This window comes from Drosophila teissieri, chromosome X, assembly GCF_016746235.2.
Source record: "Drosophila teissieri strain GT53w chromosome X, Prin_Dtei_1.1, whole genome shotgun sequence".
Taxonomy (NCBI): Eukaryota; Metazoa; Arthropoda; class Insecta; order Diptera; family Drosophilidae; genus Drosophila; species Drosophila teissieri.
This window is the reverse complement of record NC_053034.1, coordinates 5,270,772-5,414,950: the sequence shown is the minus strand read 5'-3', so window position 1 is coordinate 5,414,950 and position 144,179 is coordinate 5,270,772. Positions and strand designations below refer to the sequence as shown.

General features: G+C 40.5%; 8 protein-coding genes and 1 long non-coding RNA gene across 26 annotated transcripts; 3 read left to right on the top strand and 6 right to left on the bottom strand.

Annotated features, from left to right (window-relative positions):
* Positions 1–30,791: 30,791 nt before the first annotated feature.
* LOC122624065 (osteocalcin 2) lies at positions 30,792–31,166 on the bottom strand. The gene has a single exon (XM_043803498.1). The coding sequence runs from the start codon at positions 31,164–31,166 to the stop codon at positions 30,792–30,794; it is 375 nt and encodes a 124-aa protein (XP_043659433.1).
* Positions 31,167–34,598: 3,432 nt separating this feature from the next.
* On the top strand, positions 34,599–34,931 carry LOC122624191 (protein new-glue 2-like). The gene has a single exon (XM_043803663.1). The coding sequence runs from the start codon at positions 34,599–34,601 to the stop codon at positions 34,929–34,931; it is 333 nt and encodes a 110-aa protein (XP_043659598.1).
* A 1,633-nt stretch (positions 34,932–36,564) lies between these two features.
* LOC122624062 (protein new-glue 3) lies at positions 36,565–37,023 on the bottom strand. The gene has a single exon (XM_043803491.1). The coding sequence runs from the start codon at positions 37,021–37,023 to the stop codon at positions 36,565–36,567; it is 459 nt and encodes a 152-aa protein (XP_043659426.1).
* A 1,185-nt stretch (positions 37,024–38,208) lies between these two features.
* Positions 38,209–38,382, bottom strand: LOC122624192 (protein new-glue 4). The gene has a single exon (XM_043803664.1). It carries the CDS (start codon positions 38,380–38,382, stop codon positions 38,209–38,211), a length of 174 nt encoding a protein of 57 aa, XP_043659599.1.
* A 640-nt stretch (positions 38,383–39,022) lies between these two features.
* LOC122624185 (cAMP-specific 3',5'-cyclic phosphodiesterase) lies at positions 39,023–138,443 on the top strand. 14 transcript variants are annotated; one of them, XM_043803645.1, is made up of 14 exons: positions 39,023–39,094; positions 39,301–40,414; positions 40,545–40,935; positions 118,932–119,108; positions 124,057–124,095; positions 130,586–130,690; positions 132,285–132,465; positions 132,690–132,783; positions 135,557–135,897; positions 135,998–136,262; positions 136,380–136,494; positions 136,558–136,720; positions 136,816–137,184; positions 137,346–138,443. In XM_043803645.1, exons 1-14 carry the CDS (start codon positions 39,038–39,040, stop codon positions 137,547–137,549), a joined length of 3,615 nt encoding a protein of 1,204 aa, XP_043659580.1. In that variant the 5' UTR covers positions 39,023–39,037; the 3' UTR covers positions 137,550–138,443. The 14 variants fall into 14 exon arrangements, with proteins under 14 accessions (XP_043659580.1, XP_043659579.1, XP_043659582.1 ...); XM_043803644.1 differs by having other exon boundaries at positions 132,279–132,465; XM_043803650.1 differs by lacking the exons at positions 39,023–39,094; positions 39,301–40,414; positions 40,545–40,935 and adding exons at positions 49,879–50,022; positions 52,347–52,571; positions 75,132–76,332.
* On the bottom strand, positions 42,359–42,817 carry LOC122624189 (pre-intermoult gene 1 protein). The gene has a single exon (XM_043803661.1). It carries the CDS (start codon positions 42,815–42,817, stop codon positions 42,359–42,361), a length of 459 nt encoding a protein of 152 aa, XP_043659596.1.
* On the top strand, positions 43,662–44,552 carry LOC122625194 (salivary glue protein Sgs-4). Its single transcript, XM_043805171.1, has one exon. The coding sequence runs from the start codon at positions 43,662–43,664 to the stop codon at positions 44,550–44,552; it is 891 nt and encodes a 296-aa protein (XP_043661106.1).
* Positions 57,974–61,242, bottom strand: LOC122624193. Of its 5 annotated transcripts, none has more exons than XR_006326450.1 (5): positions 61,131–61,242; positions 59,506–59,716; positions 59,028–59,297; positions 58,704–58,937; positions 57,974–58,644 (listed from the first exon to the last, which is right to left on the bottom strand). It is a non-coding gene; the product is annotated as an uncharacterized LOC122624193 (long non-coding RNA). The 5 variants fall into 5 exon arrangements; XR_006326448.1 differs by having other exon boundaries at positions 59,506–59,734; positions 61,131–61,241; XR_006326451.1 differs by having other exon boundaries at positions 59,028–59,172; positions 59,506–59,734; positions 61,131–61,241.
* On the bottom strand, positions 110,664–112,333 carry LOC122624187 (katanin p60 ATPase-containing subunit A-like 2). The gene has a single exon (XM_043803659.1). It carries the CDS (start codon positions 112,198–112,200, stop codon positions 110,758–110,760), a length of 1,443 nt encoding a protein of 480 aa, XP_043659594.1. The 5' UTR covers positions 112,201–112,333; the 3' UTR covers positions 110,664–110,757.
* Positions 138,444–144,179: the final 5,736 nt, after the last annotated feature.

The window sequence follows — 144,179 nt, the reverse complement described above, 5'->3', positions numbered from 1 at the left end:
GAGCCTTTGCCTTTTTCATTTTGTCCTGTGTCCCTCAACAGTTGCTCGGCTTCCGTTCCTTCGGCATGCAAATTAATTTAAAACAATTTCTTTTCTGGTTTCTGGTCCCCTGGCAAACTAATACAAAATATTCAACACCTCCCGTACATTCCGCGATTTTAAACAGCGCTGGCTGAGACACTAGCAAGCTTATGAATTGTACATATTGTTAAATATTTATATATTTATTTATATGATGATAAGTAAGCTTGTGAAATTACTAGCAAACAGGAGGTGTTCAAGAGAGAGGATGTTCGGATGATGAGAGGTTTTTAAGTATAAATTGAAATTTGGACAAATATGCAAACTGTACTCCTACTTTGAGCTCAGCTGTGGGCGTGTGTGTATGCCACGCACGAAATAAGCATCATTAGGCGCTTGGCAGGCGCGCCTTAAAACGGGGAGTGGTCGTGGGCGGAGTTTTGGCCAGGTTGAAGATGATTTTCCGAAAAATATATATGTACATATATACATACATTTGCCACTGCATTCGGTAAAAATGGGCGACAGCTGGAAGATGCCTTGAGGGCATTTTCATTTTACACACAGGCCGGGCTCAAGTTACCAAAGTGCGAAGGAAAACCTGGTAAACGGGAAAGCTGGTCCTTTCACAAGAGCAAAAGCATGTCAAGCCCAAAAAAAACCAAAAAAAATAAAAAATGCGTCAAGGTGTTCCAGCAAAGCATTAGAAAGATGGAGAAAGTCGCAAAGGAAAAATGATGCACAGGAGCCTTTTTGCGTGTAAAAAAAAACCTTTGTGGGGCATTTTTTAGGAGTCCTTTTGCCTTTCAATATTGCGTATTGGCAGCTTCTTTAGCTTAAATGAAATGAAACGAAAAAATGAAGATGGATCGCATAACAGTCACAACAACAACGCTAAATGGCAGTGTAAAGTGTTGCTAATGGAGTGGGAAAAATGGAAAATTAAGAGGACAGAAGTGTATTCTTGACGAAAAGCCGCACCAAGTGAAACTTGTGGCGTATATCCATTTAATTAACATCTCAAATAGTATATATCATGTGATTGATTCCAAATAGATCTGCTACAGATTTGTGGAATCATTTATTTAAATCTAGTATACAATACTAAACCTAAAAAATTTTAAGAGTACTAACTACGGGTGCCTTTGACTCTTGTGGATTCAATTTAGCCAGTTTTAGCTGTGTATAATTAAAAGCAGCAATACATACTATATGTAATATGTCATTCTAATGTGCGTTTTTCTCTGTTTCATTGCAGGTACGTTTATACTTACACTCGAACATCGAATTAGGTGTGACCAAACGTACATATGTATCTAGGTGTACGCATTTATATACATATATCATGTTTATATACACTCAAAGCCCGATCCAAATCCCCCAACGTCTCGTGTTTAACAAATTGGCATTAGTTTAATTGGCAGTGAGCGGGTAACTACTTGGGTGGCTGTGTGGGTTGATCCAGGGTGAATCGAACGGTGGCAAATTATGGCTTATAAAGTTCCAAATGAAATTATAGCCATTGAATTAACTAATTGCATTTCCCGTGGCCCCCGAAAGGGGTTACCGCATACACATTCCGGACATACAAGACAAACAGGACAAATAGGACAAACAGGACATGCTGGACTCCCCAAATTTCCCCCTTTCCGTTGGTTAATCAAGTATAATCAATGGCTGTGTCGCCTTCTTAGGGATGATTACATTCTGTGGACTGTGGTCAAGGAATTTGAGCACATTTCTGCGTGCATTACTTAACATTTTGATTAATTAGCTGTAGTTCACTGTGCGCAAATTTAAAACACATCTCAAAATACTTTCAGAGAAATAAATATCTTAGAAATAAACATCTTAGAAAGTATAGCACAATCAAATTTCGTTTAATATCTCCCGTCCTGCACTCCATTTCGAGCCCCTTTATCCTAAGTCCTTCGCATTAGCCTTGTGGTAGTCCCTTTAATGCGCTTAACATCTCCTGAGCATCCTGAGCTGCTGTTCTTTGAGCACACGATTGTGGTCGGGATCTGGGAGAGTTCAGAAATTGTCGGTATACTCTCAGATTGCTGTGTATAAACGAAACATTTTAACACTGCCAAATACATAATTGTGGTGGACAAAGTTGATAATATATATTAATTTCCAGCCCGAGAGAATCAAATAAATGATTTTTGGGTTCAGCAACCAAGAATAACTTGGGGGCAGTATTTTTCCTACGAAAAATAATGTTTTCATAATACTCTATGATTTCAATACTTTACAAACCAGTTATGTATGCAAACTTATTGATTTATTTTCTGCGTGTATTCTCACACATGCATGGAGGGCGTTGTTAATGATGCGCAGTTCGCACTCCAATCTTGAGTTTGGGATTGAACACAGACCTGGAATAAAAAAAGTGGCTAGAAAAGCGGAGGAATAATAGCTTAGCTCGGTACCGGATGTGTGGGAAACCCCCCGTGAAAACCGGCGAAAATGGAGCTCCCTTAAGCCTTTGCCATGGCAATTTGTTTCGCAACAGTTGAACAAATTTAATGCAATAAGCCAGCACGGCGCAAAAAATCTAAATCCTTTTATGTTTAATATTAAACAAAATATTTAATATTTTTCACAGGAGCTCACTTATACTTGTGCCATTTAAGTTATGATAACACGTTGTGATGGATTTCACTATAAACTTAAGTCCATACTTTTATCTTAAACTCAAGAACGTGTAATTTTGCCAAGTGTTATTATAGCGCTGCCCCCATAGCAACACATCGAATCTGTGTCTATATTTTGTGGCCCGAGGATATTTCGTTTAACTTTTTCTGATTGAAATATTCCATTTTATGAACGAGATGTGGCCAAACTTACACACCCGCTCGTTTCTAATGGTAAGCTGCAATTTATAACAATTTAATTTACACATAACTCAGCACTAAGCTTCAACTAAGCCACAAAATGTGCATCTTCATCCAGCCAAGTGTCAACAAGAGGCCACATAGGGGTTAAGGAGGCAACGGGCCTTCAACGGGTTAAGGGAACGGCTTAATAGGAGGGTTAGAAATATTTTCCTATTGCAATTTAAAATGTTTACTTTGTGGCAGAGCGGGGAGGACGTAATAAATTGTATTTGCAATTTCGCAATAAAATGAAAATTCGTAGAAAAATGGAAATTCATAGAGAAAAGAGCTAAATGGATGACAACGAGGGCTGGTTGTTGTTCAAGTGTCTTGTCCAAGTATATACACATATGTATGTACATCTGTTAGTACACGTACCATTTAAGTGGGAACATTCACAACTTGAAACTGCCCAGAAATATGAACAGAAAGTTGCAATATACGGAAATAATCAAATGGCTTGCAATAATCATCAAAGTCCTAATTCGTCAATCAGCGAACTTCTTAATTCAACTAAAACAGTTTTCAAACGAATAAAGTAAAATGATGTGCGATGTAAATTTCCATTAGACGGAGGAAATTCGCATATAAATCAGCATAATTTACAACTGTTTTTGGAAAACTCTTAAGTATTTATGGAAGTGGGTGTTTTTAGTATTATAAATATACACACATACAAATTGATCGTAAATCTTGGCCATTTCCCCGATTTTGTTTTTTTTTGCCTGCCCTTGTCCGATTTGCATTTCCCTTGGGCATAAATTTCGATTTTCCATTTCTTCTTCTTTGATCATTCCATTTCAACACGAATTAGCATTTGGCAACTTAATTAAAACGATTTTTTCAGGTTTTCTTTTTTTTCATAATTTTTGAGACACTTGTGCAACAAGTTGACGGCTGCCGGTGACGCACAACAGAAATTTATGATTACCACAAAAACGAAAAACCGAATTTCATAAATTATGAATTTTTTTATGCTCGCTATTTTCCCCAAGTTTGCTGGTCGGCGGAATTTATTGGAAAAATGTAAATGAAACATAAATATAAGGCGGTTGACATGTGTGCGCTGGTCTTTAGTTTTTCGCTTGGCATCTCTGAATATTTTCCTTTGCCCGATTTTCTTGAGGGTTTTTCACTCTTAAACCATTTTCAATTGCATCGTTAAGAGCTTTGAGGTCATGTGCTGCTTAGCCTTTCGCTATATGGATGAGATGCCATATGTATTTATATATATGTTAAAGACTTGGAGATGACAGCCAGTGATGAGATCAATTGTATGTAATGCAAAAATGAGAAGATGAAATAGAAAAAAACATAATTTTGTCCTGTTTATAATTACAATAGAAATACGTTTTTACACCTCGATGTATTTAAAAGTTATAACCGCAAATAATGGGTGACTAGTTTTATATTTGCCACCGAAATGACATCTCTAATGCCAATATGCACCCGCAAGATAGTTTTCGCATACATTTTTTTTCTGCGGAAGGCTGACAGAGTGGAAGCCAAGTTAAAATGCAATTGAAAAGCCATTTAAGAAACTCACTGAAAGGGAAAAAGAGTGCCTTTAGGGAAGTTTAAGGGCAGATATCCAAATGCTTTTCTTGGCCATATGCAGAGGAGCATAAAAGCCAGATAAAAAGAGGCTATTAGGCTTAGGCCAAGAAAATGGCAGACTGGCATGACTGCAGGGTGTAAAATTCGATTTAGGGGTTTTATAGCAGACCGGCTACTGTTTTACTAGCACTTTATCGCTAGATCTACTACAACCATTGCCATTACCAATTACCACCGAGTTTACTGCATAGTCAAGCTGATTAATCAACCCAAAGCTCTCACTGCTAATTGATTCGGTGCCCGTATGATTCATCATCGGTTAATTGGCGGAGATACCTGCACAACCCCTAATGTCGAATTTCTGGGCATTGCACTTACTTTGAAGTTCATGGATATTTGCTCTGGAAATGCATTACATAATATTGCGTTAATAAAATTCTATGGCTTGTGGAAAGAGTAATTTTGTATTAGATTACATTATTCACGAGCTTCTTGTTTCCTTAAGATTGTATTTTATATTCGGTGTGCCATAGAATAGATACTTTGCTTTGAGTAATTTTTAAAGTCAACGGCTTTGTAAATTTGTCCCGGCATCGTGCCATCTTCGATTCCCAACTGGGAACTCTCCGACTTTGCAACTGCCAATCTAGATTATCGTTTCAGCTGTTTAATTCAGCAATTGCAACTGGATAATGACATATCCTGCCCATATGCTGAGTATATCCACTCCATCATCGTGTCTCCGTGTCTGCCTGTCTCTGTCCTTGTTGTTTGTGGAACTGCGGAATTCCACTGGGAGTCGGCTTTAATGCATTTAAGTATCATGCATTGGGGCCCCCAATGCAATTAGACAAAAGCCAGATACAAACGCAGCAGCAACAACTTGATTAGACACTGCAACTATTGCATAACCATTACATGGCACTCATGCCATTCGATAACTAGCTCTTGAAGTGCTTTTCATAATGCGATATCATAAGTACAATAAGTTGTTCAACTAATGTTGCTTTATTTTCCGCAAAATGCCAATAGCTGTACCCAAATGTACAGTCCTCATCTGCACTAAAATCCATTATTGCCAAAAAATATAAGCTTATCTAGTTTTTACCGTTTCTAAATTAAACTGAATTGAAATGGTTTAATGGGATTTCCATATATTTATCAGATAAATGCCGTTCATTTGCTTTATTTATTGATGTTGCCCTTTTATTTGCACTAAATAGCGGCAAGTGGTTTAAACAGCTTTACAATCCAAGAACTTTTTTCACGTGTTCATAATTTCGGAGCAACCGAATAAATGGATTAACAAACTAAATCGAAAGGCGATCAATTGGAGTTTGCATTATACTTTCCACAGCTTTGATCTCTGAAGTGGGCAAATGTTTGCCGAACGCTTGGAAATGCCGGGTGGTTTTTCCCCATCCACTGGATGCACTCTAGACAATAATCACTGTAAATGCTATTTACTCAAGTGCTCGATTTGTGTTCGGGCTTTAAATGCTTTTGTTTGCCTTTCAGCGTCAGAAATTTAACGCTGTAACCACAAAAACGAATCTCAGCCACACATGTGGGCCCGAAATACCCGTGCCGTGCCCTTTATCCTTTATTTCTGTTCTTAGCTGAGCAAATATTTGGCCCAAATGCAAACAAAGTTCGAGCAACAGCAGCTGGCAAGTAAATTATTGTCATCTGCATGTGCAATTGGGCCAGCTTTTGTGGCTGATAGTGGAATGGCTATCTCAGTTTTATACGACTACGAAATTCAGTTTTTGCCAGAGCTTCGGGTTAGAAATGCATACTGACCTATACTAAATCAAACAAATACTTAAATATTTGCAGCAATTTTATGGTAGCTGCACTTGTAGTCTTAAATTTATCACCCTATACACTATAATTGAAATGTAACCAATGGTGGTTTTAATTCATAAATGGCGTAGAATGAACTACTAATTGTCTTCTTCTCAAACACGTTCCAGTTTGTACTATAACGAAACCCCTTCAACAATGCTTAGAAATACGCTTGAAAAACTGGGAAAACTGGGAAGAATGGGAAATGGGGGAAAGCGCGTTGCGCGACACGCATAAATTGCCAAGAGCATGTTGATGGTGGTGGCGGTGGCGAAACACAATTTTCCTATTACTGAAAAGGATTTTGTTGCAATTAGAAAATGCACTCTGAAAGGGTGGGTGAACCAGCATGATTGCATAGCATTGTTAAGCGCACAAAAAAAAAACACGTTGAAAATACATTGTTGCATTTTTCATACTATATATCACGTTATTAGTTTCTGTTGCCAACTTCGCCCTAATGAAGCGTATTAGAGAACAAATTAAGCAATAAAATATTCATGATGGACGAGCTATGCATAATTCAGCCAATGCAAATTCACAACTGCAATTTGGAAACGCAACGAAACTTTCCAATTGTTTTGTTTGCCTTTTTTCGCGTAAACTGTCAAAAGCACAGCGGCACTTAAATAAATTGTATATATGTATGATTTAAAATGCAGAGTCTGTCAGTTTTGGTCAGCGCAGAAATTCTGCAGTAAGTGTACATTTAATAATACTACTAAGCTCAGTTCGTTGCTGGTCTTAAAGAGTAATCAACTGAAATTGTTTATAAATGTCTTACACAGCTGTTCTTCCATAGACTTGAAACCATAATTAAGTACTACATATATTAAAATATGAAATTGATTAAAAAGAATCAAGCGTCTTTTGTGAGAACTTTTTGCCACTTACGATTTTATTTTTGGCAAGCAACTTTTGGTTTTATATCCGATCTAAAACTCGCAGACGCCCCATTAAATTTTGGTGGCCAATACCAGGAAAAACACTTTTCCTTTGTCACCTGCCAAAGCATAAAAATCAAAGAAAACATAAATCAAAAGCGCTGACCGCGCAAGAAAAAGACATAAGCGAAAATTACAGCGACCGAGCGAATAATTCAAATCGGAAAACATTAATTAAGGCAACACAATAAAAGCACAAAGGCATCAACGAGATTAATATGCATAATTTGCCAAACTGAAAATTGCGCAAAGACACAAAAATAAACATTTGGAAATAATTCGCGCAATTTTTTCATCATTCATTTCTTTGCGGGCTCTCCTTGACTCTTGTTAACCAAACCAATTTTGTTTACGAAAACATTTATTAGTCATTTCAACGGTCTGTTAATTAAATGTTCAGCAAAAATTATTACTTTCGGTGCCAGGGACAAAAATAAACATTAAAAGGAGCACCATAGCTCTATAATTGTCGGCAATTTGTGCCAGAATAAAAACGAATAGAGAAATCATTGGGAATTATTGCTCTATTAATATTTTGACGGACGCAAATTGTCCGCCTTTTCGATGTGTGCTCTTGAAAATTCATCAAGATTTTTTATTTTTGAAGCCAGCAAAACCTAATTGAAATATTTACTTTGACGTTGTCAGGCTGAAAAATACGCGTTAAAGAATGTTTATGACGAGCTCAATGAAATAAACATTTTACAGCCACAGTGTACACATAAAATTGTTGTCACTGGTGATTCTGCATTCCAAGACTATGTAGCTAATTTGAAGAATAATTTATTGATAAAAGCCATTCTCAACTGAATGCTAATTATCTTTCGAAACTTAGTATCTTAAAGATTTGTGTATATCCCAGCATAAACCACAACAGACCAAACTTCTGAGTTGACGAGAAGTCGGCGCTTGGGAGACCACAAATGCTTCAAAGCTAGATTTTTGGAAAACAAGTTTGCGATAAATTTGAGCAGATTACAGTGGTCGGCGGATCAGAGCGCAAAGGATAGGATATTTACCCGGGCACCCAACGACCCTCTGACCCTCTAACCCACCTGCTTTCATTTCATTTAAGCCATCAAATAGTTTGCCTTTTCGGCCAAAAGCCTTTCAATTTGTTGCCGTTGTTAACTGCTCGAGGCGAATGTTTGTGCCCCACAAAAAAGGAAGGGAAAAGTCGTGGATGATGGCGGGGGAAAATTCTTATACGAGTATATGTACATACATGCATGTGTATTTTCTATTGCAGACAAACTCTTAAACTTTACAAAAAATAAGCAAACAAAAGCAAAATGTAAACAAAAACGTGTGTTTAAAATCAGACAAAACTTAAGTAAAATAAAATCCTGCTCCATGCCGTTAATGTCGTATATCAAAGGAGCTGCTTGATGGTGTTTCTAAATATTTACCGACAAAAAAAAAAAAATCAACAACGAACCAGCAACGATGGAAACTTTATTAATTGCCAGCAAGTTTCCAACTCTTCTCTGGAATTTTTGGTTTGTTTAGGTAATTTAAATTATGACCGTGCGTTCTTTACTTTTGATTAACACAGTTTTATGTTGTTTTGTTTCCATTTCGGTTAGTTTTGCTTCGCTAGAGCAATTAAAGCGGGTTTTTATGTAATCCCCATCCGAATTTAGCATGGCAACTTCGCGGCCGAGGGCCTAATTCATTCCCTTTTTTATTTTTATTTCGGCTGTCAGATCCGACTTACATAAGAAGGAACTCGGACCCAAAGCAGGGCATCTGGCCAACAAAAAAGCAAAGCAAAGCTATAGCCATAGCCATAGCATTTGGCCACTCGAGCAGCTGAGCAGCCCAGCATATGTGACTGTGTCCTGGATTGACACAATTGTCGACCAATGTCAATGCCTTCGAGCTTGTGCACCGTGGTTCAACGTGCGCAAAATGCCAAGCTTATTTCCCCAACCAACACACGGTGAATACAATCTTACATTTGACTTCGTTGCCTTTTTTTTGGATCCTTTTTATCGTTGTATTTCAGCCATGTTTTGTGTTTTTGAATTGCCTTATTCTGCGTGGATTACTGGCCCATTTTACAACATTAAAAAATATTCTTTATTGGTCATTAAGAATGATTTATTTTGTGGAAAGCTTACAACTTGAAGTCAGTGTGCCTCTTTTGTAATCCTGCCGCTTGGATTTTCCTGCCGGCCCGGCCCATTCTCTCTGCCACCGCCCACTGCGCAGGCGTTTCGCCCTCTCTTTCTCTCCGGCGGCTTTCTTTGTATCTGTATGTGAGTTCCGCTCAAATGAACTCACTCAACTTTTCTCAGCCCGTTCTGGTCCTTCACCGTTATTTGCATCGTGCGTTGCCCTTGTAACGGCGGACTTCTCAGCTCCTGCTGCCTTTGCACTGAGAAAAATAACACGCATATAAAGCAGTCAAGCAAAACTTTATTTTCCTTATCTGTGTAACACTCTTCGATTGGCCAATGCAACAGATGTTTTTGCCCAAGCTCGAAAAGACCTGCCTAGCAAATCTCTTACTTAAATTACCCATCGATTTGTATTTTTCGAAAAAAACGTAAAAATTAGGGAAAATGATGCAAAAACCAGTAGAAAAATGTGTTGATTCAACTTTGCTGTCCTTCTGTGTCCTTTTCTCGGTGTTCTTTCGTTGTGTTGCTTTTATGTAATTACATACAGAAGAGAGCAATTTTCCGTCCATTTTTGTTTTTTACTTTTGCCATTTTGACCCCATTCGACTGCCGCTTACCTTTTCGTAATTCATACATTCTGGTTGTTGCCCCACCGGCAAACTTGAAGCATCCATAAATTGTAATTAAAGCAAAATAGAGTCCTGGGAAGGGCTGATAAAAATGGGGTTGGCGCCAAAATTCGCTAGGCGTGACATCATTAAAAAACAAGTTGCAACAAACTTTTAATTAGATTACTCAACGCCAACGTCAGCTGTTGCATGTGTTTATACTTTTTTCCTATACTCTTTTCTTGTTTGTTTGTTGTTTTTTTTTTGTGGGGAGGATGGTGGCAGCTCCTAAAAGGGGAATGGCTCCATATTCTGTGCATCCCACACACATTCCTTGGAAAACTTTTACTTCGACTTGCACTTGTCTAGCTTGCGAAAGTTTTCGAGCTCTGTTTTCCAAACTTTAAAATTGCTGTCATCACAGCAGGATATTGGGCAGCGGACCGAAATCTGATGGCTGCGACACTCGATAGCGGGAAAATCAAGTATTAAGGCTTTAAAATTGTAATTAAAACTTGCGGATAAACTTTTTATTGAGTTTGCACAATATGTTATAACCAAATCATATAATGCACAGTTTGGCAAAGACTTAAACAATTAAAACTGAAAACAATTGAATTGAAACAACCTTAAATTGTTTTGCTGAACCTTGATATGCTACACTAACTAAGTATGGTTTCGAATGCATTCGAAATGAAGATATAAAGTTGGGCGAAATATTGCGTAACCTTTGATAACCCATAACGATTGAAGTGGATGCGAATTGTGGGTTGCTTGGCGTCAGTGCGAAGGAATTTGGCATAAATTCACTCTATTCGCCCGTCTATTTCGCTATTTTCCCGCTGCTGTCAACCAGCCAGTGCTGCTTTGGGGCAATGGCATTGGGGAAGGTGGAAAATGTGGGGAAACTTGTTGGAAAAAGCGGAGTGGAAGCGGGTGAGAAAGCGGACATTGAAAGCTACATCGAAAGCGGATGCCACTTTTATTATTTTTTTTTTCTTTTTGCTGGCCCCTTGGGCGGGAATCAACAGTTTGATTGCTACACTCGCATTCTATCACTCACACAGATACTCACACACACACACACTCGCATAACCGTCCCCCAAGATACTCACGAACGCGGACATACAGACATACATAGTTACATACACATTCCTTTCGCTTAGAGCTACATTTCAGTTCGTTAGCATCGAAGTTTAATGGGCGACACTTCGGCCACAAATTAAATCAATTCATTTTGCCATTCAATAACTGGAGCAACGAATCCATTCACATGGATCACTGAAGTGCAATTGTTGACTTGCTCAGCAACAAAAAAAAAAAATATGGTTGAGGTAACAGCAATCAACCAGACTCGGAGTGAATCGATTGTGGTGATATGTAATGGATCAATTAATCAGTTAAGTGAGGAATTTCTAATAATATCTAACTAAAATGTCGTTTTTTGCTCTTCCAATTAAATAATGTGTTTTAATGTCTACCTTAGCTGCCAGCTACGGTTGAGAAAATCACAAATATTTATAAGCTCGCTTAAAACGAGGGGAGTACGAACAAAATTTAAATAAAATTCACTCTCAGCTAACTTGGGCTGAAATAAACTCGCATTTCATTCAATTATCTGTGATCAAGCGAATTTTCCAGCTAAAGGTATATCAAATTTACTTCGCGGCCTCATATTTCTTTACTTGGGTGGCAAAAAGGTCAACTTTCCTGTAGCTAACATTTGTGCGTTGGGTCGCGTATATGTAGAATAATAATTCGCATTTCTTCCGAGAAACTCTTTAAAAATTGAACACGAAAATGGGCCAGGACCCTTTTTCGTTTTTCATACACATGTATATGTATATATTGTAGTATTTTTTCTCATGGCAACCCGTAGAAGCAGACTGACAGTCAGACTGGCATATTGATAACTGTTAGTCATGCAAGGCGTTCGCCGCTATGGGCGTGGAGCCCAGACAACAGCCCATAAAGGCAACAAAAAGAAAAAAGAAAATCTGGCGAAATAAAGGAAAGCAATGTAGCAAAGGCGAAATGCTAAAAAGTAAAGTGCAATCGAACATTTTGTTTATATACTTTATGAGTTTTTGGCCCTGGCGACGACGTGTTGCTGCCAAACAAGAAAAGTTCGAAAAGGGAATGACTAAAATATGGCAAACCTCATTTTCTATATAACCACTGCGCAACTTTAATGCTCTCCACTAACTTATTGTATAGAAAATAAAACGTACCAATAACATAGACTTTGAACAAATATAGAAAATAATATTTGATTAGAGTTCGTTTAACTGCTTTAATACATTTTCTTGTGTGTATGGTCATTATGGCACCAAAAAGAGCATGCACAAGTCACTTTCCCGTTTGGCAAACTCGATTTCTGACTGACAGCCGTCCATATGGACGTGGGCCTGCCACGTAAGCCCCATATCATCCCTTCTATGCTCTTCCATTTTTTATACTTTTTTATTCCATTCACCTGAAGCCACTGGGACGTTTTGCCCCCAAAGAGATTTGCGTTGGTCTGGGAAAATAAAGAAAACACGGAGGAAAAAGGAAGGTCGAGGAAGGCTGAGGAAAAATAGCAACAAGCTTTTTCAAGACATTTTCTCCCATCCACGATTCGTTGATATTATTTTTTATTTATTTATTTCGGCCCACCATGTGCAGAGTCCTTCGATTCCATTTCCCGCTTTATGTTAATGGCAAGGCGAACCGCAAAGGGCTTTCTTTTTTTCTTTTTCGGTATGTTTGTGTGCGGAAAAATAGGAAAATTCCGCTTTGTTATTTGGGGAATTGAAAGTAAATAACGGATGACGAGCCGAAAAACCCTTTTCACGTCTCGAAACTTGTTGGGTCTTCGAGAAAAAAGGGACTTATTTTGCTAATTGGTCATGCGATATGACCCTTAGGTGAGCGAAGGCCTGGGAGGCGGTCGTGGTGAAAGCATGGGGCGTGGCATCCATTTCCTTGGAATATGCATAATTTGCTGAAATGCCTTTGGGCCTTTCGGGTTCTGCGACTTGCAGTTTCGTGTCAATGGATTTTCCTCCTTTTAACCCATTTTCATGCTGCACAAATCAACGGATATTGTGCACTGACAATTTCCGCCCTTTTCTCTGTGCTGTCGGGGAAAATTTCAAAAACACGCCAGCAAAACTTTTCATACAAAGTGACAGCACTTCCGACTTCTTCTGCTCATTTTCCATCTTGCAACACTGGCGCGAAATTGTCGAAAGCTTCAAAATATATTTCTTTGCGCACAATTTAATCCTGGAGTTCTTATAAACGTTTATTGTGGAATAATTAAAAATAATCTTCTTTTCTTAATTATAAACACTTGTAGAATTTCTAATTTGCACAAGCCGTAGCATTTCTCGCAGTGTATGCATACAATCCAGAGCACTCACAGGATCAGAATCCACTGGGAATGGGCGTTGAATGTCAAGCGTGAATTGTGGGCGCGGCCGTGTCATGGGCACGTCTATCTGTTAGCCCCAAGAAAAGTGGGCCACCGTCAACTTGCGCATAATGAAGAATGAAGCTGCTAGTTGCCGCCTGGTAAAACATCGCTAATTGCAATGAAAACACTTGTTGGTAGCGGTGAATTCTACACGGCAAATAGTGGTTTTCAAGACTTAGCCCTCACAATTTTACTCTAATGCTGAATACAATTGAGATTTCCAACGCTGTGGAAAACTTATCCCAAACAAAATTTAATTAAGAGTGGGAGCTCCACAGCAGATGATACCTTTCCTTGCAAAAGAGATTGATTCGTTTAAAGTTGATAAGTTGGTAAAGATATAATGAAATTAATGTTATTTTTGCATTGTTTATATTGTGTTGCACAGCACAACTTGTTGGAGAACAGAAATCCTTGTTCAGTCCGATTATCTCTGCTTAAATGGAGTTCCCTTCCAAATCCGATTTGCATTGTCAGCTAGATGTTACCCCGCACCCTTAATTCACTGTAGCCCTTAATTCCCTGGCTTCTCCGATTTCATTTGCGAAAGCATTTTCCCCACTCAAAGCATCTGTGGACTGTGCACTTCAATTTGCATTTTCATTGCTGTATCAATAGAATTGGAGGGGGGCCATCATACATCGATTTACAGCTGCGGACACAGATGTGTTCTAATCTCAATTAAATCAATTGCGTTCACATGTGTATATATGTGTACATGCCGATTGTTCTAGTCTAGTAATTTTTGTTTAGAAGCAACTCATTACACGGCAACTGAACTGATGAATCCAAAAGCCGTCATTGGGGTAAAATTTACCCAAAAATCCCCAGAGCTTGCAAAACAAAAAAGTAGAAAGGAATCGAACACGAAAATACACATTGCTACATGTGTCTAACGGTTAACCAACATCTCCCATCAGACATATCAATAGAACAGCTGGAGAAAATACACTTTCACTGTGGTATAGCCTCACTTTTGTGAAGCAAGGCCAACGGCGAAAAGCTCTAAGAGTATTATCAGCTTCGTCGTGGACAGAAGATGGGAAGATGCCCTTCCGTTTGACGACTTAACAGCTCCCCGGTTGGCAATAAACGAAATTTTAATGCCGGCAAAGTAGCCAATGTAGGCAAAGTAACTAAAGTGGCCGACAGCTCCAGTTCCCGTTCCCTTTCCCGTTCCCGTTCCCGTTCGAAATTAGACTTTCAGATACAATATGATAAGCCTTTTCTCGGCGGTAGCAGCAGCAGAGGCAGAAGATTATTTGTTTTGGTCTTGGGACAGGCTCAAAGGGAATTTTCTATCAGTTGGGCTGCCATTGTTCCTGCAATCGATACGTGTATATAGCCGCATATATTCGAGGCATTAAAAAAGCACAATAACAGCCATAAAGTAGCTCTGAATGGAGGCAATCGAGTGGGCGATAAATACAACGAAGGATGGTCAAAGAGTTTTGTTTGAGTCTTGTCTGCAAATATTTAAAGAACGCTTCAAAGAGCCAGCATGTCGTATACGTATTTAAATGTGTATACGCACAGTTGCCGGGCGCAAAAAGTAGTGGGCCAAATTAAGGGATATTCGATTGTAAATAATGAGACACGGAATAGTGGAGTATATAAAAACAACGAAATATATGAGAATTCGTGGATATTAAAATGAAAATAAATTATTAATACATATTAATCCTAAATATCTGAAACTTTGTCAGCTGGTCTAAAATAGATGTGAAATTTATGATGCGCACACTGTCTGGAATCATCTGCTGCCAAAACACATAACATTATATGTATATGATCGTTTCGCTTGAAAAGATAAACACTTTTTGAAAAATTTTCCATCAATACTCTTTTTGACGTTTTTCCACACCTCTCCTGATTTTCCCCGGCCATTCCTCAAAAGCATAAAGTACTAAATTTAGTTTCGCCTCTGGATATTTCTTCAAGTTGGTTGTTTGGCTTTTGACATGGCCAGATGGTTCCATCGAGCAGTGGGCCAAGGTCAGTGGAAATTGTTCCAGTGAAATTGTTCAACGCAATTGCAAATAGTCTCTTATCAGAAAAAATCAGCATTGTAATGCGCATTTATCTCCTTATAGATATATAGTGCTGCCATCATCATGACTTTGAGCTCTGTTCTACAGCTCTTTTCGCAGTAATTACAATACAATTAAACGGAAATTATTTTGGCGCTGTGTACAAAGTCGGTATTTGATAGTAATCCTAATGTTATTGGGTTTTATATAAAAAGTGCATAAATTGCTATCTGAAAGCATTTTACTTCGAATAGTTACGAGTACAATTTTCTTTGCCTAGATACAAAATTATTACTTCGAACGTAGTTGTATATCTGTGCTAGTTTCTTTCATTACGTTAATTCGTTTGTAAATATTTTCCTTAACTTTTTGCCGGGCTCTTGTCCTCTTGTTTATTTACCGATTTTCCATGTTTCTCCGCCTCCCTCTCCACCCCGCAAAACGGCGAATTTTCCGGGTGAAATTGGAAGGCGGGAGCGGGCGGGGCGGACATGCCCCGAACAAGCCACTGAACGCTCAATTTCATTTATTTTGTTGTCATTCATGGCACAGTGGGATACCTTGGCAATGAAATCTGTACGGGGAGGAGGACGTACTGGAGGGTGTACTGTATATATCCATTGAGAAAATGATATAATTGTCTCAGCGGGGAAACAAAAGCATCGCCCACTGTTACCAATCAAAGAACGTAAGTGATTTTGCAGCTGACTATGGAGATTTGATCTTTGGACCATTTATATTGTGTTTGGCTGACATAAGCTATTTTTAACAATTCACCTGAGGTTGTATAATTTCGGCACTACTTATGCTTGCTTGTATCATTTATTGTCATTATGAAAAATATACATATCTATTGTAACTTTCTCCTCGAGTCCCACTGTCATTTTTAGTTGGTTTGGCTTTATGTGTTACCCTTTCGAACTCTGACCCTATCAGTCGTCGTATTTCCTGGACATCGGTATTTGCATTGGCCCGCTGGCAAATTGCAATTCTTGAATAAACGGCGAGCGGGTCATTAATCGCTTGCTATTTATTTTCTTCTTTTATGCCAAAGTGAAATCAAATTAACTCGCATTAAGTGCAGGCTAGGGCGTTTCCATTATGGCCAGTGGAAGAAGTGGCGAGTGTCTGATTTATGTAAATTGGCCAAGACGCTCGGCAGCAGCAGGTCTTCTGCACATTTTTACGGTAACTTTTCCCTTCGCAGATGACGTCATCGCAGATGAGAGAGCACAAACAATAACGACGACGAATTTATTGCATTTAATTTGCATGTAAATTTGTGCAGGGAACTGCGCTTTTGCCCAGATAAGTATGCAGCGGTTTATTTTTCTCTGTCTCAAAGTCGCGGTGAAGAATTGCCAGAAAAGGAGCAAATGTTAGAAAAATGTTTACTCTCAAGGCATAAAAATAAATACCCTACATTCGGATAACGCCAGACAGACGTGAATTTTCAAAAGTGTTACACCAACTACACTAAAGTTTTTAATTAACCTTCTAGAATATATTATTATTATCAAAATATTTTATAACTGACATACTTTACAATAGCGTAAGATTTCTATGGGGACCATTATAAATGACAAACTAACCAGTCGCATTTATTAGGCAATTCTTCAAGGAAGTCTGGACTCTGGGGTTTGCCTTCAGCTTTTCCGACTTGTTTTTCACAGCTTTTCTTGGACTATTCGGTAGTGGGCGTGCCAAGGGGGTAGGAGAGCGGAGGAGTGGCTATTTATTTGCTACTTCATTATAGCGCAAGGTGGCCCAAGGACGACTAACTTCAAGTTGGTAACTGGCAGCTGTAACATTAATTTGAAATGCTGTGGACGGTCAGTGAAGTGTTTTCTTGTGGCAAGCGGGTATTTTGCATTAAGAATTTAAAAGAAAATTTTTAAGCAGATTCCGATTGTCCCGGTCCCAGCTGGAAAACCAAATGGGAAATATGGGGAAACCAGAGGACGAGAGATCTATAAAATGCAGAAAGCGGCTTTAGCTTCGATAAATATTCAAGTGCTGAATAATACAGAAAATGGTAACCGAATAAATATGTAAATTGCAAGCTGAAAAATTCAGTGGCATCTACCGAAAGTACTCATAGCCAACAGAAATGATCGATTGTCCCTAAATACTTGATTTTTATTGTTTATATGCTAGCGTTTATAAATGTATAAGTATTTAAAAATATTTGTTCGAAACAATCCTCTTTCTTTCCAAAAAGCTGGCCTCGGACAGTAAATATTCCTATAATTGTTTGTGGAAAACTGATGCGTTTCCTCTTTTTAATTAAGGCAGTGGAAGTGTAAAAAGGAGAAAGCTAATTAGCAGGTAGGCAGGATAACGTTTTGAACACGAGGCCTTTTGCTTTCGTATGCTTAATAAGTTGAGCATACGCCACGTGGGCTGAAAAGGAAAAATATTAATAAATTAATTGTTGGCAGCTGAGCGAGGAAAAGCAGCACACACCCATACATATAATCCTGGGCATCCTTTCGGAATCCTGTTTTACCGGTCTTGTCGCCTTTGTTCCAAGCTAACCACAAACCTGCCCATCACACTAAAAATAACAATTTCCGCTCTAATAAACATTTCCGCTTCGTGAAATTTAACATTTTACAATAAATTAAGTGAGAAGGAATAAACATAATAATATATAAGTATATATATATATATATATATATATATATTTATATATACACCCATGACCCTCTAACCACATGCACACGTATCTGTGTGCCTTTTGGGTAACTTTCTTATCGATAAAATTACGCTTCTTTGCCTTTTGAGGCATTTCAAAATGATTTAGGTATGCCAGGCTCTTAATAATAAAGCTCAGCTTATTGTTCGCCTTTGGAACGCATCTAGTCTAAATTAAAAATGTAAATTTTCGTAAAAAGAATAAATTATCTTTTACTTTGTAACTTAAAATGTGAGCAATGAAAGAGGCAGATTGTAGTAATGTGAGATATTAACTTCTTAAACTTGTTATTGCATTAGTTTTAAAAAATGAATAGCTTATTATTGTTAAACAAGGCAGCCAGATGGGCAATTAAAAAATGTAGCTTCAGCATTAAAATGAAAGAGTCGTGGAAACCGACCTCCCCGTTATTCAATTGGTTGGAAAAATCAATGGAAATTGCCATTCCACCGCCCTTCGAGGCACAGAGAAAATTAACATTCAACTTTAAGCATTTTGTTTCCATTTCATTTGCTCGAGCTCCGTTGCTCCTTTTGCGATTTTAGATTTGAGATTTTCCGCAAATTTGTCACTTAATGTGCCCACGTGACTTTCGACTGAGGTGCGAAAAGGAGATCCGGTCGAGACTCCAAACTGTCACGTACTTGCTAAATTAAAAACGATTACTCATTCAAAAACAAAAAGTGGAGAACAAACTCCGGGCCCTGTGCACTTAATTTAAATCGTTATTGTTATTATTTCTATATAAAGTCGCTCCGCGGATTCGCTCTCAGCCGCGGGCTTTTACAGGGTTTTCAATTAAAAGGATATGCGCCCAGGATTTCTGTTGGGAACACAAGAACGCGGGGACTCACTTGAGTGCCGCTGACAGAAAAATGAAATTCAAAAATAATACAAAGCGAACGGGCCGAGAAAACCCAAGGCAAACTCCTTGTAACACAAATGGACAAAAATGGAAAATAAAATGCAAAACTTAACAGGGAAAAACAAAGCGATTTCGGCATAATTCGGCGCAAAAGAAAATTAAGCCCCTGCCAAAAAGATGGAAACAAAGTCAAAGACAAAGGGAAATAACCGCAGTTTTTAAATTGTGTTGGACCATGAAATTGCTTTTCTTTAATAATAATATGACATTTAAAGGAATGTGTCTGTAGCGCTAACTGAGTGAGCTAATCTTACACGCATTGATCTAAATAAATAGTAAGGCGTATTATGTTGAATTACAAATTTACCAAAAAGAAAGTGTTTACAAACAAGCAAGAAAAACTTTCGTTTTCATTTATTACGTTATTATTATTACGCTCTCATTTTTTACTCGTATTACATTTTATGGGTGGAAAGGGTAGGGTCTTCAACTGTGACGTCATTGCGAAGTAAATGAAAAGTTCTTTGGGCTGTATTACGTTTTTCCGCTTTTCCTGTAATAAAAATTGTGGTTTGTCATGCGATTTGGGTCTCCGCATTAAATTCGCTGGGGAGCAAAGGAAAACCTCAAATAACCTTAACCCTTTTACCCACTTTCTTTACCATTTCCCCTAATAATCAGCTACATTACGGATTACAATCTTAATCAAAGGCGAGACTTTAAGTGAAAGTTTCGGTAGTTTCGAAAACTTTTCACCGACTCTTGGGTTCAAAGCAACTCTTTTAATTGTTAATTTAATTTAAGTGGAACTTTGCTTGGCAAGACTTTTAATTCGAAACGAGATTTCCTTTGCAAAATGTTTTTTGTTTTTGAAATAAATAGGGATTTCATTTAATTTAATTTGGCATTTTTTTAAATATATATCAAAAATTGTATTTTTAATTTAATTTTCATATGAATGCTATCACGATATCACTTTAATCAGCGCATAGTACACTCGTTTTATTTATTTATTATCCGCGTTCATTGAGCGAAATGAGCTTTTGTCGCCCGATTGAATCGAATGTCAATTTTGCGGTCGGAAAAGCTGTCATTAATTTTCAATTTCAACTTGTTACGTGGATGCAATTAAATGTTGACATTCGAGTGCATCATTTGTCAAGGCGCTGGGCTTTAACCCCCCAATCACCCAGCCACCCAGCCACGAATTTAGGGTTAATCGGTCGCCGACACGTTCGAATTTCATTTAGTTAATTCCACAAAGGGTTAAAGGCCATCTCTGGGGGTTGTTTTCAGTCCATGAAAAAAAAGGAAAGGGAAAGCTAACAACAAAACGTGACTGAAAATGTGGAATGTGGGGCTATTTTCTCGGGGGCTGACTTTTCCACACTGCCATCGATTGTGAAGTCATCCCCAGGTAACAACACGCACAATGTCTAAACTCAAACTAAAAATTGTTTTTGAAAAAAAACCAAGTGGGCAGTATAAATAATTTAAGATCTTTTCGCTCATGTTGACTTTAATGTAGCCATTTTCCTCTCAGAGCCCAACTACTTTCGTATTCGTTTCATTTTCTTGATCTTTGGACAATTTAAAGATTTATGCCATTTTATCATCTGCTGAATTGTTGACATCCAGACATCCAGTTCTTCCTGGCCGCTGTTGTACTTTGTTGATTTCTGCGCTGCTGAATGCAAAGTGAAACTGAATAATAATCCGGGGCAAATGGCATTGCCTGACGGGTAGATGGGAAACTTACGAAAAAGGAATATGAAAAAATACTCGAATCGCTTTTGACAATTTAAAACCTCGGAGTTGCACCCGCCAGTCCGCTTTCTTCGGCTAAAGGGGTTGCATAACCAAATTGCGTATACGCAGCGTTTTCCCAAATAATAAATGCACAAAAAAGCAACAGGCCGGTGCTACCAATGTCCAGGCCCGGCAAACCGAAGGCCAAACCACAGGATATGGCCCCCGTTAGGCCCCTCTAAAACATCAACCTATTCCCTTGGTTTTGCACCCCGTTTTGCACCCCGTTTTCCACCATTTCCTTGCATTTCCCCCGGTTGCTCGTGGCTTTGTTTTGACCGCAACCTTCATTCAACTGCCGCTCCATGTATGTATGCCACCGACAGTTAATAGCCCCCCTTATATAACAAGTAGGAAAATTATTATACATGAAATGGGATTGGCGTGCGGAAATTATAAAGCGAAATATAAAGTATCCCTGCCAATTAGCCGCATTAAAATGCGCCATTAGAAATTGTTTAAGTGCCCATCATCAAGAGTTGAATTATGCATTTGCTCGTTTTCTGTAACTGATGTTTTTTCTTGTCTTTTCAGGTATGTTGATCCCATCCAGTGGCGAAAATAAATTAATAATGGTATGATATACATTTTAAAAGTATAAAATCAAGTGGACATAATGTAAAATATTAGCAAGAAAAAAATTTGAAAGTCTGTACGAACCAGAAAAACTTGGTAACTTACAATTTTCATATTACTTTCGAAAATGTTCAGAAAGGTTTCGTTTAATTTTCAAGAATTTTAAAGGCTACTATCCGGCAATTTTTCCCAGCAGGCAATCAATTAATGAGTATACCTCGCGCTCCGCGAAATTAATTAATTTCCGTGAATACTTCCACCCACTCCACAAACATTCATTTAATTTGCGTTTTTATCCCTATTCTGTGGGCGAAATAGCAGGGAGGGGAAAAGACAATAAAATGGCCACAGAAAAGTGTAAATCATATAACATCAATTTTCATTAGATCTCTGGCAGGCGGATGGGCAGTTTTCGGGACTTTGGTGGCCATTTAGTTGATTTGACTACAGCCAAAGGCATCGTAAATGTGGAAATACACTGAACTGCGGTGAAAACCAAAATATCATCAGGTTTGTAATTTGGTTTATTTTTTCTGTCAATAAATTACATTGATTACTGAAAGGGCAAAAAATTAAAAAAAAATATAGTTCAAAATATCGCGTTGTACAAAAATATGTATAATTATTTTGTGCAAATCAGTGGTTTTGCGAAACGGGATACAATAATGTCAAATTCATTTCATATGCTCCTCCGAATATATAATAATTACAAGTCCCCATTTTGGTATTTTCGCATTTCCGCAGCCATTAATTTTGATCACCCCCTAAACCACGACTCTGGGTTTTCTTTTTTTTTTTCTTGGTTTGTATAAATTTTGTTTTGTCTTGGCTAAGAGGCACAACAAAATTAATTGCATACAAATAGGCGTCAGCAGTTGGGTTCTAGGTAAATAAATTAGTTTTAGGAGCTGTTGCGGAGATGTATAGCTTTTGAGGGGGAGCGGGGGCGGACTGCGACCATCAGGTGGGGTGTGGGTGGTGAGTGGATGGTTTTTCCGGCACATGCCGAAAAGCGACAGGCAAACAACAAGTTAAAGCTTTAACGGATGCGACCGCATTGGGTGGAAAATGCGGGGCAAACCAGCTGGGAAATGGGTGGTGAATGTAAGTGAGTACGCACTTGGAAAATCTTCTCGGGCAGATGCGCCTCGGAAAATGTCATCAAGTGGTGAAGGGCCCCCAGATAAGCTAACTGGCATATTGCCATGAGGTAAAAGCTAAAATAAAAAATGATATTGATAGGAGAGACAGTGAAAACTCCGTACATCAGATATATAGCTTTAAATGGATAAAAATAGTCTTTTCCTAATTCAACCAAAAATATAACTCATATTTTATGCACATGTTTACATTGTAAGGGCTATTTTAGCCGCTCCATTTTCCTGACCTGCCAATTAGCAGGCACTCTACTTGCGCAGGTTTTATGCAATTTAGCAGTTTCAGGCAAGTGCAACAAAGTTTTTCCATCACGCTCTGGAGCATTTCGAGTTCGTTAAACTTTGTTTTGAAGTTTTGCGCCTGACTTTTGTGTCAATGTCGCCAATGCTGAGATTAAAGAGCAGCTGAACTGAAACATGAAAATGAAAATGATACTGAAAGCTATGAAAAGAAAGAAACGAAGATGGAAAAGCCGGAATGTCTCTGTCATCGCTCGCCCCACTTTCCTCATTTATTTCATTTCATTCCATTTCAATTTCGCGCTCATTTCATGCATATGATTTTAATTTTAGCTAAACAGATGTATGTGTGCAAGGACATTGGCAGGGTTTTCCTTGGCCCTGCCCAGATTTTCCCGCCCTTCCTTGGATTTTCTCGCACATTTTGCTTGGCTTGTAATTGAATTCGTTCTGTCGAGAAGTGAAAATGGAATTGCCAGCCCGGCAAAATGACTGTATCTGCTCATATATCAGCTAGCTTATACACTGAGAACAAGTATGAACAGGTTTTTAAAGTTACGAAATCAAAGTTTTAATGTCGTTTTCATTTTTTGTAATTATCAATTATTTAACCATTATTTCCATATTGCCTATGGAAATCAATAGGAAGTCAGAGCATTATGTTGTTTTCATTTGTATTAAAGACATAGTTGACTAAAAATTATTAATTGGTTGGAAAACCTGGCTGGCCTTTCTCGCGGTGCATCTCTATTTAACCGCCTGCGTGTGAGCGGACATATGGACTCCCAGTGACAGCTGTCAAGCGGCAGGTGGACTCGACCCGCTCCTCAACCCAAGTCAACCAACGAAGTTGGAAGCCAACAAATCATAAATGCCATTACAAGAAGGAACACAGACGGTGTGGTCAGGACGATGGGCGGTGAATTGGAGCGGGGAAGGTGGGGGAATGCAAGAAAAGTGGCGAAAGCAGCAGCAAGGACATCGTGTTGTTGTGGCAAACTGTTGCACAAAATACCATTGCACACTTTTGCGGACAGGTGTCCAGTTCCGGCGGAATGTCGGATTCCGGACAATTCGCAAGTCCACAAAAGCGGGGCAAAAATAATTACCTAAACAAAGTAGGAAAAGAGTTTGCGGATTTTCAAAATATTTTCATTTACAAATGCTATAAAACTGCACACATTTTATATACATATAGTTATCTATTTGCAACAACCAGTTCTAGCTATATTTTATTCAGTTTAGTTCGGGATTTTTACTTTTTCAGGGTTTTTTTTTTTGCCAGTGTCCTTTTGTGATGAGAACAGGACAACATCTTGAGAGCCGTTCCCCTAGTTGAGCAGCTAGCAGGATAATCAAGCTTAGCCAGGAGCGGGAAGAATTTACGACTGTTGACAATGTGTACGAAAGTTGCGTCACTTTTTACAGCTGCCCAGAAATGAAACGACGTGTGAAAGTTACTGACAGGGTACAGGGGGAGATGGGGATGTACTCGTATGTTTACATAGGGAGTGGGATACTGGGGAATTCGGAGCTCCGGAGCTCCGGATCCACACTAAATTTATGCAGACTGCTTGGGAATTTACAACTATTTTTATGAAGCCAAGCGGGTGTCCTTGGACGCAACTCGAACAACTTTACGACAGCAACACGCCCGAGTATCCTGAAAGGATAACTACAGCAGGAGCACCCACATATACAAATATAAAACTTGAAAAATGGCGTACCAAGAAACGATCTGGAACTATTGCTTTTGTCCAAAAAAGGATTAGGAAATTGATTTCGAAATCAATCAATGTGCATAAGCAGAATATATTTTTAGCCAGCTGACAATTTTATTACAACTTTTATAGGTACATATGTCAGAGCTACCAATTCGTTTGCTGCAAAGAAAAGCCCACAGTCTAATAGCTTGGCAGTAACTTCAAATGCAAAAAATTCCACAAAAAGTTATACACATAAGAGAATTGATTTTAACCCTTAAGAATAAAAGAGTTAAGGCAGCTTTTGAAATCTCAACCGTCACTTGTTTATTTAATTTGCAAAATTCATTTATTTAATTTGCAAGTGTCTGGACGCAATTTCTCGTCCTCTATTACATTTCATCATATTATCTCTGATTTTTGCTTTCTACTCGCCATAAAAGCGATTGGATTGCCCATAAAAAATACACCACATCGGCAAATAAAAACAAGTACCGGAATATGGTTTTCTGGTATAAAAAGTGGTTTAAGAAGCTCTGGGCCACTCACATACTGCCCTTTGCCAATCCTCAATCCCCAAAAAATTTGTACACATTTAGACACGCATGCAAATGGCAAATTCGCCAGTTCGTCAAATTAAGCCATTTGTATGCCCGGCCAGGCTCTGAATCCGTTTTCCCACCATTTCAACAGGCTTTCCAAAACACGAAAACCCTGCACTCGAAAAAACTCTCGATGTGGCAAAAACATGTAGATGTTCTTTTTCATCTGTAAGCTGGCTATCATTATTGTCGAGTACAGCATTCCAGCATTATAATAATTTTTGTTTCATTTTATTTACGAGTGTAATGATTGCCCCGCACTAGACGCGTTTTTGTTTCCATAACCTGGTCATTTGTGACAGCCTCTGGGAGACAAGATCCAGTGACATTATGATTAGGCCAAGTCAGAGTCGAAACATGGCACAATTTACCTCGTAAGGATGAGCAATCTGTGGGCCAAAGCAGTTGGAACATACCTCGTTTTGATTATCTTGCAAATGATGCTATAAGGTTTTTAATGGTCTAACCAGTTAGGCAGCCAGTGGAACTAAAAGTATCATTTGGATGGGAACTGTGAAAATAAATTGCATTCTCAGAATCAAGAACTTTCTGCAGCAACGTTGGGAAATATTTTTTATCGAAGAGTGCACTTCAAGTGCTTCAACTTGAATAACGATGATGCATCCACTCAAAATGGTAGCAATCCAGCAGTGGTAGTAGTCTCTGTTACTTAGGAAAATCCCTAAAATGCAGCCCAAAGCCGCTTTAATTGTGTTTCATGGGCCATAGGGTTGGGCAAAAGGCCATTAATTTCGACCCAAAAACATGGCCATAGAAACATGGCCAGAAGAGAGCAGTTCGCATCAGCTCGATCTATTAATAGAGGGTGAACGGGGTGAGGCTTGGGCTATTGATTTTCAGTCAGCCACAAACAAATGTGGTTTACCTGGGTAAAAAACAAAAAAAAAAACACAAAAAACCAAAAACAAAGGAAAGAGATGGAAATTGTTTGCCTCGTGTGTGGGTTTGCGCACTAAAATAGACCAACGGTCAGGGGGAAAATGTGTGGGCGGGCAGGTGTTAATTTTAAATTATTGACCAAAATGCCGGGCTTAGCTTCTCAATTAAGAAATCGTTAAAAGGTAAATCCTTCTAGCAAACGCATGACATTGCATTTAATTGCACATTAAGCGGCATTAAATATTTAATTAAATAATTAAATCTAAATAATGCACGCAGCGCCGACTAAAGATATTCAAACAAGTTAATTATTCTGTCAGGGTCGACTTGCCTACACAACGGTGGCCTTGGGGCTCGCTTAATAGATTAATTCAATAATAATTATCATCATTAGCTGGCGTAGATTTCAATAGGAGACGTGGCCTCTTAGGCGCGCTACTACATACTACTACATGCTTGCTATAAGTATAATATTATGCATTAATTAGCTAATTAATTGGTAAATTAATAAATATATGCCACAATTTAAAATAGCTGATTACCCTATCTTAACGCTATATGTTTTCATATTCGTTGTTTGCGAGCAGTCTAATTATACGTACACTTAAACATAGTCAACTACAATTATTTAACGAAATGACTGGATTTTCAAGGTCCCTTTTCGTATCTCCAAATTGAACCTCATCCCTGTAAATCAGAATGTGGTTTGTTTGTGGAAAAATGTCTGAGGAGCTGGGAAAGTGAGGAAATAAAAGGGAGGAGCTGCTCATTTCACCTACAACGTTTGCTTCGACGCATTAATACGTGGTCTTGTCTGCGGAATTGCGTGCATTTAAAATGCTCCAAAAACTATACTATTTTATACTATAGAAGAATACAAAAGAACAAAGGAAACAACTTTGTTTGCGGTGCTTCGTGCACCTTGCGGTCTTGTTGTTGTTGAAGGTGCAACTAACCCATGACCCCGTGACCCCGGCCACGCTTACCTGTCAACGCATTAAGTGCTTGGCATACTGACCCACCGACGTGTAAGGAAAAAGCGGGAGTAAAAAGGATTGACGGATTGGCACATAATGCTATTTAAAGGAATTTTATTGCTAAGAAACGAGGAGCCCTAAGAATTTAAACGGGCAATATATAGAAATACACCTGGCTAAATAATTAAATATTCGTTTTAAGCCTCCTGCGATAAGTTGTTTTGAATGTTCGGATCACTGGAAAAGAGGTGTTTAAAATATGCCATACATTTCATAAGTACACCTGACTCATTCCACAAAATCCTTGCTAAGCCCCCTTATTTCTCCTTATCCCCGGAATCGTTTTTATTCGAATTCCATTAAATGTGGCAGAGATTAGCCGGGGCTAAATCCACTGATGATGAACAGTTGTAAATGTCGCAATCGCTGTCAAATTGCTGGGGAAACCGAAAGATTGATGATGTTGACTGAGAGAATGGCGGTGATACAGGGGGGGAACTGGGGAATAATTAGCCCAGCTGAAAGTTATTCAACCTCTTTTTATCTTCCCCGGAATTCGGGACATGCTGTAGTCCTATTGAATTGAAGCCAAGTCAGTGTGGATAGCCCGGAAAATTGATCCTCATTGTACTGGGAGTCGGCTTATTGGGTCTGCATTTGATTGATGCATAGGCGAGGAGCTGTGCTAATTGATTGATTGATTGACATCGATTGAAATGCCAGGATAATTGGAGTCACCTTACCCAGAATTTCAAAATTTGGCGACAAATATTCGGGGCGAGAATGAAAATCTCAGTGGGTGTCTCTGGCCAAAAGACGAAAGGTTGGTTATAGAGACACAAACACACACTGAGTGGCACAATTAGGACGCAATTCAAACAGCCGGCAGACATGTCAAAAGTTCCTTTATTGGTTTAGCACATTCAGGAAATGGCAAAGGCAATGCCAGCAAAATAACATAACAAAAAAGGACTAGAAAAAAGAGAAGAAAATCCTAGCAAAAAATAACTAGAACTGAACTAAGTTAAGGGTGTATTCATAGGTTGGCCAAGTAGATATTTAATAAATCTATTTGCAAGAACATACTATCATTTAATTTACAGATGCAGCTTTACATATAAATAACATAATTTCTCAGAACTGAAAACATTATTAACATTCTATTCCAGCTGTTGAAGGGTATTGAAAATTTCCGAAAACCAAAGGAGGTCAGAGGAAATTTCTCTATCCATCTCCTATTCTCCACTTCCGTTCCCCCTTTTCCCCCATTTTACCCCTCCATATCCGACTGTCTGTCTATCTGTCTATTTGTCTGTCTGCGTGTCTTTTGCCTGTCTGCGTTGGCATGTACACAACATGCGGGCTCTGAGTCTGCACCGTGAGAAATTAATTGAGGTTGCAGTGATACTTTTCATCTTTGATTTATAACGTACATTTGACTGTCACCCAATAGACTACTAACGCGCTTCGATATATCAAGAGAAATAGTTTTCTTCAACCAATATACATACGTATATCTATTTGGGCGCTTGATTGTTAACTAATTTTTTCCGAGTGAAGAGATGCCGATGCCGATGTCGTGTCCGCCTGTCTGTTTTCTGTCTTGGCCAGCACGCAGAGCCCTGACCACACCTACGACCTGACCACGCCCACCACAAACGCCCCCCTTTAGGTTGGCAAAAAGCAGAAGGACGAAGCCAGAAAAACCAAAAGAAAAACAACATTCTACCAACTGATTAAATTTATGCGCCCTTTGCATACGAATTCGGAAGGCAAGCCAGAGAAAAAACCAAATTAGCCAAAGCAATTTGGCCAGAAGTACGAGGGAAGTGGAACGAGCTAAACTAATTGTTTCTCGCAGGACCTTTTCTTAGACGACTTTAAGCAGCCTCAAGGGTAACTGAACTTGAGACAACAGGACTTCAGTGGGATTGCCAATAAAAATGGTCTTGAACTTTACTTAATTTTACTCAGCGAAATAAGGGCAGAACGGTATTATTTTTGTTTGGATTTTGAACCGCAAGCAATGTTTATAGTATTTCAACATCTCCCGGAATTTCGACAAAGAAAGAACTGCTAAGTATTCAGTTGACTTTCGCATTATCCGTCCCAGCAACACACTTGTTGATTTAAGACCCCCTCTTTCACTTATTTTCCCCCCACTAAGTCACTTATCTCTCGTCAGCTCTCAAATTTAAGCTTCACAGCTGGCAGCCATTGTGAGAACAAAAAAAAAAAACTGAATCTGGGGAGCTAAGGAACATAAAATTATCCACCATATCCACGGAGCTTATAGTGTTTTCAAATTCCGCGTGGGCACGCTGGTGGCCTCAAGTATTTGCAAAATAATAAGCAGTAAGCTGAATTTCGAAAGAATTGGGCGCTGATACAATAACAATAATAAGAGAGCAGAAAACCACGACAAAACCATAAAAAGTACAGAAAAACCGACATGAACAAACAAGAAGTAATTGTATGCCCGTTTCTTTCCCCGCCCACATAGCCGTCTCTCTCTCTCTCTCGTGTGCATGTGCGTACGTACGTACGTACAACATTCATGAGTCACGTCGAGCATATCAACATCAATGGTCACAAAGCGCATCATATCAATACACATAAGTACAGTTTGTCCTCGGGAAAATGGACAGGATGTCCGTAAAATGAAGCAACGCAATAAATAACTTCGGTCTAGCTATATTTATGATATAAGATTATGCCACCCATTTGAAGCCATTACACTAAGCGCACTAATGTTTTTGACGACTCCAAAAAGGGAAAGTTTTTAATTTATCAAACGAGTTATTTACACTGCAGTTGCCTTTTTGCAACCACTGTGTCTAGTCCCCATCTCGCTTGCACGCCTGTGTCTTCTGCGTCCCTTCCATTTCTGTCTCCTTCTAAAGCTCCTTTATTTGTCAGAAGACGAATGTCACCATCACGCTTATTCCTCTTCTTTCTTTCACTCCCGCTTTTTGTGCCTCCCTTTCATTTCTTCATTTGGATGAAGAACGCGGGGAGAAGGAAGAACAGCAGCAGCAACAAGAATGTTACCCATACTCACACACTTTCCATTTCCAAGGATATGTGTACATATGTGTGGGAATTAAAAAAAACTGAAAGTATTCAGAACAATATATGTAGGTATATGCGCCACACAGTATCGCCGTATTGCTTTGCAAAACGATAAACTTCTAAAGTGTATGGCATAATCAGGAGAGATCGCCATAGTCGTGTTGCTCGACTATCGGGTACCTGTTACTCGAATGGTGGGAGTGACCACGCCTGGGTCATAACCATTTATATGCGCTCGAATGGCTGATGGGTTTCGGTGGTCGAGGTCTCCGATTCGGATTGGCAATGGGAATGAGTAGTACTGCAAATGAAAAGGGACTTGGAAGGAGGCAGCTTGATGGCTTTTGCCTTTTGCTTGCGTGGTCTTTCAACTTGTTGCTTTTTATTGCAGGCCATGCGGGGGTGGTTGGGTATGGAGTTGATTTCAGGGCGTAACTTCACCCTTTCACCCTTGGAGCAGCAACAAAAGCAATCAAGGTAACCAATTCAGTGTATTGAAATGGTGGCGTTAAATTAAAGCCTTCCTCCGAATTTCGTTGCTACCAAAAACCAAATAAATTTGAAGCACTTTTGAATATTTTTCATGCATTGCTATAGCCGGGAATATATTAAATTGCCGATCCGAAGATCAACAGAGAGTTTTGGAAAAAAAATGTTGGAAGTCCTGTCTATGCCGGAGTGGATTCGAGCGGATTCTCCCCTTATCAGCTTCCAGTCTAACCACTTTTACGGTTATTGCGACGCCTCCTCGCGGCAGCCCTTCTCCTCGCGGCAGCCTTTCTCCTGGCGGCAGCCTTTCTCCTGGCGGCCCTTTGCCTGGCGGCCCTTCTCCTGGCGGCAGCCTTCTTCTTCTTAGAGGACGAGCTGCTGGAGCTGGAGGATGAGCTGGAACTGGTGGCCGAATCGCTGCTGCTGCTGCTGGCCTCGGTGGTGTCCGAGGAGGAGGACGAGGAGGCGGCGGTGGTGGTGGTGGTGCTGGAATCGGTGCTGGAATCAGTTGTGGTGGAATCGGTGCTGCTGGAAGTGGAGCCCGAAGTGGTGTACAGGGCACAGACCAGTACGACTGCAAATAGCAGCCAGTGGAGCTTCATATTGAGTCAAAGCTATTCGTAAGAGTGGATGATCTATTCCAGCCTCCGCTTACCCTATTTATAGGTGCCAATGGAGCTCCTTGCGTCATTGAGGCCTAACAATGTTAACAAAACAACATACGTTAGAATACAAACGGAGTTGTTGTATTTTTTTTTTAAATTGTTTTATTGTCATTTCGGTGACACTCGACTTCTAAGAGTTATTTGCACACATGCCGACTATTTACGCAGCCCAAAGTCGCAATTAAATTAGGCAATCGTGCGCCAACATATTTCGCGGTTTTGTTTACTAAATTTGTTTTACGGGGAATCTTCATTCATCGATTTCCCAGCCATGTTAATTGATCAAATTTCATGATGTGCAGGTGAACATCTGCCAAAGGTGGGTCTGACCAAAAATAAAAGCAAAATAAAAGTTAAGAAGAAACAAGGTGTTAACAAAAAAGCCAATTTACGCGGCATTGAATGTGAATTTTGTTTGGAAGTAAACAATGTTATATTAGAAGAATGGAACGTTTGGAAGTGCCACATATGTTTTAAAGTTCTTCTGAATGTGTGCTTAATAAATATTGGTATATAAATATTTTAATCCACAAACATCCCAACACCAATATAATCAAAAAATCGTACTAAAAAAATCAACAGAGAGCTTACAACACATTTCAGAAACTTTAAAAGTTACTTGCTCGCAATTCAACTAAGCTGATGAAAAATAAGACTCATTTAACTACAACTGAATAATTCAGCAAGCTCGCCATTTTTTCCCAGACTTACAAATTACTTCGAAGTAAGCAATTAAATATTTAGCTGCAGCTTCGTTCGCTTTTTGTTTTCTGTGCACATTTATGCACTTTTACTAGTTGTTCCTTGCAAAAATGGTGGAAACGGAATTGAAAGCATGGTCAAAATCGGAAAATGGTATTAGACATTCCCTGTACTCAACTCAGCCATGCACTTTAACTTTAACGTGTGGCCAACAACTTTGAACGTCTCAATAACGAGCTGTGGTTGCTGGGGCTGCTGGCTTTCCATCAATTAGAATCAATCAATCAACGTGCATAATTAAACTGCTCATTAGGCCCAAAGTAACGCCGGCAATCCACAGGCGGTCTCAAATTCCACTGACGGCTCGAAAATCAAGTGAAATGGCCACATGGCACTGCCTGGATAAATCAAACTAACTGCCACTGCCACTGCCACTCCCAAGCCGACACCATATGGGTCCACGTGTCGCATTTTCCTCCTCATGCAAGTTGGTATTCATTCTCGTATTTGCGTATTTAATTGGCCCAAACAAACGCGCTCGTACTGGAGCTGCCTGCACAGTACTTTACGAATTTGTTTGTTAATTGGCAAATGGCAAAATACTTTGGCAATCGTTTTCACAATATGAAAACTTAATTCTCAGCCATTTATTTCTCATTACAATTTTAGTGAAACATGCCAATTGTAGGGTAATTTAATTTATTGGATTTAAGTCCCCGATTTTGCCTTGTATCCTTGTTCATTTGTGGGCAGGTCAGTTATGTCCCATCCCATTGAATCATCCCCATATTGACCTTTATGTCACAGCAAGTCAGTGTTTTCATTGTGATCCATTGTGAGGGACTTGCCAGTAAAATTAATGGCATTCGCTTGTTGGTTGTTTTCTTTTTATTGTTTTTTTTTCTTTTTATTTTGGGTAGAGTAACAGGAACTGGATATGCTCGAATCAATCAATAACATAACTCGACACGAGTTTGCGGAGTAACTTTGTATGCAGCATGAATACACATCAAAAATCATAGATACATACCCAGCATACACTTTTTTGTATTGTATATTTTAATTATAAACAATATTTATCCCTACCTGCATATATGTATCGTTGAATATATAAATTTGACCAATGAAACATTCAACTCTTCAAATTACTTAACTACTACTACATGGTCTATTGTAACGAATTTGTCTACCCTGCTCCTGGGCATTGGAAGTCGCCAAGCAAGACCCAAACACACACACACACACCCACCCACGTACACGTATCCGAGAAGGCAAAAGTCGGTGGGGAATTTCGAGGATGTGGCAAAAGGATACGCAGGATGTGGGCCATCGATGCCCCAATGCGTATGGCTGCATCCCCGGAGCAGATCTCGAATTATTTGCCATCAAAACGCTATTGATTTATTAATGCCGGTCATCATTCGACAAGTCGGGAAAGTTTCCCGAGTGGAAATACCCACCCGCATCATACACATTAATTTTGCAAATGTCTCAATAAAAATCAATAACAAATATACGTACATTCAGTGCTTTATGGCTCAATCGGGCGGACTGTGTAACAAAAAAGCTCGTTTGCCAGCAAAAAATGATTGAGGACTTGTCTTTCGATTTGTTGAAATTGCGGGCTGAGTTTTCCTGATTTAAGATATCTTTTCATGATTAAACCAAAAATTGTTGTGTTGATTTTAGATTTTCATATGTAATTTGATGTTTTGAAGTATGTTCAAATATTTTTGGAGTTTTGGGGGACTTTAAAGCTTTAGTATTTTAGAATGGATGCAAAATGGATGTGAGCTTATTCTTGCATATCCAAAAGGCTTCTTTTTTAGTCAGTCCGCAAATTATGCTTTAGTATCAAGACAATTAATAATTTAGGAATGGCAACTCTGCAGAGTTTTACTCGAGTGGATTTTTATCTGCCTTTTTGCTCAGTGGTCTTCGTGCTCCAAATATTCTAGCCACCACCTGACGCCTCTTTCGTTATGAAATTCGGGGCTGTTGTTTTCGGTTTTTTCTCTTAATGTTTTTCCTCGCACATACATATACTGCACGGTATCTAGCAACAGCTTTTCAAATTTCCCCCTTCACTTTTTTGGGCTGAAAAGTTTTTGCTTACGAGTATTTTACCGCTTGCAAAATGTTCCTTTTGGGGCTTTTGCGGGCTTCCCCGAGTTCGGTTTTTTGCTAATGGATTTCAATGGAAACGCAACTTTTGAGGCCCAGAGAAACCTTGGCGAATAAATGTTTAATGCTCGTCTGCATTTTAATCAACTTGTTAAAAAGGATTTCAGATTTTGCACTGACATTTAGATGTTTATTTGGGTCCATTGATCGTAAATAAAATGCTTGGACCTCTAAATGATATCGAAATATTTGCACCAATATTTATAAAAAATTGCTAAGTGAAATTGATGTTAAAAATAATGAAAAGAAGTTACACATTGATGCACATCATATATTTATTGTTAAAGTAAAGGCATCTCGAATGTTTAAACAATTGTGCAAAAACAAGTAGTTGCTAATTTTTGTTTTGCCAATAATGGCTTCCTTGTTTGCGGTGACACAATTTGACAGAAGAGCAAAAACCCAGGTGCGAAATTTCCTATAAAAGCTGGCTGGCGATCTTCAAGCTACCATCAGTTGCACGGCATCCAGCATTTGCTCACCATGAAGATCACCCTAGTAATCGTAATCCTCGCCACCTTCCTCGGCTGTGTGATGATCCACCAGTCGGAGGCGGCCTCTTCCCCCACGACCACTTCTGCCACGGCCACCACCACTACTTCCGCCTCGGCCACCACCACTACTTCCGCTTCGGCTACCACCACCACTTCCGCTTCGGCCACCACCACAACTGCAGCCTCATCCAGCAGTGCAAAAAAGAAGAAGACTGTCAGGCGTTTTAAGCGGAAGACCAAGAGGTCCAATAAGGTCACTAAAATCAGGAGGAGGAGAGGTCTCAAGAGTCGCAGCAGTAGGAACCGCAGATCGGAAGAATAAGCGATCCAGGAACAATCCACGACAATACCGATGCTGACCCCATGACCCAAATGTTTTTTTCAGTTCATAAGCTTAACAATACTTTTATATGTCGTCTGCAAGTCAATTAAAAAATCATAAAAAAGATATTGCCTAGACATTGGGAAAGAAAATGCAGGATACGATGGTGTTAGAAATTAAGACGAACCGGTTTCGGTTTATCAAAGTTCTTCTAAATGTTTTTGTGACTCTTTTAAGTCTCTCATAACCACTATTGATTAGATTTTTAAGGATGGCTTTTGTTTTATATATACCGATCTACTCATAAAATACCTTAATGCATTAAGGTAACGCTTAAATAGAATCCCATAGGGACAAAATAAAATATATACATATTTTATTTGAGTGTCGCCTTGCAACTTGGGAATAATTACATTTTCGTTACTTGTAACTCCATAACTATAACCATATTCAGTGTCATTTCCTTACAAAAAAAGAAATCTTTTTATATTATTTTTTATATTTGCTTTATTTATAAACGATACTTCTAATCTTATAAACTATGAAAACAATTGGATCGACGTCATTGGCTTGGATTTGAATTGGCGTGTGTTTCTTGTTGGTCCGGGACAGCTTATTCTTGTAGGGTGATCTTCATGGTGAGCAAATGCTGGATGCCGTGCAACTGATGGTAGCTTGAAGATCGCAAGTCAGTTTTTATAGTTGACTTCTCCAACGGGTTTATCCTCTTCGGCCAAATTGTGTCACCCAAAGCAAAGTACATATTTTTGGCCAAACAAAAATTCGCTCTTTTTCGTATTGGCACAATTGTTTAAACAGATTAATTTGCACACGTAGAAGAGTCATGATAATCTACTTTTATATAAAGCTTGTTAATTTTGAAAAATAAATTGGTCTCTAATTTAATTATTTTTGCCACTAATGTCAACGTAATTTTAGTTTTGTCAATTGTTACTCGGTTTTTGAGTAAATGCAAATGATGATATTTAATCTATTATACGATAGACGCATTGTAAAAGCTTCAGTAAAATTAAACTTCAAGTTCTGTCATTTATTTAATTTACCCTAAAAAGTATACTACGACTTTCAAAACACGAAACACGCCAGCTTTAATCAAATTTTCTTAAGCCAATAAAAAAAAAATTGTAGCCAATTAAAATGATTTTGCCCTAAATTGTTTGCCTTCTTTTGTAGTTTTCCTGAACTTTTTATACGCACGAATTTAATATCTTGAACAAACACTGTATAGGCAGTTTAGTAAATCGCTTTCGTTAACTATATTGAATATCAGGTGTATAAAACAATACTTAAAATTACAATATATAATATTTATTTTAGAAGCATGCTAGGTATGTTTTCATGTATGTTTTTTTAAGTCAAATTTGAAATGGTTAAATAAGAAGTGGTAATGTACTTGATAAGCCCTTCAAACAACACGCGACGCCTTTTAAACGATTTCATCTAAGTTATTTCTTTTTGCTTGTGCTTTGAGTGGTATTGAAAAGCAGAGTGAACTAATATCGATATTATTCAGTTTATTTGCTTAAGGGTGTTGAACGGAAAAAACGAAAAAAAAATAATAATTTTACATAGTTGTCAGGATCAGATCAGTTGGCTCGGTTGCTCCAGTTTTTCAATTATACAGACGCCGGGTACGTCGGGCTCTTCTGCGGCTGCTCCGACTGTTGTCACTGCTGCGGCTGCTGAGTCTGCTGCGGCTTCTGCGGCTACTGCGGCTACTGGTGCTGCCACTGCTGCTGCTGCTGCGGCGACGATTACGGTTGCGTGTGCTGGTGCGATCGTCGGAGCTATCTTCGTCGGACTTGTGCCTATGGATAGTGCGTACCCGTTTAGGTGTATGTCTACTGCTCGAAAAGTGGATTATCCTCCTCTTTTTTTTTTTCTTTGTGGAGGAGGACGTGGTGGTTGTGGTCGCAGCTGTGGTTGTGGTCGCAGCTGTGGTAGTGGTTGTGGTGGCCGAGGCGGAAGTGGTGGTGGTAGCAGCAGTGGTAGTGGTGGTGGTGGCGCTAATCTGTGGGATCAGCAGACAGGCAACGGTGGCCAGAAGCAAAAGGACACCGGAGTACCGCATGATGGATGGCCAGTGGCTGGACAACTAATGTCTGCAGACAGAAGGCCGTGGTCTTTTATACTAATTATCACAGCTATACAATTACGTAACAAAATTACTCAAATCTTGTACGTAAAAATATAAATTGGACATTCCATTAAAGTCATATTATATATTTGCACTTCTCAAACTTGGCTGTTTGAACAATTGGGCACAATGAACAATTGAAAATGATTCGTGGTTTTTGTCTTGCCAAAACGTTCTCTTTGTTTTGGCCAAAACTGCTGACAATTTGGCAAAGAGTATTTGTGTATTTTTGTGGAATTCTTGCAATTGTATTATTCTTCAATCCAGTATAAATTTCCATATAGAAAAATTAATAAACCATTCTAAGCGTGAGGAACTTTGTTCACTTATAAAACGAAAGATCCATTAAACAATCTTCCCGCAAAAGTGTGCTACAAAAAGCTTCTGAGGTTCTCTGTATTTATACCACATTATTCTCTTGAATAAACAAAAATAAAGATCAACGCAGTACATATCGGGCATAATTTGTTTACCTTAGTTTTTTGTAGAATTCGTGTTTGAACTTAGCAAATATCCAAATGCAACCATTTGGCAAGCTGTTGCTGGAGCATAAAGATTTCGTTTTCGAGGTCAACTGCTTTCGTTTACAAAAGAATAATCCATTTGGAACATTGCAAATGGGTTTTCTGTCAATTGTTTAAATATTTGATTTTAATTTGCGCGATTTTATTTTAATGCAAAAATGTATGCGAACTTTCTCGTCACTTGTTCAAAGATGCTTTGGCTTTATGGCGCAGTATAAATTTAGCTGGTCTGAAAAATTATTTACGATAATAGACTAGTCAAAAACCACTTTGGCCTTTTCCACAAGGCTGTTTAAATATTAATAGCCTGATGATAAGATAATGGTTTTATCCTATGCAATATATTCGTTAATATTAACCCTTTAAAAACATATGTCATCAATTTGGTGGCTTAGCTTAAGATTTTTTTTGTTGATCGCACAGTTAAATGCAAACCAACTTGTTTTTCATCACGACCTTCCAATTTTGCCAGATTTGATTATCACAGACTGAATTAAAGAAATATTCGCTGAAGTAATATTTAAAATACCCAACGCTTTATTGAAGACTGTTTAACATACAAAAAAATAAACAAAAAGGAAACACTAGCATACTTTCAATACTGAAAGTAGTCATGCTTCTGGAAGTCGGTAAAGGAGTCGATGTAGTCCTCCGGATGATAGTCGATGCTTTGGTAAACGACATCAGGCTCCGTAAAGTCCTCGACCTTATAAAAAACCTTGCAGACAAGCAGCCACGGCAGGACTATCAGCAGCAGTTTCCATTCCATTATCTCTCGCCCAAAATAACAGCGGTTTCTCTGATGACCGACGAAGTACTAATTAAGGGGAAGCCAAAGTGGATAAAGCTTCCATATAGCCATATATAGTAGTATAGTAATATAGCTACATAGCCAGGATGTGGGTCAGTTTGTGCAGCTGGCGTCTGTCCCTGTGCAAGCTCAAATATGTGACTAACCCACTTTCATCCTCATAGCCAGCCAGGTGGAATACTTTCAGGCGGGAGAACAAGTCGAAAATGGGGGAAAGTAAGTGGCCTTTTTGGGGGGACCGTGTAGCTTATGGCCAAGTCGAAATGCGAATTTATACGCTAATTGACACAGAAGTGCGTCGGGGAATGTCAAACTTAAGAGAATGTTAACCAAAAATGCCATGTAGAAAATATTAGAGAGGTAATTGCAGTTAAAGAAGTGGATATGCGTATATAGGTGTATATTATTAAAGGCTTTGTTAAGTATTGGTGCCAAATAAGTACTTTGTATTATACTTTATATTATATTATATAGGAACTTGGTATTTTAAACCCCCTCTTTATCCTTTATTGATTTTTTCTAATTCGCTGTTTTCTCATTTGTTTCTTTACAGATCTCGGCTTGATAAAAAATAATGTTTTCGCGCTACAGATAGCTCCCAATCGAAGTGGGAATGATGCGATTGGCTCGTTTTACGCAGGGTTTCTCGCTTAACAAGAATGTGGCCAAGGTGGAGGGGAAATAGGATTAACAACAGCCGTTTATATGCTCTATTTTATTTTAAAAGTTTGGTTTTCGCTTCGAAATATACAAGAGAACATTAAACAAGTTTCCATTTGATTTAAGAATTGTATATTTTGTGACCAAACCACTCTTAAAAATGGTAAAAGCAAAACAAAGTTATTGATATTGGATTCGGTCTTCTTGCATTTTTAGCATCGCGGCAGTGGCAGTAGCAACGGCACCGGAAACGGAAGCGGAAGCGGGACCGGAAACGGCCAGGGATTAGGTGGCAGCTGCAGTGCCAACGGCCTGGCAGCCAGTGGCGGCGTTGGAGGGGGCGGTGGGAGTGGCAGCGGCGGCGGTGGGTGTGGCAGCGGGAGTGGCAGTGGGAGTGGCAAGCGGAAATCAAAGGCAAGAACAAAGTGCTTCGGTGGCACAGTGTTTCGGTGTTGCCTCCCTTGTCGCGGGGGCGGCTCCGCAGCCCCCGCCACAAGTCCGCCCCAAACACCAGCCCAGACGCCGGACGAGCTCAAGGTCATTCCGGAGGATAGTAATCTGGATAAGTCCGCGGAGCAAAAGCGCGATTTGCAGGAGCGGAACAACAAGGAGGAGAACGATCTGCTGAACCGCACCGGATCAGGATCTGGATCTCAGCTGGATCTTTACGGCGGCATCGGCGGCGGTACGAAGAAGCATTCGCTGGCTGACACCATTGACACATCGGTGACCACCCCGATCTCCCTTAAGACCCTGATCAACGACGTGGACGAGGAGCTGGACCAGCAGCTGAGTGCGGCGGATATAGCAGCCGCCAGTTTGGCCAGCGGTCTGGTTGCCCGCCGAGCGGAACCAGAAACACTGAGCGACGCCAGTGTCTCACCCACCGCGGTGGTGCAGCAGCAGCTGCAGCAACCACTCTTGCAATCACAACCACAATTTGTGCCCAGTAGCGGCAACATCCTCAGCCAGGTCACCCTGTACAGCGGCAGCAATCCCTCTACGAATCCCTGCCCGAGTATAGTGCAAAATCAGGGCCAAAACTCCAATCCCAATCCCAATCAAAATCCGAACTCAAATCCGAATCAGCAGCGTTGCAGTTGCCAACCGCAGACTTCACCGTTGCCGCATATCAAGGAGGAGGAGGAGTCCGATCAGGCCAACTTCAAACACCAGTCGAGCCTGAAGGACAATCAGCCTCTGCCGCCGCCAATCACCATAGCCAGTGGCTACTGTGGCAGCTGCGAGAGCGTCCATCACTCATCGGCCACTTCGTCTTCGGCGGGTGCAGTGCCCACTGGGGGTCAGCAAGCTCAGGAGTACATTGCAGGTAGGTCGGCGGTCAACACAGGGTGCTAACTACACAGAAGAGAATTTAGTTGCAATATTTCAACTCACAAACCACAATAAATGTCATTTATTAATGCCGTGATTAATGTACATATTTTTATTACCGATAGGTACCTCCTCGACGCCCTCGCCGCGCATCAAACTAAAGTTCCGCAAGCCGCACAAGTCCTGCTGGTCGCGAATCGTCCTTGCGCCCATTGGATCGGCGGGTGGCTCCTCATCGGCCACCACTGTCATCGGCAGCAACTCGAACGAGACCTTGGCCTCAAGCAGCACCACCGGCGGCACCGCGACCACCACCCAGAACAGCAGCAGCGCCAGCGTTGCCGCACACCACCGGCTGACCTCGTCGTCGGCCTCCGCCCTCGCCACCTCGCACCCCAGCAACTCGCAGCTGCTGCCCACCAGCAAGATGCAGGCGGAGCAGGGGTCAATCGGCGACCTGCAGAAGTACCACAGTCGGTACCTCAAGAATCGTCGTCACACTCTGGCCAACGTTCGGTGAGTTCTGATATATGTTACCCCCAATTGGGCCCGTTCACATGCCTACAACAGAAAATAATGATAGTGTTAAAAGGATATTTAATAGATTTTGAAAAGATCAGTATCTTCAGTGGAATATGATCTGCTTGAAGTGCTTTAAATTTTACGTCTACTCGTACATTATATGGTATACATATACAAAGCTTACTTCATTTGAATAGAATTGAAGTAGAATTATAAACTAGAAAGCCTTTCAACTACCACGCATTTAATACACTCTCAGCCCTTTGAAGCTCTTAATCAGCGGAATTAAAATACAATAAAAACTTTTTGAACGGGGGAATAGAAAACAGTCGGCCTTCAAGTGGGTCGTCAGCAACGTGAATTAGAGCGAAAGCCGCAACAAAAAATACATTTTGGCGAGCCTGGAGAGCGGAGCCCAACTAATTATTTCGCTGTTTCGCAATGTTTGTACAACTGTTTGCCCAAATGAACGTATCAAAACCCCGACGTGACCCATGCGTCATACAATACCGACTAGTGGCAACCAATTTTAAGCGGACCACCTTAAAAGTTAGGCCAATGAAGTCGGCCAATTAGCGACTTACAATGAAATCAATTTGCAGTTAGTCAACTTAATCGAATTAGAAAAGTTAGAGTGACAGAAACTTTGAGTCACCGCAGGAAGTTGGCCAACGGAGAAAAGCTGTTGATTTTCATTTTCCCAGGACCAAAGTGTGCGTGCGTATGTGTGTGTGTTTGTGTCAGTTAAGCCTGAATAACTTATATAGCCTGGATAATTGAGTAGATTGTGGACGGTTTGAAAGCTCTAGCTTGAAAGCCAGCCATCGATAAGTCATCGACACCTGTTGAGATTTTGACAGGGATTTTCCTTCACACCACACCACACCACACCACAACACATTGTTGTAAAAATATTGTTGCCTAGTTTGCGGCACATTCTAGTGCCTTGTGTCCATAATATTTTGTGATTTCAAATTGAAGCTCGTCGATGGACACCTTTTGTTCTCGCTTAGAGTGCAACACATATTTGTTTTGGTTTTTATGTCTGCCTTTGTTGAAAAGTGCTTGTGTTGGAGAATGGCAGACGTAATATTTACAGAATATTTCGTTTAGGGTATTGCCTGTATTGTTACACTTCAAATGTATCTCTTTAAAATGAAAGCATAGTCATAGTTTTTCCCACGAACTTTTTGTGTTTACCCACACGATTCGTTCAACCAGATTGCATTTGTTAATTTCAACCGAATGGGGTTTCTTCGCCTTTTTTCCCAACCGCTTTTTTTAAGCATCTCCGGAAAAAATACAGTTTTTTTGTGTGTTTTTCGAATCAGACCAATGCACCAATTATTGAATCATGAAAAAAAAAATTTATTATGCACATAGTCCTTATGTTATTGTTCCTTCAACCATTTTCGCTCTAACCACGCCTCCTGGAATTGTTGTTCCTGCGCCTGTTGTTGTTGGATGTTTTCTTTTTGTTGTTGCTAGATGCCCTCTTTTTGCGATTGTTGTTGCTGGCCTTCCTGTTGTTGCTGGCCTTCTTCTTGTTGTTGCTAGCACGTTTCTTGTTGTTGGCCTTCTTTTTATTGGCCTTCTTCTTTACCACTCTAGCTGTAGTAGCGGAGTCGTAATCCGTATCGGATCCGGAATCGGAATCATCCGCGGAACCATCGTCCACATCGGAGCTACTGCCAGTATCATCATCCGAGGAACTGGAACTGTCCGTGGCACTGGCATCCGTGGTTGAGGTTGCTGTGGATCCGGTTGCATCCTCATCGGAATCAGCGACCGAATCCAAGTCCGTCACGGCACTCACCGCCAGGGTTACGAAAAGCCCCAGGCACACAAAGAGCAGCATTAACTTTGTCAACTTCATTTCGACACTATCTCCTATCTAACTGTGAGGGATCCTAAAATGCCATGTCGCAATTTATAGTAGAAGCTCTAGACCACGTTTTATTTACCCAAGCGAAGGCCAAAATAAAGTCAAACATAAAATCGCTCGGAACAAAAAACGCTGAAAACAATAGAGCCGGTGATTGGTCTCTCTGCTGACGGCATTTGAATGGAAAAATATAAACTTAATTGCCAATTGGCATATACTCTGGAAATCCTACCTAAAGTATGAGCAACAATCTCCTATGCTAACCATCGCCACAAGTAGCAAAATGTTTACCACAAAACGATTCGGGCAAAATTTGATTTTGCACACACAAATAGCACACGTTATTCGATATTTTTCCAAAATTTGATTCAGACCAAAAAAATAAAAACAAAACTACGATCAATATGGAAGACACGAACAGCTGCGGTTAAGCAAACTCAAGTTGGTGCTCATATTAAGTTGGTTTAAGACAACCCGACGGGCCAAAAATGGAAAACAGACCTTTCTATCCTGTAAATATTTGTGGAAGACAAGTTCGAGGCACCCGCACTGTCATACACTCCCCAAAATATTTATAATAATTATTGATTGGATATATTGGATTGAATTTATTTCCATTTGTTCATTAAACAAATGTACCTTAATTACAATTTGCAACCGATTTTGACAAGTCTTTCCTTAGCTGAAGTATATTTGTACATAATTTAAGTTACCTCATATTAAACCAAAGTAATTGGTATTTTTGTTGAGTGCATCTTAAATTGTTGGATGCGTCGATGGCAAAATGCATTGGGTATATAAGGAGAATCAAGCGGCATTGGATGTCAAAATCAAGATGCGCTTCGTATTGTTGGTTGCGTTATTGGTGGGGTTGGCTGCACTTACCCCGCCATGTTCCACATGCACTTGCCATACCAATCCACCAACTTGCAAGACTGAGCCACCCGCTTGCAGGACTACGCCACCCACTTGCAGGACTGAGCCACCTACTTGCAAAACTAAGCCTCCATGCACCACTGTGCCACCAACTTGCAAGACTGAGCCACCAACTTGCAAGACTAAGCCTCCATGCACCACTGTGCCACCAACTTGCAAGACTAAGCCTCCATGCACCACTGTGCCACCAACTTGCAAGACTGAGCCACCAACTTGCAAGACTAAGCCACCTCCATGCACCACCACTGTGCCACCAACTTGCAAAACTGAGCCACCTCCATGCACCACCACTGTGCCACCTCGGTGCACCCCCACTGTGCCAACCGCTGCACCATCTACGGTTCCCTGTGAAAAGACCACTGTCAAATCACGTTGTACGAAGCGCACCAAGCGACCCCATGGTAGGAAAACAACCAAGTGTCGTTCGAGTAGGAAAACCAGCAGACGATCACCGTCCCGCTGCACCAAAAAGATAGTTCATCATCATCCGGCAACGAAATCAGGATCGGGATGTGGATGTGGATCGAAAAATGAATCGGGAGGTGGAGGAATCGGGTGTATTTTGAAGGACCTGCTAACACCAAAGTGCCCCAACTCCCAACCGAAGCCTCAAGTGCCGTGCAAGCCTGCACCCAAATGTAACCCCGAACCAAAACCAAAAGCCACATCTAAACCAAAGCCAAACCCAAAGCCGTGTGGATCCTCCAAGAAGCCCGGAAAAGCGCAGCCGAAACCATGTGCCACCACCAAGAAAGCACGGAAGCCACAGCCACCGAAAAAAGGTTGCTAAGCAGCGAACTTGTTCCAAATGTTGTTGAATATGAATATAATTAAAAACATTTTTTTTTAATATTATTAAGAAGACATCGTTTGTATGGGAGTCGCGAGAAATGGAACCTGCAACTTTAGGCGAAACGCCAGGCCCTTAGTGGCTGCAATATGGGGTGGAGCTCTTTATTGTCTGCTTTATTGTGCGAATCGCTCGCCATTTCGGCTTGGGATTCCAGAGTTTCACCTGAAATTCTTTTGTTCGGCCCACTTAACGGGGTGGTGATGGGAAGGGGGACATGTAATTTATTTCCAGCCCACTAAACACAAATTACACATGCAATTGTCGCTGTCCAAACTCCCTGAATGCTGACAATCCCACAGATCCCGTAGAACCACGTCCACATCCACATCCCACATCGCGTGCGTTAATGTTGCCCATCAACGAGAGCACATATCTGCGTCTCTTTCCCGCCGGCGCCGGGTCTCTGTCTCTGTCTCTCTCTCGTATCCATTGTTTTTGCATTTTGCACGCCATTTTGTGTGGCCACAGCGGAAATGAACTTGCTGACAATGCAGTCAACGGTACACAAAGAAAATTCCTAAAAAGAAGTAAAAGATTTTTGAAAAACATCCTAAAGCACTGTTAGGAATAAAAAAGGTTTTATACCTTACGCCTTAGATATTTTTTTTTAAATCAATCGTTGTATTTGCTAGGCTCTCATTCAGTTCGTGCAGTGTACTAGCCCATCCATATGCACTTGTAGGCACTTTGTGTGTGTACGAGTGAGTGGAAAATGGTGTATTAATTTATCACGAGAGAACCCTTGAGGTGACTCGTACTCAATCATTCCATGCGATTTCAAAAGAACATATTTTTAATTTTATTAAAATTATGGTATTAAAAACAAACAACTATTTAGGTACCTAAGAGCTACCTCTTGCAAAATTTAAAAAAAAATACTATATATTTCAAAAAAGTGTTATACAAAATACATATTTTAAACTAAACTTCCGGTAAAGTCTGAATATTTCTGTCTTTTTAATGTCTTTTTTCCATTTTACGCTAGTGCGTATTATGTCAATTAGGAAGCAATGATTCGAAAATACATAATGACTTGGCATTTCGCCGAGAGCCCCAATTGCATACATGTGCATAAATTTTCCCCCATTTTAATTGCTTCCATTTGATGGCAAATTCTTCTACTACAATTCGATTTACATAATCTTCCCCGATGGCAATCAACTGTTGCGCGCACAACCCTATGACCACAACCGCCAACCCCCAACCTCCAGGCATGCATTATCCAACTCTTTTGTGACATTATGGGTCTTGGGTTTGGGTTTTGAATTGGTATTGGGATTGAGGATTAGGATGGGGATGGGCTCTCTCATAATAATTCACGCCTGAGTGGAGCTGCGCTGTTGCTAGTCATTGAACTTCAGCGAAATGTGGGCAGTTGTGTGTTGGGTGAATATTATTTATAAATAAGGGAGAGGCCTCGAGCCTGGCCATCCAGAAATAACTCGCAATTAATCAATAAACAAGCAAGTCTTGAGTGTTGGTAATTTTTCGGCAATTGATCATTTTATGCTATTAATAGGGAAAATCCAAAAAAAAATTACAAAATATTTTGAAAAATTAAACTAAAACGTTTCTGTGCTGTGGCCTGTCATTATTTTAAGTGCATTAAAAACTGTAAATCGCGTTAATTTGTATGTATAAAATATTTTGTATTTCAAATAAGTTATGCTCATTAATATACAAATAACGTATAAAATCCTGCCCGCAAAACGGAGCATCACGTATACGCCATGTTGCAGCTTTGAAATGTACAAACAAAAGCTTTAGTATAAAAGCAACGCCACGAACTTTTTAAAAGCTTGATAAAAGTTGCATTAGAATACTCACCATTATGAAAGCAAAACTTTGACCCAGAATAAGCTTTCACCATGACCAGATGCTTGTAGCAAGTAAATCAACCCATAACAAGCTTGTGGGCTTTGAAGCTGTTTTTTCAAATAGCCAACTATATCCTATGATCCCATGACGATTCCCGAGAATCGAAAGGAAGTTGCCCTTGACATTTGCCGTATACTTAAGCTCAGCGCAATCCCTGCACTTGACATCTCTGGCTGCAATAAGACATATCTAAAGAGCTCGAGGTTCCTTTCTTAGCCGTCGACCACGAAGCCTGTCAGGAAAATAGAATCTTGCCTGGAAATGGTACACAGTTGTGTGCGAATAAATAGGAGTGATGGAACTGTAGGAATACCACAGATACAATTTTCGTGTCATCTTTAAGCTAAAGTTAACAAAATGCGTGCTTTTTGGGATGCTGAAAAATAGTTTCGTATGTCCGAAAAATTTAGTCAATATGGACCACATTCTGTTTAGTCCATATCCACCACATTCTGTTTAGTTAAATATACAAACATTTTGGTTTGAGAGTATGTTTCCAATACATTCAATTTGATCCAAGTCTAATACTTTAGGCACTGCTGTACCCGTACCCAGTGCCCACTCGGTCTCGACCAAAGGTTACTCACGAGTGGTTGCTCAAGTGCGGGATATTTTACTCCGTTTGTGCCCACTTTTTGAGTGGGCAGTGAGCTCTGCGGTTGTCAGCTGCCAGGTAACTTGGCTAGTACAGGATATTGTGGTTGGTAGCACCACCTACCAACAATTATTTTACAAAATCAAGTTCAAGTCTAACCTAACAGTTGCCTTGCACTTTCAGTAAACGGAGAAGTGTACGTGCGTCAACAGCCGGAAATTGTTGCTGCTCATGTTTTATGTTAATCTGAAGAACAATTATACTTAAATCTTCTTGAAGTTGAAGCGTAGGGGTACGCAGTAAGCGTGCACTCCAAATACATAAGACAACTTGTCTTACTTACAAAACCAATTTTGCGTTGCACTGATGAAAATAAAATGTTGCAAATAAAATAAAGGCGTTTTCAAGATTTGCAAAGTCATGACTTCTATTCAAATTTCTATGAGCATGCGAATATATTATTTATGACTCAATTATCTAACATTTCTATTTGTTTATCATAACTTTACATACGTGATGAAGTCTGAAGGTGGAGAAAATATATTTTTCGTATTCGTATTCCATATGAATTTCTTAAGAAATTCTTGAATGTACGTTACCTCGCCAACTGAATTAATAACGATTATTTTCCTTCTTTTCTTTCAGGTGAGTTTTCCATGTTTTGACAGTATTTTAATATCTATAATGCGCTGTATAAATCGTAAGTAAGCGAAATTACAAATAGTTGTCACATCTGCGTAAACAATTTATTGCAATTTTTAGAGCTAGCCCATGTTCATTTCATGTACTTTAAGAAACAACATGACGTAGTTATGGTTATTATATAGGTTAGCTATTAACTATTTAACAATCAACGTTGTTGTTTTGTCCTTTATCAAGCACAAAGCACTAAGTGAAAATTTGTAATTTACCGAAAAAAAAGGAAAACGGGGACATTTGCTGTGTTCATCGGGGACTCGATGACTCTGCTTTAAATTTTCCTAGCCCCTTTGCTTTTCTCCTGATTCCCACGTGAACATCGCGGAACTGCCAGTCCGTCAATAATTGAGGGCAGGCAGGGATAATGCCGGCAAATAGGCGTGGATGGGGTTAAAGGTGCTTTCTCGACATGTTCAATCAATTTAACTGGCATTTTTCATCGCCCTCCGCCGCGTCTACTTATGAGTATGCAGTGGTGCATATAACACATAAAAGAATGCAATTATATCAAAAATGGTTCATTTTGCTGCGCCTGCAAAAACTAAATAATGCATGGGACGGAGAAACATTCCTTTTTTTCCTTTGTTTAAAACATAACTAAGCCAATCAACAGAAGTGCAATTGCAATCAATGAAGATGAAGCGAATCAGACAAGTTATGCATATAAAACAGATCCATGCAAGGTTTCACTGAGTAGATACAACGAAATTTTTGGCATATTGGATTCTCAGGTTTTTGCTATTTTTTTATGTCAGCAAAGAATTTTTTTTGCTGTTGGTAAATAGTTTTCACAAATATTGGTGTGGCTCGATGTACATATAAACAACTGCAATTTATCCAATGTTAAAACTAATATTCTTTCAAAACGAACTAGAATTACGGATTTCACACATTTAAAGAGCGTTGTGTCTATGCGTATGGTAAATATCACAATAAGCTTGCATAATCGCTCAAGCTAGCTTAAGTTCATTACGAAACTTCGCCCAACTGGCCAAGTTAATTGCCATTAAACAAAACGAAACACTTGCACAAACTCAATTGAAATGGAAATAAAAGAAATGTAAGGAACAAAGAGCCAACAAAGAAGGCAAACAATTTCGAGTGGTGAAACAAACTGCATAACTTTAACTCCATAATGGAAGGTGGAAAATTGAAGGCGGAAGTGGGCCAGAGGCTGTGACAAACACACTTTCAATTTCTGCCTGGCTTGCAAACTGTATTATTTGATTTTAGATTCCCTGCTGCGGCTGCTAAATGTTTGCTAAGTTCGTTAATCATACGCCGCGTTGCCCATCTTCACAAAGCGAAGCAAAACCAATGTTACGACCATTGTTGTCTGCCGATGCCCGGGGGGAATCCTTTCCACGGCCAGGAATTAGGAGGCACTTCTCCATCACAACACGAATCCCATTACCATTTGCAGTCCCAACTGCAGTTTCGGCCGCATTTCTAGTCTTTGTTCCCCCATTTTTACGAGTTTTCCGTGTGATTTGAAAGCCCAGCTGGCGAACATGTTAGCCTAGTTCATTGCCAACCAACCAGCCGACAACATGTTGGCTCGGTCCCGGGCTATTTAAACGGGCACAGTGCGCCAGGGCACAGGAAAATTAAAGAAAAAAATGAGAAAAAATTGTTTTACTCTTACCGAAACCAGTAAAAACTTCTTGTTAAAATATTAAAAAAAACGATTAAAAAAAACGGTAATTTTTAGATGGGAAAATGGGAATCTATATGGTGTATTTAAATTGCATGATTATTTACATGTAGATTTAAGTTCTTGAAAGAATTAAAAGATTTTTACACTATGTGGTTTAGTTTGGAGTTCTCAAAATATAATCGCTAGGTCCCACTATTGTGTTAGACCATCGCATCGCTTTGCTTTGGTTTATTTGTTTGATTGCCCTCACTCACACAACGCCTGCAATGACCAATTTTTGGCCACCGGATCGGTAATGTTTCCCGCTCTTGTCCGCAACAAGTTTGAATCGAACCACCACCACGTTTGGTGGTGCGGTGGTTCGTGGCGCAGCCGATTGCCCGTCGGAAGCGGCTTATCGCGTCGCCAGTTGCCAGTTGCGAATCAGACGTCTGAGCAGCAACAACAGCACAGCGGCAAGAGCAAAACATCGCAACATCGCAGCAGCAGTGGCAGCAGCAGCAGCAACAGCAACATCACTGTGGCAACCGCAACAGCGCAGCAGCAACATCAGCAGCACGTGTGCCCTGTGCCCCAAAGTGCGTTTCCATTTGCAAAGAGCAGAGTTTTTCTTTTTTTACAAGTGTTACTTTTTGTTGGTGTGTGCACCCAAAGTGCTCGAGAAAACGTAAGAATCGTAAGAATAAATACAAAATAATTGCGAAAATAATGCCTTACCACACGAAAAATAGTAAAAGCAAATCAAAGTGCACAACTGTTAAGTGAAGTGAAGTGATCGCCGTAGAAACACTTGAGACTTGAGACTCGGACTATAACTAAACCAGACTGCTTGCTGCAGGGCCCCCATAAAACCTAAAAAGGTATCTCCGGAAAACAAATAATAAAAGTACGGGGGCGTCGAGTTTGTCAAAGCCAGATCAAGAATAGCCAAATGACAAAATGCCATAAATGGCCATCCTATGAAAATAGGAAATAAAATTAATCGCTTTTCGAGATAGTTATCATCGGTTTTCGTATAAGCGATTCGCTGATTATTCGACGGGCTACAAGTATTTGTTGTTAAAAACCAAAAGAAGTGCTCGGTGATTAACGATGCTTGAAGGGCTGGGGGAAAAGCTATAAGGGCGGCTTTTCCCGAGGGGGATTTCGAGATCAAAGGGTGAGGTAGATGGGAAAGGAATAGGAAATGAAGTGGAAGAAAAGGGATTTAGAGAGAGGGATTTACAACACAAAAATACAAATCTGTGATGCACTTCTTAAATATTTCTATATATATACATATATCAAGATATTTACTTTGTGAATCACAATTTGCTTACGATAAAGACATTTCTATACACAAAACTGTATAGCTTATCTCTCTATAAAACCGAAATACCTTTTATAATTTTATAAATTTAGTTTCAAGTGGAACATAAGTTGCAAACTCAGCTCCAAGACTTCTTAGGCCAAATTAGAATATTCATTCGATCAAAAGTTTCGATGACTCAAAAACAAATCACAATTGCTAAAAAGCAAACAAAAGACAAGAAACTAGTCAAAGTTTTCATATCACTTGCTATCGTCCGCAAACGGCAACAACAATTAGCGTAATAAACGCATAAACTCTATAAAAACTGTGTCGAATTTAGACCCGGATACCAAAGAGGGTGAAATCTGAAGGGAGGAAAACACATATTTTAACTGAGAAGTCCACTTCTGGCAGCTTCTGTGTGTCGTTTCTGTTTTAATTTGTTTTAGTTGTTTTATTTTTTGTTTTTTTCTTTTTATTATTTTTCACTTACTTTGCCCTCACTTAGTCAGCCGCACGAAATGCGAAATGCGGCCGTCTGTCTAAGAATTTTTGGCAGCAATCAAAATTATTAGACGTCGTCCGTCCATATAGAAAGCCCCGATGGCAACAACAGTGCCACACAATGGGCTATGAAAATTAACACATTTTGACGAACTTATGTGCGGCTGGCAAAACAATTTAAAAATGTGTCTTTTCTTTTCCTTCCCCGAGACCAAGAAAATAAGAAAACTAAATGGGACACACCTGCAATTGAACGAATTTTAAGTGCCCTATCGGCCCTCCTAAAAGGAGCTTTCTCTAAAATATTTTCTTCTCTAAGCTAAAAGGCCTTACTAATGACTAATTTGCCTAACTACTATAGAAATACAAATATTAAATTGGTTTATAGGAAACAGAGAGATGCTGTCAAATGCCTCAGTTCAATTCCCCAAAAAATCACCCAAGAGAATTATGAAAAAGAAAGTTCTTTGCTAATCCAGTAAAAAAGCCAAGATGCCCCAAGCGGAAAGGAAAAACCCAAAAAAAAATAAAATAAATGAAAACAGACAGGGAGCCAGAGGAATTCGTCAAAATTGAAATGCTTGTGGGTTTGCTGTCTAAGTGCTCGTCTCGCATAATTAACGCATTCCCTGGTGCAATAAATGCTGTATGGCAATGAGGTATCTGGTATCTCGTATCTCGAAGATATATTCCTGGGGATGTGGATGTGGATGAGGATAAGGATGGAGGTCACATAATCACCATGTTAGCTGGGCTTAAAATTCATTTCGCTGGCAACAAAATAGCGGCGAACACAAGACCGAAAACACAGAACTTATTTATAAAACTGAGCAGTCGAGTGGATGAATATGCCGCTCCTTCTGCCCGCTCCCGTACTTTATTTATTTTTTTTTTATTTTTTTTTCGTTGCGTTTGGGCCCTGAAACGAACGGAACGATAAAAATAAACCAAAAACCAAACTGCGGACGAGACAAAACTGTATTTCACCAAAAAAAAACACAAAAAAAGAGAAAAACAACCAAAAACACAAAAAGTCGCAAAGGTGTAAAATATATATTGAAAATGTTGAATTTCCCTTTTGTTTGCATTGCGCGTTAATTTCCACAGCAGCAGAGATAAATACATAAAACGCCGAGAAATTCAAGAGAAAAGGCAGAAAAAAGTTAAGGCTAAAAAGCAATTAAAACAAATTGTGCCGTAAGTCAAGTCGGTGGGCTTACAGCCCAGTCCCCCGCAAAAAAAAACAAAGAAAACTGAAAAAAAAAACTCCGAAATACACAAGGAACCACCGCAGGATCCACAGGACACAGTACCGCCCACCGATCCCAAAAGGTAATCTGGAATTATTTAGTTAATATTTCATACGAAAAACAATCTTGCCTCATTGCCGCATACTTTTGGTTCCCCGAAAACCCAGATATACAAGCCCATGTAGAAATGTATACATATATTCCCCTTGAAGCGTATATTATTTTGCAGTCGATTGCATTTGATTCGATTTGCGGTTCAAATGTTGCGCAAAAAATACAACTGTGTTTAAGATAATAGTCGTACTCCCCGATTCCTGGGCAAAGGAGAAAAATACCTGTTAGTATACTGTATTAATAAAAGTCATTTCTTACAATATTTAATGAATTTTCATATAAATGTGGCATAGTTAAATCAGATTTGCTGCCACACCTATTGTGTTTCACACAGCTGTGTGAATGCCGGCGGAACATTGTTTTTGGCAGGCTCCGTTGGTTTCTGGCCACAATATTGCCGGAATTGAATGCGTATTTAAATACGGTTTGACTTTTTAGGGTTGCTCGTTTCGAATCACTGCAATTTCTTTTATACAAAGCCAAACACAAAGCCAAAACTTGTTGAGCGTGATTTTATTTATTTATTTTCTCAAGAGTGGACTGGACTGGGCATAATAAATGCATTTCAACGGATTAGTTGCAGCTGCGAATTTTCACAGAAGCTCGCCAATTAATTCACCATACAAGTCCTTCTCAGTAATTCATAATTAATGGCGGCGATTTTTCAACATTTGTTCGTAATTTCCCCGGGTTACAAGGAGTTGCTGGAAATCAAATGAATTACACCCTTTTTGAAGGGCACTATACTCGTAATAGCGTTTGTTTTATAAAGGTCATACTTATACCTTCAATTGGTTAAACTTTATTGATGTCCGCATAAAATGTGCATCATAAGCTGGATAACAATGAATATTCGTTGTGGGTTAAGGGTCAGTTGCAAATGAAAACTATTAATACGAAAAAAGCATTCAAAACAAATATAGTTTGTTAAATGTAAATAATAACCAATCAATTAGTCTAAGGCCGGGTGTTTATTTCGCCCGCTTTAATCAGCCATTATTCATGGTTAGTTTAATTAATATTTATTGTCGAGCTAAAGCAAACGGCTAATAAGCAAGCGGCAAAGAGTGCTGTAATTAATATTTGTTAAATTTCCTTAAGGATCCTGAATCCTGAATCCTTAAAATTCCTTTGTCCTACACTATTTAATTAAGCATTTATGCTGCCATATCTGCTGCCAGTTCATCAATATTAACGCTCATCTGCCTGTGGGCCACACGCCAGACGCCAGACTCCGTTTTAATTGGCCGAATATATACTGCTCATTCGAACGGATCCACTCGTCTGAATGTGCCACTCGACGAGTGGCTCTTGAGGCACACCATACCGCTGCCACGCCCCTTCGCAATCGTAACCGCATCGCCGCCCCCCGAAGGCCTATCTGAGAAATGCATCTGCAGCAATGTCTGGTATCTGGTATTCGAGGAGAGATTGAATCTTGCAGCACACTTTCAGCCTTCCCAAAAACCTGACATTCCTGAAAGGGTTTCAGCATTTCAGGAGCTTCCTTTTGAATTGGGCTTAGGGCTTTTTATCAAAGGTCAGTTTTTGTTTTATTAATCAAGAATAAATCACAATAAAAAAGAAAAAGTATTGTTGGGAATTACCAAAATATAGAATAAGAAAGCGAAGACTTTCAGCGCCGAATGTGTTTCGCATCGCTTATTTGAAATTATTCACTTGCTGATTGGCGTAGCTTATTTTTAATTCTGCCATTGCCTCGCCGCGGCAATTTTATTCAAAATTAATCACGAAACAGAAATGAGAAATGTTTCATAATGGATCGGTGGATCGGTGGATAGGTGCTTGGATGGATGGGGGTGGTCGCTGGCCAGTCGATAAGATAAGCCCAAATGCGATAGAGACCCGACGACTTAAGGCTTGAAGTAGGTATTCCGGGGACAAGAGCTCTACAAGCCCCAAAAAAAAGAAGAGAATTATACAATTCAAACAGTAGATAGATAACGCAGAGGTTTATTCGAGCGTGTGACATAACCGGGTGTCCACTGTAGTTCGATCAAAAACTGATTGACGTGTGACTGTTCCCTGGCGACGTTGCGACTGCGAAAGCCATTGGAATTTACCTACCTTATTCATATGAAAGAACCCATAAAAATCTTGACGATTAGATCGATTAGATTTGGTTCTATAGCTTTAGATATTGATTACTTATTACTATTTCTGCTTTCACTGAAAGGGTTGCTTTCTTATCGCCTAAACCAGAGAAAAATAGTTATAAATGTGATTGGAAAAATCAAGGAGATTTTGTATAAAAACAAATCCATGTATGCGACAAAAAACCACAGGATAATTGCAAAGAAAGGAAAATAAATGATATAACCCAAGGTGCTACCACATGTGTCTCCAATTTACATTTAAATGGAACAAAGTGGAAATGTTCGATCCGCACTTCTTTATGCGTCTTGGCTTTTATGAATCACATTTGCAAGGCAAATATACCAGCAAGCTATTCATTTATTTGCAGTTGGATGAAAATGCTTTCCAAATGAATTACCCACGGAATGCTAGAATCGGCGAACTCTGGGTTTTTAAAAAGCCCAATGAGTGCTCGGGTACTACTGTTTGCTGATTGTCAAAGCTGTTCAGTTTCTACATATTTTCCTATAGAATATCTACAGATATTGTAGTCGAGTTATGCCCTAAAATTATTTCCTATTCTTTCACTTTCTTTTTTTTCTCATTTCGTACTCATATCTCATATTAAACGTGATTTCTCATTATGTAGACATTCATTAGCCACTGAATCCTTTACCCATTCTTTGACTATATTGCTGATGAGGCACTCCCCGTTTGATGCTTCATTTATACCCATTCCCATGCGACACGAACTCCGATTGATTGAAATGTAATTGACAGGTCCCCCCTAAGTAGCACCCCCCGATTTCACTCCCTTTCCCCCCAGTTGAGCCCCCATTTGCCATCTCCGAACTCATTTTACATCGAAACACACACAGATGTCCACGATACAAGTCGCAGCTGTTAATGCAAGGCTAGTCATGTGCTTCGATTTATCGACAGCATTTCTATTTGTACTTTTGCCACAAAATATTTACACAATTGACAGCTGCTTCTGTTCAGTGCCCATTTCCCCCGCCCCCACTTGCCCACTTTCCCACCTCCTTTTCACTTTCCCCCCTGATTTCATCCCTTGGATATGTGCTGGTGAGGCAGCTTCATGTGCTCCTCTTGGCAAATGAATTATCTAAGCTTATTGTCACATAATCTCTGTCAACATGACGGGGGGAACTTGAAATACCCTCCGCGGAATGCTAAGCTTTTATTCCTTGGTTTATGGACCGGGGAAACCTGGTTTTGGGTGACATTTTAGTAGGGTTTTTAGCAGAAAATTCTCAATTTAAGTTGATGAACGTGTGAACTCCTGCATTGCAAATTAAATACATACCGATTTTCGTTGGTACGCTGCTTGCATAGAAATCCCTTTAAAATTGCAAAGAATAACAGGAAAGACAAAAAAGTGTAAATACTTGAGGAAAATCAAAAGGAATTGTTTTGTAATGTTGTTTCGATCTAACAATGTATTGTGTATATGGTGCGTATACGTCATGTTTCAAAACACCCACAGGCTGTTCAACTATAAATACTTACAATGAACTAAAAGGACTTTTTCGTTTGAAAAAGAGTATTCTTGTTTCTTGATTAAATAATTTTTCAATTTCTCTGCCCTCTCAGTGTGTGTGCAATTGTGCGTATACGTAATATTTCAATTTACACTTATTTCAGCGCTCGCCCCAGCTTTTTTTCCCATTCTCCCCCGACTCTCCGTTGCTTTTATTTGTGTGCGATTATTAAGCACGCCAGGGGAATTTCATTACAGCTCTGCATTTTTTTTAAGTTGTACGTTAGTTGCCACAGCGAGAAGTTTGCAAAGACCGTTGTCTAACTTCAAATCAGTTGAAAAGTTTTGTAATTAAATAGCAATACAAATGCGTTGATAAGAGCCACTTGGCGACAAGTTCAATCAATCATTGACATTCATATTCAATGTACATTTGCTGTTTTTTTCTGTTTTCCGTTGGCCAAGACAACGGACTGTGTACCATACCTCATAGATTATAGCCATTATCGATGAGCAAAATTTGCATCGCAAGTCAAGAACAAATCGAAATTGACAAATTGTCGGACGCCACTTCCCTGTTGGCTCTGTCTAATGGTGTAAATTCCGCCCGAAATGTGTGACAACTGGTCAGAGGCACTAGAAAATGTTACGATCTGCATGATGGATGCCATTTACATTTGGGATGGCAAAGGTCAAGTCCCAGATTATAGAGATCAAGTCCCAAGATTTAATAAATCTTGGTGCGAAATAATCACTTGCCAGAGCTATTCACAATAAAAACAGTTGTTAATTAGCTTTATATTTACAATTACTTTTCTAGATTTTGCACTTCTTTTACACATTCTAGTACTAACATAAACATCTATAAACAATTAAGGCTTTCATCTTTTGCGTCTAACCAAACATAAACAGTCATTAATAAAAAGAAAATTGTGTCGAATAATCAGCATTTTATTTTGAACAATTCTGAGTTTTATTGGCCACTTAGAAATATTTTGGGTATTTCACGTTCAATAAGTGGTTATTAAAATAAATATGGCATAAAATCGAATCAACATTTTATAAAGTTCAAAAAGTCTTAAAAATGTGCATAAAGAGATTTCGAGAGGCTATTTTAACTGCCACGAAAGTGGCCATCCATCAAATGTTTATCGAGTGTTTTCCGTTTTGATTGCTAGCTGACATTGCGCATACGACCTGTTATCTGCTCGAATTAACGAAATAATTGAATTCGATTGTTTGATTTTTCAGCTGCTATTCAATGGCGATTTTTACACCCAGCCAGAACACAGAATCTTCACCATCGATTTCTCAACGTGAAAATTGTTCGAGTTTCTTTATTTTTCTGCCAGCCATGCCCCCCCTCTACTCTCTACCCCCTCACCCTCCCTCTCCCCCGCGCGTACTGGAGAATCGCCCCTCAGCGATTCGCTTTCCACTTGAGCCATCGATTTTCGATTTTCCAGCTGCTGGGCCTTAGTTTTCCCTCGTTCCCATTTGGCTAGCCTTCCTCGCCTTTTTTATTTTTTTCTCTTTTTTGGGTCGCTTAAAACAAATAGAAGAAATAAAAGTGGGGTATGCAGGTCATGTCACTGTTCTCTGTCTCGATTTTAATAATTAACAACCGAAAATGAAGCAAAAATAAAAAGTTCTCCCAGCATAAAAGTGCGCAAATTCATTTTTTCGAGTACACAAAGGCTGCAAGTTGTTTGAGAACCAATAATAATAATAAACTAAATTAGAAACATTAATATTACGAAAAATAGCGCTGTCTTTATTTAATATACGTTCATTTCGTTTTCAATTGTTTCCTTTTGATCCGCAATTTGAAATCAATTTTGAAGGCAGTCACGTGTGGAAAGACAATGCGACACACGCAGGTTCATCAAATTTACATTAGGATTCGTCGCCCAGATTCGCATTTTGGATTTTTGTGGCTTTGGGGCAGCGGTGCCCGCTGGTCGATTCCAAATTAAAGGGTCTTTGATTGGGCACGGTTTCTGGGCTGTTGGATTGCGGCAGCCGCGCCTAATCATATCGTTTGGGGAGAAAACCCGTCCAGAAACATGTGCAGTTGTCAGTCGATATTAATAATCGAACCTGGGAGCATGCAAACGGACCACAGCTGTCGCATGGAGACGCACATTGGACCAATTGTGGCCTGATTTTGTGGCCAAAATAATTTGCGTTTATGCAAGGCAATTTGCAACGCATCAAGATTCCAATTTAGCCTTAGAGTCTTAGACTTCCCCTTTTGCATGTGGCAGTTGACCTTAACACACAAAGTCCTAATTGAATTCGAAACGAGCCTAGTTATGCCCGTTTAAAACCTCAACAATTACGATGTTGATGTGTCAATAACTCAGATGTCAATCGACGGGCATTCCAATAGAATTCAATTAATGTTTCATGTCAAGGAGTTCACTATTCCAGAGATCCTGGCCTTCAATATTTAATTTAAAAATTTATTGATTTGCCCTTTTTTGTACTGTAATAACTTACTTTCATGTTGAGCCAAAAGGTGTGTGCAGAAAATCTTTAAAAGTATCTTAATGCCGTCCCCTGTTTTGCATAAACTTGGGATCCTTACATTCGCAAATGGCTGAAGGAAAGCGCTGTTTTTCCCTCTGCTTTGCCCACTCTGAATTCCTTTTGTTTTCTGGACGAAATTTGTCAACCCTTTCCATTTTGATTCGGCTTTCACTCAGCCTATAAATATATATATATTTCTTCTACCTGTTGGGTATGAATTTTGAATGAGTTTTTGATTAGCTTTCGACATCCGTAAGCCAGAGACTGTAATAGAATGCAAAAGTTTTTGCTTACCACAGACTGTGTGCCAACTTTGCATTTGGTCAGCTGCGCTAGTGGATATATGCGAAAAGATACACATGTATCATGCATATTGCAGAGTTGGACAAAGTTGTGATAATAATTAATTAGGTTGGAGTTGGTCTGTGAAAACTTTATTCTGCGGAAAAACCAACGACAGCAACGAGAGTAGGGTAAATACAATTTTATAGCGCTTAAAAGAGATTCAACGAATAGCCAACAGAAATTATGTTTTGTTAACACAACAGAGTTTCCAGTGGCAAACTGCAAATAAATAAGCATTTATTTTGGCAAATAGGGAACAGAAATGAATATTTCATATAAAAACCTAACAGGGCAGTACAGTTGACTAAATTCTGCAAAATATTTGGTAATTTAGATTGTGTACAGTAAATATTTGAACAAATATTAAAAGAGCTGTAAGCTGAATATGTAAAATGTGTCAGCAATAACACAATTTCAGGGATCTTACTCTTGGCATTATGGCGACAAAATCCGAGTGAAATCCAAAGCCAAACTGGAAATGAATTATAGAAGAGATAATGCCGCACGACAGCTAATCCAGTAAGAGTTATCGCCCTCGCATTTTTGGCCTATATGCGATAGCCAGTTGATGTGCATGTTATTATTATTATTATTTCCCGCGTCGTTTCAGTTTTTTCTTCGGCTGCTCTCCAAATAAGCTGATAAGCAGATAAGGGCTGTAAAAAAAATAAAACCAAAAACGAAAAAGCAACTGCGAAAGAAGCAACGAGTACAAATAACTTGTTAACATGACTTTGATTGTGATTTATAGGACACAGACCATAAACTTATCGCAGCTAGACTGTGAAAAAAAAGAAGAGCTAAATAAAATAATTGTAAACTAATCGGAAACGTGTCAGCATTGGCAATAGCCTATGCATATTTTTTAGGAGATATGTAAACAGTTGTTGCTTTAATTTCGAACGTTATTGATTACAGATATGGCAACATCAAATAATTATTATTATTGATTATTATTATTATAATAATTATTATTGACAATTTATTGTTTATGCACAACATCGCCTGATTTCCAACACCTTAAGCTGATTGCATTTTTTTCTTCATCTATGAATCGAGAACCAGTTTGAAGCTTTAAAAGATTTGGTATTGCAGATATTAAGTTTATTCGAGCAAAATAAAACGTTTCCCTTTTGGAAAACAATTTAATTGCATAGCACCTCAAATCGGGCCAAAATCCTTATTTATCCTTTCAATCAATCGATAAGACGCATCCTTTCAGCTGTCTCCGCATTCTGCCACGCCCACGCAGGAGATGGCAAGTGGTGGGCGTAAGTCTCGACTTTGTGATGCAAATAATTGCCAAGTTTTAGCCGCAAACAAGCATCCCGAGTACTGAAAATGCAACAAAGTCGAGTGCAACTTTCCTGCCCTAATTGAATTAAGCGAAAGTTTCGAATTATCGGGAGGGGGAGAGGGTTGCAGTGTGAAAAGTGCCAAATGGAAAATGGAAAATAGAAAAGGAAAAGTTGCCACTGAGTTGCCGGTGGCAACAACATTACACACCGTCCATGTAATTAAGTCAGCCACTGACCAGATTCAACTAACTTTGCAACCTTTTGGTGGCACCCATAAGTGAATGCTCTATGAAATTAATTAATTACAAATTAAAACGTGAATTTCAACGCTATTTTGGGTACTTATGGTGACAAAACAATGCCAGCTTTCTTCGAAACTATCCTACAAATATTTCATTCGGTCAACTATTAAAACTATTATTTCCACTATTTAAAGGACCTGTCATTATTATTTTTATAGCAGCTGTAGTTCTGCACATATTTGGTCGCAAATTTTAAACTCAAGATAGTTGCGAAATGTGTATTTTGTTTACTTTACCGAAGCCACAATGAAATACATTGTTTAGCACACTTTTAGGCAGCGGCACTTCGAAGAACATTTTCTTATCTTTTCTTTATTATTTATTAATATTTATTAAGTAAAGAATCCGTACATCATAATATTGTATCTTAACACAATAGGGTCGTGCGCATCAAGGCGCATGTGAACATAGATATATAATATGATAAACTACCTCCTAAGTGCGGAACATACCTGGTCAGGTCCATGATGCACTGCATCCAGAACGACGACGGGGTACCCACATGGCCTCTGGAACCACTACCACACACAAACTACTACTTTTCCTATCACTTCATAACTTCCGGTCAACTGATCTATGAGCTGTCAGAGCGGCTATCCCATGAGGATTGAGTCAGAACTGATTGGGAATTGCAAGTATTGGTGGACGAAATTTTGTTTTACATTACATTAATTATGTAAAATTATGTAAATTATGTAAATTATGTAAATTATGTAAATTATGTAAATTATGTAAATTATGTAAATTATGTAAATTATGTAAATTATGTAAATTATGTAAATTATGTAAATTAAGTAAATTACAATATATACTAAATAACTTTTGATTTGTTTAATGTTTGGCGTTGAATAATACCTATGTTTCAATACTCAAATTTAATGTTGCAAGTTAAATGTTACAATTAATCAGATTTGTACATTCACTTAGCTTCGCCACAATTTGTACATTTATTTATATATTCAGCACATCTTTAAAATCAATGTAATCTAGCCAAAACCAAGTACTTAATATACGATGCTATTTTTTCATGTTGAATGTATGCCTTTCACATGGCTACGTGCTAGGACGAAAGCCAATTATGAGCAGGAGCTTGGGTCTCGAGCAATTTTCCAGCGTTCATTTGCAGACAGCTGGTGGTGCTGTGGGTGGTGCTGAATGTGGTGCTGTGGGTGGTGCTGTGGGTGGAGCTGTGGGTGGTGCTGTAGGTGGTGCCTCAACCACACGTCCAGAATTCCACTCAGCTGTAGTAGCTTCGCTTAGCCCGGCTTTTGGCCCTGTTTACGTGTCAATCGAAAGCAGCGGTCTGGGTTAACGGAGGTCGCAAGAGCCCCATTGTTTCGCTGGCCTTTTGCATGTTACGTTATGATTACTTTGCCACCAACCAACGTGCCACCCACCGCAACCTGCCACGCCACCCTTTGGCAACTATAATTTCGAGGCGAGAAAAGTTTAAATGGGGAACTCCAATCAAATTCGATAATCGACTTTCACTGGTTCCTTAGAGTGAACTCGATTTCAATTCATTTTTGAGAACGGCGTAATCAGCGGGTCCTTGAATTCCGACGTTATTTTCCTTTTTAAGGGGTAGCATTAAAGGCTCCATTGGGCTTCTATTAAATTGTTGCACAGTTTGGTGGAAAATAAAGATGTTCTCTTAAGCACACTTTCACACTTTCCAAAATTCAAAAATAGTTTTAAACAGCTTTTAGTTAGCGTTTAAACATCCAGCGCGGCTAGACTTAATGTTTTCCACTAAGCAGCAACTCAAATACGTTGCGCAAATGCTGTGGACTCTTCCTCTATGATAAATGAACTGCATTTGCAACTACTTGAAAACAAAACTTTCACAAGCCGCAAATTACTTTTAGTTTCCCTGATTCTAATGGCAAAGAGCGAAGGGCTGTTAAAAAACGCATTTGCTGGATACTTTTTTCTCTTAACGAAAGCCGAAATAAAAGTTTCCAGCAAGTGTAATTGCATTGGATTCACCTCATCGATCATTACTGGAAAGTGCAGAAAAGGTGGAAATGGAGAAAATGAATGCGTGTCAATTTGATTTAATAATGAATGGCACTTGCAGAAGTTGCGCCAAAGAGGTGGAAACTTTCCCCTGCCTAGATTTTCAATTTCGCATTTTCAATGCCGCTCTGCTCATTGGCTCACCACCGCATCTCGTTTGTTGATTTGTGAAGCTTTTATGCCTTTTCTGTCGACATTTTATTAGGCTTTCTCTCAACAAGTATACGCAACGTGGCCCGCAGGTCTTTCATCATTTTTATTCGGTTTCGTGCGGGGCATACCCCGATTCTCGTTTATTTTATTTTTGGCTGCCCGCAGCGTATTCAAAAATTTATCAATTCTTGCGGGGAGCAAAGCCATAAATTACCTTTAGAGTGAAAAATCTTGTGGTATTTTTTCTTATTTTTTTCTTATAAATAACCATACAAGGCTTACATTGAATGCTGTAATACTCTTCATACGGTTTATGAATTTTTGAGACTTCATTTTCTCGTATCTACACTTTTAAGTTAAAGAGAGAAGCTTGTTTTTCTTACATGATTAATGGCGTGTGTTCAGCTTCTGGAAAAGTTGAATTTTTCCTACCCTCTGCGGCGACATAATGAGCACTGTCATTAACTTGTTTTATGTCGCCTAATCAAGTTGCTTTTTGCCTGACCAGTGGGAGAGTAAAGCCGCCACCATGGTTTTTGCGACCTTGGGTTTGCGTTCGGCAAACAAATTAACCGGGCATGAAAGGAAAACTAAGAAAATGCGGTGGAAAATCCGGGGAAAGCTGTGTTGAATGGCCACCGTTTGTGGCCCGAGTATCGGCAATTAAAGGCACACGAAATGCCAGGCCAAATTGTACTTAACTAGCTGATAGCTGGGTTTTGCCAGTGACTAAATGGTAGCAAACTAACCTTCTATTTCGATTCAATAATGTTACTGCATCGCATCGATAGAACCAATAGCCTTAAAAAAACGAATAGCAAAATAAATATATATATTTTTCACTTCGCAGCAAACTGTGTTTACACACCTGGCCAACGCGAGTGCAAACAAAGCATAAGTGATTAAGATAGTAAAAACCAGGCAGCAATAAGCATATTTATTGTTTCCGGGGCGCACAGTGCGTATGAGCGATTTCGAAACAACTCGTGCACTCTTATTTATTTTCGTCGTGCCGAAGTGCTCCTCGATGCTTTGCCCGGCTAAGTCCTTTCCCGGGGTCTCCTTAAGTGTCCACTTCCTAGCAGGGATCACTAAGCTCCTCGACTCTTATGCGATGTCCTTGCTGACTGTTGCCCGGACTTTCTGAGCTGCCGGGCTCCCGGGCTGCCGAGCTTCTCAGTTTCTGAGTTTCTGAGTTTCTGCTGGAGCCATTAACGTTGATGCGCTTAATGCCAACGCACACATGGCCACATCCTCGCGCAGATACCAACACAGACTGGCGCACGCGGCAATCCTTTGGCCGTATTATATTTATGTGTGTGCTTATTATCCTTATCGCATATTTCGTAAGAAGCTAGTGAGTGTGAGAGTGAGAGTGAGTGTGTTCGCCGCGGATGGCTGGCAAATGTCAAGCTACGCCAATGAAGCTACACTCACAAAAAATGGCAGACACAAACACTCAGAGTAGACCAAAATCACAATAATAATTGCGCTTGTATGTCGTGGTACATAAAACAATATCCGAAGGCAATAATATATAGCCAGCTCAGCTGCAATATACGAATACTGTTAGTGTACTCTGGTTTTGGCCTTTCGCTTTCAGTCTTCAAATGATAGCGATTGACAGAAAGTCGACAGTTTGGATGGCTGTCACTCGTTGGTCCCTCGTTCGCTGTCCTCCCCTTGGCTGCTTTCTGTTCCGTTCAATTCCAGTTCCTGTTTTGTCCTCCAGTTGGTTGTAGTTTATGCAAAATATTTGCTCTCCGCCCCACGGTCTCCCACTTTGTTGCCATGTTGACAACTTAATATCGGAGCAACAAACAAAAAAAAACAACACAAAAAAAAATATAGAAAAAATACAGAAAAAAAAACAAATAAAAATACTCATTCGACGACCGGAAAATCCTCAACAAAGAAAGGAAAGTGGGCGTGGAAGGAAAATGCCATTGGGTGCACTACTCGTTTGATGAGATTACATATGTCTTCGGCTTCAAAAGGCTGTGAAAATGTTTTCATACTGCAACTTTAGTCTGGTTTTCCGAGAACCAAATTAAAACGTGGGCTTAAAAGGAGAAAATTTGTGAGGAATTTTTAATTTAATTTGCAACTTGTTCATAGTTGTCATGCAGTGTTCTGGATGTAACTCACTCCAAATGTCTCCTTCAACCAGCTCACTTTTTCACATTTTATTGTTGATAAAGTCCTCGAAAGAGTCGTCCAACCAGTGCAGCTAGACCAAGTGCTCTAGGCTCAATTGCTGCCTCTGCATTCTGGCAGCTAATCAAGTTTACACGCTTGTTTCGGGGGTCAGGGGTTAAAAGGTGGGCGGAAAATGGAGGGGATTGGCTGGTTTTCCGCGCAAGGGAAAATTGTTGACAGGAATTCTTTGATGGCTGCCGGTTACGGTTACTGTTACTGTTACGGCAAGGTGGGCGATGAGAAATCCAAAAAAAAAAATATAATAGAATGTAAAAAAATTGCTTGAATCGAGGCGAGGGCTGGAATTTGAGTGGAAAATCGGAAGAAAAATATTCATGGATGTTACTCAAACTACTTTTTATGAAGAGTAAAGTATGCTGGTAAACACTTTCTTCCGCCTAGCTCGTCTTTCTGATCCTTTCTTACTTAACTTACTTAACATACGTCATTGTAATTTGAGCTCGTGCTGGTAAAAAGAATGAAAATGTAATGTGTTGCCACATTACCTTTTGAGACATATTCATAACGACCTATGATTCCGGGCTATACTCGAATATTCTTTTCCCTTTTACTTCACCTGAGGGTACTTTCACCCATCAGTGTCTCTTTTATGTTTTTCCTAGCCATCATATTGATTTCGACAGGAAATTGCTTCAAATAAATTGTGATGGTGGTATTTATATAAAAAAGGAACAAGATGCTTCTGCAGTTTTTGTCAACAGGTTGTCTTTTGACAGCCGCCAGCATATTTGGCTTACATAAAACCTTTGTAAGTTGGCATAAAGACGGTGGTAAACACGTGCACAGTAAAAAAAAACATCTGCTTTCCCGTTTTCTTTGTTTTTTTGCTAACTATTTTGTATAAACAATAATCCCATAAAATCCACATTTTTTTACTCCAACGTTCATATGTCCCAGTTGGAAATTAAAATATTATTTATGTTATTATTGCAAGTATGACAAGTTCGACTTGACACCTGTAGTTCATATTTTGTGTGAGCCATTAAGCCGGTAGTAAACTCTTCATATTTCCGTATAATATAACCAAAGGCCGGGAAAATTCTTTATGTTTGCCTTCCTTGCGTTTTCCCGAGCACACAATAACTTTTTAATGAACATCGTTAACAATAACGAGCTCAAATCAGTTTTCATATTGTCGAATGGCCCCTGGGTTTTTCACCTGTTTTCCCTGGGTCCCACTTTCCATTTCCATTTTCCACAAGCCACCCTTGCCCCCCATCCACCACCTCCCTCCCCCGGCACATCCATCTAATGGGTCCGTTTGCTGACCCTCGAGCGTGTGTGTGTGAATTTAATTTGCCTCCTAATTTGTATGAATATTTTGTTTTTTGTTTGTGTGTGTTTTTGGGAGTGCCGCACGAGCTCTGCTCCACCCACCCCATTTCGTGCAACCCTTGCCACTTCCCCTAACAATGCTCAAACAGCTTCCGTTTCCGCTTTTTCCTGGTTATTTGTTGTTTACCTCCTGCGGAGGGAAAGTCTGGTGTATAAGTGTTCCCAGCTCGCTGAGCACACGAGCCACAGCAACTACGGAGACATAGAAAGAAATTTAGAGCTCTAACCAAAGTAATTGTTCGTTTTTTATGTTTTTTCATAAATGCGGGAATAAAAAAGGAAAAACTTTCGCTAACTTTTCAAGCATTCCAGTTGTATAGGGATTCAAAATATTCATTTTTTTTTTACAAAGAAAAGTGCACTTGTTTCGCTCGCCTGACATTGACACGCCGCTGAGCTAGTGGTTCCGACGTGGAGGGCTGGTTAAATGTGGCAAAAACCACTTCATAATTTAATTAGTGCTGGCAGCCTCGTTCCCATTTGCCAAGTAGCGCTTGCAGCTGGAGGAGCAGGTGGAAAGATGCGAAAGACACGGGAGCAAAGTCAAAGGAATGTATCTTTTGGGATTCAGGCTTCAGGCCATATTTCTACGATTCCTGTCAGCCGACTGCGATTCGTTTTTTTCCTCTTGCACCACGTACTGTCAAGGAAAAATGAACAATTAATAATTCCAATAAAAACAAATCCCGCTCACGTTCAACTGAAGCACGCACAAAACATAAAGAGCAAACAAAGAAAGCCATTCCCCTCAAGGGTTGAAGAGGAGTTCGGGGGAAATGGGGGCGTGACCAAAGAGCAAATGAAAATTCCGCTCACTGACACAGAAACATAAACAGAAGATGGGAAAAGCAACAGAAGACCGCACAGCGCAGGAATATGAAATGTTGTCAGAGAAAAGAGGCGAGCAACAAAATGAAAGTTTGAGGCGAGGAAAATGGAAAAGCGGATTAAAGTGAAGCAAAATCTTATAAAAAGTACGAGTTCAAAAAAGAAATAGAAGAAAGGTAAGCCATTTCACACACCTCTAATGCGAATAGTGTGGCACAAAATATCACATAGTAAATAATAAGAAAATGTTAGATTCCAGTTAAAATAGAAGGCGGTCTTAAAAATAACGAAAATATAAACCTCAAGTGTTCCGATTTTACAGAGCACTGAAAGTAAACAAACAATCTTGTTGCTGTCTCACGAATGAACAAATAAAAGCTTCTTTTTTTACACAAGCTGCCCATGTTTCCTTTATAATTGCTCAATTTTCCGCTTGATATAACTTCTTAGATGTTTTTTGTTTTTGAAGGGCAGCTGTTGAGCTGTCACTGGTCGTCAAAATAAATAAATAAATAAACTTACAAATGGGCGGCTACAATATCTTTTGAATACGCATGTACATGTAGAAAGTATTTGGGAAAGCTGAGCATCTTCAATGAAAAATCTTTAACTGGGACAATTACTTTTAAGCTGAGCTGCCAATGAAACATGAGTGGCCACAAAAAAAAAACAAAAAACGAACAAAGAACAGTATCAGTTCCGCAAGTTGTACTTGGATCATAAGCCAAACGCTTCAAGTGAAACCAAAAGTGAGCAAACGCGCCGGCACAGGAAAAACAACAGCACAGGAGCAAACTTTGCCTCAGCTTTCAGCTTTCACCTTTGCCCCGTGACAGCGTTCTTCCGTCTCGTTCTTTGTCTTCGCTTTTTCTTTCATCTCGCCCGACCGCTTGTCATTCGCCTTTTTTTTTGGCCATCGGAGCATGCATCTTGAGTTTGGCTGTGTGTTTTAGAGTGGGAAAATGCTGGCGAATGGGCAAACTGCGACCATCACCTGCGCATTTTCCAGCAGTATTGTTCCATATTTTCGTCAATTTTATATTTTTATTTGCTGTACTCCTTGTTATTCATTGAATTACTATATGTAATTGCCTCCTATGCGGAGCAGGACCCCCGGGGATGCCAACGCACAATATTAAATCGCCTTAAAAAAATGTGAGCGAGATGGCAAACAATTTATCGGGTTGGTCATGTGTGAGCTTGAAGTGCCTATAAATATTTTGATAGCAGTAACTGGAAAAATGAGCAAAGCCAACGGCAGACACTCACCTGTCCATTCTCCCAGTCAACCAGCCACCTGATAAGGGCACCACAGGCGGTCCTCGCTAAAAAACATTGCCTATTTATGGGGTGCCATAAATGTTGGCTATGGGAATATTGACAGCTGTCCGGGCGTCGGGATGATGGAAAACAAAGAAAATGCTGGCGTTTTTAAATATCTTTTGAATGTTTGCAAAACCGAAATTTTTGAAATTCCGTTCCGGCTTCGGGCTTGTGGTGTCTACTGTACCTGTCCTAACCGAACAATTTGCCACAATAGCTCGGCCCCTCACTCCTGCTCATTTTAGACCGCTTTCTCCGGTCTTCAAGGCAAATGTTTGACTGCTTCGCCTGCATGTGTGTGCCCAGTGTGTGTGAGAGTGCTGTGGGTGTGGGTGTATGTGTGTGTGTCATAGATACCAGATGCCCGCGCCCTTAGCCCTTAGACATGCCTCCTTTTGTGGAAAAGATCAACACATGCCCCCAGCGAACTTGAACCACTCGACTCTTTAAAGCTCTCTTGTTCAGAGCGAATTTCCCCAATCGATTTTGCATTTTGCTCGGCACTTTTCAGTCCCACACCCTCACCGGGGAAAAATCGCCTTTTTTTGGGGTCAGCTTTTGTGAACCCAGTGTTATTCTTTTCCCAATTGTTAACCTCCTTGCCGAAAAATGTTGCATGCCATGTTGTGACCCAACTCTCGTTCACCTACTTTTTTAAGGCGAAACTCGAAAGAACTCAATGGGGCGGGGATGAGTGAGTGAATGCCTGAATGGCTGAATGACTGATTGATTAGGGGCGTGGTCGGCGAGGGGCGAAAGTTGCGTGTGAAGAAGTTGTTTTGGTTATTCCCCACAATTCCCTAAAATGTTTCTATTATGGAAATTAATGGCAACCATCATGCAAGTGGCAAGTGGGTTAAAGATCGATTGGCAGACAGCAAATAGTTTAAAATAAATTTAAATTATTGCACACTTAAACCAGCAATCAATGGCACTAATTCTAAGCTACATCAATAAAATGAGCACTTCGAGTGCCTGAATATTAATTAAAATTATGCCCTATACTTAATGTTTGCTGCAAAGCTCAGCATTTCCCTGATAAATAACCCTTGAACAAACACAAAAGACCACGAGGCAAAAAAAAAGGGTATCTCGCATCGCTGTTGGGTAAATTCAAATGTGTATAAGCTGGAAAAAGAGCAATAAATAATGGTGCAAAAGGCAGTTTTTCATGCTGACCAAAAGCCAAAACATAACCGCATCCGAGTGGCTTTAATATATTTATTGTTACTCACTAAATGGGAAAAGCATGCTGCCCCTTTTATTTACGGCATTCCGATATTGCGAATTGAACTTTGAACTTTCGCTTTTCACTGACAGCCGTAGTCGAAGGTATTCTGTACTGAGAACACTCGAACCTCGAACTCTGCGCGACCCCGTAATTTCGCCAATTCCTAACCTACTTACTGCCATCAAGTGATGCCGACCTTAAAGTAACCCCAAGTCAGAATATATACCAATACACCCATACCCATTGTAATCATCAAATTGGTTTTGTGGCTTTGTGGTTCGGCGGCTCAGAGGGTCGCAAACTTCAGCTTCAGCTCATTGTCTTCGACCTTCCAATTTAGCGATTTTAAAGCGACGGCACGCACAAATAAATTAAGCAAATTTATGGCCGGCCGACCGACCGACCTGCGAACTCACCCAGTCGAAAAACGCACCTGGCGAAAACCGAATACCTCTCATTAACCCACCACCGCATCTTGGCATCTTGGGCCTGTCATTTTGTGTGCTCGAAAAAGCCTTGGGCCTTGTTTGTTGTGCTCACACTAGGAAGCTGTGGAAATATAATATTACCCTGAAAGCACGATGCGTATTCTTAGAACAGTAACAGTGAGTAACCCCTTTGGCCAGAAGTTATGAAATTAGATGGGAAATCTTAAGAGGTATGCTCGATTCATAGCGGACTCCTCGACTCGTCGAGCTTTACGCAAAACTTTTGTTAATTTCTTGCGCTGCGTGTTGATTTTTATTTGGCTCAAGCTCTTAAAGGAAAACCACCTTGCCTTACTTGCCACTTTTCTGTTTCTCCGCTCGGCTTTTCCGCCTTTAGTTAGTTTCGTTATTGGCTTTGAATTCGGCCTTCTGTTTTGTGTCTTTGATTGTCGTCGTACTGCCCCGGGCCACGCTCCCGCCTTCCGTGCCTGCGGCTTAAATAGGCTTAAGTAATGTAGCCGGAAGTGGGTGGTAAAGGGGGTGGTTAAGTGGGAGGTGGCGGGGAAAATGGAAAATGCTTAAAGCTTCTAACATTTCACTTTTCTTTCACTCGCATTCCATTATTAATGGAAGTTTGATTGAATTGCCGGCACAAAGTAGCCTCTCCGACCTTTTCCGACTGCCAATTTACATCGTCCCCCGTTTTTGTTTTTTGTTTTTTGTTTTTGTCCCCCGCTTTATTACCCTTCTGCACATTTCACACAAAACAAAAAATGCCCACGTTTTTTTGACAAATTCACACAAATTAGCCGTTGAGCGTAGTGCATCCGTTTCGGCATCCATATTTTCCACCTGCGCCCCCCTCGGCAAATTTGATTTTCCGCTAGGCTAGAGATGGCAAACCCGTGCCATCCATCCATCGCTATGTGGAAAATGCATTAAAATTCTCTTACACCAGCCAAATTCACTTAGCCCGGCATGATGAGCACACAATGATGCAATAAGCCCGCGAGGGCGGGGCGGGAAAACCCGGAAAAGTGGGCGGAAAATGCCGGAAAAGTGGGCGGAAAAGGTGAAACACGAATTGTGATCGCACTTAGGCTCGACTAACCTGACGACCAAAAGGGTACCCATTGCAAACTAGTTTTTAAATGGAATGCTATTATGTTATTTATTAGAACTTTAACACAATATCCAGTAGCCTAGTTATGATTTTCCCCGGCGCCTAATTGTCTACAAGCAATATAACATTTTCGCCGCTTTATAATTTTCACATAGTCCATGGGAAAGAACGTTGGGCCATTACATTAATTCGATTTGATTTGATTTGATTCGATCCAATTCGATCATAACAACCAATCCGTATCAATTACGCCAGTGGGAAATTGTTGCAATCATAGTGCATTATTGACGACGCTAATTGAGTTGGTTGGTTGGTTGGTTGGTTGGTTGGATAGATGGAGGATTTTCCATTTACCGTTTCCCAATGAGTATGCAATGAATCTAGAAAGGTCAGCGGTAGGTTTTCATCCTTTTTTCGTTTTTTACATTATAATGCACTTTTCCGCTTGACGCCGCCGCTATCAAAGTCAATTTGAAGTACATTTATTTTTAATGCATGTCAGCACCGATGTCCTTGGCCGTGAATTGGTTTTGATTGCAAGTACCAGTGTGTGTTTGTGTGTGGAAATTTATTTGGTAAATATAAGCTGTGCAGCCTCTAGGCCCACTGCCCAGTTTTCCATCCAACGCCTAAAATGTGAACGGAAAAGCCAAGCCAGCAGGTTGAAGGTTAATTTATTTTCCTTTCATTCGACAGCTCTTGCATAATCCTTGAATCCTTGAAGGGAAAGGATGGCGCAGTGAATTAAATGTTTCAGCCCTTGGAAATTGCAAAACATAAAATGGCTCTCAGGCCTAATTCTTTTTATTAACTTAATCTAAGCGAGGGCTTTGGAAATTATCTTTATGATAAACGAATAGAATGTTGGAAGCGGGGCATTGTAAAGAGTGCGATTAGTTGGCTTAGATTGTAACAAATCTCTTTAGATATTGGTAAATTTAAATCCGGTTTACGCCGTCGTTCAACTTGCCTTCCAAAGTCAAGAAGTCGTAAATTCTGAAAATTTTCAAGTCATGAGCCTGCCCTTTTAGCACGCCGCCCGTTAAGGAAATTCATTGGGCAGGCATTGAAAGTGAAGTTGATATATGGCTAATGATGTTGACATGTGTATGGGTATGCGTTTGGGTATGGGTATGGGTATGGGTAAGAATATAGGAAGCGGGGTGGCGGAGGAAAGGCTTTGTTAACTATGCCACACACACACTGATACACTCATATACTCATACATGTGTAACCACAAAACGAGGGCGGCGAGGGCGTGGCAATCAACACATGAAGCTTATTGCTTTCGCCTTGTTTGCCGTAAATGCAAATTGGTTTTGTTGCCGTTGTTGTTCCCCCTGCCTCGCAACTGTTTGTTGGCGGAAAGGAAAACGAGCGAAGCGGGCAAATCAAATCAAATATGCACTCTATACAGTCAAGGTGTAATAAATAACGCTGCAAATGAACAATCTAGGTAATGTGCAATCGCATCGATTGCAAAAGTATTATTATCATAGGAAATTTCTGTTTCTGGTGCAACTCAACCACGATTGCAGGCAATTGAGTATTGAGTTGATCGAATCAGGGTAACTAGACTCAGTTTTCTGCTCGAATGGCAATTACTTTGAGTGCCAGGACTCCAAAAAAGCCAAATAGGCGAAGTGTCAACGGAATGCACAAAGAGATAAGTTGGGCAAGGGAATCCTGGCTGGCGAGCCTTCAGTTGGTGGTAAATTCCTATCGTACACTGAGCGAAGCTATGGCTTCCTAAGGATATCACATGCAGCACATTTTCTTCTCCTCTAGTTCCCAATTGTCGTTCTTATTTCCGTTCATGTAACGTGTTTTCTCCAGGTGTATATTGTCGTCATTGTCGCTCCCTTTCGCCGGCAACAAAGCGAGCAAAAGGTACCCATTTGCATAAAACGGCAGTAACATCCTTTCGGCCCCTGTGTGTGTGCATGTGGGAGTGTGTGTGTGTGAGTTGCAAGCGAATTGGCCATGTGTGCGTGACTGTTGCACAAGATGTTGGCTGTTGTCCCCTACTGTTGCTCTTTTTGTTGACATGTGACAGTCATTGCAACCTACCGAGTCCTGACCTTCAATTTTCCGACAATTTGGGTGACTTGCCGAAATAGTGAAAGGAGTTACGCAAATCGTTGACCAAATGAAGTTTAAGTTAGCATTTCCAAGGCGAAAATCTGAGGGAAGCGCTAATTGTTGTTTTTGTGAAGATTTAATTTAATTTATTTTAAATAGATGTTTAGTGGAAAACAAGAATCGCATTCAAATTTAAAGCACACGGCACGTTTAAAAGTTAAAGTAAAAGTTGTAATTAGAGAAATACTTGCGTTTTTGAATGGATTAATACATCAAGTGACATGTTCGATGACCTGTAATAATTTTTCTTTGACCGTAAGCTTCCTTTTAAATGCATTTCCGCTAATGAAATCAAGTTGCATCTGATTGGTTTTCTCCGGTAAATATTGAAAAGCGGCAAGGGAACAGGAAAGGGAAAGGAAAGCGGAAAAGGAAAAGGACCTCAGACATCCGCGCAGAAATCCCGTGAAAAATTGCGTTTGATGCCTGTTTCCCCATTTCCTGCTTTCATTTCTGTTTCACTTCAATCCAAATCCAAGAGAGTTGCAAACCGAATGGGGGGAAATGAGCAGATGCCGGAATACGAAGTCGGAAAAACAAAGTCACGGTTGTAATCAATGTCACCTAATAAAGTATGCTCTGCAGCAAATGACAAGGTGTGGTAAAATTTAAGCTCTCGCGCATTTCCGTTTGTTTTTGCAAAATTAAAAGCATATTGTTGTTAGTTAGCTAGGGTCACCCAAAATAATTCGCTTTTCCACGTGCACTGGCCGCTTGGAGCGTGAAGCTGGGAGCGTGGAGCTTAACAGGGGATGACCGAGACACAGGGGCGGCGAAATTGTGGGGGGGGTGGCTCAGAGTCATGGTCACGGTTCACAGGTTAATTATGCAGCTTGTTAAGGCACACCAGCGAATAAAGCCACGCTCCAAAAAGAACACAAAAAAACGAACGCACGCTCGACAAAAAACAAAAAAAAACAAAAATGAGAAAACGAAAATGTTGCTGCAAAAAAAATCTGAAAGAAAGAAGGTGAAAACAAGAAAATTTCGCCGACGGCAAAAGGGGATGGAAAATTTTTGGGGGGTGGTGAAAGAGATGGTGAAAAGCAGGGGGCACTACATGTTGCGTTCGAGTTCGAAGCCAACTTTGGCCATTCGGGAAATGCTCCACGAACTTTGCTAATGAGGTTTAACGAAATGATTTTATGCAGGAATGTGTGAAAATCGCTGCAAAGTTAAGGCCTTTGACTATGGACAGCTGATAATGCTTTTAATAAATGAGCTTTATGCTGCTTAAAAACTGGCAGAAAAGTCCTTTCCTTGGACTTAAAATACTGCACGGACTTGGCTTTGTGTTTTATAGATAAAATAACTATAGCGAAACATAAAGCTATCTAATTGAATATTCTCCACACTTCTACACTTGCAAATTCGTGCTATATCTTCAAAGAAATTCAGTTGCTTAATTAAACAGCACTTCTTTCATGCGGTGCCTTTGGTTGGTGGGTCAGGGGAGAACCCTGAAAAAAACCCTTTTTTGCGACAGACGGAGATTCCGCTTGTGCCATTCAATTAACGCAGCTCCAAACGACCCTTAACCCAAACTATTCACCCGTGACCCCAAAAAGTATGCAATGCATTGAGGCAAGAGTGAGAGTAAGAGTTTGTCACTCGCGCAGGGAAAATTAAAAGCATAAATTCTGTTCCCCAGAAGCGTACGCGAAAAACGTGAAATAAAAGGAAACCATGTCCCAGGAGAGTAATGGTGGCCCAGCAGCATCGGGAGGAGGTGGCGGAGGAGTAGGAGGCGGTGGAGCTGGAGCAGCAGCACCTCCACAATACATAATAACCACACCCAGCGAGGTGGATCCCGACGAAGTGCGCTCCATGGCCGATTTGGAGCTGGGATCCCCCGAAAAGCAGGTGCAGGTACAGAGCCAAAAGTTCTCCAGCACGTCGAGCACCACCAAGGTGGCCACGCACTCCTTTTCGATGAGCAGTAGTGCCGGCACCACTGTGCAACAAAGCAAACAGGACAGCGCCCAGCAAATCCAGCAAATCCAGCAGATTCAACAGCTCCAGCAACTCCAGCAGCAGCAGCAGTCCCAGAGAATCATATCCAGCTCGACGAGGAGCCAGAGCCTGCAGTCCAGCACGATTGTGGGCGAGGCCACCACCATTTCGAGCGGAGCCGCCCAGATGCTGAGCTCCTCGGCGGCGGCTTCGCTGGCCCAGCAGCTGAAGGCCCAGAGCTCCACCTCGATCATCACCAGCAGCGAGCAGAGGACCAGCACGAGCACCAGCAGCAGCAGCAGCACCCGCTACATAGCCAGCGGCTCCAGCAACCTGGCCGGCGGCAACTCAAACTCGGCCAGCTCGGCCAGCAGCAAGACTCGCTTCCAGAGTTTCCTCCAGCAGCCGGAGGGCGCCCACGGCTTTCTGACGGCCCACCAGAAGCACGTCCGCCAGTTTGTGCGCTCCACATCGGCGCACTCGGAGGCGGCAGCCGGAGTGGCTGGAGCACGGCCTGAGAAGTGCATCCGGAGCGCCTCCACGCAGATCGATGATGCCAGTGTGGTTGGCGGCGTGGAATCGGCCGGCAACTTGACTGACAGCTCCGCCACCGGTGGATCCATGCAGCTGTCGATGAGCAAGCTGGGCCTGCAGCAGTCCTCCTCCATTCTGATCTCCAAGTCGGCGGAAACGATCGAGATGAAGAGCTCGTCGGCGGGCATGCGCACCCAGTTGACCTTGAGCGGTGGCTTCTTGGCGCCGCCGGGCAGTCGCAAAATTACCATCTTGAGTCCCATACACGCGCCGCCCGGTCTGCATGACATGCTCAAGCGGGCCCAAGGACGATCGCCACTCTCGCCCAGAATCAGCTTCCCCGGCAGCGATTCGGACCTCTTTGGGTGAGTTCAATGATTGAATCACATACAATATGCCTCTAAGTTTAGGCTATAGCCTATAGTTTTACTGCGGCTCCGTCTTTATGACAGCGACCCATTTCCCAGAATATTAATTTGATAGAAAGTCATTTGCCACAAGGACATACAATAAATTAAATTTCCATTTCTATGCAAGTCCGCCAGCTCGTCCTCTGAATTCTGCGTAAAGCCTGCTTTAAATTCGGCCATTGTACTGCCTTGCCTTGAATTCAGTGTGGCAAAGGACTCGCCCCAGACCCTCGCTCTAGGTTTCCCCCTTTGCTAATGAACCTGTTTATATAATATATCCTTGCCCGTGTCCTGGACTCTGATGGCACATTGAACCCGCTGCTAATTGTTGACTTGCTGTTGCAAGTCGTCGGACAGGGGGCGTGGCTGTAGGGGGCGGCGGGGCCTTTCATCAGAACGGGAATTTCTAAAGAGACGAGAAGCCTCTTCGCCCGAAAACGTTGTCAAAATGCCAAAATTGTTTGTCATAGTCGTATAATTAAATTTAAATGTTTTTTGTTTTTCACATCCCCTCTACATCCATCGCATCTTTGCCTGCTTCTGCTTCTGTTTCTCGTTCTGGCAGCGACAGCACGTATACATATATATGTATATAAATATGTTAATACCAGCAGGCACGGAAAAAAATAATTTGAAAATAAAGAGAATAATTTTAATGAACCCCGAAAGAGACGAGACACGAGACGAAGGCAGTGGCGGGTGGCGGGGTAATTGAAGCTGCCAGGCCATGAAATTTTAAAGCGCAAAGGAAATTGAGAAAGGGAAACTTAAACAATTATTGGAATTACATCCATTAAATGTATTTAAATATAATGGCAGGCGACGAAAACGAAATGCAAATAGGGCCAAGAGAAAAATGATTTTGTATTCCGAAAATAAATCGCTATTGAAACATTATACGCGCTAATGGTTAAACACAAAGTAACTGAAGCGTAAGGAAAATGGAGGGGGGTTTTTATCCTGGGGGATTAACCAGTTGACAGTTGTTGCTCAATACTGCCATATTTGTTCTTGAAACGTAAACAAAAGTCAGTCTTGAAGTAATCTTGGTCCTTCGCTTAAAATGCAGAGATGTCCTCATTCCCTGCAAATTTACATTAGTCTTATGAACATTTAAACTACAGCTCAAAGTTATTGATGCTGTCCTCCCAAGTCCGTAAATACAATCTAATAAATCGTACGCATAACATGCCATTTTGCGGTGGCCTCTTATCAGTTGGCCAACAAGTCGGTCGCCCCCTTTAGTCATAACATAAATTCCCAAATCAAAAATTCCCCTTGGAATTAGCCAAAAAGCGAAGTTATATAGTGGAGGAGCCAAGGAATTTTGGCTGTTTTTGTTTTTTTTTTTCTGAAGGGAAAGGGTGCTTCCAAAATCTACACAGATTCGGCAGCAGGCCGCAACATTTGCATAGCTTTGGCCACAAGGCACGGGGAGTACAGCCCCTGACCCCTGACCCCCGACTCCCTCCCTGATACCCCTCTACCCCTCACACCCTGACCCCCGACACCCCTCATAAATCCGGGGCTGAAGCTCAGGGCTCAACTTTCGGCCGGTCTCTCGGTATGCGTGACTTATGTTTACAGTTTATTTATTATTAAAAACACACAGACAAATGGTCCGAGAAGAAATGTTTATTATTGTTGCTGTTTGCCTCAGTCAAACAGGCCGAAAAAATAACAAAAAAGAAAATAACATAGCACAAAAATGTATACAGCTCTCCGGGATTTTCGGAGGATGGATGGAGGTAGGGGCAGGACGAGAAGTCCTGGAGGGTGCTCCTCATTTATATGCCATGTCAAAGTCGGCGGTTTGGCTGGCAATGAATTGACGATGAATTTCGACGCCCCAAGCCGGCGAGCTAATGTCTATATAAATTATACTCCAATCTTTAAGCCATCAGGGGATCGGCTCGGTGACGCAGCCCGCATTTTTAACAACTTTAAAAAGGGGTATTCCCCCAAGGAAATCCGGCAATTTTGGATTGCCGTCTTGTTTGTCGTGGGTTAAAAGGCATTCAGGGATTTGTAGGGCGCCACAAGTTGGAACCAAAAAGATTTAAGTGGACAAAAGTTTCACGACATTTAAAGTGCGATAATTGTCGCTGCTGGAACTTCAAGTTTTTTTTAGAAAGATTTAATGTGTGAAACTTTTTACGCTCACAATATGATAAATTGTCCCTTTTATTTACTTTTTTTGCAATTGCCCCTATTTTTGGAAAATAAACAAATTCCTTAGGGCGATTCAACATTGTTAGCCAATATCTAGGTCAATGGGAGGGTGAAATTTCCCATTAATATACCAAACACTTTGCCAATAACTTTTGGGTCTTGTATCCTTGAAGCCAGGCCTCAAAATTGTTGTTGCTTTGAATTTCTGTCAATCAATCAGCCCACGAAATTTGTTAATTAAGCCATTGAACTCTTGTCGAGTTAAGCCAGTAGTTAAACCTTTGGGCCAAGCCCTTCCCCACGTACAAAATCAGAAAATCACCGTATCATCATATAATATTTTAGATACATAACCTCAAGCTTCTACAGCATATTTTTCTCATGCGTGTACGGGTCATCTAACAGTCGTTTCCCTGAGGAACTTCAAAAGTTTCCCTTTTCCAAAAATGTGAAAGATGCAGGCAGTCGGTTTTCCCACGGGAGAAAGTGTCGACAAAAAGATGTTAAAGGGGATTTAGAGGGTTAGGATACGAGTATGGGACTTGGTCGCCTTTAAAAACGTGCCGTTGTTTGCATATTTTATTTTGAAACTCTTCGTCCAACCCACCGGTGAATATTCAGTCGAGTGCTGCCTACCTTAAGGCGCTAATGAAGGTATGTTTACGAAACAAAAGAGGAGTGCCAGAGAGCCGCCAGGACCTTCATTACTGTCAGGATATTAGTTAAAGTCCGTAAGCAGCTCATTACTTTAGACAGTTCCGATATTTAATACACAAGTTCGATGCGGCCTTCGATTTTCGAACTCATTTAGTTGAGCTTAAGCATCTTAACTCATCTCACAGCTTACAGCTGTTCAATTACGTACGAGACACATTAGTCTCATCTGTCGCAATTAAAAACTTTATGACAGGTTTTTCTATGCTTCTAAAGCGCAGCTTAGTTTTGTGATATATTTTTTGTGCCAAATTGTTATTCCCAGAACTTTACGCCCGGGTGTTTTATTAAAAGGCCGTAATTAGAAGGCATTAGATAAACTATTAATTACGCCTCCTTGCTTCACATTCCATGTTAATTTATGACATAGCTTTGGCACATTTCAATGTTACTATTTAGGCATTGCACGAAATGAAATTCGAGCTGAGCCAATAATTAGCAAACATCATGCATTATTGTGCTCATACCATACAGCTATTTAAATTGTTGTGTTGTCTGGCAGGTTTCGCTTTCACTGCTAACATTACATAATAGCATGAATAATATTATGCACACGACACGTGTGACATTTGCAAGGCCATTTTTAAAGGGGGAAAGGATGGCAACGGCATCTCGAATGGCCATTTGAAGTATATCCCTAAGATAAAGGCAATCCGAGATGGGAAAATGCCAGGCATGAGCGAGAAACAGAAGCAGGCAGAAAAGGTGAGCCCTCGGATGCCAAGGAATGGTAATAAACTCAAAACCATTAAAAACAAAGGAACCACGTCGAAAGAGTTAAGGAATTTAATATATTTGTACTGCAAGGCGGAATGGAAAAGCCAATTGAAAGGCGGTTTAGATTCGGTGCAAAAAATTGACAATGCACAACATCTGTGCCCACCTTATATTATTATTATTATTCAATTTGGCGCACCTTTTACAAGAGGTTATTTAATTTGATTTCCTGAACAGCTTGGTCTTAATTAAACTCTGTTTGTTTTCTACATTTTTCCCTAAATTTTTCCCTTTTTTTTGGGGTACGATTTTGGCTTTGACTGCTTTTTTTCCAGCCTTGCAGTGACTTTTGTAACAGCTTCCTTTTTTATTTTCCTCGTTTCCTTTGAGCTGCTCACCAGCTGAGCTTTAAAATCCCTGCTGGGCTTTGACAATAAGCTTAGCAATGCTAAAGGATTGTTAGTCTGTTTGAAAAATGTAATTAGTTTATTGCATGCTTGTTTACGCGAATTTTCTAGGGGAATTCCCGAAAAAGTGCATGCAAAAGGTAAACAAAATCAAGGAAATATATATTCTTTGAAATAGTCATTGATCTTAGAAAGAAGACAGTCCATGAAAAGCTCAATAGCAATGCGGCGAACCGAGAGCTTCGGGAAATTGCTCAGAACTTTTCCCACAGCTTTTCAACACTCTTAAAGTTTCTGGAAAAGCTGCCGAAAGCTTCGAAAGCTAAATGAAACTTGCTTAATACTATTTTTATTGCTTAAGGTCAGGATTTCAAAATAAATCTGAAAAACTTTAGCTTCGAAATACAACCAAATGAAAACACGTTTGCCAAGCTCTGAATTTAATATTTGACACCTATTTCATGAAATGTACTCTTTAGTAGCTATAAACCATTAATAAACCATTAAAGTCGCATTTCAACTCACTAATTAAACGTTTTGCTTCTTTCTCTTTACAGGTAAGTCAATTGAATGCATTTGATACGGTTTCTGATTAATTAAGCGACTTGGGTAAGCTCGATAGCATCTGATTTTTCGGTCATGGAGTATATATTTAAATTTTAATCGCTCGACAAAAAAGCTCTGGTCTTTGTGCGAGCGAATATTGCGTATACGCAGCGTGCAACTGGTTGGTGGGCGTGTCGGTCCGCCCTCTTTTCAAACGTTCACCCCCTCTCCGCCTCCCGATCCCTTTGCCAACGTCGTTTTAACAATTTGACACCCAGGAGAAAAAACAATCAGCAACACGTTGAACCTTGGCATTTTCACTCGGCGTTTTTATGATTAACTTTTCGGTATGTGCAGTGGCTAGACAAGGAAACCGAGCTGACGCACTGAAAGAAATTATATGCCTACAAAGCAATTGGCAGCTGAACAGCCCAATGATTCTTCTTTGGATTATATAGTTTTGTGCAAACAAATCGTTTTTATTATTTATATTATGTGGATATAAACATGACATAATTCTTTGTATTCTAAGGTCAGTTAAGAATATTTCTCGAAAACCAACAACTTTTTCGTATATGTACGGCTTTGTGAGACGGGGCGGTGCGTTTCGCGTGGGCGTGGCAGCCGCCCACCTGGCGCTGCTGCAAGTGCAACTGTAAATGCATCAGGCAACCGAAATGGGAAATGAGAAATGAGAGACGCATGCAATTTGTTTGTCCGCCGGCCACGCCCACCGCCCATCGCCCAGCGCCCACGGCCCATCAGCCGCCCAACCGCCCGCTGGCAGTACCGTTGACTGTGCGTCAATCGGACGGCGTGGTCGTGGGCGTGGCTGTTGGTTTTGGGTACACACGCTCAGCGGGCGGGGCGAAAAATCTCTAGCGAAAGCGGAGCTCAAAGAGCAGGAAATTGAAAAATATTAAGCACGAACACAATCGGAGCTGGAAAATAATGAAAATGTTTTTCGGTTTGCAAACTAGCTTGCGTACGCTTGTTTGAAGTTCTCGACAATCGATGGCAAATACGTTCAAGTTCCAAAGCAAAAGCAACCATACGACACCTCGTCTATGGCACCCAGTAATAGCGCTTATGTTTTTGCATCAGATATCGAAATTTAGCATTTCGTACCACAAGCGCAGGTCTTTAATGCCATGCATTAATTGAACCAATAAGAAAAAGTGAACGAAACACAGAAAAATGCAGGTAATTTAGCCCTCTCATGAAGCCTCATGAAATTCCAGTCTCCCGCGTCGAGAAACACAAAACCAGCGTTTTTGTCACAAATATTTGACTCACGGCCGACGCCAAAAAATCTCGCCAATAAACAACGAACTGAGCGCCCTCCCCGGGTGTTCTATATGCGTTTATATTTATATACATATATACATATATTTGTATATGTATAGGTATATGTATGTATATCTCCCAGATGCCCAGATAGCCAGGACCCCTGCCACGCCCCTTATGCCGCCTATCTCCAAAGCCAGCCCCCTTGGGTGCCATTGCCCATCCATTAGTTTTCTGCTTTTTCCCCCGCCCCTGCATTTTTTGTTCCTTTTTTATTGTTGCGGCTGTTTGTCAAAGCAAAAGTGGACACAGGCCAGCGGGGAAATAGATTAAGGGGGCTGCTTGACACAGGGGGTATTAATAACGTTTTTGCGAAATAGAGTTGACAGAGAGCGAGGTGCAAATAGATAAAATATCACCTTCGAATATTCCAATTGACAGCACTTCTCGCATTCTACAGAAGTTAATACCTAAATATGCCTAATCCACTATTTGTCTAAGTAAATGCTCAAATTGTTTATCAATTTAGCTGTAGATGCCCAGCTAAAACTCTGAAATCAACCCTCGCTGGTAAACTAAGTTCCATTTCGGATGGATCTTCTGTACGCCGTTAATGCAAAGGACCGTAGAGCTGCGATACCATCTGGTTTGGCGGCGGTCATAACCATAACGCCAAAAAGAAGGCGAAAGCTGCGCTCGAGCTCCACCTGTTCTCCCTTTTGGCGGTAAACCTTTGGAAAACCCCACCCCACCACATCGAGTTCCCGAGGAGAATGGCAGCAAAGTTTTTCATTAGAACGAGTGGCGAGCGGCATTTTTGATGGATAACTCTCGCAGGATAATTGCACTTCGAGCCCGGGGCTCATTTCGGGCCACTTTCACCATCGCCGGCAGAAATTTGAAACTTTTAGATGGCCCCCGACCCCGGGTTCTCCATTTTGTTTGTGCGTGCAGCACCTTGAGGCACCTTGAGGCACCTGGGGCAGCTTAAGTGCCTAATGCCGGAATGCTGGAATGGCGAAATGCCGGAATGACGGAATGCCGCCAGTGAGTAGTGCAGCTCGAGGTGTGTTTCTGTTTGCTGACCGGAGAGTTTCGGGCTCAGGGGTGGGGTCAAGTCAGGGGGTCGACTAATCTGGAAATCAAAGCCGCCTCGGGCTCTTATCAGCCAAGTACAAGTTGCTATTTCTACCTTTCACGCAAGCCCAAAAACGTGTAGTCTAGTGTTAGTGAAGACGTCAACCACTTGAGTTCGCCGTCGAACGCTGCAATTGCCCCTCTGCCGGCGTCGCTGTCGCCGCGCCCATCACTTCACCCCAGATTAGTTATCATTATTATTATTATTAGTGTCATTAGGTCTGGCCAATATCCAAAATGCAAATTGCACATGCAAATTGCAAAAGAGAAAAGATGCGTGAATGAAGTTTTCAAGTGCAGTGCGCAACAACAGCAAAAAGACAACAGCCAACGGGCAGCGACGTCGACGGCGCGGTTCTGATAAGAATGCACGGCGGCAGAGCAGAGGGCTGATTGGAATCAAGAGCGCGCAGCTTTCTGCGCAAAAGAGAATTTCGAAATTTCCGCTCTCTCCTGCAAACAGTAAATAATAGTTAATGGTCGAAGATAAACAATAATAATTGATGGCCAACCAAGTTTTCCTCCGTCGAATTGAGACGGAGAAATGCCATTCCTTGAAAGACTAATTACTGAAGAAAGTCTTCAAGTTGGTCCATGGTTGGGATTCCGATAATGATGCTCTCTCTACTACTATTTTGCGCACTTCATTCAGTAGAAAAGTTGGGCCATGGTCGCACCGCACCTTAAATACTCTGCAATCAGTGAGTGAGCATTAATGGAAATCAATTGCGGAGACATTTGCGTATGTGCTCTGATCAGCATTTTGCACTATGATAGTCCAATATTAATATTGCAGTTGAATACAATTGATAGATTAACCCATCTATCAAACTTGGGCAATGAAACATATTCTATGATTTAATTTAATTTAGCGGCTACTATTTTGATGAACGCGTATTTATATGCAACACTAGACAAAATAGATTCATTCACTTCTTACGCGCACGCGTTCATTTTGTTCATCTTCTTTTTGCGCTCTTTCGCTCTCGCTCTCGGCGGACCGAAGTCGCCGTCGCTGCCGGCGCAATTCGCCGCCACTCGGTCGCCGTTCGCTGCTCCCACTGCTTCTGCTTTTTCGCTGCCTTTCTCTGCTTTTCCGCTGCTTTTTGCGGCAGTGTAGTGCGGTCGCTGCAGCAGAGAGCATCGCATCGGCATCGCAACGCATATCGCATTTCGTGTGTGTGTGTGCGTGTGGGTGCGTGTGTGTGCGCGCGCGCCGCCTAAAAAATAATAAAATAAAGAAGCACCACATCCCATAATCATACTAATAATAATAATAATAATAAACAATAAATACGCGTAGTGGTCGCAAGTGCTAAATATTCGGTTAACCAAACAGCATTGCCCGTGAATTTTTTGTTCTTGTGCTTTACCTTTTTTTTAAGTGCTCCTCGCACGTGTGTGCAAAACAACAACAAAAAGCAGGAGAAGGGGAGAGAAAGAGAAGCTGTAAATTACATAAAAGAAGCAGCAGAAGTTAAGATAACAGTGTGGAATGATAAGCGGCAGAAAATAAAGCTACACAATAATACACCAAAAATATGACCAGTAATTACGGAAAATATATGCAAAAGTCGTTTAAAAGTTAGTGCAAAATAAACAAAACAAAAATCAAACAAAGGGCGGCATCAAAAAATGCAAAAAGCGTGCTAACAAAGCACAAGCAAATGAACACTAAAAACTGATAGCAACAAAAAAACAAAATACTTGAAAACTACCAAAACTACCATAACTCTTCCAACTAAAATCTTAAAGCCAAGAAAATTGCCAAAGTTGCAAAAATAATAATATATACCAATAATCAAAACTCCGATATGTGTTGCAATAAAAACCCTCAGTGAAAATACAATAAATCAAAATACTCCATCAAAATCCAATATAACCAAACTAATAAGTAACGATCAGTAATAACAAAGACAATAGAGGAGTCGCAACCGAAAATCTAAGTGTAGACTAATAAACAAAATAATACACAAAACACAGAAAATTGTATTAGGAAAACTAGACCTTTATTCAAAAGAAAAATTGAAAACAAGAAAGATAAAAGTAAATGCGAGTGAGTATTCAACAAATGTAATTAATCAACGCAAATATATTAGATTCTCAAGAAATAGGTACAATTCCATATTGGAACTTAAGAACAAATGCAATAGTGGTAGCGACCAAAAAATACTAAAATTCTTACAGAAAAACAACAGTAAAAAACATCGTTGAATCTATAAAGGAAGTTGACCCGATATGAAGTAAATTTGTGAAATTCGAAATATATACAAAACCAATATAACAAACATAAACCACCGCAAAAACTGATCTTAATATATGTGTATAACGAAACCAATTTAAATTAGTGAAAGATCATGGGCCATTTGTTACAAATGTTATAATACCAAAAGCAGACCGAATAACTTTGATATTCAGTATAATATTAACGAAACTATTCAACCTTTATTAATGAAACTTTTAACAACGTTCGAAGGAGTGTGTAATTGAGCTAGAATATATATATTTTTAGGAAAAACAAAAAACAATTTAAAAAGCTAGTTATGTTAAAATAAAAATCGTCTACCACACGAATTTAATAAGCTAAAACTACCAAGAATTAAGCAAAACCAAATTTCAAAAATCCCTAATGTCTTCTTAAAAATTTAAATAATTCTTCAACAGTTCTCAAAGTAAAAATTAATATTTTGACGAAATTCGAAAAAATATAAAAGCATTTCAATTAATAAATTTAAAGTTTAAAAATCAAAAGTTCTTAATACAAATTCGCCTTATATAACCAAAGTATCGAAAATCGTTATCTCTGTAAAAACCAAACTTTCGTAAAATTCTAGAATGCCGCCGCCGCGACGTCGACGCAGCGCTCTGCCTGCGTGATTGTGTGCGTGCGCCTAGTACCCATGTGTGTGTCCGTGTGAGCTTCTGATTCTGAACTGGCGGCCAAAAGTGACGACGCCGTCGCTGCCTCTGCCTCAGCCGCAGTCGCCGCCTCCGCAGCAGCAGCAACAACAACAACTACAGCAGCAACAACAACATCCAGCAGAGCCACAACAACCACACCAGTTGCAACTGCAACAACAGCAACAGCAACACTAACAGCGCTTACAACAACATATAGATCGCGGAATCTGCTGAAAGCCACCGCCAAAGTGAAGAAGAAGAAAAAGTGGAAGCAAATCTCCTTCGTCGACGACCAGCAACGCTTGAAGCAAGCAGCGACGTCGGCGGAGCGCAAACGTTCCACCAGCAGCGCCCCGCCCGCCCTCGAAAGCAACACACCTGCTGCTGCACCACCGCACCTGGGACGCTTTCTGCGGCAAAAGAGCAGCGAAACCAGCAGCGCTGCAACGTCAGCAGCAACAGCAGCAGCGGCAGCGGCAACAGCAGCGGGACGTCGCAAATCGTCGGCGGCATCGATCATCGCAGCGGCAGCGGGCGCTGCTGGCTTGCACAACAACAACAGCAGCAGCTGCGCAGCGACCGCCAGCGAGCAGAATTCGAGCGGTACGCTCACGGGCAGCGGCATCGGCGTCAGCGGCAGCAGCGGTAATACTTCGACGTCGACGTGGTGCGGCAGCATCAACTTCCTGGTGTATATGGTGTGCTCGTTTTGCTGCTGTTGCTACAACTTCCGCAATTCGCCGTCTAGGTGAGAAGCCGCGCCTATCGATAAGTTATCGCGATTTATCCGATTACCGCAGTTTTTGATCTGGGAAGATACTTGCTTGCATTTCCATTAATGATGCAAGATCGATAACTTATCGAAGTTTTAGCGACTAGTTTCAGAGATGGTGTTGTACACATCAATTGAATAAGACCGCAAGCTGTTATCAAATGCATTCACCTTATATAGGTATACTTTTCTGTTGACACTCGACACTGCGACCAATAATTTGCGAATGCTTTTTATGGCAGATTCTGTGCTAACATTACCCCCATGATTCCATACCATTCTCCCTGGGGATCTCTCTCCAGCGATATCTATAATTAAGTTGTTAGAATTCTATTCATAAACTATACATCTACCCGCGAGTTGTGCCATTTGTTTAATAAAGCATGACCGGGTCCCCATTCAAAGCGAAGCTTATCTAACAGCAAAAAAGAAAACAAAAGCGAACAGAAACAGAAATCAGCAAAGAGTAAAAAACTACGTTCAAATTGCAGGCAATTTTGATAGCTTACGATCTGCTGGCACATGCGATGCAGAGCACACGTTTAGATGAATAACCCAAGAGGATCAATTAGAGCATGTGATGTTGTTGATGTTCATTAGCTGGGCAATGTATGAATTAAATACCATTTCTGAACCATTGAAAAGGCCATTGGAAGGCGTTATCGAACTTCAATCCTGACCACTATCGACTTTTTTGGCATCTCTAGTGCTTTAACTGCCGATGTGAAGGGTTAGAAGTTAAGCGATTATCGAATGAATGCCGAATGAATATTTGTGAATTAATGAACTAACTCAATTACGAGTAGATTTGCCATCAAATACTTGACTCAAGGCATTCCAATCAGGCGGATAATAATATCCTGCTGGCCATTATCCTCGATGATTCGACCACTCACCCACTCACCACTCGCCCACCTTCAACCTCCCGTTTTCGGTTTCCTGCCCGTTTTCTGCAATCGGTAAGCTGCTTGCTGCGAAACCCACTTGGGACTAATTATTACTCGGCCATCCTGCCATATATCCTTCAGAAATCAAAGGAAAGAGACGGCAAGAGAGTGTGAGAGAGCGAGCGAGAGAGAGGGAAGATGTGGCCTCTGCTCAGGTGGCGTTGCTGTGGCGCCGGCAGAGCGAAGCGAATAGAGAGGCGTCTTTATTTTATTTTCCTTTCTTTGTTTTTTTTTTGGTTTTGGTGTTGCGAGCAATCAAATTTTAGGCGCAGATTAGAATGCTGCGAGGTCAAAGTTCAAGGTTGCACACTCCCCCCCACCCCAAAAAAAAAAAAAAAACGGAGGGGTTGATTTACCAAAAACCCAGCGCCGCCCTTTCCCTATTTTGCCGTCATCTGTTTGTTTCACATTTGGCAATTAGCATTTAACGCCTGTTATTTTCCCTTCGTATTAATTGCGTAAAATGTTAATCTGCTCAACTTGTCACCAAAATAAAGTAAAGCACAACAAAGGCAAACAAAAACCTCAAAAGCCCAAACCCCAAAATAAGCAAAAGCAGTTGGTTAACCAATTGAAAGCTGAGTGTATCGTTTCCACCTCCTCAAGTTCAAACACTTCAAAGGTCGTCGATGATGCACAGTGGTCCCGCGAAATCCCTTCTCTAAAAATCATCATTTATCTATATTATTATTATTGTCTATATTATCAACATTGACCCCAATACTGTTTAATGGCTCTTGCCATTTTAAAATAAATTATATTGTAAAGCATTTGCACTTTCTAGACCCTTGTAATTGATTATTTATTTCACTCTTCTCTTTACAGGTAAGTCGATTGCAATTGAAAATCTTTGGTAAGCCTCTTTCTTCGGGAAATCAAAGCAAAGTAAATGGAAGCTAGATATTGCGCATACGCCATGTGAAACGGGAAATTCGGAAAATTTTTCGATAATGGTAATTTAGTAGCAATGAACTACAGATGCGGCATAAACGTAAACAGTCTTCTTAAAACTGGCTTTAATGTCCACTATTTTTGCTTCATATATATTTGTTTGTTTGTTTCTTTATATTTGAAGGGGGCCGGTCTGCATTGTTAGTGCCTTTCTTTTTTTTTTTTGCCTTTATTTTTGTTGTTGCTATTTTTATGATAAGAGCTCGGCTGGTGCTGTTGCTGTTGTTGTTGTTGCAAACTGATAAGGGTCCAAAGAGTCGGCACGCTTTGTAGAATCCACCGAAAGCCCCCAGAAAAGCAAATAAATTCGAGGCTATTGTCGTTTTTATTTTTTATCACATGTGATAAATTAATATGGGAAAGCAGCCAAGCGATTAGCGAACCTACAGAATAAACCGATTAGAATTTAACTTTTTTTTTAAATTTCTTCTTCATAACTTGACCACTGATCAAAACTAAGGCTATGATGAAAACTAAGGCATATTACTTTATTTTATATATTTTGATGAACAAGCACGTAGGTGTGTGTAATTATTTGCTAACTTCAAAAACAGTGGCTTTTGCCAGTCAATTAATTTGAAAAAATAGCCATTAAATTGATTGCGCATTTGACTTGATTGCAGAAAGCAGAAAATGGCTTAATTTATTAAGCTGGCAAAGTATGACACCGAATTTATGGCTGCATAAATCACACATGTGTACTTACATGTGTATGCAGATTATACATGTGTCTGAATTTGAATTCCCCAAACAACAATTGAAAAGTCCCCCCTTTTTTCTATACATCTACGTATCTACATATATACATACATATTTATATATATTTTCGCCAGACTTTTTTGCACCACCCCAAATTTTTCCGGCACTTTTTTGAGTCTTTGTGCAAGAAGTTAAAAAAAGGAAAAGTAATGAAAAAGCTACGACGACGCTATGTCTGCCCGATCTGCTTATAATTGGATTTCCGCCGTGTGCTGAAGGGAGAGGGCATTACTAGAGGGAGAGGGTGCTACTACTGTGCGAGTGAGAGGCCACTAGGCGGCGGCAGCTGTTTGATGATGAATCTCAAGTCGCTGTCTCATTACAACTTTCAATTTCAATTGCTTCTTTTGCTTCTATTCGCCCTCTCGTTTTCGCATTATGCTTAGCATCTACGCTCTCACGCATGGCTCTTATTTTAGGCTACATTACGAATAATTTGTATTTGTGTATTGGACGACTTTAAAATTTCTATTTATGCACCATTGATTGCCGCCTTACATTATGATATATTTGCATAGGAATTGGAATTGGAATATCGAAAGACGGCATGCTATGTAGTTTAACAAGTATTTCTCTCAGTGCAATAGCCCCCTCTCGCTCGCACTCTCAGCTGTTGGCGCCTGGCTCGCCTTCGCCTCAATTCGAATTCGTTATTCGCCTCGCTTCGTTCGTTTTTCGCCGCCAACTGCTCTGCCCGCGGCGACAGCGACGCCGGCGCAGGGTCTCGTTTTCGCTTTCGCTTCGCATCGTTTTCATCGTCTCCGTCATATAACAACGTTCGCCGTTCGCTCCGCACACACAATTTGCGTTTAAAAAATTCCGCAAAAACGCAATTCGCGAAAATCGTGCACAATTCGTAAAACGCTAAAAAATCGGTCGAATACCGCGGATTAATCTGGAAAATCAACAAAATAAAACGGGCGAAAACGAAGTGTGTGCATAATATTAAGGCGAAGAAGAACAAGAGGAAGAGAGAAAGAGGACGAGGTGCAAAAGGAGGGAAAATGGGATGAAAAGCACAGTTCCAAAAGGCGAAAACAAGTGAAACAGACAAATAAACAAAACAGCAAGGAAGAAGAAGAGAAGACATAGAGGAAGAGAGGCAAGGGAGAACGAGAGAATGGCAGGAAGAGAGAGAGAGAGAGAGAAAGCGAAAGAGCAAACTAGTGCATAAGAATCAAAAACAACTCTAAATTAGTTGAAATAACACAAAAATCTAAATTAAACAAATCCAAATAAATTAGAAATTAAAGAACATAAAATTATTAACATTTTTGAAAGGATAAAACTATGTAGGTAATAAAGAAAACCAAATAGAAAGGAATTAATTAGGAAAATGTGAAAGCCTAAGGTAATGCAAACAGAAAAAAAACTTAATTAATTGGAAAAAGCAAAATACCAAAAAAAAAACGCAGCAAATAGAAACAAAAGCGCTGAAAAACAAAAAAGGCCACCCAACCTCACACAAATTTTAATGTTTTCAATTAATTGCTGCGGCCCAGTTTAAAAGTTGCGATAAAAAACCAAAAGCACCAAAAACAAACAAAAAAGAAAAACATTTTTTTCGCCGGCCGCATAAAACGGCTCTGACGTCGGCGTCACCGTCGACGTCGGCAGAGCAGCGACTGTTGATTTTTATCAGCGCAACAACTGCGAACCGAAAAGAACACAACACTCACACAAGTAAATGCAAGAAAACGTTGTTAGGCGCATACGAACATGTTTTTATGTTTAGCTGTTTTTTTTTTTGGGTATATGTACATATGTGCTCATTATTACTTGTATAACTTGGATAGCATTGCAAGGATTATTGGCCAAGTGTATGTATTCCAAGTCTTAAGAGATGACTCCATGTGCGTTGCTCCTTCCACAGATTTTGTGACCTTGAACTCGCCCGTTGACATGGAGCGAAATGATCAAGTTGTATGGATGTCATGTTGTATGGATCGGTTTTTAATAACTTGCCTAGAATGTCACGTGAATCGTTTGATTTCCATTGATTATACCATAGTACTTATCTCTTGCCCGTCCCGAGTCCTTGATTTTGATTTTATTTCCTTTTTCAACTAATTTGATATCATCTTATTCTTCTTCTCCACTTCTGTTGTGCATTCAAACGAAAACGAGAACGAAAATCAAATCAAATCAAATTGAATTTTCAGCTCCCGTTTTCCACTGAATGGGATCCTTCAGACGCCCTCCGCCCACCGCCCACTTTTCGCTCTTTTCCGCTCAATCCCCATCCCTTTCCCGCCTGCGACGTTGCCACTTTTCAATGCGAAAAGTCTAACTCCATCGGCCATCGCGCGTTGATTTCTTAAATGTAATTTACCACGGGTCCGGCGTTTGGATCCGTTTTTGCCTCCCGTCTCCCGATTTTCCCGATTTTGCCGCTTTCCTGGGTTTCCCGACCTTCAAGGCCCACGCCCCCAACATTTATCCTATTTATTTGCAAGGCAAAATTCTATTTGCTGCTTGGCTTGGCCGAAGCAAATCGAAATCAAAGCGAAAATTGTAAACAAACGGTGGCTGAAAGTCCGGAGTAAACATTCTGTTTTGCATAAAGTCCAACCACTCTCGGCTTAAGCAAATCAAAAGTTTCCAGTTGAAACCGAGAGGAATCACAAAATCACAAAATCCCAAATCCTTGGGAGCCTTCGTTCCCACACTCGCCGCAGTAGAAGAGAAAAAATCAAGCGTCTCAAATTTTTTCAATAATTCAGCTCCAAGTTGTAGAGATATAGCTCACCAATCGACTTGCTCTATCATATGGTAGATATACCATTATAATTAACTTTCATCAACATGAGCCTTAAAATGTTGGATGCTGGATGTGTTTTAGAAAGCCATGTTCCTAACTCCCTTTCTGTGGCCCTTCTCTGCTCCACAATAGAACGTTGAATAACATTCTGCTTTGTCACACACGAAATGGGCAATAATTCCGAGTCGTACTTCTAGTCACGTATCGGCTATTAATAAACCCCCGAGACAACCCACGGAATTCCAAAGCGTCTTTGTGGTGCCCAACACACTCACCACTCACCCTTTATGCAGCCTCGTTGATCGTGCAGTGGTTGTATTTTTATGGCCATGGCTGTGCGCTTATCCGACACTTTTATGCAGTTGCTTTAGCTCATCAAAAATCTTATGAAGCCATTGAAGTCTATAAATAGTTGCAGTTTGGGCTGATTGCATTTTTATGTTCCGAATGCACTGCGCAAAAAAAAATATAACTGCTTCGAAGTATTTAATTGGGTTGTTTAATGCTCGGGAATATATAGATTTGTGACCGCCACTGTGAACTACACTACACAGTCGCATGGCTGGAAAAATAAAAGGGTAAAGTTCAAGTGATCGGTTTTGGATCAGATGCGATCTGATTTCGATTCCATTCGATTCCATTTGATTGGATTGGATCGCTTGGATCGCTTGGATCGCTTTGTTTTGTTTGGCGCCGTCTGAGTCTCTTCAGACTTTCCGAGATAATCAGCGGTGTTTCTTGGCTTTTATGGCTCACTGTGCCGGACAATTGTTGCTGTAGCCGTGGCTTTCCATTAGCATTTAAATATTGATTTATGGCCGCGAGTGTTATACAGATTTATGGGTAATATGTGTCCCAGCGATTGTTTTGGTAGCTCCAAGTTTTCGGCCTCTCGAGAGGTTAATCTATCGCTATCTCGTTTTAGCCATAAATCATGCTGAAGTGTGCGCTTAGTGGGTTAAGCAAAAAACAGAGAAGAACAGAGAAAAAAATAAACTACAAAAAATGGTAAAGGAAGGGGTGTGAGCGAGCTACTTTCGTCACTAGAATTGCTCTGACGATAAGCCATTATCTAATTGATAGCAAATTGCTGACTGATGTAAACGATTGAGGGCCGCTCGGTGTCGGACATTTATTTGATTGATTAATTGATTGATGGCTGGATGCACTCAGCTGTGATTGACTAAGCTTGGGGGGTCTTCGTCGTGTTAGTTGTGCACGGAGAGAAATAAACTGGGTAGTTCGATTACGGCATAACTAAATTAATCGATTTTAATGGAACTGCATTTTGTTAAATATCAAATTTCAACGGGATTATTTACTTTAAACGAACATATTTCATTGCCCAACCAGAAGATTGTTACAGTATTTGCAATGCATTTTCACTTCCCTAGAGGTGGAGCTCTGCCAGTGTGTGCGTGTGCCGACTTTTTAATGTAGTTTTATGCGATGATTTATTGGCCAATTGCATTATCATGCTGTCCTCTTTTTGCACGCACTGCGTGGCTGCAGATTTATCGATTTTGTTTGGCGGTTTTGCAGTTTGGTTCTAAAAGTCTGACTTCCCCCCACTCCCCCACTCCACCACCGCAAACGAGTTGCCGTCTCTTTCTGCAAAGTGTGCGTGAGTTAATTTAAGCCTCTTTCTTTTATTTTTTATTTATTTTTTTGCCCCCTCCACCCCCCTGTTACGAACCATAAATTTTGTATTTATTGATTTTCATTTATGCTTGCCTTCCTGCTAAACAGCTGCTACACTTTACGACCCATCCGCCGCCCAATTCGCATCTTCAATCTATATAACGGTAAGCAATGGGCATCTGTATACCCGTCGCTTTCTAGCGCCCATGTGCCATGTGCCCGTCTCTTTCCCGTCGAGCAATTACGTGTTGTATGAAGTTCACCGCAAGCACTCGCCCCTCTCTTTCTACCCCTCTCGTTGGCTCGTTGGCTCGATTCTCATTTTTATGATTCTCATTCCATCGACAAATAGGGGAATCCGATTGGGTGACGAGGGGTTAAAAGGTTTGAGGTTTGAGGTTATGTTATGGTCTAGGTGATAAACTTTTCGACGCGCGCTAATTGGATAACTCAAAAGTTTTGATTAATTCGATGCGATAGCTGCTAGCGAAAGGTCGCAGGGGAAACAAAAAAAAAAAGTTTAAAATTAAAAGCAAAAGGCATCAAAAACAGCAAATGTTTCGAAAGGTCAAAACTATTTTCGGACCAACAGATTAGGAAAAACCGATATACACATATTAATTATTAAGATTTAGGGCGAAAGTTGGAAGGGCCGCTTAAATTTCTACATATTTATAATCTGTTATATTTATGATCCTAATTAATTGCTGCCCTACCGATTTGGTTCCATATCACTGCGTTGTTCTCTGAACTCTCAAGTGCTTTGAAGCACTATTTACATTGAAAATTCCTGTGCATGTAGAATTTATCCCAACATTCTTCGAACAGACGCAGCAGGAGCAATAATTGCAAAATGCCAGAGAAAACCGTTAAGGAAAATGCGAAAGAAAATGTGGGGTTCCAACCATATGTGTGTGCGTGTGTGTGTGAATTCATAAGGGGGGTAAAATAAGTAGGCGTCTGCCTATTGCCATGCAACACACATAATTAAGCCAAATCAAATTGAAAATATCTGAGAAAATGTTTAGTCCTTTCTTTTTTAGCAAGTGATGGCGAAAATGCTTCCTGTTGCTTCTTGAAAAATTAACGAAAAATAATGCTTGGAAAAACTAGGTCGCCTGCTCCAACCAGCTCCACTTTTTCACATTCCCCACATCCTTGGCGGAATGAGAAATTTATGCTGCTTGCAGCTCAGGTGGAAAAGAAAGTTTGCTTTTTTCCGCTTTTTGCGTGTGTGTGCTTCTGCTGGGGAGCCATAAAACTGTTTGCGAAATGAGAATAAATCGCCCGGGGGCATAAAAAAGAAAGATCATTTGGAAGCGGAGCGGTATTAAAGGAATATTTAAAGAGCAGTCCGGAAAGTCTTTAATCGCGTTCAAGGGCCTATTGTTAATTCAACCGGATTTGAACCGGATATAGTCTAGAAGTATTATATCCTTGCAGTGGGAGGTATGGATTTTAATTTCCGCTTCGCGTCACATGTTCCCTGTTGCTTGTTGCCGCGAAAAATCCACATCAACGTCAAAGATTTCTGCTCTGTCCAGCGGATGTGTCTTTGTCTCTGAAAGACATTGATTTCAAAAGCAAAATAAATGCTTAAATGTCACGTCATATCTATCGATATAAACAAACTGTTGTGGGATCCATTGACCTACACATTTCTTTGCTACCGAATCCATAAAACTAGATTTTGATAAATTTCCTTGTTTGCCATTCCATTACTTAGCTGTTTTTTTTCCCCCGCCTTCACGATCGTTATAAAATTGGTTACCCTCATATCTGGCAACCAATAACGCTGGGCTTTTACAATCTAGAGAATGAAAATGAACTTCGCCAGACAAGCGACGCAATTTACAGAACCCCATTTATGAACCTGGTCTGAGTTTTATGATTGCGGAAAAACCATATCATAAGCCCCCTTATAAATACTATTTATAAGGTCTGGTTTTCGAGAGAGTTTTTCGATGCCCCAGTCACATTATGAATGTGATTTGCTTCGTGTTTTGAAATCTATATGGTTCTGCGATGTTCTAAAACCTTAATGACATGTTTTCCATATTTTTCCATATTTTATCTTGCGATATCTACACTCTTATAGCATCAATGTACACATTGTTTGTTTAGAGTTCATATAATAACTTCTCACCATTTTAGGGGCAAATTTGTTTACTAACTGCCTGCGAGGCACGATTACGATTATTGTTGAACCAATTTTGCGAAGGCCCAATTAGCCGGGCTCATCGGCTGCCGTTTTACGATCCGATCCGAGTTAATTGCCCGATCTTTATGGCTTAATGACCGATCATTTCTGCTATATATCTGTTGCCCAATATACAATTATCGATATGGCGTGGCGCGATGCAATTTTGTGCTCGCCCACAAGGTGTCTTGAACCTTTTGAGCGCAACTGTACCATTTCGGGGGAACATCACGGGGGAACTGTCACTCTATTTGCTTGTTTTTTTGTTTTATTTTTTTGACTGGTGGGAAAGGAAAACACATTTCCATTTGCCATTTCCCTCGTACTCTTGTTTTCTTTGGCCCTCTGTCTCTGTCCCCCCTTTTTTTTTGTTTGCCTCTGCCAGTGCTTTTGTCTTTGAGCCAAAGTTGTTTGGCAAAACTTTTGCACAGCAGCCAAAGCAAATTTCCCCATTTGCCCCTCGCCACTGGTTTTTCTCTTCCTGGGTCAGGAAGTATTTTGAAATTGCATAAAGTCGCTTTCAGAGCAAAGATTTCAATTAAAGTTGTTTCTTGCCATTTTTTGTTTCTGTTTTTTTGGTAATAGCAGCAGCAGAGCTGGAAATTCGATTGGTACCAAAGTGCCATGATGAAACTGTCATGGTTTGGGATTCTTTTTCGCAATTATTGCGCACGTTAAAACGCTCGTAAATTAATATACAAATTGTATTACAACATATTTCATATCTTTCCCTTAGCAGCGTTTGAACTTATTGAAAAGCCAACATAATTTCCTCTTCGCTGTACATTTTACCACCTTCAAATTCTTACTTTCCCATCATATCTGGCCCAGTGGGACAAAAGCAGCCGATGAAAGAAAGACAAGAGATCTAAGTAAATAAAAACGTGGACTGCATTACATTAAAGTTGATCTAATGACCGGATACGTGATCTGACTTATGAAAAGGTGGAATGGAAAAGAGACGGGGGCGTGACCATTAATAGCCGCAAAGCGAATTAGCTAAAAAATACTTCAAATACTGAAAATATATAGAGAAAGCGGAAAATGTTCTTTGAAGAGAGAAATTAAAGTCGTAAATGCAGCGATAAGCCAAATTACGTATATTCGAATCGAATTATTACTTAAAATCCACGAGCCGAAGAAGCGTAACCCGATTCATCTCCCAAATAAAATTAAAGCACTTACAACATTTTCATTGCATACATTTTGGGGAAGTGCGGGGGTGTTGGGTTCGGGGGCTAGCGTTATGAGCTCTCTGACGTAAAAGCTCTCACACAGATACGCAGATTGTCGGCAGCATCGCATAAATATTAATAAAGACATAAAGAATTGATTGAATCGAAAGCGTACGCACTCGTGAGCATTACGTGAGGCTTAGAGATGGGTGCGTGACAGTCGCACAAATTAGGGATCGGTATTACTTGAAAATCCATTAGTTGGAATGCCACAAGTGTGGTTTATAGTTGTGAATATTTGTACTTTGATTGCAAACATAAATATAAATATTATTTTTAGTACACGTATTTGCATAACTTAAGATGTGAGTTATCGTTTTTAGTTAGCATTTTTAGGCAAAAGTTTAACTTATTTGTACACATTATTTGTCAAAAAGTATCTACCAAAGAGCTCGGGTAACTCGCTCGCTCCCATCCCGAGTTATTTGGCCCCTTTTTAATGTTATAATTTTGAGGGTTTACAAGTTGTCTTCTAATGAGTTTTGTGTGCTCAAATTGAAAATTTCAGCGTGAGCAAATACAGAACACACACACAGCATTTAAGTGGGAGAAGTGGGGCTTTCGACGGGGATGAAAAGCTGTAAATTGTGCGGTCGGCGTTTCGGGATCTCGAGTTCTTGATTAGGCGATGCTTCACTTGATAAACTTGCCCGAGAATCCCCCTTTCTGCCCGCCAAGCCCACACATTTTGTTTTTCGTATGGAAAATGCTCCTTCTTCTCTTTTTGGGTGTTGAAAACTTTTTGGCACAAATATTTTTATGTAAATTGTTCCTGGCATTTATTCATTTATATGTATGTGTGGGTGGGTGGTGGTCTCCGGACGACACATGTACATTGTTCTTGACATTTTCATAATTTAACTTTACTTTCCCGAAAAAGAAGGGGATATAAAAACATATGCATATAGAAGACAACACTTGACTTGCAGTTCGTTTGAAAGTTGATTAGTGAGAGAACTTGTCTTTCATTTTCATTTCTTTATTCTCTTATTTTCTCTGATTTTCTTATATTCTTCTCGAGACATTCTTCGTTTATTCTCAAGAGACTTTTTTGAGATGAGACAGACTCAAGCACGTTTGTTGCCGTTTTTTCCCCTTCAACTTGATGCTTTTATTTTCTTTGCGCATTTTTGTTAATGAGTTGTTGGAAAGTAAAGGCAAAAGGTAGACGAAGTGGATAAAGTTTTGAGTTTTTCTTGGTAACCAAACTGCGGAATGCTCTTATTGTTCCGAATAATTATGTTTGCTTAAAAGGTTTTTCTTTTTTTTTGTTAATGGGGTTGGAAGAGAAACACATAGACCTAATATAATAATACAATTACGTTTTTGTGCCTACAAACTGGCACCTATAAACTAGAAATGATTTTCATTAATTGTTTTACAGCCTTTAGCTGTCTTCTTTTAAATTAGTTTTTCTTAAACTAATTCCATTTAGTCTTGACAGATTTAAGTTGAGTATATGTAGGCCCCAAGTGTCCGCAGGACGTTGACAGCTAACGAAACTTGTGCAAAAATGGCACATAAGAAGCAGATCTTCAGGTAGCAGGGGGTTTCCAAGGGGCTCAAGAAGAATAAAAGGAGGCACGACAAAAAAAGCAACGACAACACTTAATGTTGCATACTTCTCGAGGTCCTTGTGCCAGTAACGTTTCCGTTCATTCTACTTTTACGCTTGCTTTGACTGTGTGCGTCCACATGGACACACATGGACAGCTGGAAAAGCGCGAGCAGAAATCACACACACACACACGCAGGCTTACTTGTGCCTTTTGATTTGATGCCTACCTTGAATTTTCCTTCACTTGTGGCTGCTCATGCTCTAAATTTTACTTAGTAATCGCCGTACATCTTGGAAATGAATTCAGAAAAAGTTAGAATAAACTTCAAGGCTTGCTATTTAGTTAATGTTTATTTTATTTTCGAAAGTTTCGAAAGAGGTGTTATGTCAGTTTCTATGAGGCGAAATTATTTAAACTCTGCTTTTCAAAATGTTGTTTCCAGACTTCCATATTTCGCATTCCATTAGCTTGTCTTGTATCGCGCGCTCTCGTGAATTTCCATCTGCTTTGCATCCGCTTAATTCAATTCATCTCACATTTCACCTTTTTCCGGATCTTTTCTGTTTTTTTTTTTTTTTTTTTTTTTTTTCGTTTCCACCCGACTTTCCCTTTGCTTTTCCCTTTAACAACTCGTGACACTTCTTACACTTGACTTTTCTTGTTTCGCATTGTTCTTATCTCACTTGACTCTGGGCTCTATCTGTGCTTTTTGCACTTTTGCACTTTATTACACTTCCGCTTTTGCGATTTCAGCGCGTTTCTTTTGCTTTTCCGCCTCTCCGCTTTTCCGCGTTTGGTTGTGTGTGGCGCCTTAAACTATGCTATGATTTTTTTCCACATGCAGTTGGCTGCTGCCGCGGTTGTGTGTATTATGTATTTTATTTTTCATATTGTTGACTGGATTGGATTGCGACTGCCACTTTACTTGCGGGCCTTAGGTTTTCCACTTCTCATCTTTTTCAAAGCCTGCAGCCGTTTCATTGTCTTTGTCTTCTGCTTCTTTGTCTGGTTAAATGTCAGACAGAGAAAAACTGAAAGAAAGCTGCGAAATGTTATTAACAAAATGCATGGCAAGATGTTTGGAATTAAAATTTCTACAGAAGCGATTCTTTGGTTGGTTTGTGGTAGTATTACTTTAATTTCATTCGATGAACTAGTTCGAAATAAATGTTCCAACCATTTGAAACGAAATCGCCAACTTGGTTCTACATATATCTGGAAATGTGTGTGTGTGGTAAACCCTTTCATGAAAGTGAGTGCCGTCAAACAGAAATATATATTAATATACCTCAATGTGACCGCATTTATATACGTCTTACTGTCTTCCTGTCTCCCTTCCACTCGCTGGCCACTTCGTCCGCTTTCACCCATCGCTCACATCGCCTGTCAAGCTGTCTCTTTTGCTCCTTTCACGTATTTGCATTTGTATTAAAAGCGCTTAAAGTGGAATTTTATTTCCTGTTTCGCCCTTTTAACAGCCTCTATTGGCCCTCTTTGTTTGGCTTCTCCGTTTATTGCTGCGTCCCTCGCTTTTTGTATTTCTAATGCCATTTTCATACGCATTTCCTTCGCTTTCCTTTGGCGGCTGAAATATTTTTATGCGATATTTTTTATATGGCCAAACAAAATTGCGATGATGTGAATGTGAATGGGAAAGCGAAATCGATTTGGAGTAAAAAGCGTCTCTGCCAGGAAATAATGAAGATTCAAATATTTTTAAGCATCATTTTTCGTGCTATGTACGAATGTACGTACGTACATATTAATAAATTTTTAAAAATAGATTAATAATCCAGATACAGTGAATGTATTAAGATGTATGTGAATAAATACATCTGCTACTACTACTTTCCTGCGCCCTTTTGGCGCAGACTGTACCAGCTGTGCTGTGCTGTATGTCTGCCCTGTTTTGTGTTTCTGTGTGTGGTGGCAACTCTTTTATGTTTGCGTCGAAATCCTGCAGGGATTTCACCTACTTATCGGGGAGGAGGCCCAGTCCACTTTACTCCACTCCACTCGCACTCATCATATCATTCTGCTCTGCTGCTCGCCGGGCATTTTCAATTTCTTTTCATTTTGCCGTTTTCATTTTCGTTATTTGGTATTTTTTTTTTTTGCATTGCCTTTTCCGTTTTTTGCCCAGCAATCAACGTACTATGAAAGGCCATAAGCAGGATGAAGCAAGTGGATGTTGTGTAATGGTAATGGTGATGGTGTATTGTGTCTGTTAACGGATTTTGCGAGATTGCCACTGGCCCACTTTTAGACGTCGCTCCCTTGTTGCTTTTAATTTTAATAAATGCTCAGCGGCTTACACAAATCATCGCGCTCTTGCTTTTAAAGCAGACTTTGGGGCTTTGGCCACACTATAGTGTTGATATAACGATCAATTAAGGGCATTAAGACACATCCCCACATCGCCACATCACACACATGCGTGTGTGCATTAAATATGTAATCGCCTGGCCGGAGATAATTATGCCCAAAGGTAAAAGGCAATTGACTTGGCTTACTTCCTTCGCCCGCCTTGAGCCGCCAGCTTTACACACTTTTACCTGGATTTTCCCTGCCCTCCATCTTTTTCGCCGCCAAGGTCGTCATCATCATCGCTTTTTAAACATTTAATTTTAATTTAATTTATGCGCACACTGACAAGCAAGCACTACCATCACTTCCACCTTGTGGAAGTGCTCGACGCATCTCAGTTCACCGCACACCACGCACAGCAAAAACCAGCCATTCACTCGCCCATACGAACCCGGAAACCACCCATCCACCCATGCAACCCACTCAAACCGACTGGGCAGGTGCATTAAATGATTATCAACTCATTAAGTCGTCTGAATCAGCGATCAGTTGCCTGAACCGCAAACGGCTCAAAACGAAATGAACAAATTGTAGTTCTTTAGGGCGAGTAAATTAGTAAATTGGGGCGAGTTGAAATTCTTTTAAAATGTATGAAGTACTTCATTTTTGCCAAGTGGAGTTGTGTTTTCAACATGAGTTTTTCCGTTTCCGTATGCTCCGTTTCACGAGCATTGTTATTTTCCGCCTGTTCCATGGCTCTAACTACTTGCAGTTTATAACGCCTCACAAGTGCCATTAATGTGCTTACACAGATACCGAAACACGCGCGCACACAAACACAACGAAGTCCACAGATTCGCACGCACACAAAAAAGGCTTTGGCTTTGAGGCTGACTTGAGTGCTTATGCATTTTTGTTGCTCCGGCATTAGTACCAACACACACTCAGACAACGGACAGACAGCACATCCAAACACACTCATACAGAGACATTCGCAGAGACAGATACTGGCACAGATACATAGACAGATACAGCTACAGATGCTGAGGCAGATACAGATACAGATACTGACGGGAACACAGATACAGAGATACACACATAGGCAGTCGATTGTAGCTACAAGCATAATCGTTGCTTATTGGCAGCTGCTGCCTGCCATCGTCGAGCGATAAAGATGAAAACGCTGATGGCGCAACTGTGCGAAAGAGACGACGGTGTCGGCAGGGCGGTAGAAAAGGAGAGCAGATATTTTCATCATCTCCGCTTTAACGAAAGTCAAAAGGGAAATCCACGTAAATACGGGAGTACTTTAAAAGCAGTTAAAGGTTTTCGCAGAAGTTTATTATTATTAAATAATTCTTCCTAGATGAACACTAAATTTAGGCAAAACTTTGCTTTGTTGGACAATTTTCCCAGTCTATCTTTATAGAGGGCTGTTTTCCCAGCCGAAAGGTGACACTTTGGACGCTTGATGAAATTAGAGCAAATTTCGCTGATGGAACGCCTCTCGCGTTCGCACACACTCAGACACACACACACCTGACTTTTAGAGGCCTCCCCTTTCATGCTCTTCAGATCCCCTGCCCTTAATATAAAGCATACTTTTAGGCAGCGTTTTCACTGTCACATTTAATTGAGTTTCCCTTGGCTGGCGCTAAAAGCAACGTCGTTTACAGCACCCTCGTCCGTGGATCCGATGAGCATTTTTAAGATTCCTCAGCTGCGCCTCGGCTGTGCCGGTTTTCCCACCATCCTTCACTCCATTTCATTCATTGTTCTCGTTGGCATCATTTAATTGTCATAAGACTTCTTTCCTTTTGTCAGGGGATGTGCCCGAAAATGAGGGTGATATATGCTGCGATCCAAGCCATTTTTCTGACTATTGTCGAAACAACAACTCCTACAGCTGTCTGTCCAACTTCTTTAGAAGAAGCGACTACAATTGAAAGCCGAGCTAGAAATACCCAGTAAATCAAGTGCATTTAGCTTCTTGAAAAAACGCTAGTGTGTTTTAGGTTTAAATAAGAAGCCACCGCAAATTCTTTAGCATTGTCGGAGATAATATTATAATGTGTAGTTCAAATTATTATATTGGCACAGCTTCCTATAAATATAAAGAGGGTAATATAAAGTGAGCTGTCTGGCAATAAACTTCACAGCAAGAAAGGAAAAAACTCAAGAAATGTGCGAGGAGTCCGCTTTGACGTCATCAGTTTGCTATTCAATTTGCAGCTACAAAGGGAAGTACGGCTCATAAAGCGAGATGAAAGGCAATCGATGATGGGTAAAAGTGGTTTGGGTTAGCTTGTAATTCTATTGAGTTTCGTATTTAGCTTTAATGTAATAAATATCTCAGAAACTTTCTCGGCCTCCGGCTAAATCAGCTTAAAAGTAGGCAACACAATTTTGCAGGCCAAACTAAACACACACACACTTGTCCATTGCTAACCCGATTTGCCAACACTTTTAGTCTTAATTATATTTCTACATAATTTAATTGCAATCTCTTCTGCTACTTTTTATTTTCCTATAGTATTTGATGAGTTCGTGTGTGTGTGTGTGTATTTTCCTTAAAGTGCAAAATACATTTTTCGTGAATTATGCAAGGGAAAGGGGCGCGTAGGTTACGTGTGGCAAGTGGGGCGTGGCAAGTGGGTTAAGTGTGTTAGCTAAAAATGCAGGGCAAACAGAGAAAGAGAGAGAGAGAGAGATAGAGTGAGTGAGTGAGTGAGTGAGTGTGCTGCACGGTGAAAATCAAATCAAAGTAAATTTTACTATGGCATATTGACTTCTGATCATAACAGGGCATATTTATTATTTAATGTCTCATCTTCATAAGGATTAAACAATATTGAAGTTCCTGATCAATTATTTATGAGAAATAAATGCATTCGAATCTGTGATTTGGTAATCGCCTATGACTATATATGTACATATGTATATGCGCTTTTTTTTAAGTGCAGAGCGGGGAAGAGCAGGCATTTGACACACATATGCAAATTGCAACGCCATTAACATCGACTGTCCGTGTGTGTGTGTTTATCCCTGTGCCTCTGTGCGTGAGTGTGTGTGTGTGTGTGTCTGTGTGTATGTAGTCAATACGTTTTGACACTAATTTGGTCAGCATTTGCATTGAGACCCATTGAGAATGGCATTCGCCAAAGGCCATCGTCAACATCATCGGTTCCATCATCAGCATATCGGCATTATCATGATTTGCATTTCCATTTCCAATCACCTTTCCCCCATTCCGCCAACCCCCCGCTCGGATTCCATATCCATCCTGTCCAACACAAAAGCCTCAAATTGCAGCTGGGCCAACAAACTGACACATCTAAGACTCGGCCGGAATGCGAACAGGAAATGATGCAGCCCATGTGGCCCATCCGAGGGTTAAGGCAAGTGGGTGATGGGTGATGCAAGGAACTGGAGTGCACTGAAGTGAAGTGCAGTAGGAGCCAGGGCCATTCAGTCTTGGCCATTCTGAGGCTCGTTAGCTGGCCAAAAAGACTGGGCACCGAAAGTCCGAGGATAGACGGGGCGTATAAATGCTATGATGCTATGACCATCGAATAAATATTATTAGCTCTTGCTAAATCCGATATCAAAGCGTTGTTTTTAGAAATTATCTGAATAAATATTGTTCTGCTGCATTTTTACTAGTTTCTGTTTGTTCGACAGTCACATTATTGCAACACAAAGCAATTAGGAACAAGCTTAATTGGAAACCAAAAATCTACAGAAATAATTAAATCTATTACGTGCGTTTTATGTTTTCATATTTATTGTATTTGTCCTCCAGTTGTATTTCTTTTCCGTAACGGAACGGAAATCTCTCGATTTCGTTGCACATTCTTCGTGTAATTATATTTTTTGGATCTTTTTTGAAATATTCCGACTGCAAGTGTAGGTGAAATGTGTAAGGAGTCTCGTGGCTTCTCATGTTTTTGCTTGAAAAATGCTTTGTATGGCTGGAAAATCATCTCATGTGAAAAGTGCGTAATGAATGCAATTCCTGTAATTTTTCCAAATCCAAAGGAATCCAGATACGCAGAGAAGGAGAGAGGGAGAGGGGAGAGCGGAGGGGGAGAGTTATGCTTGTTTGCTGCATGAAATTGTACTATTTCGCAAGCAAATCCGAAACGCAATCATTGAAGTTTGAAGGTTCTTCCATGCACATTAAGCATACGCAGCGTTGCTTTGGAATAGCTCTTCACCCCCGATTTTAAATGCTTTGCCAAATATTTTATCCATTACGCCATGCATTTTGGCCTTGTCCCTCGTCTCTCGTCCCTTGTCCCCCGTCCCCCGTTCCTCGCCACCCCGAAAACTATGCGCATATTTTGAAAGATGTTTTGCATTAAGAGGGGTAGCATTATTTATGACGTCGCTGGCAGCGGATATTAGGGCTGATGATAATGATGATGGCGATGGCGATTATGATTATGATTATTATTATGATTACTATGGCTCTGTGCTGCACTGCGCTGATGATGTTGTTAATGGAAGGCACTGCACTCTCCATTCCTCTCCTTCCCTTCCCTTCCCTCCCCTTCCCTAGCCGTCACTTCAGTTCCACTTCTACACACACTTTGAAGTGCCAAGTAGTTTGAACTAAATTTCGAGTGATGGATGCTGGTTTATGGGGCTTCGAGTGGGGCCTTAAGTGCAGCTTTTGGGATGAGTAATTTTGAATCAATTTGACTTGGCTATTTTCGACTCAACTAACTTGAGCTGCGAACCAAATCTCTGGGCATTTGACCATGCCTCAGTCCATTTGAATTTAATCTTTATTATTATGGCGCGTTCTCCGGTAGTTTTACACTGTTTCCAGTGTTCCGCTTTAGTTTTTGAAGTTTTATTTTCTTTTTTCGACTGTCTGCGTCGATTTGGTCAACTTTTATGCTCGGTTTCCCCCTTTTTTTTTTGTCTTTGTTTCTATGTGGTGTGTTGGCGCCGTGCAGTCTGAAAGTTTTTCTTGTTGTCTGACGAGATTCGTATTTCGATTTGTCCCTTTTTTGGGACAGAGGCAGCGTTTTTATTAATGAAACACTGTGTCAACACTCTGCGAGGGAGCGAGATGGCGATTGGAGAGCGACAGAGAGGCAAGAGGGCTGCGCACACAAGTACAATGTATAAATATTATGTAAACACGCAAACAATGAAGTGATTTGTTGCTACTTAAATTTAGCCCCCGAGAGGGATCCACCAACAACAAGCTGGAGGAGGTGCCTGAAAATAGGAGGAGGGGATGCTGCACACACACATACACACACACAGAAAAGCAGCGACACTCATACACTTATACAGTTGCGGGCAGGACAATAGAATTACCTAAAAGAAAAGAATAACACATCTTGAGTTTAAAAAGTGGATTGGAACAAAAATCACACAAATATTTCGGTGTTGTCTCTCTTTAAAAAGTAACTGAAGGGAAATTAACGTGTACGTTTAAAGACTTTTTTAAATGTTCAAAATCTAAGGCACTTTTATTTTTGAGAATCTGACATCTGAACTATGGACTGCTGCTGTACAAGTATGCGCCTAGCAAGAGTGGAATTAGTTGCAAAAGAAAAGCAGAAAAAGCAACAGAGAGCTGGAAAAAAGAATTGAAAGGAAATATTTGTGTGGGTGTCTGTGTTTGTGTGTAGACCACTGCCAGAGTGTGTGTGTGTGTGTGTGTGTGTGTGTGCGTGTCTGAACAGGCGCAGTCGCTGTGAAAGTAGCAAACAGGGCCCAAGGCATTCCTTGAAAAAGGGGCTGATGTTCGCTCGAAAGGAGAAAGCGGAGAAAGCGCGGCCCTGTTTCCAGCTTGTTTAGCAACACTTAGAAAAAAAGGGGCCACAAGAGATGAGCAGATGGAAGGAGGTTGCGGAGGGACTGGAGGGCGTTGCGGAGGTGGTGGCTAGCCCTGGAAGCCAAGGATTCGAAGGATATTGCAGTGCCACCTGTGACGCAGTGCTCTCACGCTAGATGGCGCTGCAATGCCAAATGGAAACCAGCGGAACGAAGTATGTGGCACTTTTAAATGCTGCAGAATCCTAAAACAGCCTGCTTGAACTACGACGTCCTTAGTTTTAAATTTTCATTAAAAAAAAGTCTAGTCTCTAATAATTTGCTTGTTTATGCAGCAAGCTGGCTTAGTATTTTAAGTCAATTAACTTCTTATATATTCAAACAAAATCCCGGATTGATATGTTATTTAAAGTTTCCTTACGTAAAGTTAGGCTCATTTATTAATTAAATGGAAATATTGCCCAAGCTCACCTTGGACATCTCTCACTAGTATTTAGAAATAGGAATAAGAGACGTGTTCTTGCTGCGCTTAATTCACTTTGGATGCCCATCTTTCCCGCTTTTCCTTTTGCCCCTTCGTGTCAAGTTTTCCCAGCCGCTATTTCTAGGTTTTACCTCTCGGGTTTCTCTTTTTTAATGCAATTTAAACAAATTAAAAAGTAGTGCGTGCCATAAAGGGGAAACTGCACGGGGGTTTCAGCAGCAGCAGCAGCAGCAGCAACAGCTTCATCAACTTCTGCCTCCATTAAGATTCGTTATGCTTCTTGCGCTCGTAGCCCTATGACAACTTTAATTAATCGCAATTGAGTTAGGCTAATATTGGCTGTAAAAATGACAACTTTTAAGAATTGACTCTCTTCGTTGCGATGGTGTTTAAAGGGAAAGGTTTAAGGGCGTATATGTGGTAAAATGCGTTTTATTTTTATTGAATATCCAAGAAGTTGGCACGTGAAACCTTCCAGTCCGGAAATCTAAAAACCCATCTAATCGCTCATCCTTAGCTTCCCTGCTGCCCAGCTCAGCTCCCCTTCCCCCGTTGCTGCACTGCCGGCTCATTGTTAAATCATTTCAATTATGGTTGAACTAAAAAGTAGCTAGTTTAGGTCAACGGGGCAGGGTTGTGCTGTGTGTGTGTGTGTGTGTGTGTGCAAGATGATGGAGAAGATACTGAGATAGCAGTAAGGAGCATCATCAGTTGGGTAAGCCGCTCAGGCAACAGCAGCAGCAACAACAACGACGAATGCGTCCTCTGGGGGTCCTTAATGCCCCCCTCCCCCCCACCATCCTGGCCCTTGTTGCCGTTCTTGTTGGTGTTATCCTGTGCTTCTCCATACAACTTGGACAACAATTTTTGTTGTCTTCCTAACAAGGCAAAAAGAAAAACGAGAAGTAGGAACCTTTACAAAGCGAAAACGCTACTCGAGAAGGATGAAAAAAATAAAATAAAAAAAAGAGAAAGGAAAGGAATGGAAAAGTTGCCCTGCACTTAGAGTCCTTTATGCGCTATATCCTATGTCCCGGTGTTCTAGTGTGTGCATGTGTGTGTGCAATAATTGTGCATTGATTATCATAATATGCTCGCAGCGCCATCAAAATTGCGCATAAAATTCACTCGCAGCCAGATAGACAGATAGACGTCCATCCAGCAGTTTATCCACCAGTTTGTCAGTCACACGGAACGAACGAAACTCGCACAAGGATGCGCTATCTGTACTTTACCCTATATATATATATATATATATATATATATGTACATCAGTATAAAGCAGTGGAAAACAGATAAACAAGAAGCAAATGAAGCGTGGATCAGGAAACGGCAAACACGCAGAGAGTGGAAAATGTATTTGCAGTCGGTTAACGTAACAACAAACAATTTACGATTTTCAAGTGGTTTTGGGTTTTCCTTCTTGAACGAATCATAATATTAAGTCAGTGTTTTTTTCGATAACTTTAATACTTTTTGGTTTAAAATAAGTGCGCGAGAACTGGAAACACAAAATCTATGCGCAGTTTAGTGATATTTTGCATTGTTTTCACATCTAATTTAAAACTTCATTATAAGGGCCTGGACACGTGTTTCTCTTCCCTGTTTTTCCGTAATTTTCCTGGGCTGTCAGCGCTGACCGTTGATCCATCATTCGGGCCACGTGTCTGTCAACTGCAGACCCATTTTTCCCCACCACCTCTCTGTCTCGTCTCGTCTCGTCTTGCCTCGCTTCTTACTCTTTCTCTTTCTGAAAAATAGAAAACCGAAATCGAACTTAGTTAAAGTAAGAGCAAGTGCAAAAACTAAATCGACATAAGTGATATTAGAAAATTGAAAATCCAACGACGAAATCAAAATGGCCAAAGATGTGCGTGCCATTTCCTAGAGGACGAAATAGCCCCTTGGGAAAGTAGTAGAGATTTTGTGCCAAGATGATAGCCACGTTGTTCATCATCTTTGCATTTATTCGGGCCTTTCCGTGGAGCCGAAAACGAGGTCGACCCGCCTTGGCCTTGACCCTGATGCCGGAGGGCGGGGAGGATCATCGCGGCGATCTGAACCAAAAGGGCGAGAACAACAATCGACCGAGACCATCGATTTCGCTGGGGAACAACGGCGACGGGATGGGCCCGCGGACCCGCCGAAAATCCTCGAAATTCCACGAGGTCACCTTCAGCGGAAGCGTGGGCGGTGGCGACAGCGATGGTGGCGGCGAGGTCACCAATGGTGGTACCTTGGAGGTAAGCCCCAGCAAACGACACTCCCTGAGCACCACCAGCAACTCCAGCTCGGCGCCCTATCGCTATCTGAGTGGGAGCAGCAGATCCCGGGGCTCCCGAGGAGATTGCCACGAGTACTACCAACTGCAACAGCAATCGTCGTCGCTATCGAATGGTAATCGTGGACATCGGGCACTGAGCCAGAGGAGTGACACAATGGCCACTGAGGCGGAGGGCGAGGAGTTCGACGTGGATCCCATGGACGAGGACGATGAGGACGAGACCTACGACCGGGAGACCGAGGAGTTCTACAGCAACATCCAGGATGCCACGGGCACCGGTTCATCGAGTCGCAGCAAGAGGTCCTCGCTCTTCTCCAGATCGGATAGTTCCGCCACCACCACCTCGTCGAGCGGCGGAGGCACCTTTACGGGCGGGAAGCGCAGATCGGCTGCCTCCATTCTGTCCTCATCCATGTGTTCCGATCTGATGACCAGCGATCGTCGGAGCTCCACGGCCACGGAGTACAGCGTCAAGTCGGTGACCACCGGGAATACCTCGCAGCGCAGGTCGAGCGGACGGATCCGGAGATATGTCTCCCGGATGACGATCGCCGGGGCCAGGAGACGCACCACGGGCAGGTAACAATATACTAGACATACTTTAAGGAATGGCTCACAAGAACACACGTATACCATTGCCCACGTTATTGGCTATACAAGATTAGTTTTGCTACACACTTCTGCAAGCATTAAAAAGGTTAAACGCGTGTATATGTTTTATTGTAGTTAAAAAAAAGGAATACTAAATATATGCTTTTTGAAAATATATTGAGCCCGAGGAGTAAATAGAAAGATAGTCCAGCCTAGGAGCCATTTTCCTGCTGCCACTGCTCGTGCTTGGCCAACAGCTTCTGGCCCAAAGGCCGCACCTGCCGGAAGGCCTTCTCCACATTGGCTTCGATGGCTGCCGGGGACTCCTTGTGTATGCCGGTGGCTCGGTCCCCAATCTTGGTGGCACAACGCACGCGGTGCATGCTGATCTCCTTGCAGGCCAGTCGTATTTCGTCACCGGTGAACTGATCGGAGATCTCCACCAGCTGCTCGAGCAGTCGATGATTCAGGGATATGCTGCTGCCCAGAAGTCGGGTAATCAGGCAACTTCTCTCCGCCGCATTGGGCAGTTGGACCAGCATCTTCTTTTCGAAGCGCCGCAAGAAGGCCTCATCAATGTCCCACGGCAAGTTGGTGCTGGCCAAGACGAAAACGCCGTTCAATGCGTGCTCCATGCCGTCCAAAAGCTGCAAGAGTTCGTTCTTAAAGCGCTTGGAACTCTCGTGATCCGTGGCCCTGTCCCTTTTCGAGGTCAAGCTCTCGATTTCATCGAAGAAAATCACCGACGGTGCCCTCTTTGCTGCCATGTGGAAGAGAACTCGCAGGATCTTCTCGGATTCTCCCCGCCACTTGCTGACCATTATGCTGGCAGTTATATTGAAGAAGGTCACCTGACCCTGTGTCTCGGAATACAGAGCCTTGGCCAGTAGGGTTTTGCCACTGCCCGGTGGTCCGTGGAGGAGCAAGGATCTCCATGGTTTCAGGCCATGTGCGAATAGTTGGGGGAACTCTATGGGCGTTAGCACAGCCTCCTTGATCAACTCAATTGCTCGATGATTTCCACAGACATCCGACCATTTGATCTTTATATTCTCCTGCAATATAGAAGTCTTGACCAATTCCGCCAGCGATTGCCAGTCCATGGAGGAGAACAGCACATCATCACCACCCAAATGACCATGTTCGATTTCACAAGCATTCGACTCCTGGCCATTCGATTCCGTTGCCGTTGCCGTTTCCATTTTCTTTATCTGCAACGGCTGCTCGTTGCTCAAAGCCTGTGCGGCTGCTCCAACACCAATGTGCCAATTGGCCAGAGAAGCGTCCGTTGGCGGAGCTTTCTTAGGCAATTCCTTGGCCGCTGGCTTTTCCTGCGCCTTTCCACCCACGTCCACCTTGATTTTGGCTCCCATTCTTTTAAGGATTTTCGGGTATTTACCAAATTTCATGTTGTAAAAGCTGGCATACTCCAGGTACATGGCATCCAGATCAATATTGTCGCACAGTTCGTACTCGTCGGAAAGACGTCCTTCGGTTTTCAAGGACTCGGCACTCGCATAGTATCCGTTCTCCACTAGATATCGGTGCATTAGGTAGAGAATATTGCGGCGTCGTGTGCTAAAATTTCTCACATCCTCGCAAAGAACTTGGGCAGCCGCCGTGGCTGTCACTCCGTATTTTCCCTGGGTCTTCATTTGAGGCTTTTCCGCGAAAACTGCGCGTACAACGGGAATGTGCTCTGGGTTGCTTTGAGGCTCGGCAATTTGATCAACTATCTGGCGCAGATATCCTGGCAGTCTGTGTTTCTCAGAAATAGTATTTGCATGAAAACGAAACACTGGGTTGTCATAACGAATGGCAGAGGTTGCCATGTTACCCGTTAGAGACTTACATTTATTTTATTACATTTTCCTAGGCAACCACTGGAAATAACAAAGCTGAAAAACTATGGGGCTTTAGGAATTCATGTCTGATTATGCATGTAACTAATTAAAAATGCAGGGAAAGCAGGAAAACCACTAAAATCTCATACTTGCAGTGACTTGTGGTTTGTTCATTGTCATGCTACCTTACTTGAAACAGCATCAACTGTGAAATGAACAGAGAGAGATTTTCATAATAAAAGGAAAACTGAACTTAACTAATGGTATAATATTTGATTCATAGTACTTATTCGTTTAATGCCCTAAGTTGTATGATTCCCGTACTCTCGTTGAGCTACTTTGAGCTTGTAGTGTTTACCAAACAAATCGTGAACTAATCCAATTCGATGGCACGCAAATTACCAGATCAGTTGGCCGCAATTGAGTCCTCTCAATTGGTTAGTGCACTTAATTGTTCGTTGTGCATTTTCAACAGCCCTCGTTGCCCCTCGATACAGGGTTTTCCCCGCTATTCCATTTCATTTCGCATTTCCTCGCTTTTCCTACGAAAATGGTTGCCAAGAGCTGGCAACATGCTCAATTTGGCGAGAGATGACGGCGCCAGATGGTTAATCAAATGCACAACGCAATGAAATGAAAATCAGCGTATCCTGTCCGCACACAAACACACATACATATACACATACACATACACCTACACATACACGTACGTACGAGACACGCCCTGTCAGGTGAAATTATTCAACATGCACATGCAACATCCACCCACCGCCCATCGCCCTCATTTTCCATTTGCAGCCCATCCATCCATTTCACCTCGACTTTAAAAAACATTATCACACGGTGCAAAAACCATCGCCTTTTTGCTTGAGTCAGTACCTGTATGTCGGTACCTGTATGCATATGATTCTGATGTTATATTTTGTAATACGATTTACGAGACTAGTGTCAATAGTATTTATAACATGAAACTGAGTTTGTTTACATTAGGCACTTGAGAACTTTTTCTCTGTGGAAAAAGTGCTGCTACATGGCTGGCTGTGCCCATTTTATTTTGCTTCGCAATTTTAATTTGGTTTTTTTTTTTTGCCACCACCCCTTCTGTCTTCCATCATCGTCCAACCTCATGGCAGTCAGAATCAGGCTTTGTTAATGGCCTTGTGACAGTTTTCTTTCCTCTCACGAGCCACCCACTAACCACCCACCCATCACCCACCTTTTCGCACTCACAGTTGCATTCGTTGCACTGTCTCTTTCGCCAGCATTTTCCTTTCAGGCTCTGCACTTTGCTTTGGTTTTTGGATTTTTGGTTATTTTATTTTCGAATTCTTTTCGGGTTTCCATTTCCTCTCAAGGTCCTTCGACTGGCGTTATTTTGGTGCATGTGTTGTGGGAGTGAGAGGCCACTTACCACTTGCCCTCGGTGGCCGTGTGTCTGTGTGTCTGTGTGTCGTGTGTGGCGGCTAAGTAGTAGTAAGGATGCACTATGGGAAATTTGACCCCTTTTTCTGGCCTAAAATAATAACTCCAGAACGGGGAAAGATATTTAGTTTGTGTTTTTTGTATGGGGTTACACTAGTCCATATCTTTAATGGTACCAAAAATTGTGGGCGTGGCACCGCCCCTTCTATGTTTTGTAATTTATAACTTCAGAACGAAGAAAGATTTTTAGTTTTTTTTTTTTGCATTAATTTGCGCTAGACCATATCTATACGTACCCCAAAATTCGTGGGCGTGGCACCGTCCCTTATATTTATATTATTTATTTTCGTAAAGCCTTTCTATAATTTTGTATGCTTTTTCTTATCTTAGCAAAAACAACTGATTTCGTGATAGTGTTTGCATTCTAAATTATTTTACAGAAGTTTACAACAATAATAATAATAAAAATAACAAAACAATTCACCAACCGCCTTGTTTAAATCCCGTTTAGCATGAGATTACTCTGAATTTGGAAAAGTAGGGTTAAGTCTAAAATCTATAATTTCTCCAAGAATCGGTAAAAGTGGCTTTTTAAATTATAATAATCTGAACAAGAATTAAATAAGCTACAACATTAGGTACATTTCATTGATGCAATCTGCTGCAATCACTTTAAATCTCTATTCAAAGTTAAGTTATTATCAAAAAAAAGGCTTTTGTAGGGCAACTTACATTTTTATTAAATTACGGGTACAGCAGTAGTTTTTTTTTCTTTTGAAGGTGGCAAAATCTTAAAAGAAAGCCCACTGATTAAAATACTTTTTACAGAATGGCAATTAACGCTTTGGTTCCAAAGATATTAGAACTTTTGTAACGAAAGAAAAACTTAACGTAGCAGATTGTTGTTATTTGTACGCGCAACAGCTGTTTTTAACAGCTGATTTCTTTGTTGTGGCGCCATCTATTAAAATTTCTAGTATGCAGAACTAAAGATTGGTCGATTATGAATGCGTACACTAAATATTATTTTAATATTCCGACTTTCAGAAAATGGGTTTTGGCCAAAAAAAGGGGTCAAATATCCCATAGTGGGATGCCTCAAGATTTTAAAAGAGCCTACTATGTTCAATATTAACAGCACAAAATCTAGTCATTTTGATGGTATGAAAAACGCCATGAATTCTTGTTTGTTAACATAGTTTATTACTCCAAGAACACAAGAAAAAACAATGTTCCTTTATAAATCATCCGCTGTTGTTGAAAATGCTTCTGTTTTCCTTTGTTTTCCCGGACTGGCGCGCCATTTTTCCTGCCAAAGGGCTTTCACAGACACCCTTTAAGTGCATTTGTGTGTGTGTGTGTGTGAGAACTGCGAGTTTAACAAACTAATTAAGTTGGCGCTGGGCGTTGAGCTTAGCGCTCTTTTTTATTCGAAAGAGCCAACCTTTTGTCTTTGGCAAACATCTATGACACACACACACACATGCATAGAGCTGTGTATAAACACGGACCCTAAACACACAGATGCCTGTTCACTCGCACACACTCAGGCACACTCATACTCGCACCGACACCAACACCCACACAATCAGTATGCGTCGTTCATTTATTTGCACATATAATTAGGCACATGAAGAGCTGCCGTCGGGCACACTTCCGTTTCTCCCGACTCCTCCTCCTCCTCCTCCTCCTCCTACCACTTCCTGTTCGTCCTGCTCTCCCTTCTATCCTTCTATTCTCCCGCTTTCTCCAGCTTATCCGCGCCATTTCCCCCGCCCGCCCCCACACTCCCCCGGCGCAACAACAATGCCAATCTTCCGCCAGCCAGCTACTTTCGCCTTCATCCGGCTTGAGTGCGACTGTGTGGCTGGAAGCACGTCACGGCTTAAGCGAAGGAAAACCCTACCACTCGACCACCCAAAAAAAAGAAAGAGAGAAAGAAATTGCCCAACAGCACCAACCACCCACACACCCACACACCCACCCACCCTCTCGTACGTAATTGTGTTTGGGTGCGCCTGCAAGTATGCAATTATAAATAAAGAAAGTCTGGGAGTTGCTCAAAGGATAAAGATGTGTTCTAGCTCGACAATGGGCTACTATCGGTAAAAAGTGGATAGCTCAACCCGAATTCCCAAAGCTATTGTGAATGCTAAGTTATTTTGTATATATTGAATTTTTGGTGTTTTTGTTTTATTCAACGACATTGTTTAACTGGACTAGCGTACTATTACCCTTATTGGACAACTTAATCTAATCTGTATTACTTAAACGATTTTTCTTGATATCTAAGTTATTTACAAAGATTACATGTGTGATTTAATTAAGGAAATGGCATAATTACATATAATGGTAAAGAATTGAAAGGATTCTTATATAGTAGGTTTTATGTCCAGTCCCGGTTAATCAGGTCTTGAGGGTGGTATATTGAAATTTACTTAATTTACATAATTTTACATAATTAATGTAATGTAAAAAAAAATTTCGTGCACCAATACTTGCAATTCCCAATCACTTCTGACTCAATCCTCATGGGATAGCCGCTCTGACAGCTCATAGATCAGTTGACCGGAAGCTATGATGTGATAGGAAAAGTAGTAGTTTGTGTGTGTGATTGTGGCTCCAGAGGCCATGTGGGTATTCCGTCCTCATTCTGGATGCAGTGCATCATGGACCTGACTGGGTATGTTCCACACTTAGGAGGTAGTTTCTTAAAATATATATTTGTGTTCACGTGCGCATTCTCAAAACATATTTAATTAACAATGTACATACACACTTCATGATTAAAATAAAAATAAAGTTATTCATATATATGTACTTCACTAATTTTCATATGGTGTTTAGTAATTCTTAAGAATATTTCTGCACCCTGTGATGTTAAGATACAATATTAATCGGTCAAAGTAACTTTTAAGATCTTCAGCTAGCCTTAGTAACTAGTTTAAATAGCTTTGAACTAGTGTATCGAGCTTAAATTTTCTCAAAATTACGTTTCTCCAAGAGCTGAGCAGTTTGGACGATGGTGATTTATTTCAATATTGTCGTCTCTTTCGCTGGCCAAGCTGGACCTCTCTTTCGCGCGCAGAATAATTGTCTTGCTCGCCCATCTTTTGTTTTCTATTTGGCCTTTCTTCACGCCTTGCTCGCATTTTTTGTTTGGTTTATCTGCGTTTTTTGTCCGCTGCCTGTGACAGGACGCTTTATGAGCTTGAGTGTTGTTTTTCAGTGTTTGTCTCCATGTTGTGCGAGTTCTTTCCGAGCGCTACGACAGGTCCTTGGAACGTCAGGATAAGCAGGCGCCAAGTATTCGGCGACTTTGAAGGGAATGAATGCTGCCTGCATTCACGGTGCGAATGAATGCACGAGTGCATTACAAAGTAACTAAATAAATATTGGGCGCGGAGGGGAACAAAAACAGGAAAACAAGCAGAGTTTACAAGAGGGAATCGCGGGGAAAAGAGTACAAGAAATTCATTGAGAAAGGAATATACTGGCTTAAAATTAAATTAATAGAAATGGTACGCGAGTCCAAATACTTTAAAGATTTTTACTACTCAACTCATTGTCTAAAATCCAACGCGTGTATTTTATGTTTTGCATTTTGTTTGTGTGAAAATAACTCGCTTTGCCATGCTGCACAGAAAAACAATAAAATTGTATCTTATAAACATACATTTCTAGTTCGTCTTTCGAACAAATAAAACAAGAAAACCAGTTGAAAACCAAATCAACAAAGAATGAATATTCCCATTTCGCGTTCACAACTGTTTTGACTATCAAAAAAAAAAACCCAAAATAAAACAACAACACTCTTCAATGTAGAGCAACAATAAAGATTGCTCATAGCACCATTAAAAATACAAAAACTGACAAAAAAATGGCGGGAAAGTGTATGCCCGAATCTGGAAACTGAAACTAAACTAAAAACAGTTTGTCGCCGCTGCTGCTGTTGCCATAACTTTTGCGGGAAAGCGCCACAAAGTATGCCAGGGAATCTGGCGACATTGTTGCTCTCTCACCCACGCCACCCCCCTTTTTCCAACATTTTCCCAGTACTCTCCACCTTCCCACCCCTCAGAAAAAAAACAAAAAAGAAAAAAAAACCAAACAGTGGCAGTAGCAACAAGCGGCAACAACTTTGTGCCAAGTTTACTTAATGACCCCGGTATAAATTTTACTTAAAACATCATTTTTCTTTACGACTTTTCCTCAGCCTTGCGAGCAAAATGAAAGGGAGGTGTTTGGAAAGCTCAAAAAGTGGGGTGGGTGTTTGGAAAACTCAGCAGTATACGACAAGAAAGTTGCGCGAAAGTGTCGGAAGCATACGAATTGATATTCTTCAGTTAGCAATTCGGCTAGTTTTCACTCCAGTTGAATATAAGTCCACTGCTTGTCTTCTTGATAGTGTATCCAGACTGTACTTAGTCATGTTTATCTACGATAAACTTATGACTTCTAGTATCGTACTGCTTTACAATACGTAGTGTATGAACAACGTATGGTTTTATATTATGTCAAAATTAGCTTGTAGATGTCATATTAAATTGGCATTGATAAAAATGGCGGCTTAGACGAACGAGCCTGATTATAAGTTTTAGGCGGCCACCTAGCGGCAAATTGAAGTACGCCCTTTTTGGTCAAGATGACCCGGCAGTTTTAAGGGAGTTTCTTTTATTTAATTTTTTGTTCTTTTTTTAATATCTTCGCCGAAACTCGGAGACTTGCCCCAGAATTGACTTAACTTTTCTTTCACATTTTCTGGCGGACCGAACTGACTTTCGCATCAGTTTTTTTATTTTGTGCTTTTATTGGGAGGAGGACGGACTTGTTACGAGAATTCTGCCAGCCAGAAAAACTTTATGCCGCAGACAAGTGAGCTGAACAAAAAGAAAAGGAAGCGCAAGAAGAGATGACTAACGAAATGAAACTTTAAATGTGCCTTGTTAGGCGCGCTTCCGTTTCCGGTGGCTTTGCCCTCACATTTCGGGTCCATTTCTGCTCTGACAAACGATTTTGTGTCACGGGTCTGTGGCAATTCATAAGCCATCTGCAAATCTACAATTAATTGACATAGAAAAAGGCATGCTCATCTGATTTTCCCAACCTTATCTTTTCAGCTTCGATGTAGAAAATGGCCAGGGCGCTCGATCACCGCTCGAGGGCGGCTCTCCCAGCGCCGGTTTGGTACTACAGAATTTGCCGCAGCGCCGCGAATCGTTTCTATATCGCTCCGATTCGGACTTTGAGATGTCGCCCAAGTCCATGTCCCGAAACTCAAGCATCGCTAGCGAAAGGTAAGTGAAGTGCCTTACAGAGTTACAAACTTACATTGAACAGCACTCGATTTCCCCCATTTCCCCCCATTTATACATACATATTTAATTCATTATTGCATAAGTTTTGAGTTTTGGATATTTAAGCTGATTTCTCTCCTGTTATTATTTGTTGTGAATGCCAACCGCAAACATTCACCATTCACCTGTCCAATTGGAGCTCAGATAATGATGATGCTGGTCATTTTCGACACCTTTTCCATGTTTGTGGCTGCCCCCTTCCCCGAAACGGCATTGATTACGTCTTTGATTATCGTTTTTCGCTTATGGTTCCTTTGCTTTGCTGGGCCATTTTTCTGATACGATTACATTGAGTCCGTTTATTGTTGTTTTCTGTGGTGTTTATCTACGCTGTTACCACTGTTACCTATACAATTCGTTACTATTATTCGTTTTGAGGAGGGTTCCCTCTTCTCTTCTCTTCTCCTCTTCTCTTCTCTATTGGCTTTCTTTCTCTGCTGTACTTGGTCTTTACCAACACCTTTTAATCGGTTATGCCTGTACTCTCCTTATTTTTTAAGCGTGTCTCTTTTTTCTGTCTATTTAAAAAAGGTTTCCCACTATTCTGTACATGTCTTGTTTTTTTCTCGACTCTACCAGCACTCTAACTATATAGAAAGTATTATATTTCATTTAATGATGGCTCTGCTTCTCTATAATTCCTACTACAACTACTTGTTTTAAAAGAAATACGGTTTAAGCTTTCCTTTCGGTTTTGCATTTTCCTATAATTAACCCTTATATTCACTCTTATACTCACTTCAGCAATTATGAAATAAGTTTTTTAATAAACACTGCTTTAATACGTATTTAGTTTCCGAAACTTGTACGCTGTGTGTTTAAAGGATTTTTACCCGTTTCCGCTTAGAGCACACATGAACTTGACGAGAGATATTTGAATACAGAAAGCCCAGCCATATGGAGGGATATGAATGAGGTGCGAAGCTGACGGTGGGTACTGGAACTGGCTCTCTATGAAGAGCCAGCTAAATTCCAGACGCACACAGGCGAAAAGTGCAACAACTTTGCTGGCATTTTAAGGCTCCGAGGCTTGCTGTCCACTTTTCCCGTCGTATTTTCCCCCCACATCTCCAATTTTTCTCTTCGACACTCTGTGGGATTTCTGTGACTTGGCTGGTCGGCCGACCTCTTCGTTACAAAATTACCTTACAACATTAAATTTAATCTTCATGTAGATGCACTTTTTCGCACTGCAACTGCTGCCTGATGCTGGACATATTTTGTGCACAGCTTTTTACAGCGCCTAAGGCCTGAACTTCAATTAGTTAGTCACAGTCCCACAGTTTCCTCTCCCAAAAAACCAGTCATTACACATGCATAAGGCCGGAAATGCACTTTTTTTTTATTTCCGTTTTTGTTCTTGAATGTGTTTCACAGCGAGTGTCAGTTGTTTTTTTTTTTTTTTTTTTTTGCAAGCATTCTGGCTGCTGTATTTTTGAGTGCACCCCCTGCAGTCTCAATTTTTTTCTTTTTCGTTTTGGCAGCGGCAATGCAGCCACGCAAACACAGGCAAAAGAGAAATTCCCTCACACACACACACACACACACACTGAACCGAACACACTGAAACTTACACGTACCGATGCGATATGCACAAAAACAATAACCCCTAATTACACATGCAGCTGCAATAACAAGAACAACAAAAGTGGGAGGCGGTTAATGATCACCACGAAAAGATGGGAAAAGGCTGAAGAGCGGGGAAAATCGCGAGGAAAGGCTGGCAAAATATTTACATTTTCACAGCGCCAAAAGTGAGCTTGCCCTTGCCACTTTTCAGTTTTCAGTTTTCCCCACTTTTTTTTTTTTGCTTTGAATGTATGGCGCAAATTATGGCTGTAAAATTACAAAAGCAAAAATATTTGGCCCGATAGAACACTTAACCGCAGGGCGGAAAACATCTTGAATCCCCGAGTACCGAGCACATTTACGATCAAAAGAAATACTCAATCACACAAGAATATGGCTAATAAGATGTATCTATAAAAAAAAACAGCACTGTTAATAAAATAGGTAATATTTAGTGCTGAAATTTCAAGTTTTACACTGTAAATTATGAAAGATTACATTTGAAGGTCCTGTAGTCTTTGTAGTATCTGTTGTGAAATGCTTCCAAGTAAAAGCAACTCAACTTTAGCTGAAATAGGCGTTTGGTGCTCCCCAGTCGTTCGACCTTCTTGGCCATCCTCATTGTTGTTGCTGTGGTTGGTTTTCCTCAGGTGTTGTTGTAGTTTTCCCTTTACGGTCAAATGTTTTTGGCAGGCGACAGCAACGCAATTTGCATTTGTTTTCGATGTGGCATGGAAGCCGAAAACTTTTGTCTGCCTTCAAAGTTTTTCGGCCTGCCAAACTGTCCCTCTTTTCCGCCTTTCCGCCTTTTCTGCCCCTGGGGAAAGAGTCGTGGGAAAACCAGAGAAGGAAACTTGTGGGTGGAAAGAGTAGGGGAGGGGGAAGGGAGTGGCAATCTTCACCTTTCAACGCACGCTGCGTTTGCTTTCAATCAAGTTGGAATATTTCTAGGGGCTGCCACTTTCAAACAATGTTCCTGATGAGCTGTCAATTACACACACGTATTTATGGATGGAATGGGAATCCTGAGCTGAGCGAACACCATGCCGAGCGAACAACGCCATGCACAAGTACTGAAACCATTGACTGACGACCAAGTTTCATAAAGATTTCAACACTAATAACAAATAATTAGCCGACTGTCCGATATTCTGTCTTGCATACCACCCACATACAGCCTACAGCCCAGCAGCCCATTTGGCGATTTTGTTGTGTTCCGTGTAAATGTCAAGGTCGTCATTTGAGCAAAACAGCTCACAATTAGTCATAATATTTTGTTGTCGGCATATCGGGGTGTTCCATCTCACATTTTCGGACAGCCAGCCCGAAAAACGAGAAAATAATCATGGCAACAATAATAATAGATGCAGTTAAGTGGAATTGTTTTCAGCAAATGGCCGAAAACAATTCTTGCAGTGGGGTAGGATTTCCAAGACTTGTTCGCTACAAAAACAAAAAGTAGCGTACTAGAAAATCAAAGTAATTTAAATACATCTAAAGCAAGACAAAGGATGGAATGCTAATAGATTCAACAGAGCATTTCTTCTACGCGGAATAGTCCCCGGGCTCCTGGATATCCAATCCTTCCCCCGCCCCCCGCCCCCCGCATGTCAAATCTTAAATTCTGGCCCTAATTTATCCCCAAAAACTGACTGACTCAGGTGACTTGGGCCCCCTCCAAAAAGTTTTTGTCCAACCAACCATGCAAATTCCTTTTGAAATTCATCCTGTTGGTTGTTGGCTGATGGCTGCAACTTGCGTTGCCATTAACTTTATAATCTGATGGAAAAACTACTGAGAGATAGCAAAATGGAAACCGAATTGGAATAAGAGTTTTAAGGGATTGCAGGAAAGGGATGTGAAATCCTTTCGTTGCGTTGCCAAAGGAACTTGTATTTCGGCTTCTGCGGTGTTTGTGGGTTAGTTTCGGGTTAACTGCGGTGAACGGAGGTGCTGGAAATCCAAATAAGTTAAACGATTTTATATATCTGCTTCAATTCAGCATTGAATGCGGTGAAAGTAATATGATAAATATTGAAAATAATTAGTATGCAACGTTCAAACGAGCGAATGTCGTACAAAATAAATCCTACGAGCTTCTCAATTGCCAAACAAAACAAAGTTAGATAACGTAATGTCGCCAAAGGTCCGATTAGTTGACCTCCTATTATGTAAAGGGCCTTTGCACTGCCCGCCCCTTTATTTGCGCCCAATGACATTTGCACACACACAGTTCTAAATGCAGGAGACAAATGGGCGGCCAAGTCGGCTGCCAAAAGGGGCGGGGCTGGTGGTTGGGGGCTGGGGGTCCTTTTGGCCATGTGCTTAAATGTCAACACTTCAACTTCGACTTTTGTGCAGCCGCAGCGCAGCGCAGCCCAGCTCCTTCTCGGCTCCCCACATTCTGTTTGTCTGTTAGTTGGTTTGTTTGTTGTGACGTGTTGGAATGACGTCATTACGCTGGATTTGCACTGATCTATGCGGCGGGGTCATTGTCTGCGTCAGCGAAAGTCGTCGGGAATTGCCGCCCCACTTTTGCGCCCGCTTTCAACCCCCGGTTTTCACCGCTCGCTCACTTAGCATTTGGCTGCACGTGACGCATCAATTGGTCTCTCGGGAAAAATACACGCTGAGAAAACGCACAAACTATTGAGTGTATGCCTAATTTGTATAACACTATTTCTGGGAGAAAATTAAGGTTTCCTACTTGAATTGCAGCCTTCGAGATTAAACAAGTGTGATGCATAGTTTCAATAATTAAATGTAACATTAGTGTATCCGAAATTAAGTTGTTTTTTCAGTGTATGAATTGTTTGTTTTTTCGTTTCTGTTGTGGGTTCGAAACACAAACAGTTTTGGCTAAAGCTGGATGCAATTCAAATTATTACACGGGTGTGCACAGACTTTTTTACTGACTTCAGGTAACAACAATATTGAACAACGTAAACTTTGTTTCCATTTGTATCCATTTGTAACCCAAAGAGCTCAACAGTTTTACACTCCCTGTAGAATGAAGTACGCTCGAGTTATATGTTTAATTAAAAGTTTCAAGAGTATTTGTATTTTTATTTGTATATTTGATTGTGATTTGATTTTACCTTCTTCTTATTTTACCACCTATTCCCTGCGTTCATTGTTGGCTACATTTGTCCCTAGTTTCAGCTTATTTCACCCCTGTTTCCCCTGTTTTCCCCTGTTTTCCCCTGTTTTCCATTGTTTTCCCCTATACTCCCGCTATTTCCTTCACTAAACTTAGCACAATTCTTATGATTGTTGTCTGTATTATCGTTGTTTATTAAGATTGTAACCCTTTTTCCAGGTTTAAAGAACAGGAAGCCTCTATACTCGTTGACCGATCGTACGTATGCCGAGAGAACTGATCTGCCTATATCGTTCTCTCTCTTTCTCCGTCTCTCTCTATCTATCTATCAATCTATCTATCTCTATCGTTATGTCTTGCCCGCCTTTGCATTTGATGTTTGTATGTTTGTTGTCGTTTTCATTCTGCCATTGTCGTCCTGCATTTTGTGATTTGCATGCCGTTTTTGTTTCACTACCTGAATACCCAAGTACCCAATAATAACATATAATTATATTGCGAAATTCTATTTGCGGACCTATTAAGCGTAATTTGTAGCTATTTTATCATAGATTTCCATTGTTTTCCACGGTCCTGACCATTTTTTCTTTTTTGTTTACTTTGCTTGCTTGCAATTATTGATAGATTAAATCATAGTGTTTTGGGTTCGTTCCATGTATGCTTAAGCAATAATGGTAATGTATTAAATCTAGTTTTAAAAAGGACGTAAAATAAGGAATATATATTTTTTCAGTTCAAAATTCCTTTTATTCTTTTCTTATTTAGCAGGAAATTTCATACTTTGTAGTAGGCTCAGCACATATTCCTTTTTGGCTAACAAAATGCTCCAGCCCTTACTTGGTTCAATGAACTTTGAACTTTACCCGTCTTTGAATCGAATCTTTCGCCGCCTCATAACGCTCACATGTTGGCCATGTCCGTATCGTTGAGTCATTGCGATTTGTCTTCGACAGTCACGAGTTGCAGAGGAATTTCGCACATCGAATGACGCGGACATCTGGCATATTATTGAGTGCAGGCCAAGCTAATTTAAATATGAAAAACATTTCCTATTTCCTGTACCCAAGTGTCGAAGCACGAAAAAAAAAACAAGAGAAATGTATATAGAGAAAATAAATAAAACGGAATAATTGCTGACAGAAGTCAATCAGGGGGAACTCTCTCTCGAAAGTCACCCGCTGTGGTCGCAGTCTAGTTGCCACATGCAGTGCCGTACCACCGGGCGTATACGTATCGCGTTCCCGTTCCTCACATTATTCATACGCAGCGTGACACCGAAGACACTGACGCTGGCACACGAAACAAGACCAAAACCACAGCGCGAACCCCATAAAATATGGCCCAAGATGAGGCAGCATCAGCAGCAGCATCAGCATCTTCATCTTCAACTAAATAAAATACATTTTTCCCGTGCATTAAATTCGCTCTGCCGCCAGTGCCTCAATTGCCTCAAAAAAAAAGAAAGAAAATCAACTGTGAGTGCCTGAATATGATTCGTGAGTGCTCGTGATTGCGGGCGCATAATTTTAGCTTTAATATACATATGTGAGAGGCTATATACGCACACATGTATATACAAATACATATATATTGAGTATATATGTACGGGAAAAATGCATTGCACATTGCAGATTTGTCATTCACACCCAGCGGCGAAAAAAATAGAAATTCCTTTTTATAGCTGCGTGTGTGTGTGTGTGTGTGGCATGGAAATGGCAGGCTGGCTGGCTGGCTGGGGAAAACGGAAAATGGAAAATGGCTGTGCTGAGCTGAGCCAAAAGTGAAATGCAAATTAAGTGCTTTAATATCGGCAGCTCGGTGTGCATTCTTCCATGATATAGCCAAAACGAATAAGGGCCAAATATAAAATATTTCCCCGATCGACAGGCACTTTGAACCTCCACCGAGGCATTCAAACCTTTATATAATGCATTTATTTATAAAGGTGCATTGGTACGACGTTTTTTAGCTCGTAAAAAAGCTATTTGTTCTATTTCAGAAACACAAATATATCATTTCGCCCTGTACATTGCAAATTCTAGCACAAAATACTTTGAGTGTATGGCCAGAGTCGCACTTAACACATTTAGAGCAGCAAAGTATTAAATAAATTAATGGACATTTGAAACGGTTATAGTTTTAGTTGACTAGTTTTCAAGGCAGCTAAATGTGAAATGTGAAATGTGGTCAGAAACTGTTTGATTGCATAAATCTCCGTAAGTCTCTGGCATCAGTCAGATTAAGACAAATGCCCGAAGATATTCCCCCGAGAATGTTTATTCGAATTGCTCAGGCACTCGACTGGAGTAAGCTTTTGTTTATGAGTGCACTGCAGAAAAATAGGATTTAATTCGAATTATATCTTCAGTGCAATATCTTTATTCCTAACGAATTCAAAGCTTTTACGTTAATTCATTTTCAGTTGTGGTGTGAATATATAAACACTTAGATTTGATTTATTGAGTGCATTATGAATCGTTTGACAGATTTTGAATGTGTATAGATTAGACGTCGTTGAAGCCATGTAATGACTGCAATCATTCGCTCAGTCAATGCAATAAATGCAAAGCCATTCAAAAGCCCATTTCGGCGCACGGTGCGCATGAGTAATGTGGTCCTCATTACCCAGTTATCAGTTATAAGCTTAAGTGCTGCGAAGGCAAATATAAAAAATCAAAAATCGCTCATTGAAAGTGTATTATTAGAATTCTTGTAACATTATTCTCTACTGCTACGCTTTTTATTTCAATTTTCTCAGCACGCCCTCGTTTTCTTCTTTCTTTAATACATTTTCCCCTATCATGCGAAAGATATTAAAATCATTGCCGTATTTAAAAATGAATGTGGACGCTGTTTGGATTTTTTTTTTTTCGTTGCTCCCGCTAATGAGCGTTAATCAAATGCCAACAGCTGCGGATGCAAAAACAACAAGAATATTAATACTATTAATATTAAGCAGCGATTGAAGCCAACAACAGCGAAAATAGAGAGGGGGGATTTATTAAGCATTAGCGTAGGTAAGTGCGATGGGAAAAGCGCTGGTAGCAGGGAAGGGTAGGTAAGGGAAATGGGGGTGGGGGGTGGGCACTGCAAATGAAAATTAAATTATTTGAGCGTAGCTATCTTTTCTCATTCCGAATGTTCATCATGATTATAGTTGCGTTGCCTATGACGACGCCGCTGATAATAATGATGAAGTGCCAGAGAAGGACGTATTCCCAAAAACAGGGTGTCTCGTCAAAGTGTAGACCAAGCAGTCCAAACAGTTCTCTAGTCATTTTTGCATTCAGTATTTATTTGGTTATCATTTGCTTTACAAACGGATTTGAAAGTATGGCATTTATCAAATTTATATGCACCCTGTATCCCCATAATTGAGCAACTGCCGCTCTGTTCGCCTGATGAAGATGAAAAGCAAGCTGAAATCTTAAGCGAGATGAAAATACGAAAAAAAACACTCTCACGAGCGACAAGTAGAAATATTTTTTCTTTTTTTTTCCCCTTTTTTTATAAGTTGAATATAATTTGTGCGCTCTGCTCTCGCGAGACTCGTCTACGATAATTTTTCTTTTACGTGTGTTTGGCCACTGTGTTTTCTGATTTCTGTATTTTTCTGCCGCGGGACGCGCTTCATTCTCGTTTTGCGGTTGCTCGTGGAAATTTCGAAAAAATCTCAAACTAGCCGCGGAAATCTCAAACACAAAAATCCAAGCGATTGCTTCAATCACAGAAGAACTAAACAATAACAGGCGACTTACAAGACTTTAATCAAGCGGAGAAAAGAATTTCGGACTAGTGGGCCCATGGGGGCAAAAAGTGATTGTTAATCTCGTTTCATCTATAAACATTGCGTTTATTTTATTTGATTTTTTTGGTTTTTTTGTTTGGTTTTAAATTGTGCAAAAATCTAGCAAAATGCTAAACAAAAACTCAGCATCGTCGCAGTCTCTGCCGCGAGTGCATAGTTTTTTCAACATGATACCCTCGATAATGCAGGACGATTTGGCTGTGACCATTCTCAACGATCGGGACAACATGTTCTCCATCAAGTCACAGCGCAGGTACATGAATATCAAGGGATATACTGGATATAGACTGGCCCGATCAGGGCCATTTATGGCCAGCTCTCAAAATAGTTTTGCCTTTTCTATAGATATACGTACACGTATCTCTCGAAATACATATTTATCGAAAAATACAGCCAATTTCAATTTTAATGACATCCAACAGGCCGCGTGTCTTCTATATGTGCCTCCATTAATTATGATCTTTGGCTCGCGTTTATTTCTATGCCAATATGTTGGCTGAGCTTTGGTTTTTTACATATACCCTTTCTGATATATTAATTTTTCATTTTCATTTGAATTTACATTTTATTGCCACAGACATTGATTTTCTGCGTACTGCGGGGAATTCCCTTCCTCAATATGACAAAAAACGTTTGGCTAAAGACTTTTTATTTCAATTTGAGTGAATGTCATTGCGTTTCAAAGATATATTTCCCACCGAATTCCCAGAAATTATACGCATTTTTGTATTCCTTTGTCACTAGGCTTTTAGTGGATGTCAATATAAGAAATATGAGTTCAACTGTCCAATTTCCAAGAATCCGTTTGGATTTCTCATTTTGCTTCAAATAGTTGACATGCAACAATAGAATGTGATTAAAATTTAGTTATTTACATCGTTTTTCATGTATTATTATTATCTATTATTCTTTTGATGAGTCACGCTGTGTTTTTAACTAAAGAGGCGATCTCTGGGGGGCGTGTTGAAAATGCGTCGCAGTATAAATACACCGAAATAGCTGGCGAAATGGCACAGGAATAATAAGAAATAATAAGAAATATTCAGGGGTGGACGCACCCCCAGAATGTCTTTAAACGAAATGACAAATCAGCGTCAACAAAAAAATTAACCATCATGAAAGTTCTTCAAGTACAAAAGCAGACAAACCCATTTGTTTTGAATGCTCGCTCAAATTTCCCGCCGTTTTCCAGAGTTGTTCGGCTGTGCGCTCGGTTCGCTTATCGATGGATAATGTCTGGCACGATTTTTCTGGCCGATTTTCATGCTATAGGCGACGTGCCAAAAGTCAGGGAAACCGAACGCAAGTGTGTTAAGCAAATAGCGTGAGACAGGCGATGAGAGAAGGGAAAAAAGTGGCCACAAATGTGAATTGCAATAGGCCGTTCTTGCTGGCTCTTCGTTGTTGTAATTGTGGCCGCAAAGGAGGTCAACTTTTCCATTTTACCACATTAAAATATCACTCAATGGCACTTTGCGAGCTCACACTTCATTTCACTCACCGCCTTTTTCGATATTCGTTTCTGCTAATTGGACTAAATGGAAATTGAGGGAATTATTGGCGGCTTAAAGGCGACTTGTATGCTTTGGTCTGTCTAATGCTTATCTTTAATTTAGTGAGATGATAGCAAATATTGCCCATCCCTGACGTTCTGCTTTCAATTAATTTTCATTTAAATTCTTTGGCGCCGTTTCACTGCGTTTAATTTGTCTACCAATTCGTGACGCCATCGATGTGAACGCCCCCGCAACTTAATAATACGCAATATACATATACACATACATTACTAAACACACATCTGTCTATATGTGTTCGCTTTTTATACTTAATTATTTATGCCATTTTTTGTTTGTCAACGTGCTTCGTGTCTCCTTGTTTCTGCCCAATGCGATTCTCGGTATTTCTTCGTACATTCTCGGCTTCGGCTTCCTTTTGTTTTATTTTTGGCACACAGCGCAAAAATCTCAGCCACTTTGCCAAGTGGAAAAGTCCGGCCCATGGGCCACGCCCACGCCTCGAATGTCCTTCGAGTCCCGATTTATTTCTACATGTTTTCCGCAATTTGCGTGGAATTTTCAGCATAAAAAAGGCGGCGGATAAAAACCGAAACTTGGCCGTCGCCATGGCGTCCCTTTTCGCTTGTCTTTTTTTATTTGAGGACATTCACTGACCTTTTTTAGAGCAACGTTATCGATTTTCACAACATTTTGCCATTTAAATTCTACTCAAAATGAGTGCCAAACAAATTACATAGTTTCAACAAAATACAGCAAAAACAAAAAAAAAGAGAGAGAGAAATTTAAATAAATTAGCAAATTTTTCGTTTAAAATTCTTGGTGTTATTTATGGTCTTGTTTTCGCAGCTTTTGGCAATGCATCAAAGAGCCTTAGAATCTTGTACGATGTAAGAGGATTTGGTTGACCGACTTTTATATGTTTCCAAACACATTTTGCAATTATTATGGCAAATTACAGCGTAATGCGGAAAACATCAATGGGTGTTAATATCGCCCTGCAAAATGCTGTTCAAATGCTATTTGTTGAGATATTTAAAGATCAGTTTCTATTATATTGTTTATTTGCAATATTCAAAGGAAATCTATGGTACCTAATATCATTATGTTTCATTATGTGCATATACGTAGTATTCTTTACTTCAAAGGGAAATATTCAAATTGGTTAATGCATTTTTATGCACGACGTTTTGGTCAAACCATTCTTGTGCAATACTGGAAACCTTTTCTTATTATAAGCAAGTTTTTAATTTATTTTAAATGCTTAGATATGTATATACTTTGTAATGGGTAATTTAATTGCATGGCTTAACACGGCTTTTCTTCTTGATTGGGCTTAGCTTATTTTGAAGAATATGATTATACATTTCAATGCAAACTAATAATATTCCACACTTCTCTACACTTTCTTTCACCTTTTTTGCAGCCATGGCGAGGATCTCATTGTGACGCCTTTCGCCCAAATTTTAGCCAGCTTACGTTCAGTGCGCAACAATTTATTAAGTCTGACAAATGTTCCAGCATCAAACAAGTAAGTGTATTGTGACCTTGACACGCCCCTTTTACCACCCCCCAAACCCCCCCTCAACCCCCGGGAGGCATTCAATTTGTTGTGTACTATGTATATGCAATGTACTTGACCCCGAAAAAATATGAAATCTCACTCTGTTTTAACCCCCCCTTAACCCCCTAACCCCTTAACCCCTATGTGTGCTGCCGCCTGCTCTCTGCTCGCCCTAACCTACTCACTCTCCCCCTCTCTCTCTGTCTCTCTTTCCCTCTCTGTCTCTCTCTCTCCCTGCCTCTCTGGTCTTGGTGTGTGTTTTTTGTCGTCTCACACTTTAATTAATCAAAAGCAGCGACCACAATGACAACAAACAAAATAACACTCGCATCCAACAATAACTTTTGATGGTCGGTCCATAAAAAAGTGCGGAAAAAACAAAAACACATATAGATTAAATGAAAAAATATAAATAGAACCCTACGAAAGGTTGGAGGTACACACTAACAAACACGGCATTCGATAAAACCCCCAACTTTTCACAGATGACGCGAAATGTTCCAAAAATATCGCCAAGTATATCGCCAAAAACAAGTGGGACAGAAAAAGAATTTTATACGCATATTTTCGTGGAATATATTCATATTCATGGCGCAAAACGTAAATTTAGAGAGCATTTCTGTTGAGAAGCTATGAAAAGTCAATTTTCCAAGGAACAATTACTAATTTGTTTGCTCAACCACAAAACCAAAAAAAACATGTCTTGTTGTTTGCTGCTTATAAGTTAGTTGTTTTGATACGAGCATACATACATATTTAAAGAAATGATATCAACAAATTTATAAACAACATAAACAAATGTTATTTAAATTAAATCAATTTCCTCTAATAGTAACCCCAAAACGTCAATAACACTTTTAATCATATAATTAATTGTAAATAAATCCATTTGGTTGTTTAGAAAGATGCACGCCTTGCAGAAATGGGTTAAAGCACATAACCCAACACCTAACCTTAACCCCCTGCAGCCCCCTGGCCCCTATTAACCCCCTTGACCCCCTGACTTGCAGTGATTGCTGTAAATAGAAAGATAAACCCCCCAAAAAATGATGAAAATTCACAAATATAAATATTTTTTCTCTTTCTTCCGCTTTCTCTCGCTCTCTCTCTCTCTCTAACTCTCTTTCTGATTTTGCCATTTCCATATGTGTCTATGTGTGTCACCGATACTTTTGCAAATTCACAAATCTAAATGTCGTGTTCTCCTCCTGCCACACCCACACCCACACCGTGCAACGTGACATTCCATAACCATCCATGCTCCATGCTCCATGCTCCATGCTCCTCACACCCCACTCCCTACCCCCTGTTTTGATTTTGAACAACTATTGCCCAATTAAATCCACTAAAATTCCATATTTGCTTACCATGCTCCCTTAAATGTTTGTTCGATTGTTTGTTGATTCGTTTGTTTGTTTGTTTGTTTGTTTGATGATTCTGTTCGTTTGTTGTATCTGCACCCCGAAACCAACCGCCTACCTCCCGCCCATTTCCCAATCCCCCTCTCTCTGTGTGCGTGTGTGTGTGTGTGGAAACTGTGTATTAATCCATCAAGATCCAGGCGGCCCAACCAATCCTCGTCGGCCTCGCGATCGGGAAACCCCCAAGGAGCCCCGCTGTCCCAGGGCGAGGAGGCCTACACCCGCCTGGCCACCGACACCATCGAGGAGCTGGACTGGTGCCTCGACCAGCTGGAGACCATCCAGACCCATCGCAGCGTCTCCGACATGGCCTCGCTCAAGGTACGATCTCAACTCACTCACACTCACTTCTTCACATTCAAGTTACGGCGAATACAGATTACAGATATATTTAATTTTTGTTACATTACGAAATGTTTTGCTATCGAGTAAAGTTTCTCATGCCTTTTAAGTTCGAAGCCAAGTCATTGAAAGCGATTGTTAGTCTTAATCTCAGCCTCATTCATATGCATAACTTAACTTAATCGAAACTTTCACCGTTTCAGTTCAAACGCATGCTCAACAAGGAGCTGTCGCACTTCAGCGAGTCCAGCAGATCGGGAAATCAGATTTCCGAATATATATGTTCCACTTTTTTGGGTGAGTTTCTTCGATATGCTAGTTATACGTACCCCTTTTGCGTTATTCATCGATACTTCTTAAATGTATGTATTTAAATTTAAATTAGATTACTGCGCTCCTGCCAACCCATTACTCCTCTCAAGCTTTTATTCTACTGAAGCAACTTCAACTGAAATCCCCCCATCGATCCGTTTTCAGATGGAAACTCATTTCACGGCAAACTTTTTGCAAAACAATCCCAGCGCTCGAATCATTTCCCGTGGATTTCCTATTCTATTTACCCCCATTCTATTTAACCCCTTATTTGCGATTCCGCCGCCTCACCGACGCCACAAACTATGACTTAGCCCATCAAAAGCCCCTGAGCCCGCTGATGCCAACGCATTCGAGGCCCCAAAGTTATTCAAGATGTTTTGCGGCTTTAACTTTCGCTGGCTGCAATTTGTTTTTCGGCCTGTCTTCGTCTCGCGCCCTGTAGTTTTTCGTACTTTTCCGTATTCCGTATATTTCTAGCTGCTCGGCTCGCCAAAGTATGCAATAAAATCGCATTAGCCACCGCAGCGCGAAAGGGCAGAAGAATGGAGTTCAAGTGGCTAAAGCCTCAAGCCATCCATCTGCGCTACAGAGCCAACAAAATAGAGCGGAAAAACTAAAAAAAAAATTATGCAAATCCAGGATCTAAACCGCCTGAAACTGTTCGAGGCAATAATACCCTTGAACAAGTATTTAATCTATTTTTTATATTTATTAGATGTTTCTAGGTAGCGCTCTTTAAATCTAGACAAGCTTAAAAAAACAGCATAGATGGTTTTGAAAAATTTTGAAGACTAGTATTCGTGCATTGATTTTAATTAGGGTAAAAAAAAGGAAGTCTATCGTTATTTGTGCCCAATTTTTCTCGAATTGAAAGTGCAAAATGAAATTATGCAGAGCAGCATAAAAACAGATGAAGTGGAAATTTCATTGTTTAACCTGCGAGCCAATCCCCCAAAGCGGAGACCCATGCACGCGCACTGCCGTTCCTCATTTTCCCCGAAAAGTTTTCCCCATTTTTCCCTTCTTCTTCGCCCACTTTCCGCTTTTCCCCGATGGTCCTGCGGAAAGCCACTTTGGTGGCACTTTGTGCGGCAACGGGAATACAATCGAGGTTTAAAAAGTGACCGCTCGTCTACACAGATAACAAATTCAATATGAAACTATGGCTTCTGATTTAGAGAAAATCAAGAACCAAAAGTAGAACATTTTCAACGACTGATAATATAAGAGTTTGCCATTTATCAACCTAATGCAGTTAGCCCTACATATGTCTTCGTATCTAAAATTATTTTTTTCGGTGCAAAGTGGGCGGTAGGCGTGGCGTTAGCGTGGACAAACAAAGGGGCCGCACCTAGTCAAAAAGCAACAAAAAAGGAGTTAAAAGCGTAGGAAAAAAGTGGGAACAGAGGGAGCGAAAGGATATCGGGCATATTTGCACATTTGTCCATATTTCTGCTTCACTGAGCAGCCACTGAAAGAGTGGCCAAGGGACGAGTGGGGGGTGGGGGGAGAGAACACCAGCCGGGGGATATAGTGACCTTCTCGGGATCTAAACCTACCTTTTCTCTAGAATTTCCAGGCCTAAGCCAACTAACTTGTTGTTGGCGTAGTTTATCAAGCATAAAATCGCATTTGGGGGATACACACAGCAAAAAAAACCCCACACACACACACGGCTGCCTAATGTCCATTTGTAACACTTCATTTGAAACAGAAGACTCGACCTCGAAAGTCAAAAAAAAAGGAAGGAAGAAAGGAGGAAGGTGGAGGGTGGGTAGGGAGATGGCCCAAAAAAATTATGGCGGACCAAAACAGATTTCAGCACCTGAAATTCGCCCTAGGAACAGAAAAATCTCAAAAAGAAAAAAGAATTCGAAGAGAAAGTGAGGACAGCATATGCAAAACAAGATTCTGTCACACATATCAGGTGAATAAATTTTCCCTTGAAGGGAAAAGATTTTGGAGCATGCGAAGAAAAACTCGCAAGGATTGAAAACCAAAAAAAAACTTGACTTTAATGCCTTTAAATTGTGCTTTAAGTACAGGCTTGCACCAATTGATCAAATGTGAGAAAACATGGGACACATTAAAAGGACACAATCCTGCCGCAAATAAAACCCATCCATGGAAACACCGAAGCGGCAGAGAGAGCAACCCCATTGCCTGGTTATTTATGTTTTATGTGTGTAGTTTTAAGTTTTTAGTTTTGCACCGGCAAACGAGAATTCAACGCAATTTGGAATTTGAAATGAATATTAATTTATGCACAGGCAATTTGAATTTGCTCTTCATGCCACAAACAGCGACAAACACAAAAACAATTGGGCAGCGAGGGGTTAAGGGCTGCGGCCCCCAAAAAGTAGGCAATGGAATTTTGAATGGGAAACTGCAAAAGTTTTGCTTGTTTGCCGTCGAACGCTTGAATATTTATATGGCTATTTAAGCACCGAGTGAGAAGAAAGGCCCTGAGCAATGCGAGTTGAAGGACTTGGGTCGCTGCTCCACATCCTTCTGCTTGGCCCACATTTCGCTGCCATTCGGTTATAGAAATATGCAGATGTAGGGTAGTAGATGTATAGATCAGCTGCCTAGCACATGTGTGTTTGTGGCAGACGGTGATGCTTGAGTTAGTATGCTCTGTACCACACAGCGGGTGTTATTTTCAAAAAATTAATATCATGAATGGAATATTATATATAAGACTGTAAACTTAATTCACCTATTCAACATGGATTTTTGCTCCATTCGTTTGCAGACAAGCAGCAGGAGTTCGACTTGCCGTCGCTGCGCGTGGAGGATAACCCGGAGCTGGTGGCCGCCAACGCAGCCGCTGGTCAGCAGTCCGCCGGACAGTATGCGCGCTCCCGCTCGCCGCGCGGCCCGCCCATGTCGCAGATCAGCGGCGTGAAGAGGCCACTGTCGCACACGAACAGCTTCACCGGCGAACGGCTGCCCACCTTCGGTGTGGAGACACCCAGGGAAAATGAGCTGGGCACCCTGCTCGGCGAACTGGACACCTGGGGCATTCAGATATTCAGCATCGGCGAGTTCAGCGTCAATCGACCGCTCACCTGTGTGGCATACACCATATTTCAGGTGCGAAACGAAACGGAACGGAACGAAAATAATACCAGCAATGTACTTGTACAATGTAACTAACTTCTCCTTCTGTTTTTGTTTACTTTTCACCCCACAGAGTAGAGAATTACTGACCAGTCTTATGATACCACCGAAAACTTTTCTTAACTTTATGTCTACTCTGGAGGACCACTACGTCAAAGACAATCCGTTTCACAATTCGCTGCATGCCGCCGACGTGACCCAAAGCACCAACGTGCTACTCAATACACCGGCGCTGGAGGGCGTATTCACACCGCTCGAAGTGGGCGGGGCGCTGTTCGCCGCTTGCATCCACGATGTTGATCATCCCGGCTTAACCAATCAGTTCTTGGTTAACTCAAGTGCGTGTTCCTTTAGTTTGCGAGCCATGCCAATTGGCACATCAGTCACACACAAAATCAAATCAGTCTGATAATTACTGAAATTACTAATTATGCAACATTTCCATTTTGCCACAGGTTCCGAACTAGCATTAATGTACAATGACGAATCTGTTTTGGAAAATCATCATTTAGCTGTTGCCTTTAAATTATTACAAAATCAAGGATGTGATATATTCTGTAATATGCAAAAGTGAGTTCATTATATTCAGATTGATAATTCAATATATGTATAATTAATGTCTTTCGTGTGCAGGAAACAACGCCAAACATTGAGGAAAATGGTTATTGATATTGTGCTGTCCACGGACATGTCCAAGCACATGAGTCTGCTGGCCGACCTGAAGACAATGGTGGAAACCAAGAAGGTGGCCGGTTCCGGCGTACTGCTGTTGGACAACTACACCGACCGCATACAGGTGAGTGGTGCCCCTTTGCCCTTGGGGGTCATGCGTTCTGCTAACACTATACCCACTAACACCAACTAACTAACTCTTTCACTCTTTCCCGATAGGTGCTTGAGAATCTGGTGCACTGCGCCGATCTGAGCAATCCCACCAAGCCGCTGCCGCTTTACAAGCGCTGGGTAGCCCTGCTCATGGAGGAGTTCTTCCTGCAGGGCGACAAGGAGCGCGAATCGGGCATGGACATCAGTCCCATGTGCGATCGCCACAATGCCACCATCGAGAAGTCGCAGGTGGGCTTCATCGACTACATCGTCCACCCACTTTGGGAGACCTGGGCGGACCTGGTGCACCCGGATGCCCAGGATATACTCGACACGCTTGAAGAGAACAGAGACTACTACCAGAGCATGATACCGCCTTCGCCGCCGCCATCGGGCGTCGATGAGAATCCGCAGGAGGACAGGATACGCTTTCAAGTGAGCATCCTTCCCGTGGTAGTACACAAATCAGTTACTGACCCGGTAATATAGGGGGCGTAGATTTTCCTTTCAAATCCGTGTCAGTTCTGAGTTCAAGTACCAAATGAAAGTCACAATAAGTCACGCAATAACATTGATGCATTTCGTGTTACAAATAGGTAACCCTTGAGGAGTCCGACCAGGAAAACCTCGCCGAGCTGGAGGAGGGCGACGAGAGTGGTGGCGAGAGCACCACCACTGGCACCACCGGAACCACCGCCGCCTCCGCGCTAAGCGGGGCTGGTGGCGGTGGCGGTGCAGGCGGGGGAGTGGCACCTAGAACGGGTGGCTGCCAAAACCAACCGCAACACGGTGGAATGTGACGGAGAGTCGTGGGAATTTATCGCAAATTACAGGAAAAGGCTCACAACTTTTTCCTATTACGTTAGTGACTACTATTAACACAAAAAAAAACCAAACAAAAACCTAAAACGAAAAACAAACAAAAAAACAAAGAAAAACTCTTGGAAAAATGCAAAAAAAAAAATACAAAAAAAACCCAAGTAAGGAAATATTAAACCAATGTTTAAATGCATACAAAAATCCAAACAGCAATAGCAAAACTACCATTAAACCTTTAAAGTCTAGAGAAAATCGACAAAGGAAATTAGAAGTTTACTTAATGGAACCCGAGATTGATGTTGAAAATACACTGAAAAAGGAGGAGGAGGCAGAGCTAACTAAGAAAAATCAATAAGTACATATTGTTAAACACATAGACACACTAAATTCAAGACAAAGCAAAGATAATGAGAAAAAAATTGATAAGTAATAATAAGACGATACCAAAACTCCCGCCCCAAACCCTAAGAAACCCTCTCTTACCCCTCCCCTTTATATATACAATTTTTGTTGCATGTGTAGGTAAATGATTTTTGTCAAATTCATCTGAAGTAGTATATCAATCAGAGGAAGCCCCTTAGCAGAGTCTCCTCTTTTAATCCATTGACTAAAGTGAAATATTTAACGCAGAGAATCAGGCAAACGAAAAGGAATAATTAATACGACCTAGCTTAAGAGAAGTTATTAAGTTTTTAATGTTTTGCATGCCCCAAACAGATTTATTTTACTTGATTGATAACGCTAGATCTAACTGATAAACTGATAACAGCAGCACATGGAGTTTTTTATAATTTAGACCACAGCGATAGAAGCGAAAGAAAATCAACCATGTAAAGTGTAAGAACCCAGTGAATTAAACCAAAATTGAAAGCCAACCGAGTTGAAACCAATTTAATTCTAAATCTATATCTAAATCAGCAACCCAAAACCCTAAACAACAAAAGAGAATGATGAAAGGAACAGTCTACAGCCAGACTGTAGTTGTATAGTAATATATATGATATAAATATTTTTTTTAATATTATTTGTAAATAATTTAAATGTTGGACTCGAATTTAAATCAAGCGGCTAGCACATGTTGCAGCTAAACTAAAATGAAAACAAAGCCAAAAACACACATAAATAGGGAACTAAGTGGAAAAGGAGGAAAAACGGAAAGAGAAAAACTATTGTACAATTAGCTAAAGAATTTCCATTTCAATTTTCAATTTAAATTGCAATTTAGTTTGCTTCCAGAAGAGAATGAAAGGAGACAGAAGAAAACATAGAGAGATAAACCGAAAATAATTTCAAACGCTGTCTTCGCAAATATTTTTCGCTATATATTACTTATACCATTATTTTACTAGTTACTAAGCTACTTACTGAGCCACACAAATTAAAAACGAAAGAGACAAGACACCAGGACAAGAAAGAGAAGGAGCTTTCATGAATTTAGTGAACAAACATACATAACTGGCAACTGGCCACTGTGGCAGAGGCCACACACAATTTACAAAGCAAACACCACCAAAAAAAGACTCTTCAAGCACAAAAACTGTTTAGTTAACCAACTGTAAAACCAAAGCAAAGCAAAAAGGAAAATAACAACCAACACAAAAGATATAATCCCAAAAAGTCATTGGCTATAATATGATTACTTAACCTAACCTATACAATATAGATATATATCCTATATGCATATATAAAGTCACGATACTGGCGCTGGTGCGCGGATCGATCAATGTGGCAGGCCAAATTCTAAACGCGCATAATTTAACTATTGTTTATATTATGTTTTATTGTTATTAATTTATTACCCAAAAACATTATTTTTTCAGATCTAGTGCTATATATATTTCTTTTTTGTGTTGAAGCGGGCAGGATCCGCGCATAAAATAGTGTTTTTTTTATTACAAATATATATATATATATATATATAATATGATATGTGAATGAAATGTAATGAAATGAAGTGGAACCTTGATGGTCTAAAAATATCATTAAAAGCGAGATGGAAAGTTGAAGAACAAGAGATACTTTATAGCAATTTAAGCAGCATTGTAAATGTGCGCTTCAGAACTACTTTTTTTCGAAACTTAATCGACCTTCAGCAAATACAGCAAGATATATTACCTACATACATACACACATATATTATTAATTGAACCATAGTTGCGACAAAAACAAAATTGACGGCAAGTCCATGGCAAACTTAAACAAAAACGAAAAGCTACTTTAACAAATTGAGTGAAATAAATAAAAGAAAGAAAACAAACAAAAAAAAAAAACCATATGACTTTTTTCTCCTCCTACAAAATAACAAAATAAAAACTAAAAAACAGAAAAAATAAACTACTAAGTATTGTATTTGTAATACGAATTTTCCTGCGAGTGGAGTCTTTCCGCAGAACCATAAAGCCGGAAAAGAAAACCTACAGAGTTCCGCAGCAACAGCGGCACTGGTACATGTGTAGCTATAGCTATAGCTCTAGCTATACGATTATGTAATTTACCAGAGTATTAACCAAACATTTAAATTTATATGCATATGCAACCAACATATATAGATATATACTACGAATATATGCAGTAACGGACATTTGATGTATACTCGAGTTGAAACATAACCTAACCAGATGTTGTATGTGTATGTGTAATTCGATGAACTTAAAGTCCAAGCCCATAAACCCATAAGAACAAGCAATTTATAGTGAACAAGTCGAAAAGTATCTAAATGTAATTGTTAGCAAATGCCAAGTAATTACCGAAAGTTACCAGAAAGTTAAAGAGGCATCTATCTTATCCCCCCTCCCCACAACACTCAATTTTTGACTGAAATTGAATCGTCTATAGAGGCACTCGATTCGTACGCCCCCCTCCCCTCTCCATCCCCTTTCCCCGACTACTCTATTTTATCCGATTCTTTTCTATCGACGTGCCGCCAATTATATCAGTGTATATAAACTATTTAAAATCACGCATAAGTGCACACATAGAGTTTTGTAGCGTCATATGTCATTAAGGATACCCACTTACATATGCCTACATATATGGAGGGTCATAAGCAAGTAAAGTAAATCTACATATATGTGTGGGTAAAGAAAGAGATCAGCATTTGTAGCACAGGTTGGCCAAATTTATTGGGAATATCGATTAAAGTTGAGTAAAGCCGAAGAAAAACCAAATGAAAACTGTTTGTTGTGCTGTTAGCCGTAAATGAGAACTTTTTTTTGAGATAACTTAATACCTATACATAAATATGTATTACAATATATGTATCTATAAATATACAGGCGACAAACAAATTAAACCAAATACCGGAACAAAAAAACCCAAAAACAAAACAGAAAAAGAAAAAGAAAAAGAAGAGAGAGAACAAATAATACAAACGATATTGAAATGGCATGTTTTGTACTATAATGAAATGAGAAATGAGAACACCAAAGACGAATGCAAAACAAAAATGCAAACACAAAACAAAATATACAAAAAAATATTCTTAAAAAATACCATAAATTGTGCGCTGGCGACGACGGTTGTTTGAAAATGAGAAGGAAAAGGACATGCTGCTTGAAATGCCGATCGTAAGCGAGTCCTTTCGCTTAAAATGCTAGTCGGCATTTCAATCGAGTGGAGAATCGGGAGATATTATATACATATAGAACACGTAACGCTGGCGTTACTGGGCAAACAGTTAGGCATTTTTTTTTTTGGAAATTTATACAATTACATATACAAAAAGCTCACCCACAACAAGGACTACAGCTACAAAAGAACAAAATACACACATACATACAAACATACAAACATTAACGCGTACACGGACAGCGATTTGCGCCGGATCAAAATTGTGGGGATTTCGAACCGAAAAAGAAAAAAAGGAAAATAGAATGAGGAAAATCGGCAAGTTATTTACCACTGAAACTGATCGGGTGTACCTATGGTACCAAATAGGGCTTACCCAGGCTGATTCACCCAAAATAAATGAATATATGTAGTAACGAGCTGGCTTTTGTTGTTTAGTTATGTATTGTTTCGGTTATGTTTTGCCTCTCTCAGAATTACCATATACATATATATGTATATTCTATGTATATATATGTAGTTATGTATGTGAAAGCGTAATCATTTATGAAATCAATGAAAATCTAACCTGAAAACAAAGAGAAAAACCTAAGTCAAATACATAATTGCATGCAAGAGTAAGTAATATTAATGAAATATAAGAACAAAGGTCACTCTCTGGCTTTAAAAAAGGCCGCATGGCAAATTATAAATGGTAAAACAATGAGCAGGTGGCATTATGAACAGATTTGAATGATTATGGAATACAGACTAAAAATAAAAAATTAAAAAATCTAAATAAATGAAAAGATAATATTTAAAAATATTCCAGTTGCATTTTTTCTGCGAGGGATATTCTAACAAAACAAAATTTCTGCTTTTCGAAATCCGTTTATCGAAAAATGTACCTGTCCCGCTATTATTTTCTCAGTTAAATCTCCTAGTTCCTGGGTTTCAGATACCAGGCAAACAGAAATCTCAGCAGGTGGCGTCAGGTGGCAGTAGGTATCATAGAATGAGACAACTAGCTGATATTTCCATGATGGCCATCCCTTTCATGCTTTCAGGCGCCCCTTGACAAATAAGGAACAAGCTTACAGGAGTAAACCGTTACTTTACCACTGAAGGCAGATCAGAGATGCTCAGTCACATTGTGCACTTGGTGCTTCACGCGTTTTTCACGAAATTTGCACGACAATCACGACATAATTAAAATATCCCATGTGGTTGTTGGGAGCGTGACAAAAAATCTGTTACACGCGGGCATCTCTATTTTAGGCAAAAAAAGGGATCGTTGGCTACCTACTAGGATTTTTGTTCGCCTGGTATTTAAAATCGGAAATCTCTTGAATTTCTTTAAAATTGCAGCCGCCCGTGAATAATTTCGCTGCTAAATCGGCCAGTTTTTCGTTTCGCACACCAGGCGAACAGAAATCGCAGAAGGTGGCGTCAGGTGGCAGCAGATATCATAGAATGAGACAACTAGCTGATATTTCCATGATGGCCATCCCTTTCATGCTTTCAGGCGCCTCTTGACAAATGAGGAGTAAACCGTTACTTTACCACTGAAGGCAGATCAGAGATGCTCAGTCACATTGTGCACTTGGTGCTTCACGCGTTTCTCACGAAATTTGCACGACAATCACGACATAATTAAAATATCCCATGTGGTTGTTGGGAGCGTGACAAAAAATCTGTTACACGCGGGCATCTCTATTTTAGGCAAAAAAAGGGATCGTTGGCTACCTACTAGGATTTTTGTTCGCCTGGTATTTAAAATCGGAAATCTCTTGAATTTCTTTAAAATTGCAGCCGCCCGTGAATAATTTCGCTGCTAAATCGGCCAGTTTTTCGTTTCGCACACCAGGCGAACAGAAATCGCAGAAGGTGGCGTCGGGTGGCAGCAGATATCATAGAATGAGACAACTAGCTGGTATTTCCATGATGGCCATCCCTTTCATGCTTTCAGGCGCCCCTTGACAAATAAGGAGTAAACCGTTACTTTACCACTGAAGGCAGATCAGAGATGCTCAGTCACATTGTGCACTTGGTGCTTCACGCGTTTTTCACGAAATTTGCACGACAATCACGACATAATTAAAATATCCCATGTGGTTGTTGGGAGCGTGACAAGAAATCTGTTACACGCGGGCATCTCTATTTTAGGCAAAAAAAGGGATCGTTGGCTACCTACTAGGATTTTTGTTCGCCTGGTATTTAAAATCGGAAATCTCTTGAATTTCTTTAAAATTTCAGCCGCCCGGGAATCATTTTCGCTGCTAAATCGGCCAGTTTTTCGTTTCGCACACCAGGCGAACAGAAATCGCAGAAGGTGGCGTCAAGTGGCAGCAGGTATCATAGAATGAGACAACTAGCTGATATTTCCATGATGGCCATCCCTTTCATGCTTTCAGGCGCCCCTTGACAAATAAGGAGTAAACCGTTACTTTACCACTGAAGGCAGATCAGAGATGCTCAGTCACATTGTGCACTTGGTGCTTCACGCGTTTTTCACGAAATTTGCACGACAATCACGACATAATTAAAATATCCCATGTGGTTGTTGGGAGCGTGACAAGAAATCTGTTACACGCGGGCATCTCTAGTTTAGGCAAAAAAAGGGATCGTTGGCTACCTACTAGGATTTTTGTTCGCCTGGTATTTAAAATCGGAAATCTCTTGAATTTCTTTAAAATTTCAGCCGCCCGGGAATCATTTTCGCTGCTAAATCGGCCAGTTTTTCGTTTCGCACACCAGGCGAACAGAAATCGCAGAAGGTGGCGTCAGGTGGCAGCAGGTATCATAGAATGAGACAACTAGCTGATATTTCCATGATGGCCATCCCTTTCATGCTTTCAGGCGCCCCTTGACAAATAAGGAGTAAACCGTTACTTTACCACTGAAGGCAGATCAGAGATGCTCAGTCACATTGTGCACTTGGTGCTTCACGCGTTTCTCACGAAATTTGCACGACAATCACGACATAATTTAAATATCCCATGTGGTTGTTGGGAGCGTGACAAGAAATCTGTTACACGCGGGCATCTCTATTTTAGGCAAAAAAA

What these genes read in the sequence shown, in the direction of transcription:
- LOC122624062 (XM_043803491.1), bottom strand. Translation starts at nt 37,023, where the DNA reads ATGCGGTACTCCGGTGTCCTTTTGCTTCTGGCCACCGTTGCCTGTCTG.
- LOC122624185 (XM_043803644.1), top strand. Translation starts at nt 39,038, where the DNA reads ATGATGCGATTGGCTCGTTTTACGCAGGGTTTCTCGCTTAACAAGAAT. An exon ending in CCGACATGGCCTCGCTCAAG is followed by an intron (nt 132,466 to 132,689) that starts GTACGATCTCAA and finishes TCACCGTTTCAG; the next exon opens with TTCAAACGCATGCTCAACAA. An exon ending in ACTACACCGACCGCATACAG is followed by an intron (nt 136,721 to 136,815) that starts GTGAGTGGTGCC and finishes CTTTCCCGATAG; the next exon opens with GTGCTTGAGAATCTGGTGCA.
- LOC122625194 (XM_043805171.1), top strand. Translation starts at nt 43,662, where the DNA reads ATGCGCTTCGTATTGTTGGTTGCGTTATTGGTGGGGTTGGCTGCACTT.
- LOC122624192 (XM_043803664.1), bottom strand. Translation starts at nt 38,382, where the DNA reads ATGGAATGGAAACTGCTGCTGATAGTCCTGCCGTGGCTGCTTGTCTGC.
- LOC122624191 (XM_043803663.1), top strand. Translation starts at nt 34,599, where the DNA reads ATGAAGATCACCCTAGTAATCGTAATCCTCGCCACCTTCCTCGGCTGT.
- LOC122624187 (XM_043803659.1), bottom strand. Translation starts at nt 112,200, where the DNA reads ATGAAGACCCAGGGAAAATACGGAGTGACAGCCACGGCGGCTGCCCAA.
- LOC122624189 (XM_043803661.1), bottom strand. Translation starts at nt 42,817, where the DNA reads ATGAAGTTGACAAAGTTAATGCTGCTCTTTGTGTGCCTGGGGCTTTTC.
- LOC122624065 (XM_043803498.1), bottom strand. Translation starts at nt 31,166, where the DNA reads ATGAAGCTCCACTGGCTGCTATTTGCAGTCGTACTGGTCTGTGCCCTG.